Source organism: Tauraco erythrolophus, chromosome 4, assembly GCF_009769465.1.
Source record: "Tauraco erythrolophus isolate bTauEry1 chromosome 4, bTauEry1.pri, whole genome shotgun sequence".
NCBI classification, from domain to species: Eukaryota; Metazoa; Chordata; class Aves; order Musophagiformes; family Musophagidae; genus Tauraco; species Tauraco erythrolophus.
This window is the reverse complement of record NC_141468.1, coordinates 38,713,961-38,817,223: the sequence shown is the minus strand read 5'-3', so window position 1 is coordinate 38,817,223 and position 103,263 is coordinate 38,713,961. Positions and strand designations below refer to the sequence as shown.

The 103,263-nt window shown below is 38.0% G+C and overlaps 1 protein-coding gene across 7 annotated transcripts; it reads right to left on the bottom strand.

Moving 5' to 3' along the window:
• Positions 1 to 450: 450 nt before the first annotated feature.
• On the bottom strand, positions 451 to 88,504 carry MON2 (MON2 regulator of endosome-to-Golgi trafficking). 7 transcript variants are annotated; one of them, XM_086610817.1, is made up of 36 exons: positions 88,371 to 88,504; positions 72,168 to 72,231; positions 66,981 to 67,108; positions 65,992 to 66,123; positions 60,957 to 61,086; positions 60,309 to 60,406; positions 59,513 to 59,638; positions 58,573 to 58,767; positions 57,705 to 57,829; positions 57,223 to 57,362; positions 54,735 to 54,888; positions 51,819 to 52,051; positions 50,503 to 50,584; positions 49,610 to 49,791; positions 48,246 to 48,358; positions 47,553 to 47,657; positions 45,995 to 46,075; positions 45,834 to 45,907; positions 45,665 to 45,755; positions 44,231 to 44,332; positions 41,890 to 42,000; positions 40,924 to 41,099; positions 37,590 to 37,752; positions 36,774 to 37,067; positions 35,828 to 36,026; positions 33,357 to 33,985; positions 28,438 to 28,581; positions 27,487 to 27,615; positions 25,412 to 25,602; positions 17,019 to 17,079; positions 15,640 to 15,763; positions 14,605 to 14,812; positions 13,722 to 13,804; positions 11,728 to 11,870; positions 3,025 to 3,090; positions 451 to 535 (listed from the first exon to the last, which is right to left on the bottom strand). In XM_086610817.1, exons 1-35 carry the CDS (start codon positions 88,479 to 88,481, stop codon positions 3,067 to 3,069), a joined length of 5,145 nt encoding a protein of 1,714 aa, XP_086466943.1. In that variant the 5' UTR covers positions 88,482 to 88,504; the 3' UTR covers positions 451 to 535; positions 3,025 to 3,066. The 7 variants fall into 7 exon arrangements, with proteins under 7 accessions (XP_086466943.1, XP_086466942.1, XP_086466946.1 ...); XM_086610816.1 differs by lacking the exon at positions 451 to 535 and having other exon boundaries at positions 2,252 to 3,090; XM_086610820.1 differs by lacking the exons at positions 451 to 535; positions 3,025 to 3,090 and adding an exon at positions 27,881 to 27,898 and having other exon boundaries at positions 10,331 to 11,870; positions 17,019 to 17,094.
• Between the last annotated feature and the right edge of the window lie 14,759 nt (positions 88,505 to 103,263).

Below are 103,263 nucleotides of genomic sequence, written 5' to 3'. Positions count from 1 at the left end.
CAGTAAGTACCATGTTATGCTACAATGCCAAGCCCTGAAGCATGAACAGATGTTCGTAAGTAGATCTGCAAGTAATAGTTGTGATGTACTCCAGAAACCAGTTCCTTGTACATGTACGTGTACATGCCAGCAGTACTAGACACATAATATTCCTGTCCCCTTCCATGTTTTCTCATGAGAGAGGTTGATCAAAACCAGACTGCTCTCTGTGCTTTTTAAAGGTCCTTTGTTGGTGACAATCCAGTGTTGGCTGCCATTTTTCTATGGAGCCTCTCAGTCCCTCCCCTCATGACCAGGCATTAGTCTGTAATGTTACAGGGGAAAGAAGAGCAAGTCTTCTGGCAAGGAAGCCAGAAACGCAAGCAATTTCTTTAATAGTTCCAAGAAAGAATTAACATTAAAAACAGCAGACCAGGCGATGTTGAGTTTCAAGTTTCCAACAGTCTCATCCTCACCAGCTTCTGCAGTCTTGAAGCTGCCAACTTCGGAAGTGTCACTGGTCATGGAGGCTCATGCCAAGTCTAAGGCAGATATTCTGTACACAGAGAGCAGCAGTTATGATTCCTGTTTGAAGATCAGGGTCCTCAGTATCAAAACTGCAAAGATGCCCAACAGATACTGGACTTACAAGGTATTTTCTTCCTTATTTATCTATTGGCACTCTCTTCTAAAAACAAGAGAGACCAAAAAACCCCTCAGAAACATTAAACTGACAGGCAGCATGGGCAGAGGCCTTTGCATATGCTTCAACATTGCAGTATTTTTGATTGAAGAAAAAGATGGTAGCTGTATCTAACTTGTCCTTTCCATAAGGAATATGCTTCAGGGGAAAAGAGGATTACAGTGTTGACAACTGAGATTCCATAAGAAGTTCTTAAGGTAGGCATCTGGACCACCAGTGGGAATAAACACGTTAACATGAAAAGAAAAGCATATCATACTGATTTTAAAAATAAGCTTATCTGAGGAGAACTCTAAATGTAGATAATAAAGGAAATTTGAAAAATGAACACTCTCATCTCTTGGTAATGAAATGCTGCAGTTAGCATAGTAAACACACAGGTATTTAATCCTTTTTATCAAATCTGTTTTGTAATCAAGACATAAATGTTTAAATAAGGATCTCAAAAGGAACAGTTTTTAGCATGTTATTGTCTAACTGACAGGCCACGAGGACTATTACATTCTGAGCCAGAAAAGTGGATGGTAACTAATGTGTTGTAATTCTTCTATTTGGTGCATTCTACAAGGCAACACAAAAACGCTGTTCTGTGGGTAATACCACTCGGTACTACTTTTATTGCAAGAATTCCATCCTGTCTGTAACATTCACCTTAATTCTTTAAGATGTAACATACATTGTTATTTGAAGTCTTTTAAAACAGTGTAAGTAGAGATCAGGTGCGTGATACATAACTGAAAAATGAAGATTTTATTTAAATCAAGTCTTGACTGGATGGTTTAAAGACAATTACCCAATTATTGTATAGATTAAATGTTATAATATAAAATAATGGATTATGCACAGAAATATAACAGCTGAGAATGTTGATATAAAATGTTAATTTTTAATTGCTTAAAAGATGTTAAGACTTTTTTTATACTTTGGTTACTAGAAACTGTTACAAAACGTTTTCAGATCTAGTTCTTGATGGTGTTAATGACAGCTGTTTGCACTGACAGCCATTTTAACACTGGGGCAATTTTCTACAAAAAAACCCCATCAAAACCGTTTTGAAATTCAAGTCTCCTATTCAAGAAAGCTGGCAAAATCAATGGAAAAAGCTGACTGCTGCTTAACAGCAGCATCTTACTGTCATCTTGATTAATTGCATCCTGGGTTTTGGGAGACCATTTCACCAGTTGAGATGGTGAGTTGCAATCCTGTTTTCTAGCATACTTGAAATACATCTGCCAATTCACTACTGACTTAGTAAGCACACACCCTTATCCTGACATTGTATTCAGAGAAACTACATGTACAATCCTAATCTGTACACTCCGACCCTGATCAACCAATACTTGCTTTCTGGGTCCTGTCTGCTTGGATAGACTTTATTTCCCTGGTTTGCTTATGAGAGAGTCATGTGAGACTGCTGAAAGCCTTACTGAAATCAAGATGTAGCAACTAGTTCTTATCCACAGGATCTGTCAGTTTTTCACAGAAATAGGGTTTGTGCGACTTGATCATAGAAAATACTTATCAGCTGTTATGCACGTCATGGATATCTTGCTGATGCTAACAGCAGATTTTCATTTTTACTTGTCAGAAAAAAAAAAAAAAGAATTAATGTCAGGCCAGTTGATCTATAATTTCCATCTTTTCCTCCATTTTGTCCTTAAAAAGTTAAAGCCCTGTTTTTGCTTTTTTCCAGTGATCTGGTACTATTCTTGTTTTACATTCGTTTTCAAAGATGATTTTAAAAATGCTGAAGTTCCTCAGATTAGTTCTTTAAATACCAAGAAGAAATTCTTCAGGCCCAGTCAATTTGACAACATGAAACTATTTTCTATCCTGTTTTCCTTTTTCTAGGTAAGCTTCTTCAATCTTTGTTACTCTCATCTCTCTCTTATTGCACAAGCAATATGCTGACAGTAGGTTTTTGACTTTTGGATCAGTCGTCACTATTACAAACCAAAAAATTCAACACAAATTGCAAATCTGAACCAAACACACGATCACTTGGTATATCAATATCCATCCCCTTTTAAGTAGTCAGCACAAATCTTTTACTACTTATGTATTTATTCTCTGTCAGTTGACAGCTGTATCTCATCTATTTTCATCCCTATCTGTTAACACTGTTCTTTGGTGGTATCTGAATTTCCACCTTCCGCAGGCCTCCCACTGTTGTGTTTGAAGTCAAAGAAATTCCTCATTTAACTGACTTAGTCTCTAATTACAAGTAGTCTCTGTCTCCTGCACTGGAATATACCTTCAGTCATGACCTTCGCATCTCCAAGGAACTGTCTTATCTCCTCAGTTCCTCTCTTACCTCAGACTTCTCTTCTGTGAGATCTTACCTATCAATTTTCTGAAGTCTGCCTTCTTGAAGTCCAGTGATTTTATTTTGATGTTCTCCTTCCGCCCTAAGAACCGTGAATATTTAATTTCATTATCTTTCTTACACAAGTTGACTTAAACTATATTTTTTTTCCTCATTTGCTGCTGATGTAGGCATTCTTGAACCCAACAACTGGTTTCTAGAGAGTTTAACATTGTCTGTCCTAAATTAGACAGCAGTCAGACACTTTGAAGATGACATAAATCTGAACACTACAACTCAGTTATGAAACAAGATTCACACTTCATGAGTTCTTAAAATATGATGTAACCTTCATGTGAGGAAAGTATTCTTATCCAGGAAGCATTCTTGTATGCTGGTGCAGCAGTCCTACTGAAGCTCTCTGTTTAAGAAGCTCTTTCCTGAGACTTGAGATAGACCAAATACTGCACAGACCTTACTCATTAAATTTACTCATAACCTGCAGCCAGGATAAACCGTCCATATCCTGTTAGCCTTGTAATAGACAGAGTTACTTAGTAAGCTGCAGGAATTGGTGAGGTCTCAGTTTACATCCCTACCTAAGCATTTTTACCTAAAGATGCAAGACATGAAAATTCTAAATCTCACCTGCATGTGCAAACACTAATCATTAAGAGAGAATGGGTTTTTTTTTGTACCAAACCTGGCTTATATAATGAGCACCATACATTATCTTAGAATATTTTATTGATAAAACTGGAAGGCATTCCTGAGAATTCTTAAAGCAACACAACCTCAGTTCACTAAGCTAAAGGCGAAAGAAAACCCTTATTCATTGGTAACACACTGTCGTGGTTTAGGCCGCTCCGGCAACTAAACTCCACACAGCCGCTCGCTCACCCTCGCCCACCCGCCGGGAATGAGGAAGAGAATTAAAGGAGAAAAGGAAAAGAGATCTGTGGGTTGAGATAAGAACAATTTACTACTACTGCTACCAATATATATATACACACAGATATGTACAGGGAGAAATATATACAAACAAGTGATGTACGGTGTCATTGCTCACCACCCCTTGACCAAGGCCCGTCTCGTCCCGAACTAACAATCCCGAAACAGGTAAGTCCGATACCGCAATCCTGGACGAGTGAGACGCCCAAAAATAGAGAGCGAGACAGAGAGAGCACTCCAAGAGTGAGAGTCCCGGAAGAGCAAAGGCCCTTCTTTCCGGGTGTCCCTCACTTTTATACCAGGCATGATGCTGCGTGATATGGAATACTAATTGGCCAACTTGGCCCTCAATCCTAAGTACAAATCATAAGGAGAGTCGTGGACCCCCCATTCCGGCCATGCTCCCCGCTATCCTGTTGTGCTCCTGCACACTAGCAAGAACACGGCAGCTGAAAAGTCCGTGATGTCTCAAGTGCCAACTATAAACATCAGTGCGCTGTCAGTGTTCTTCTCATAACAAATGCCAAACTAAATCCAAAACACAGAGCTCTTCTAGCTGCTAAAAAGTAGAGCTAGCTCTGTCCCAGCTGAAACCAGGAGACACACGAGTCACATTTTCATAGCTGATTCCTTCACAACATTACACACATATTACGCACATGTACACATACTATAATGTTTTGTGATACTCCCCTTCCGCCTTGAAAACTGACATGGAGAACAATCACAGAATGAAAGATCAGAATGGATGGACAGAAAATACACATAGTGTATTTCATTTTCTGAAATTTCTGCATCCCTGGAAACTAGAGGCATTCTGCTAACAATAACTTTTATTGCAATTTTTTTTTTTGAGAAAGCCATTCTCATATATTCAAAATTTTTAGTGTGGGCTTTTCTTTTCCATAAGCAGAGCAATGCTCTTGGACAGAGCCTGGAAATTCAAGGTATTGCATTAGATTAGCCCAAGTTTAGATCCCTCAGGTTCTCATCCTTTAATTTTAGTGGCATTACTTTTTTTTTTTAGCTAAATTTTTAATAAAACACTGCAGCTTCTAGTGAAGAATTTTTCATTATTCTTTTCTCAAAGAACAACCATATCTATTTACATCTAATTCTTAGCACTCTCTGAGACAAGGCTGCTTCAAAACTAGGCTTTTTATATCAGCAACACTCAATAGTAACAGCCAAGTTCCTAATCAAATATTTCTAATTAATATTAGATGTTAAAATAAACCTAAAAGACTCCATTGGAATTAAAACCCGCACATTTTCAAAAGTTTTCTACAATGGAAGATAACTATATTAATCCTTAAGTGACTTTAAAGGACAGAAAGAGGAAATAGTTATTTTCTGTATGTCCCTTGTAGACTTTCTCCTGTAACATACTGCCTGCTCACCCTGTAAGTACAAAAAGCCATGGCTCAATCATCCAGTTTTCATTCAATCTGAAGATTCAGATGATTTGCTTAACTGATTTTTAAGCTTCACCTATTGTATAAAGCTTCCTTCTTCCTGACCATTTCTATATTCATCCAGCACCAACTTCCTCTTCCTGCTCTTCATACAATTTCACCATTTGGAGTGAGACTTCTGTGTAACTCAAAATCTAAAGAGATCCCTGTTTTGCACTTCCCTGCCGTCATCATTATCTCTATATTTTCAACTAAATAAAACTTAAAGGCTCTAAGAAGCAAATAAATTTTTGAGTTCCATTGTATTTCTTCACAAGGAACGATCAGCCTTGTCTGATATGCTTTCAACATTCAAAAGGGTAATACCACAACTGTAATACGGTTATAGCAGTATTACAAAAACACGTTTATAATTGAAACAAACTTTTGAACCTTACACAGTATTTTCTCCCCAAATGAAATCTAGGTTCTACATAGACTGTTACAATCATTTTTATTAGAACTGTACTTGCCCTGATATGCGAAATACTGTCTAGAGATATAGTACTGCCTCCAAAACTTACAACGGAAAAAAAGTACAACAGAAAAGTATTGTCAGAAAAAAGAGGTGGAAAATCCAGGGAGAAAAAATGAACACTGGCGTGTTTGGTTATTCCTCAATAAACAGCGTCTTAAAGTGATCAGATCGCAAAATAGTCAGTGATAATGCAGTAAATGTTAGTAAGTGCTTACAGGTAAGTAATTTAAAGAGATCAGACAAATGTCCATGAACAGATTCCTGTCTTAAGCCAGACAGTAAATGGTTTGGAGAGAGAGATAGGAAATAAAATGTCTACCACATTGCTTCTTAGTGGTAAAAGCTCCTAATAGCACTGCTGTGTACAGCTTCAGCAACATTCATGACTCAGCAGTAACTGACTGCTTTCTCTCTAAACAAAAAACCAAAAAAAAAAAAAAAAAAAAAAGCAACGTGTATCTCTAAATTTAGCTTTAAAAAAGTCAAGGAGAAACCAGCAACTATTGGGTTGGAATGAATTCTTGCTTATGTGCACAGCTCATGAAGAGCTCCTGATCTGAACAGTAAAATGAAGAAACCTTAAAGAATCAAAGAATTTTATAGTGCTACATTGGGAACAATTGAAAATGGTCTCAGTCCAACGGAATAACAAATCCTTTTCATCAGACAGATGACATTCGTGCTTCAGTTGGGTTTTTTCATCGCTGACACAGGTGTCAAGCAGTAACAATTCACTCTGCTTCTCCAATAAATGTTTAGTCTTCCACTAGATATCCAGTCATACAGGATAAATAATTGCTACAGGAGCCTTAACTGCTTGCATAAACAAAAGTGTAACTTCATGGACCTCATCACTTTCATGGGCCAATGCCTAAACAAAATAAGAATCATGAAGAATTTACTTTTTATTCCACATGATTGCAGAAGATGACTTTATAAACTGCAAACTTTGTTAATATTTTTACTTGAGTTATTCCTATATAGTTTATTTCACATATAGTAAATTTCCAAAATACTATTTTCAAGAAAAACGAACTAGAATTTCTGTAGATCTCTTCCTGCTACAACTAGATAGACAACATTTAGAACAAGGCTAAACAGTATTCTACAATGAATGTTACAAGTTCATTAGGTGAAGAAGAAAACAAAAGAACCCTGACTAGAGTTGCTATTGTTATTGTTACAATAAACAGGTCTCAATTAAATTTACACGAGTACCAGGACACATATAGTTAACTATATATGTAGATCTACATTCTTTTGTCAGAACAAGTAAAACTTCTAAAACACTGAATGTTGTGAGTACAGTGGCATGTACAGAAAAAATATAGAAAGAAAATACAGAAAAATGCTTTTAACTCAACTCCAGTATGAAATTCTTCCTATTTTTTTTTCTTGTGTTATCATGAAGTAAAAACCAAAACTAAGCAGGAAAAGAAAAAAGGATGGCAGCAGAACTCACTGCTACATGTAAGGACACATAAGGACACAGCTGGAACACTCTAGCATTGTCATCACCTAATGTGAAATTAACTTCCAAGAACTATGAATATACTCTAAGTAGTAAGTAGAGTCTGAGGCTATAAAACTGAGGAGATTCCAAAGAATTAGACATGGTAGACCGAGGTCTCTTGAGACAGCGCTGATCTTTGTTTTAGCCCCTTGTGCAGTCAAACAGTAGAACCTCCACTGAATAAGCTAACTCACTGCTTCTGAACACACTGTACAATACATTAATTTATCACATTTTTAAAGCACAAAAAGTTACTGGAAGTTGTTATCAGCCAGTGTTTTAGGAAAAAAAGTCTTTTCACCTATACAGAAGTTCACCTAACTACTTTTTTAAAATTTACTTTTTTCAGGGAATACAAATATTCTATCAATTAATATTTTGCTGATGGAAATTAAATGCTGTATGTCTACAGATGTAGGCCCTATCTGTGCACTAGTCTGGATCTCAGTTTAAACAAAACCTAGCTGCCTTATTCGTAACTTTGACACGCTCCACTCTAAACAGCCTTACAGGCACGCAGCTGTACCTACGATCGGAACGTGCACTGCGCACAACGCAACTGTGCTCAGCAATTCCTTCTTTCACTTGTACGGCCTCACCTTATTCAAGAGCATTTCAAATCGAAGGTTGCAGAAGATGCCTGCCCAGATACGAAATAAGTATCAAGCTGCAAATTTGAGGAGAACAAGTAGTGAAAGACAAAGAACTGAGCCATACAGAAACAGCTGAGCAGAAAACATGCTTTTTTTCCCCAAGAACAGTAGTATTTTGAACTTCTAAACGAATTTCTGTAGAATACATTGATGACTAGTACTTGTGTTTGCCATGTGCTGAGGAAAATAAAGGCATTAACCTCAATAAAATACCTTGCCTGAGGAGGTCAAGGCCAGCTATGAGAAGATGTGACGTTCAGCAAGAAGAAACAATTCAACCTGAGTGAAAAAAAAAACCCAACCCTATCTGCAGAATATGATAACAAACTACTGAAGTTTCCCAGACGTACTCCTACTTGCTCTTTTAGATAACTAGCTGTGACCATGTATTTCATGCGGCTTAACGTCCAGTAACATTCCACAATTCACCAATAAAGCAAGCACATGTACAAGGGAACAAAACTGTGAGATAAGCATCTCTGATGACACGCGAGTAACTACTCTAGGTTACTTCTAAGAATAAGTCTTTGTAAGAAGTTCCCAGCTTGAGGTATCTCTTCCTTTTTTTTTTTCTCAATCAGAGTTGCTATGTGACCTTAAATCCTTATGTACATTAAGGCAACGGTCACGGCATTGAGCCATACAAGTTTTCCCAAATAATCCAAAATCTTGATATGAACCTACTAATAATCTGTAAAACCCTCAAATTTTCTCTTTGGATTCCCAATCCGTATAATTTTTAATGTCGGAAAAAAGAAGAAAGAAGTGAAGACTCTGGTTACATTCAATAAGCAATTAATGCTTATCTTCTAATTTCCAGCTGACATATGTCTATACAGTCAGCTGCTTTTCTAGCTGACTCCAGTGACGCAATGCAGACCTCAATCCTGAAAACATCCCCGTGTTTTACTTCTCATGACTAAGCAACCCTACAGACTTGGAAAGAACTTGCACATGGGTCTACTCAATAGGTAATGTTAAATTAAATTTCTTCAGGAACAAGGTTTACCTTGCTAGAAACATGAAAATGTGGAATTTAAATATTTAAAAATGCTGTTTGCATCAAAGAAGCCCTTAGAATATTTAGTAAAAAGTATAAATAGAAAAAAGAAACTGATACTTCAAGTTCAAAGAAATATTTAAGTGCTGGACTAGAAGGCACAGTAAAGGGAATACACGGACAAAATTAGTCAGCAAAGCCCCTCTTTTCTAAAGTAAGTAGCTTTGGTTTCAGTTCTCAAACTATTTATACAAAATAGAAGGAAGTGGTTTGGATATGGTCAACCTTAGCTTGCAGGTCCAAAACATGCTCAAACAGCACAGATATTATTCATTTTGTAATTAAGAGGAAAAGAAGGAAAGTTAGCTCATTGGTAGTTTATTTCAAAATATTTTGAAGATGAATGTCCACAGCTGGTAAATTTTCTAAGCCCTAGAGTCAGGAAGGACTTATACACCCCCTTTTTAAAATACAGATAAAGCTGAAGATTTGCTTCATTGGACAGAAAGAACGCATCTGTGTTATCACTGAAAAATCAATTAGAAACTAATTAGAAACAAACTCACCCACAGTTTGGTCTGCACACCTCTTTCCAGAAATTCTCATTAATATAATATATTCTAAACCAAATTAATACCTTTCTTTCCTGCCCCACGCTTTGTTTCTTTAATGACCTCATAGACCTTGACTTCTCTTTCACTAATTAGGCGAGCAGTTGCCAGGTTTTCATTTTCAGAGTACGGATAACATTGTTATCTTTATGTGGGACCCAGTTCTGCAGTATACTGGAACTGCTTCTCCAAAGAAGCTACTTTGACATAAACTGTATTAGTGGGAAGCGTTCGTTTCCTTAATGTAAACTGTGTGTTCTCTCAAAACTACTCCCGCTTAACGATTAAGTTCCATGCAACTCTGCTCGCAGAGAAACGTGACAGATCTTGATGTTTATCGTCCTTTGAAACAGAAAGCTTTTGAAAAGGACCATATACTGGAGCCTTATGAGAGCAAGCTGTTCAGAGCTGAGCTTGTGTAACACTGTTCACACAGGGTATTTCTAACCCTGACCAGTTCGCCACACCTTCCACTTGAAGCTCCTACAACTCCTACATCCTAGTCACATGTACCAATCGGTGTCCCTTCAGCCAGGAACGTGTAAAGCAAACAGATGTAATACCACTTCTTATGCATGATAATATCTTTTAATATCTACAAAAGTCTGTAAGGAACAAAAACCTAAAGGTGAGCTCTGAAATTCTGAAATCCATAGAAAGGCACCTGTCTTTTTTTTTTTTTTTTTTTTACATTTGGCCTTTGTGCTTTCACACCACAGGTTAAAAAAAATTAATATGTGAATACAGGTGAAACATTATTGAAATAATAATTAATTAAATAAAAAATTAAGTGCTAAGTCACAAACTTTAAAAACAATACTATTAAATGTGTATTAAGTGAAACAAATTCACGTTTACTTCATGACAAATTCTACTGCGGTTCTAAATGAGTAACTATTTTCAAAAATACACTTCTCATGTTTTTTATCAGACACAGTTTATAATTAAAAGATTAGAACAATTTGTTTGGGTTGAAAAGACATTACAAAACAAAGCACTTAAAATTATTGAACAAAATATTACAGCCAAGTATTTCAGATATTTGAAATCACTTTCTTGATTCAAAGACTGATACCTGTGAAGAAGGTCAAAAAAGGCTAACAACCCTCAAATATGTTTTTTTTTTTTAAAGCAAGGCTGCAACCTCAAAAATGGATAGAGTTGAGTAGAACAAAAGTCCTGAAACAAATATATTATGAAGTGAGGTATGATAGTGTTGAAGTGCTACAGTGGATTTCTGCATATTCAAACTTATTTCAGGTCAACTACTTTGAAGTTTGAGATCAGCAGACTACTGACTGCTTGCTGTCATCTTTTGTCATATGACCCTTTCTTAAGTGTCCAATGGCCACAGAGAAAATACATTCGATTAAGCAAAAACTAACAACATGATCAGATATGGATGAGCATATCTGGCAATTTAGAAGGCAAACTGTAAGTAAAAATGCAAGCATACAACTTATTCATAATAAATACATTTTCGAGCATTTAACATTATCAATATTTTTAAAAGAATTTAAATAATAAATGCAACTATTTTATACAGAACTGTACCATTTATTATACACACAAGTATATCAGTTCCCTTTGTTTACAAAGGCTGGTTACAGATAAATGGAATGTTACAGTACCATCTTGCATAAAATTTTAGTACAATTCGTACTTCAAAAAAAGGGTGCAAAACACCAGCCTAATAAATCTGACTGAATTGAAATCTTTTTAATTACATCATTAACACATACACAACAAGCTGTACATAAGCCCACTTTTCAATCACCACTTCAAGATACTGTAGCAAGTACATTAGATTATAAACGATTCCAACTATTCAGTTAAATTTATTAAAGGTCTGCACTGCTACTCACTCTGGAACCTTTGAGATTTAGCCTGTACTCGTGGATTACTGAGCTCTTGTTAGTACAGTTAAAAGGCAGACAGCACTGGTTGCCAAAGTACTAGTCACAAGAGATTTCCTCAGAGAAACTTCACTCAGGAACAAATGTTTTTGGATACTTTTTCTCCTCCAAAAATAAAAAAAAAAGTTTTACATTTTATGGGGTCAAGACTCTCCATTCTGTACCTTGGATGCTGGTGGATGCATGAAGTCCTTAAAGGGAACCAGTGCCTCTTTCAGAGCAGAGCACACTTCCGAGGATGAGCAGGTGATACATTCTACTAAAGTCGGGTACAAAGCAATAACTTGTGCCCATGTGTTGGCATCAACTGCAATGAAGAAAAGAACAGATTAAATCACTTACTGCTGTCCAAATTCTTACAATACATTTTTTTCAACACCTGTATAAATAAGGGCACATCCAGGTGCCCAAACGTGAGGACCTACTGCTATATAGACACGACGACATCTGTACAGAGCTCTCAGGATGTAGGAGTTTTACAGAAGAGCCACGGTCTCTTTTGCAGCAGTGGCTGGAAACCAGAGAGGGTATCAATAAAATGGTACGATGCACCTGTGTTTCTACCTATGAGTCATTCACTGTGTTCTCTGGATGAAGAAATGACAAACTGAAGATAATACTTTTATTAAATCCATAACACACACACACACATTTGCTGCCTGCTTTTCTCAGCTATTGACCGAAAATTGAACTGGATGCACATTTCACTTTTGGAAACTTGTCAGCAATGAGGCCTTCTACTAATCTCAATCATTCCAGATTACAAAAGCTATAGAAAGCAGAGGGAGAAGCACTGGACCAAAACAAAAAATATCCGCGGTAAAGTTCATTAGTCCAACAAATTAAATTAAACACTGTCACATGAATCTTATTTATTATGTCACTTCCTTGTTTATCTCTATTTTCAAAAGGGAGCAAACCACTGATTTCAGGCAATGTTACTAATTTTCTTAAAGAAATAAAATTATTAAAAGCTAGAAGAAGTGGGAGTAAAGTGATTCTCTAATTTGTCCAGTGGTTCTTTTCATAGGAAAGTAGCAGGAGGTTTGGCAATCACTGCCATGTATGGACTAGGTGAAGAATTTCTCTTATTGCAGGAAGAGGGATGTGAGGAACAGTCCAGCTGAGTTGGCTACTCCACCCCTCTAAGAGAAGGGCCCACCAAAGTAGCACTTCAGTTGCCTTCAGGGCTCGCCAAAACGCTTTATGTATCCTGGCATAGTTCTGCCCTCAGCCTTTTGCCATCAGCCTTGGAAACCACATTATAATAAACCTGGCTGCTCACTTATGCCACAAGTGAGGCACCGCCTCCTTCGGGAAACCCACCTGCCCGTGTGTTGCCGAAAAGGCTGGTTGTTTCAGCATTGAAAAAGTTTCTTCTGTTCCTCATAATATCAAAAGTGGAGGGTTAGAGGGAAGTGTTGTATATGCAATGCTGTTTTCTGGTGGGGACTCTCTATGCATACAGTAGGTGCAGCTTACAGGAAGAACAGGACACATGCTCGTAAATGAAGTTGAGGTCTTCCATTTAATTCAGCTCTTTACCTACATCTTAGTTACTCGTTTACTGCTCATTTACTTGTGCATCAAAGAGCAAAGACATCTTTCTCAATACGGGGGACAGGAGGTACTGAAGCAAAAAGGGAGTGAAAGCAAGACAGCAAGTTTAAGCATCTAACAGCCTACCCATGCAGATGACCTGTACATCTCTAACTGCAGGGTGCACCTATGTGCACCTATCATTCTACGATTCTATGAACATGATCCACAGCAACCTATAAAGGTATCAGGAGAAGAAAAAGGATCTAGCAAGGCTGTATATAGTTAAGAATTCTATGAAAATTTTACGGAAGGATTTTTGTTTGTTTTTAGAAGACACCAAGCTCTATCTAATAAAAGACGCCATAAATGGAAGTTTTCTATTTTACTAAGCATATCTTAGGATCTTATACCTTTAGGTATACTGGAAAAACTTTGTGGGTTTTTTTTTCAGTCTACCTGCCACCTACGTATACACAGAATTACAAAATACTGAATCTTACAGATTACACTTGTCTTTCCAATTTGTGTGAAAATTACTACAGGAAACAATAAATTTGTCTTTGTGGCAGACATAATGTTATCTTGTTTAGAACCAAGTTGTTTAACAATAACTTACCATTTTCAGGTTGAGTTTTTTTAAGTGAATCTATGAGAGTACTGACAGCTTTTAAAACAAATATGATTTCTGTTACTTGTTGCCTACAAAAGGAAAAATGAAAACAGTCAGTTACTAATTTTTGACTCAAGAATGTAAGTCTTCTATGAAACTTACATAACATTAAAAAAAAACAAACATGTAATGGAAACAGCTGCAATGAAGCGTACCAGAAGAGAGATTAAGGTTATAATTTTAATAATTTGCCTTCAACTTTCCTACCATCATTGCTGTTAGCTAGTACAGCTTTAAATTTGATGCTGGAAACAGTAACAGCACACACATCTCAATATGAAATACTCAGGTACATGATTAACTGTAACATGGAAATAGTCGATTTCATCATTCATGATCAAAACCTTCAAAAGTTAAGTGAAATTTAAGTTCCCATTTAAAAGAATTTCCTGGTAATTTGGTTAATTTTTCTTTTTCAAGAACAATTACTTGAGTAATGAATCACAATGTTGCTGTTTGGATATTTTCTCTTATTTTTGAAGAGACTCCACCTCTCAATTTAGAAACTATACCTAGCTCTACGTGGAATAAAAGGAAACCAGAAGTATTATGTCAGAAACATTGTTGCAGTAACTGAAAACATTAGTTACTAAGTCGTATTCTTATTGTCCACTTAACAGCACTGAAGACAACCACTATCATTTAAAGCTTTTTCAATAGAAAACTGGTATCAACATTTTCTTTGAAATGTCTTCCCCACAGACGCTTCCCTGGCTTTAAATTTCACCCCAAACAATATTTTTTTAATGATTGAGTGATGTTTTGAACACAACCTTCTTCTCAAAAAGCACTGGTACTACCTTTGATTTCCTAAGGACAACGTACATACCGTGGAAGAGGACATTCGCCACTCAATCTCTCATCTTCTATGTAGCGATGCAATACATCCTGTGACCTTTTCAAGAGCACAGAAAGTGCCATTCTAGAGATGTAGCCTTCCTGAGAAGTTGTGACTTTGTTACTGAATGAAAACTGGAGCAGCGTTTCAAAACACACCTTAGAAAACTCCTCCCTCATTCGAATATCTATTTCGGCTTCTGTGAAAGTAAAATGCCATATTTAATTGAGCAGTGCACATGCCAATACACTAAATGCTGCATTTCAATCAGCTTATTACGTTTTGCAAAAAGGTTATCACTCCTCTAGTATTAAAAAAGACTAAAAGTGATATGAACAAATATTGGGAATCCATTCTAAGAAGAGGTGACTGTGCAATAATCACAATAGTTCCAAAAATAAAAGATAAAATATGCAACACATTCAATAATGTATCACCTACTTTACATTGCTTTAATAAAATATAAGATATAAATTTTTAAAACCCAGCAACCCCAGTTCTACATCATAAGTACTAATATTTGGTACTGTACAGTCCAAAAATTTTTCTCTGTAATGGCTTACGTCCATTTTTTTTTTTCATCTTTCCCAAAAAGCTATAAATGTTTTTTTCTTAAAGGCAGAGAAGGTATCTGATTAGGTACGCCATATATTTATGCTAAAGTCATTTAGTGTTTAAGAATAGGATATTATGTCTGTCTCACAATTGTCTGACATTATTGTTAGAACTATTTCAGCTGGCATGATGCAGAACAAACTATGTAGAAAGTAAAAATATAAACTAACACCAGTACAATATTGTGTACGATACTGACCAAGAAGCAAGGAAATAATTTTTAAAAAATTACTAGGAATGCTTGGCAACTTGAGTGAAATAAAATACAGTTTGTAGAAACAAGCTGGATATCAGTCTATACCGAATAAATGCCATGGAACTTCAAAGTCTTTATCAGAATAAGTACCCTCAACATCTTCATCACTTTCTAGCAGATTAAACACTGTATCTTTTGTCAATTGGGGACCATACCTGTAAAGGAGGATGACTGAGAATGTATTGAGCCTTTATTGAGCATAGTCATTATCTGACCAACAAATTCCTTAGGAATAAAATTAGCGTATGGCAGTATCTCTGTGCTGATAAGCTGCACCACCTAAAATAAATTAAAATGCATTTTCTGAATATTAAAGTTGTAATTCTATTAGAAGACGACAAACGTTAAACAAAAGAGACATGCCTAACAAAAATTCACAAAATCTTCCAATGCTAACTTGTAAAATTTGCAGATATGTCCAAAAATTGTGGTCTTGCCTGTAACACTAAACTTGAAATAAACTTTTTCCACCCCACTTTTCTCAGAGTTTCTGAAGCAGTTATCACTCAGATTTCCGCTGACATTTCAAGCATATTCTTCAAACTGAATTTATGGTTTTAGGAAGAGAAAAATCTAACATTAGGAATCTCCCTCTCCCTCCACCCGATTCAATATCCTCACCATGACACTAACACATATATCACACGCTTACAATGTGATACCTGCAAAGCAGAACAAGTGAGTTAATTATCTTAATGAGTTTAACACAATGCACATTAACTGAAACGCTTTCTATCCTTGGTCTTGATGACCCAGTCAGGAACAAAGTGAGTTTAGATCTCCTGAAATTAACGCATTAGATCTCAGAGTTCTGCCCACTGCAGACAGAACCACTCCTGCTTTTCATCCAGAACTCTGTGTGTCCCAGCTGCCGCTCTGGAGAGGTGACAATCAAACACACTGACATTGCCACGTGTTCTTGGCAATGCCTTTGTACCCCTGATCCCTGCTCTGCCACATCTCTGGCCTCGAGTGAAAGGAGACCAGTCCCTCTTCAGCACAAGTATCATCTTCTCCAAATTTTCTCCGGCCTTACGCAACCAAACATGATCTCTTTCACAGTTACAGCCGTCTCTGTACTGCACAAACAAGACATCATTTCTCCACTTATGCACAAGCTTCTCAGTACTGAGAACACATCTAGAGAGCAACAACGTCATGTTTTTAGCTTTAATTGTCAGCTGCTTCCATGGTTTACAACCACCTGTGCAATGGCTTGGCTATAACACAGTAAGTAAGAATCAGCTAATGGATTAGGGACAGAAACACATCCTGGTTTGGCCACTTTACACTGTTTCGAACTTGAGTGGACAAGAAGTAGTTTTTGGCATGCCACTTCCTGCTTTTTGCAAAACTCTGAAGCAGCCCAATTCTGAGCCTGTGCATTTCCTGCTTTGTTTTCAAAAAGGAAAACAGTATCACAGGAAAAATAATGAATGTGTAACTTGTCAAAAACTTATTTCAGAACCAAATGCAATCTGTGAATGTCACTATCTCATTATGTTCGACGGTATAGTAGTTATAGTCTCCTTACCTCAACATCAATATTCTCATTCTTCTGAAATTCTTGAATTGAGAGATTATCAGGAGGTGTACTAAAAATAAACATACTATGTTACACTTTTAAACTCACGACATTGTAAGGAGATAAGTACGGGGAAATGCATTACATTAAGTTATTACTTAACATTTTAGAATAAAATCTTAATGAATAATGATGATAAAACTGATTCAGAGGAAAAAAGTAGTAAAACAGTAAAACTGAAGAGTTACAACTGATGGACCTGATTAAGAACTTGCATCACCAACATCATTTTTCATATGCATCTCAAAGTAATCTCTCTTGTCTTATATGTCCAAAAGTCACAATATCTCTTCATATGAGTCTGTGAGGGTATCAGGGGATCACAGTTTATTATATTTTACTTTTTCTCTCACTATGCAAGATAAGAGACTTTTAATTTTCAGCAGTACCTCTGTAAAAAACTTAATTTTAATTTGTCTTTTTCCTTGATAATTGAAATGATACATTTGTTCTCATTCTTAATTAACTTTAGGAAGAGAACAAACCCATTTTACAAACAGTAATTTTAAGAAACTCAGAACTTTCTGCAGTTCTTCCATTGTACATAAAAATTATTTACAGATGAAATGTCCAGAAGTGATCCAATCATGAAAATTACCCAATACTTTACAAGATCCTACCTTACCTGCTTGCAAATTTGTAAATCTTGTGTCATTTGACTGGAAATTTTATGCTAACCATCAGTCATGCAGTTTTCTCTGGTGAAGTTTTATCTCATTTATTGAGTCCTTCCTTGTACTTACTGGACTCCCCGCTCAGTGAATTCAAATTCCTTTCCTTTGCTGGGTTATGCTTCTGCTAAGTTACTGGGCCAAGTTCCTCAGCGGGACAGACAGAGCAAAGGTCTCCTACTTAGGCAGCAATCAACTTCTTCAGCTGACGTGCCTACATCAGTGTTTTAGTTTGGATCAGACATTGGCTTTTCAAGTTAAACTTTTAGATGTCCCCGTTTATAAACCTTGGTTCACATTTGGCCTTAAAGTGCATTGAACTGGATTAATTTTTGATGAAACTAAACCAAAAAATGTACTCCAAGCTCTTGTAGATGCTTGCATGACAGGAAGCCAGACTAGAGCTACTCTGAAACAAAACACTTAAAAGTGAGCACTCTGTGGGTGATGGGTCCTCATCATGAACTGTTTTGCTTAACAGATCTGCTTCTACTGCATGGGGGTGGGGAGGGGCGGAATTCAAAGAAGGTTCTTCACGCAATAGATAAACTCTGACATACCTTGCTTATAATCCTAGAATCATAGGATTGCCTGCTAAAATCTACACAGATTCAACATACAGTTAGCAAAATTATTAGAAGAAAAATCAATTACAAGCCAATGACAACCTGTGGTACAAGAACTTTACGAGCTATGCAAACTGGGAGGCTGAAGGACCATATCATAAAAACATCACTGTGTCGCCTTGCACTCTTCCTTAGGTATCCCACTAATCCAACAGAAACAGCAGATTGGTCTAGATATGTATCTGTTCTAGTCATGCTGTTCTTGTTTTTCTGACATAGAGAGGAAGTCAGAATCCTCGCGCCTACGTCTCTCTAAAATTTAAAGACAGCTGCAAAAGCCACTAGAGTGTGGGTTCAGTTTCTCCATAGTGTCTGATTTGCAGAAGGTAACACATTACTAGAGCTAACAGAATAACCAGCAGCGTTAACAACAAAAATCAGAAACAAGGCACTGTAAAAGGTCCATATAATTTCATGCATTAAATTCTCTCCTTTTATCAAAATTTTACTTTTTATCTTTTTAAAATAACTATGTAACTTCTTCAAGCTGAGGAAGAGTCTGGAAATTTGACCACTTGAAAGGAATGGTTAGAAACAGTGGAATTAAGATTGCCTGTAGTACTTCAACTTGCTGCTATCGCGTATGCTTGTGCGTTACGACGCATCTTAAATTAGACAATGCTTTTTCTTCTTGAGAAACCATCTGATTAAGTACACACAGGATGGTCACTACTGAGAAAGAGGGAAAACGATAGGGCCAATCTGCCAGAACATTCCCTGCCTAATTTATGGCAGAATAGGCAGATGCAAGGAAAACAGAGCTCTGAACTGAACAAAGAACCAAGCTGTTCTGTCAGCAGAGGAATCGGTGCAGTATCGTAGTGACAAGCAGACTGGCGTCCTTTGGCTTATTTCCAAACTCCCTCCCCAGCCCCCAGCTTCTCCTCCACTCCGTGTCCCTCCCCAGGAAACAAGAGACATGTGCTGGGTAGTTCAGAGCTAAGCACGCGCTCACTGGCAAGGCAGCTGCCAAATACACGACTGTGGACCTGTGCCAGCCTTGTCCTCATAAGGGTACTCATCTGGGCCTGTCTTCCCTGTCCCACTGCCAATTTTAATGAAAGGTTTAAGAACTTTGGAGGCTTCTAAATCTCATCCAGATCTGGTTAATTTAGCTAACAGTTTGTGAGGTATTTTTTCCCCAGTGCTCCTATATGATGCTGACCAAGATTTTTTTCCCAGATAGGTTTTTTTCCCCTCACCTTCTAGGTGCTTAGCATGAGACACCTGAAGTTAGTCTGCACACCTACAGCTAATTTTCAGTTTTGACAACTATGACAGTATGTACCAATATTCTTGCTTGAAAAATATCTCCCTTCCTCAAAGGGACTTTATGTAGACAACTTCACCCCTGTCTGTGAAACACAAGTGTCACATGTGTGACCAGAAAAAACCTAAAGAAGAAAATACAAAATACTGTATTTATTATTGGTTTCTGTGTTAGGCAGTCAGGAAGTTTGCAGTTATACACTGAAAATAAAGAATAAAATAAAATATTAAGTAGCTGTTCAGTCAGAATCTTTTGTAACCCATAAAGAAGTTAACCATGCAAAACCTTTAAATAGTCATGTAAACTATTATGATGCATACAAACGCAGGCCATGTTGAAATACATGGGAAGCTTTCATTCTGACACTTCCTGAGTTATGACTGACTGACTTTCTGAGCTGAGGTTTGCTTTAAAGAGGCATTCAGACCTTTCTGTCCAGTCATCCATATCTGATCTGCCACATATGCTACAGATTATGCTATGTACTTGTTCCTGTAGCAAATTACTCCCAAATAAATAGATTTTTGTGAGGTGTCTATAGGAAACATCTATCTAGGGGCAAAAGCTTTGCTGGTCTGATGCAATACAGCCAAGCTGTACTGGAAAGGCCAAGAGCCAGGGAAGAGGTGAGGCGCTGTGATGCAGACTGTTGCTACGTGCAGGGTTTCCTAGGTACAGAGCTCCCAGCCGCTGCCCACTGTCTAGGGAGGGCTTGGAGCCTAACAACCAAGAGCTAACAGTCACCCAGAGTCCTGCTGCACACAGCAGCACTCCACTCTGAACCATCCTGTTGGAGATATTGATTTAATTCCCTCATGTGAGCACAGACTTCTGCTCTAGTAAATTATACATACACACACGTTTGTTGAATTTTATTTTATGTAATAGCTTGACATGCTTTCATGAAAGCCTCTGGGAAAGAAGAATGACATGAAATAATAAACAGACCAGTCTCTTACTAGAAGACCATTTTGTGTAAATTAAGTTACATGAAATGTATTAATTTCTAAATGTCATTTTGATTTATAATAAAAACCAAGATTATTGAGCCTCCTCAGCTGTAGTTTGCCTTTGAAACTTATTGCTTGGATGTTGTTAATTCTCCATGACAGTAACATTTTCCTTTTTCATTTACCTGGGCTCTTTTGGCTATATTTGAAATATCTTGATGTACAAAGCTGCAGAAACCATTTCTGCTGTGCTTTGCACTTTTTAAACATCAATGAGTATCTCCTCTCATTCAGCCCCATAGCTGGCTTGCAATCCCATTCCTGTCCAAAAGACAGAGGCAAGACCATGCAAAGGAGGTTCAGTGACCTTTTACCTAACCAATGCCAACTCAGTTTCGCTGGTGGAAGCAATATTAGGCTAGCTACACATGCAATTTCTAGGACCACAGTGATTAGAAGAATTATGAGTTAGACTAGAAAAATGTTTAAAATGTTGATTAAAAATTTAGAACATCAGTGAAATAGAAAGAAATTTATCTTTCTACTCTATCCTCAGCCAGGTAGAGACTTGGAGAATGTGCATACAAAAACGGAACAATATGCACTGAGATATTTTAATGAACACAGCTAAAGGGAAAACAGGCCAAATTTGTTATACAGTGTTGCTAGGAGGACTGACTGCAATAAGACATTAGCAAGTTTTACAGAGATGCAGATGTTTCATACTTAGAACCATCCCAGCAGTGCTAAGTCAGCTTTGAAGAATAAAGGTTTGAAAAGCAGGTACAAAAGGAAGGTATTTACCTAGCTTTTCATGAAGCCTAGACGGATAATAGCACAGAACATGTAGAATATTAAATAATGGAAAGTGTGGAGTATGAAAAGGTATACAGGAGTGAAGGAAGAAAAGTAAGTTTCTTTGTGATAAAACATTTCACTTTCCTTGAAACTCTGAGAGCTTAGGAAAAATTAGAGAATGTCAGCATAAGAAAGTCAATTTTCAGTTCTAACTATATTCAGGTCTTACCAAATATATCTAACTGTATTCCTGTCACAAGAGGTGATGCGTTGGACAGTGGTAAGAATCCAGATAATGCAGTAATGCTGTTACTCTGTCTCATCCATAGCCTCTTGGAGTGTCTTCGAATTGCATTTTCCAAATTCTTTGCACTCCAGAACCTTTTCAATCCATGCCAGTCTTCAGCAGTGCAGCCAGGTTTGTACACTTCTGCACCTGACTTAACAAACCCCCTGTCCTGCACGGCATATTTGCAAGCTGGAAAGCCACCAGGGATGACTGACTCACAGCCACAGTAAGCCCAGTTATGGTCAGCAGCGCCTCGGAAACCACATCAAGTTTACAAGTCACTAAACTACCTAAGAGCACAGGATGCTCTCATCATCTCATCCGCGGCTTGGTTAACTGATTTTGGTGATATGGACAAAAATCCAAGTACTATCAAAAGTTTTTAAAAACACAACTTGTTAATGTATCAGGGAACACACTGAAAAATAGTTTTTATACAACCTAGCTGGCCTAAAATAAAGGACCAACATAGACGGTCGAAAAAGAAAGTCCATTCCCATTGCCCTCCCCTATAATCTGAAGGTTGACATGCATCTCAACTCAGCAATAAATTCCTGTTACTTTCAAAACATTGAACAGATTCTCTCAAATTACTCTGGAATAAGACACCACTATGATGAACACATATTTTCTATTAAAACTATAACAAAGAAAAAAACCTGAAGAACACAGTAAATCTGAAAATTCCAAATTCAATTTACTTAGAAATGGGACAACTGCAAATGTAAGAGACTGACTATACTGCAATTACACTCCACTAAAAGACACAGTTTAGAAAAATTTAACGCAAAAGGGACAGGTTGCCCTATTTGCCAAGGCTGATTTCACAGCATCTTGCAGAGAAGTGCAGAAGGACTTAATCAAAGGAAACGAGAAGAGAATTACCTCAACGTGAGGAACTTCCACAGCTATGTCTAGAGCCCTCCTTGCATCACAGTGAGAGAGGCACGCTTCAGGAGCATTGTGGGGAGGAGGAAGAGGATGAAGAAAAGGAGAAATGACTGCTATTACTAATTGTCCTGACTACTGGCATGAGGCAGATGCAGTCTCTTCTTAGCTTTAACTTTTTTTTAAGACCACAAGGCTCAGGCTGATAGAGGGAACAGAAAGGCTATACATCCTAAAGCTACTAACGGATGGGGTTCTAACTTTAAGTAGGAGAACCATGCACTTCGAAAAACAAACTGCTATTTAGAAAAAGATGGGCACTGGGGGGACAAAAAAAAAACCAATCCCAAACCAGATATTCATAAGCCATACAGCACACAATTACATAAGCAAAAATCATTTACTTATAACAAGACAGGAAAAAGTAATGATAATGGCCATTAATTATAACAACAGGCCAAATTATCCTGCTGTAGCCATATGGTTCTATAAACCACCAGCCTATTTTTAATATTTTAAATTCTTTTGAACCTTAAAGCTTCTAAGTGAGAGAGAATAGAAGAGTTTCATATAACTTTTTCGAGAACATCTTTAATTCAGATGAAAATGCTGATCCTTAAGTAAAATTATAGAATACACTCTGGTCTCTAAAGAGGCAAAAATCAGACTTAAGCGAAGACACTCAAGTTTTAAGGCATCACAAATATACACAGAAGTACTATTTTTTCCTTTACCTCCAGAGAATATTCACCCATGTAGGACAGCTGGCAAAAGCTATTAGAATTAATGCCAACAGTGATTGTTTCTCGCAAGCAACATGTTAAGACAAAATTTCTATGGTTGAGAACAACTTCCGAGAACAGTAAAAATCACTCACTGTAAATTAAGAAAAGCAGACATCATACTTGGCCAAAAAGGTCATGCTGATGACAGTGGATTATCTTGAACTACGTTGAAGATCTGTGATAATTCATAAATCCAAGGAAGTAAGATTATTAATACCCAAAAACTGTAGCAGTGCCAGTCTGGGTCAGCTAAAAACATGCGAAAATTGATCTGTTTCATCTGTTTTGCAGATATTTAGGAATAATTCTTTTACCGCAAATAGCAGTACATATTCCCTTCTAAGTGAAGGGAACTTAACTTCTAAGTGAACATACATTCTTCTACAATAACCTGAAAAACCTTCATTTTAATTTTCTAAACCCAACAACGACATTGATTATAGGGTGTTAACTGATTTTGGACTTGGAATGAAAGCAGAACTACTAATTGCAGCTAAAACCAAAAACCAAACAAGATAATGCAAAGACTACTTTAAATTAAAGAAACAGTGAAGCATCAAAACAAAAGCTTGGATGATTAAGTGTCTTTTATGTAGTCCTGATGAGCGTTTTTTATTTTGAGATCTTCCTATTTAATGGTATTTTTTAAGTAAATGCAAAAACAAAAGCAAGATTTTTCGGTCAATTGTCATGTAACCCTATTGATGAAATTCCAAACTCATTCGTTATTACAAACATTTTCACTAACAAATGTGTCTCTAAAATTAAATTTCATTGGTATTTACTTTTTGTCTGTTTTGGGCAAGCCACTGTTTACTCATCATTAGTAAACACAGCTGTGTTTGGTTGCCGATTTTTGTGTGTTTGAAAACTACACACACACAAATACACAGCATATTAGTGCAAGGTACAGAAGAATCCTACCATTTTCTATCAAAAAAAAGATTTATTTGTTACTGAAATCAGCATACACACAGAAAATCAGGGAATTAAATTTTTCATATTTCACACTGTCCTTTGATCTGAGACACTATTAGATACACTTAAACTACTCCTAAAAGATGCTTACCCACAGATCTCCACAGAAGATGGAAATTCCATACTGCTCCTAAGCAATCTTCTGCAACACCTAACCTTCCTTACAGTAAAAGGTTTCCTTAATGCCTAACCTAGATAATCTTTGCTGTACAGAAATCCATTTTTACCCATTCTCAAGGGACAATAAAAATTCTTCTCTGGAGCAATCTTTTACCACATTCTGAAGACTTATGTCTTCCTAATGATACATTCTTTTGGTGGAACAATCTAACAGATTGGATTGTCAAGGTCTCTGATTGTTATTGTTTTTCACTTCTGGACTTTCTCAACACGCCCATATCAATAGTGTTTCATTCTTGAGAGATTAGGCAGGTACTTATACATATCTGTCTGCCTGTCTAGTCAGAAATCTGACTCTTTAGCTACACTTTTCAAAAAGTATTATAAATAAAGCAGTCAATTTATCTTGAGTAGAAACAAATGTAAGATAACTAGGGGCTTCTAAGTGAACAGCAACGTAAGAAATAATTTTCCAAAATTCATCGTAAATGGAACATTTCAAGATGGAACTCAGAGAAATACATATAGTTAAGGGTGTTCACCTTAACTAAAAAAAAAATAAATAATTATTGTTGCAATTCTGTTCAAAGGGAAAAAAAGGAACAAATTGAATACACATCAGCAACTCTTTAACAAATCCACAGTAAATGTCCTTGGGAGTCCGCACAGCCTGGTCAGAAAGGCTATGCCTTGTATACAGAGGTCAGTTGAGCTCTTTCTTGCTCGGACGTTTCACCTATTGAATGAAGTTTTTTCTACTACTTTCTAAAAGTATACTTTTTTGAAGTAGATAGACTGGTTAACTTTCTTCATTCATTAAAATAATTTTCGGATATCAAATATCTCTCATGATAAGGCTATTTTTACTGAACCCTACTGACACATTTACTGAACAAATTACTTACAAATGTTTTTCAGTTTGTTTGGGTTTTTTTTAAAGAAAAGTAAAAAGGGAAATTGCTTTTACCTTTTGGTGAATAAAAAGTCTTCAAAAGTATTTGCTAGCTCTGGCCACATACTGTCAAATTTTCCAGAAGATGCATGCTGCCTTGCAACAGGCAGTCCGATAGAAAGAACTTTGAGAAGAGAGGAAACAGCTAGCTTCCATGTGCTTTCAGAAGGACAGGAATACTTCAGACTAAGAGGTATTCTTAGTGTCTGCAAAATGAAAGTTAAAACAAAATTTCTAGTTGCTCAGACAAATCTAAAAACACAACTGGCTTCTGCAGAAGATATTGGCAGACACTGTCAGAGACGATAGTACTCATCCCTACCTTTTCTGCTGGTGTATGAGATGCTCTTTTAAAAATATAATTATAAAGATGATTTACCACATACCAGCTGGCTAAAGCATAGGTCTGTTGCCAAGTACAAGGTTATAAGTCAGAGTTCATCCATTACCAATTACACTATCAAATTACATACTAATTTTATTTTTCTGCATTGTCATCCACCATTTCTGCTAAGCTTGACAAATGAGCTTTCCTAAAAATCTAACAGATTGCAGGCTGTTGGTTATCACGAGTGTATTCTGGAGAATTTAGTCCCGTTCCTAGAAAGCTATCTCAAGTGCTTTCACGCTAAAGCAAAACACCCTCATTAAATGTAAACTTTTCCTAATATGCAAAATCAAACAGTACACATAACCACTGCAAGACACCTGGTCATTGCTGACTGTTGAACCACATGAATTCAAAAGCAAAAAGAGTTAATGAAATTCTAAGATAAAGGCTGCAATACAACTCAAATGGATAGCAGATGAAAACACAGAAAATTTTAAGTTTTTTAGATAGAAAGACAGCTTCAGTACATAGAAAAGAAAGCCATTAATGAGTTAAAAAACATTCAGTATATGTACTATTTACACTATATGTATTCCTTTCAGCATTGTTAGTCAAACTAACTAGAACCTGATTCCAAGTTATTGTGGAAAACTATTTATTTAATTTAAATTTCAAATACATAGTGACTAAATTTAGGTACTACACATATGCCCCAAATACTTCTAGTGAAGTAGCTGTTTTAAAGAAAGCAAAAGAAAGAAAGTGGAAAGAGTCAATTGTCATTAACTCTCTCTATTGCCAAAAATTACAAGAGCTAGGATTTAACCCTAGAGATAAACAGCTGGTATTGTTCATAGGGATTAAATCTAATTCCAATATCAACGCAGGCTTTAGAGACATGAAAAATAATTTAAAAATCATTTTTATCGACTGCAATAGATCACATTATTATCAACCGTGAACACTGAAGAAAAGCGGTGTTTGTATCAGTTTCACCTATCGCATTAAATCAGAAGTGGAAAATAACTTCATTAACTGTGAAATACAAATATTTAATTCATAACAGATTCCAAATAATGCCACATACCTATTTTAAACACATTCAAGTTTCTAAATTTCTAAATAGGAAAAAACTGATGTCAGCCAAGTCATTACAAACAAACCTAGGTCACATACATTTTTTTTTTTCCAGACATTTACTACTACTTCTATTATTTATCAAAATTATTTGCTAAAATGGAAACAAGGTCAAAAAAAGTTAAGAATTTGGCAATTTCGCCAGAAGGGCACTTTTGCACACCTGTAAGATTCCATAGCTACATCGATGACACACGAAGTCATTAAAAGCAAATCAAAAGTAATGGCTAGAGCACACATTCCCAAAGTACACGTCAGTCTACAGAAATTGGTCTTTGGCTCTCAATGCCATATTGACCTAAAAGGTCTGCGTATCAGGTTCAGGTGCATAATACTTTCAAAGATTAACATTTTATGGCCTAAAACATTTGTTAATTTTTATCTTACCATTGAAATACTGATGCTGACATTATCCAGCTAAAGAACAATACATGTAGCCTAATCAATGGCTTTGCAGCTTCTAAAGAAATTACTACCTGCTGCTCATCTTCATAAAATATCAATTTGTTTACTAAAGCTTAAAGCTTCCCAGAAAGTGTTTATCAACACCAGCTCAAAATAAAATTCATGATTTTCAGTATAAACTCATTAAACTTAGAACATACGCAGGACAAACTTTTACCTTAATAATGTTCTGCAGAACTTTCTCCGTTACCACAGCTTTATGGCAAGCTGTCTTTTGGTATAAGTCCACAACAACTTCCAATGACCTCTCAGCAAACGGTACGTAATTCAATGCTACCCATTCCGCCTAGGAAAAGAAATGTGTAAATTACTGAACTATACGTGAAAACGTATTAATTGAGGAACAGAAAATGTATGTTTTGCATTGAACTCTCAGTTTAATGCATGCAAGCTTTGCTAAGAACATGGTCCAAGCAACAGAACTTCAAATACAACGTAGTCCGACTATGAAAATGTACTCTACTTTGAAGTAAGTACATTTAAGTAGGAGAAACGTTGCAGTCTAGGCAAGACAACTACATTAGGACAATCTTTAAGGAAATTTAACTCACCGGTGCAAATAGTTGTATCTAGTGTGATTCCATTGTGTTGCAGGACAAATAGAATAAGAAGAATTAATACAGACATAATAGTTACCTCTTCGATTACACTGAATCAGATGCTCATGCTTAGTGAACAGCAGAGTACACAGACAAAAAGAATCATTGAACATGTGTCGTTTCTTTAGAGCAAGTGCCATTCAAAAATCTGCAGCTTGAGGGAATTTTCTCCATTCAAAATTATTGTGTTTCTACCATATTTGGTATCGCATATAGGACAAGCTATTTTAGATTAATTCAGTGGACAAATTCAGACACATTCACTATGTCTGATGTCCAGGCAAGACCTTTCCTACACGGAGGAATACAAAAAAGCAAAGTAGAATTCAAAGGGAGCAAATGAAGCTAATGAAAGCATGTAAAAAAATACTAATAAAATGAACTTATCACACAACATGCACAGCAAACTTTTTACAGATGGAATAAACGCATCTTTCTAAACAACCTATATCTGAAGCTGAATTGGGTTCACCAGTCAAGTGAAAGAAGTGAGGTTTCTAATTAATTACCTGATTATACTTCGCATTTGCAATGTGCTTTGTTTCCAGCTGTCCATACTGTGGAGGCTTGCAGGAAAATTCTACAAAGGCCAACAGCTGGTCGAAGATTGCAGGATACATTATCTGCATACTTTCTGAGCCCACGCATATAGCCTATACCAAAAGAAAATACAAAAGCTTAATATATACCATGAGCTTCCGTATTTAAAAATCTTCATCAGCACAAAGAGCTTCTAAAGAAAAATTCCCATATAAGACCATGCAAGGGTCATGCTGTATAAAAGACAGTGTCTAGTTCTAATAGTTTAAGGAAAGTAAGTTTTGTTATTTTATTAAAGTAAATTAAGGGGCAAGATACCTGGGCATATATAGTTCAGTAAATACAGCTATCTCATTTAATACAATAAAAGATATCTTTTCCTTACAAACTCTGCTTTGACATGGCAGCAAAATATGTCTTATATAAGTCTTGTCTGTTGATCTCAGCCCATCTTCTTTAAGTCCTACTTCAAGGAACATTTAAATCTCAGAAGTAAATCATACAAGGTTTTCGTAAGTAGTTAAAATTCTATCTTACAGAAAGGAACATAAGTAAAATAAGAATTATATGATTTTGGTATGGCTGGAACTCATAATCTCGCTTTAAAATTGAAAACACTTCAGGAAGGGTGTACTTAGAAGATGTCAATGAAATATCATGTTGTCATAGGCTAATGATTTCCTGTTGCAATATAAATCCCAAGGCAATCTTAGGGCATTTATTTTGAAGGCCATATACAATGATTCTGTGAAGTTACTCCAATTATTTTCTGTCATTTTAAATGTCTTGCTTTTCTTCCCAAGCTCCTTGAAGCTTCTCAGAGCCTCAAAAAACAGTCTATTTATCACTCCACAAAAAGATCTTGTGCTTGTACTGTCATTTTTCCCTGGGGAGGAATCAAACGCCCTTTTCATTAAGCACAGATCATCCATGATGAGTTGTGGCTGAACTCATTCAAGGTGCCAACAACTCCGAAGCTGTTCAAGCACAGCCTCCATGCTGGGGCTGTGTCATGAGCTGTGGCAATCGATGGGCTGAGTTCCCAGCCATGAGCGGAAGCAAGCCAACAGTGTCATCACAAGATCACTCTGAGACCTAGCTACACCTTCAGACAATCTACAACCTGCAGCAGAGCACTCCATGAATCATCAGTGGCCTTTCCCTTTTCCTCAGCTTCCTGCAATTCAAAATATGTCTAATGCTCAAAAAGCTTAATTAACACTATGAATACAGTGCAGCACTCCTCCTAAAAAGCCATGCTCCTTTTCCAGTACTTGAGCTCAGGACTGTACTAACTCTGAAAAAGATACTTTGATGCTACTTACTCACTTGTGTGGTGTAAGACTAAAAGGTTAATTGCTGATCTAAAAGTATTCAACACCCTGTAAAACAATTTCAGCTGATATGCTGCTGCACTAAGGTCAATGCACTAAATTTTAACAGGTTAATGCAAGATTATATACTTACTAGAAACGATGTAAAAATTATTTTATATACCAATAAATGGATTAGACAGGGAAAGAGAACATCCACAATCCCCTGGATAACTTCTGTATAGATCCAACTTAGTTGCACAGATGCAACTTACATTACCCACAGAAGACTATCTTAACATCTATAAAGGCAAAACTTCAAAACGTGTTTGCCATAGATATTATTCTTCTTATTAGTTTCAGGATCAGTGGCAAACGATTTCAGATGCTCCTTTTTCTGTACTGGTGAACAAAAGCCATACCTACTTCCCATTTGAAATCTGTGTATGAGTAGCTTCTTAATATTTTATGAAACTCTTGTAAAATTTTCATTTTACAAATAGAAGCGTTTTCTATCCAGTCGACTGTGGTATTTTAAACTCTAAAAATTATCCATATAATATTTAAAAAAAGGAGAATTAGGTCACTTAGTTTTGAAAACTCATCTAATGAATTGCTTTCCAAAGAGGTTTATGCTTCTGACTGACACCATGTAACTTTTATCTTAAGCATCTGAAAAACCCAAAAACAGCCTAGTAAAGTGCACGATGAAGGATGTTGAGAGCATCTTTAAGAGCTGTTTACAAAACAGAGTACTATTTACTGCGTGAAGTGCGCTTATTTACATACTGAAGTAGAGACACTTAAGTATAAATCAAAGAGTCAGGGTCAGGCAACAACAAAACAGAAACAAATCCTAAAATAAAATACTCTGCAGATCACTGTTTGTTGTAAAAACTGACACAGTACTTTAGTTTCAGAAATCCATGCTTTAAAGCATTTTGGTACTAACCTTCAAATTTTTTAATAGTTCAGAGTTATCTAACAACTCCAACTCCCAGTACAGCTGTTGTCATGAACTACTGGGGTTTTTTTTTGGTTGGTTGGTTGGTATTTTTTTACAGCTCTCCACAGCTAAATCTCTACCATCTCTGTCAGTATATATATAGCCTTGAGCTTACCACACTCACAGCTCAAGAGGTTTGCAACCATACTGCCTGCAGAGGCAGAATTCAAATGTATCTGATCCCCAAGCACGTATCTGTGTTCCTCTGTCTGATGAGCCAGCTGGCTCACTGTAGAGTTGACTTAGAGTGAAATGTAGGGAGAATACTCAGAGTATTTGGGCTTGAGTACAAACTTGAGCTGAGCTACAGTGATGAAGCAGGCACTTATAGTACAGCAATGAAAGACTAGAAAATGAGTTCTAATGAAAAATAAAAAGAAAATGAAGAACAAAACGAAGGGTGTAAAACAGGCTCAACACACAAAGTCTGAAAGGAGATAGAAAGTTCCCTTCCAGTCCTATGTTTCTAAGTTGTAATATCCTTTGCTAGTGCAATGTCATCATAAAATATCTTTATTAAACCAGTCAGGGGTTGAGTCTTAAAAATGTCAGGGTGTTTTCATGCTATTCCAACTGCAAAGTTGTTCCAGAACTTCTTAGAAAATCAGAACTGACTCAAATCTTCCTGTATCAGCAAAGAACAAAACCTAATCTGATCCCACATGCAAACACGTAAGAAACAGTTTGTTTCAAAGAAGGCAGCAAGTATTTACAAACTCTTCTTTTACCATTCCACTACCTCCTGTGTGTACTCCTCAGAGTATTAATTTGTTTCAACAGAGGAAGACGACACTGTGGCCTCCAGTAAAGCCATCTGAAAGATGGCCTTTGCGCCACATCAGTACTGGCTGGCTGCCTTGTTATGTGAATTGTGCTTTGTTATATAGTCAAGAGGAGCGACCACGTGACCTCACAGAACTTACCCATGTCCAAATATACGTTATGTTTTTTTAGTGACTTCAGTGCTGTTCTGTTAGCAATATAACTATAGACGGGGTGGGAGGTACTGTATAAACTGAAGTACCTAAGACTTCCTATGTTAAGTCTGTATTTGCAAAGGCTTGTAACTGCCATGCTAACCATTTCAACTGGGAGAGGGGGAAGGGGGGATGTCTCTGTTTCTCATGGGGAGATACTGCTTTTGTTAAAGAAAACTTCAGCTAAAATAGTTTAACAACTTGACAAGAATAAGAGTATAAAAAAACGTGCGGTTTTTCCTCATGTTAAAAACTCTGGTAACCCCTTTTCGGTAAAGCGTTGAAGCCTGCAGCCTTTGGGAGCTCAGAACAAGTGGGTAAGGAGACCAGCAAAGAAACAGAAAAATCTGAGAGATTAATATATGGAGTGATTAAGTGGGGAAAACAAGACTTGGGTAGGGCTGAGCTGCTGGAAAGGGAAGGATACAAAAGGGTCAAGCCTGACTGGAAAAAGATGAAAATACAGTGGATATGATTGGTGTTAAAACTTCATGTTATTTATATCCCCACATACAAAACTGAGATTTAATACCAACTTCTAATCTTATACCTCTGTTCTCAAAATACATTCATGAATATTTGTTAAACTCATAAACTAAAGGAACGACTACAAGATAATGATTCTGCCTGACTTGCGGAGTTTAAGTATGAGATAAGTTAACATACACTAAGCAAAAAGAAAACAAGATGCTGAATTGCTGCTCATTTAAGTAGGCATCATGTTCTACAAGCTAAATGAGGCAAGATCCAGTCTGAGAGGGGGAAGAAAAAAGAAAAAAAAAATATTCAAGTGAGAATATTTAAGTCTTTATATAAGTCAGAACATAACAGCCCAAAGGGAATGAAGTCAGGTCACATGGATAGTTTTAATTCTGGCATTTCCCAAATAATTTTTTTTGGGGGGTTGGGGGTTTGTTTTTTTAAAAGCAGTGCTTAATATAATGCCTAATCTCATTCATTGTCAACTTTGCTTCTTTTGAATAAATAAGTTTTCTAAATGAACAATGTATTTTGCAAGGAGATGTTTTACAACTCCAGAAAGAAAGAAGCAATAACTTTTTTCACTATCCAGAAAAACAGCATCCTAATTAGTTGTTTACAGATTCACTTGCATGAAGGGTGCTCTTTGAGGATGAGTAGTAAGAATTTCTTAAGAAGAGATGCAGCATTTTCCTTAAACAACTCATTAATAAGAGGCAAGAAGGCAGGTGGTCTGCCAGAGACGTTTCTACATCTTATGTTTTGCATGAACTCAAAGTTCACATGATCAGTACTCTTCTAGATTCTGTTTATGGCAGTACCTGGGCAACACAAGTAATACCATTTGGGGGACTGTAAACGGCTACAAACCCAGCACCACGCTTAAGGTACTTCTGCAATCAAGCAAAAGCACGTAAAGATTACGCTATTCCTTTCAATGCAGAGCACCTGGGTTGCACCAGGAATTGAGATCTAATTGTTCTAATACAGTACACTGTGCAATTATAAGAAATTTTTTAAAATCATGTTTAAGCCACCACACTATAGTTCCGAGAAGAATTGAGAGACAGTGTAATTTACCTTTCACCATGCATTTGAAGTCACATTATTACCTTTTGTAAAACATCTAAAGCTGTAAGCACTGCTTCCTGTAAACTTGTCAAAACTGCTTCAGTGTAAGATGGAAGGATGAAAGGGGAAGCATCAGAACTGATCGGAACTGAAACAGCACCGTGCAAAATGACACCCAGCTTTTGGAGATCATCCATGCTGAAACCAGTTTTGATGTGCTGATAAAGAGCCGGGAATATCTGAATTAAAGCTGTAAGAAAAGGCTGGCTGGGAATGAAAGTCAATTTATCACAAGTAATCGGAGGCCTTGTACTTTCTGAACCAATCCTACACCAGCTGTTCCAGGCTGCCCACCAAAGATTCAAATCTTCAATCTCATCTGTTATTACAGGTGGTTCAGATCCATTGTATCTTCCTATTCTTTCTCCTATGGAGTCAGTTCTCATGAACGATCTGCCAAGACTAGTGGCAGTTGTTGTCCCCACCACCACAGGTACAGAAACATTGATAGCAGGTGGTGTGTCAGGCTTCTCTGAGTCTCGGACGGGAGAAACAATTTGCAAGATCTCCTGGAAGCTTTTCAGAGCAGCCAAGGAAACTTCATTATTTTTGCTGAGTGCTGCTGATTGGATGTGATCAAGAAGAACATCCCAGGCTTGCGGAAAGTCTCCTATTTAAAAAAAAAAAGAGAAAAAAAAATATCAACTTGGAATTGCCTTCCTACTCCCCTTCCCACCCACTCTGTCTCTAAAAGGCTGTTCAGGTACTTCTTACTCTAAATACAGAGAAATTTCATGAGGTTATGTGGTGGCTTGAAGGACTTTCAGAATGTATCAGCTCAACCATAACCAGAAAGAATGATGTGACAAAAGAAACGCACAAATATGAAGAATGAAACAATATATCAATGTTTATGTCGAATTCGCTAGTGAAAAATCACACACCACATCTCATACCAGAAAAACACGCTTTCTTTATTCAGGATAGTGAAACAAATTTGTTCTTATACATACCAGATGCCTGTTGATTTCAAAGTGTTACGCACACACAAGGAATTAAGGGTCAAATCTGTAAGTCATGCAATGCATTTATGAAGAATTGATTTTAAAATGATCTGGTAATTGTGCTGTGGAGAAAGATTTTATTTTTGGAGTTTGAGTTTTTCATTAAATTTAGCCTTAACCTTCCATTTTCTGTATTACTAATTATTGGGTCTGAATAATTAAAATAGCTCTGTAATGTTTTAATTTTTTATTCAGTTTTAATTCTAGTTTAATATAGTTTAAAATCTAGTACATTTCTGCAAATGACGAATACTCTTGCTAGCTATTAATATGTTGGTATCTGTATCATAAATAACCACAAGGAAATAAACCGCAACTTATTTCTAATTATATATACTAATTGCATACTATGGGATGATGAAGGTATATTAATGTAACAAGGAATTTTATTTGCAATTATACGTTCTTTATATCATCTTTTTATTTTTGAAAGTAATGTATTTAAGTAATTCTAGTTAACCAAACTAGAAATGAAAACTGTTTTGAAATTATATCAGAATATCTTTCTTTAGAAGACTAAACGTAAACAAAACATTTTTTCTGGACAAAACAGGCATGAATGCTGAATTATATATTTAATTCAATACATTTACATTGTTTAACTGTATGTAATAATATTTTATGTTTTACATTAGCTTGGGAAATGACCTAATGTTTAATGTCTATAAGGAGAAAGCAATATAGAAACACAGAAAAATCAGAGCCTGATAAAAAGGAAGAGAAAGAAATAAAGATACCAAGGAGCTATAGAAGAAAAAAAAAAAAAATTCAAGACGGGAAAGGTAAGATTTTAAGAGAAGAAAAGGGGAACTCACTTCAGTGAGCTGCATTAGGGACAACAGTAACTCAAACTGACATCTCTGTACAAGACAAACAGTGGAGGAGTATGAAAGGAGAAAAAGAATCAACTTGAAATAGTGGGTAATCTCAACATCCTTCATCTTATAAAAAGTCCAATCTTTTATTAAAAAATTCCCTTTCTTCTTTTCTAAGCTATACACTTCACTGGCTTTATAAGTGTGTTCTCTTCATACTGTAAGAGCACTGTTAAACTTGACACACTGGTGCCATGGGAGAGTTCTAGGCAAGTGTTGCATAACCTTAGAAAGATAAGAGGAAGAATATGTTCCGATAGCCAAAAGAACAGAGAAATTACTATTGTTATCAGGCTACTATAAACTAAAGCTATGTGGCATCCAGAATTGTGACTAGTGAGATTTAATCTCAAGCACTGTGATACAGAAGATGAAATTGGTACTTATCGTTTTTGGCTCTATGGAGCATGAATTAAAAACATCATAATTTTCATCACATTTGAGGTAAAATACAATAGAACACACTTTTAAGCTAAGACTAAGATTCTTGCCCAGTACTTTAACTGAAAAAAATATACAAAGGCAGAAAGTTTATTACTGCATCTTTCAGTAACTTTAAACCATAAATTTTACCTAAAGGCTGCAGTAAGTATCTCCTGGTGTTAAATATTCTTGCAACTCCAGCCAGTGTTAATACCCATGTCTCAGCCCACTGTTTCTCAGCTGTATCCCTTGAATGATGGATGAGAATGTTGCCTCCTCCTGATTCAATCTTCTCTTTGTCAGCTGTGGTAGAAGATTCTCGAACCCTATCCAACAGGTGAAATAAAACCTGTAATAGTCAGAAAAAGAGGAAAAGAGCAGCTTTTCAAACAACATAGCTGTATTCATGGTAAAACAACAAAAATGGTAATTCTTCTATTATCCCTTCTGTCACTGTGTCACACTGATAATTCCCTTACTCTAAATAGCCTCTGCAACAGCTAAGAGTAATAATCAGCCAACTGATGTTCATTCAAGAAGGGCTAGAAACATCGTGAGAGAACAGTGGGCCTAACAGAGGGCTAACACTGATGGATCTCAGATACCTCAAAGGTGTAACAGGCAACAGACTCAACCACAGCCTAACTTTTTCCATAGGGCACAACCAACATGACTGTGATCTAATATAGGGCATTTGGTGGATCCTTTCCAATAAGAGAAACAAAACACAGTGCAAAGCAAAGTTTGGTCTAATATCAGATCAGTCCAACCACATAACCCTCAAACATCACCATATTTTTGCACAAAGAAAGGAGTCATTCATCCTCACAGGAAGAAAGCAGCCTTTTTATACAACTCCTGAGTAAGAAATGGTCAAGAATCAAAAACTACATTTCATAAGAGGCTTTAAGGGCCAGAGAAAAGAAAGCATGAAAAAGAAAAAAAATCGAAAGACAGTATCAGACTTCTGCCACCATATCTTATCTTTAAAAATACCTTACTAAACTAGTTAATTCATATTCAAGTAGAAAGTCAATGGTTATTGAAACGTGAATGCAAGTTAAAAAACCCTTCAATGGAAGCTTACGCACCGTACCTTCCATATTACTGTGTGCCACGTTGAATGTTGCAATAAAGTTCCATGAGCACCAATAGTGGAAAACAATGTCTGCCCAGCGCTCTTTCTAACTGCAGGTCGGGGATCCACACACAGTTCTCCCAGTTTGGCATACAGGCATAACCAAAGACAGTCAAATGGTGGTGCAGGATGAAAAGGCCTATTCAGCATCACTCCCTTTTCTTCTGCCTGTTTCTGCAACACTGCTTCTTCTTTGTTTAGCTCCTTTTCTATTATTTCACCTCTTTGGAAAAAATAATCCGAAATATTCCACTACAAAATAAATAAGACATATGCTGCTGTACAATAAAAATACGATAAAGTTCTTAATGATCACAAAATAAATTGTTTCTCATTTTCACATTTAAAAGCATTTTGCCAAGTACACCAGGATATTAATTTCCCTACACTGATGGAAGATCATCAGCATGTAAATACTGCAAGGTGCAGAAAGTATTTTTCTTAGCCTCAGCTTTTAGGCTCCAGTTATACACGAAGTACTAGAAAGGGAAACAACTTATTAAAAACAAGATACTGATGAACATGTTTACAACACAACACTATTTCTTTACTTAACCCTGCAGACATGCAGATTAGATATAAATTGTGCTCACTCCATTTATATATGATTCCAAATGACAGCATGGGAGTTCAGTAAGAACTCAAAAAACAGGTTTTGGCTTTCATTTGTAGAATTGACTAAAGATAAATTTTCTTTTAGAATAGAAAGGAGGAAAAAAAAAGAAAAAAACGAAAGCCAGAAGCAGCATCACTGTAGGTTAATATAAAACTCACCAACAAACCAATTGATGTTAAGCTAATATTTAGCTCTTGATTGTGAAGTCCAAAGCTTCCTGCAACTTCAACAACTATCTGTAGACAAGTACATGGCATTGTTGGAAGAAAGTCTGTCACAACCAACTGAAGACACTGGAATGCAGTCCGTATTAAGGACTCTCTTAAAAAAACAAAACAAAAACAAAACACACACACACACACTCATTTCAAATTTCTTTAAAAGCATAGCAATGTTTTGAGTACATCACCTCCGGAGACAGCATTATTAAAAAAAAGGGAAAAAAATGTTTTTGAGATGAATTTGCAACATTTTACGTATTTCAACTGGAGGCATTTTTGAGATATAACATTAAGCTGAGGTTTCAAACTCTGATGAAGTATTTTAGTCCATGTTAACTAGCCAGCGAAGTTGAAGTTTAGACTCTCCAGTGGTCCTCTGCTAGCTTTACACAGTAAGGTCCACTTCTCTGTTCTAGAGTTCTAGGGCTTGTTAGTTCAAATCTTCAGCTAAAACATTCTAAAAAAGCCACAACGGACAAAAAGTTTAAGCTTGAGCACGATAACTGTCCAAAAAGTAAGCTGTTCTGAACAATTTCTTGTATCAGCAGTAACAAATTACTTAAAGTATGCCAAACGAGTGGGCAAAATGTATTTTTATTTATCAGAGAAGTGCATGCTATAACAAAACAGTAATCTTACTTGCTTCAATGCTACATTTTGTTAGACAAAATCTTTTCAAAATACCTGCCATTAAATAGATCTTTAATAAATAGTTAGCCTTCAGAATTAAATTCTGAATACAAACATAAAACAAAAATGTAGTATGGAAAAGGTTTGTGAGAAGGAGCTCTCAGAACCAGCAAGGTCATCTGTGACTAAAACTTTGCTTAGTAAGAGACAAAATGAAGGATTCAAAAGGAGTAGTGGAGTGTAGATAACACAAAACAGGGAAGCTCCATTTAAATTTCACTAACAGTTTGGGGTTTTTTTTATGCTTAATATTTAATGTACATAAGAAAATTCCAAAGGTTTGTAATACAGAAATGTAGTGTCCTTCAGAATATATATCCCATGAAAAAATTCAGAATACAAATATGTCAGTTACATATTGCAGAATCCTAAAAAATTATAAATAATTTTTTCAATTAATTCAAAATGAAAATCATAGCTGACCCACTTCCACTGTATCATAACAGCACAAGAAACTTCACTTGGACAATAACGGTATAACTACTAATTCTCTAATATGATGTATACTGCAGAGAGACATCCATCCTGCCACATAAAATCAAAGGATTTATCATTGCTATACTCATGGAGGAAATGCTCACACACTACTTTCCCCCATATTCATTACAGGAGTCTATAAAGTGGAAACTGCTACAGTTCCCTCTCCATTACAAAGTTCCAGAGGGATGTGACCTTCAAGGACTCTGAGAACGGAAGGAGGCAGGAAATTAAAGTATAGTTACACTATTCATTTTGAAGAGCTGAGTTAATGGGGAAACGACCTCTTTTTCTAATTTGCAAACGCAAGGCTGCTAGAATGAAGTCCCACACTACCATGTGTTTGGAGAAAGGTTTCAAAGTCCTTCATGCAAGTGGCAATAGCAATACAGTTCTTCAAAATTGTCCATAATGTTGTAGGTGGCCACCAGAAAGATAAATATAAATGCAAAACTTAAGCTTAGCTCAAAAATGTAAGATCATATAGGGCTTTATCTATCCTTAAAATAAACAGAGGCATCCCATCAAAAAATTCTTCAAAGACAGTTTGACAAGCTAGTACCATACAATCAAGAAGTGACCAAAGTATCACTGGCTCTCAAAACAGCATCTTCTGTATTTATAGCAGCCTGGCAAGAAGTTCTTCTGGAAGGTAAATGGATTTTTGTCCTGGAATCAGGATATTCACTGACCAGAGGGAAGACACTTGTGAAAAAAGTCTCATGGTCAACACGTTTATATTTAAGATATGATAATAGTGCCTGCATCTCATGCTCACAGCTATAAGCGAGCAAGAAATCCAGTTGTTTCCCAAGGAAAAGAAGGCTTGCTTAATATTTTTTTCCTACTGTAGTTGACATGATGTGGGCTAATAGTGCTATGTACTTGAAGAAAAGTAGATTATTCTATTTGTTTTGTAGGAGGAGACTAAGATGTAACACAAGATCTTAGTTAACATCTTGAGACATCTGCCAGCAAGGTATGGGTCTGAGATGTAAAGGGATCTGAAAGACTGTCTTGAGAAGCAATCTGTGTTGGTTCTCATTCCTCAACAATAACAGTGAAAATCAAAAGGCATGTATGAACCACAGAACACATTGCACCAAGTGTGGAAATAGCAGTTATCAAAGGAAGTATGGTTAGCAAAAAGAGGATGCTCACAACCAAGAACGCCAACATCCTTGGCGATTTTGGTGAGTACTACTGCCAGAGCAAGCAATACTGGTACAAGAGCAAAATCCTTCAAGCATCTGAAGGGGCTTTAGGAGGCCATTCATTCATATATTAATATGGCCAGAAGACAGAAGCTAAGGTGAGGCGAAAGGAGAGATACGTCAAGGTGAATGTTTCTGATACCAAAGTTATTTGATGACCTATCCTGGAGCTAGTCTTGACTAGCACCACAGAAGGAATAACATGATCTAAGTATGTGGGTATAGTTCTTGGTGCTCATAGTTGCAGGATCAGATATTAATCTCCCTGGTCATTTCAAAAAAACTCACAACTTCATCTCTCGCTTTCCCTTGTGAGCAAGAGGACCAGTCCAGTAACATTCCCTCTCTGTTGGCAACAGTCAGCTGTGTTAATCAGTCAAGGGATTCACCCACAGCAAATAATCTTCCATCCTTGTGCTACCAGCACAAGGATACCATTTAGGAAGGAAAGCTTCAACAAAAGAGAGAGCGCTCAGAAGATGACACACACTAGAGACTACTCAAAGTTTTAAGAAGAAAGAGAAACAACAAAGGAACTGCAAGCCACAGCTAAGTCATCCAGAATTATCTGCAAGCACCAGAGACGTGACCAGCAGATGGTTAAGATCAAATGAATTGGCACAAGGAGTACTCTTCAGTGTATGCTGCATGCTGACCACAGGACAAGGTAGAGTGGAACAATACTCTGGTCTTCTGAAAGATTAATTAAAAGTGTGCTAAAGGAAAAATTAAAAACTGCATTTTTGTTGAGTATAATTGTTCACAAGCTAAAAATGACAATGAAAATTATGGCTCTTATCGAAGTGGATATCGAAGAAAGAAAATAAAAGTAGAATTCTTTCAACTGTTCTTGTCTTACATGATTTTAAAATTTTCTTTCCACTACTTACCCCTGATCACTTCGGATTGCCCCCATGACTCCAAGCACCAATGGCCAACCAGGTCCTAAGCTGTCACCCTGACTTTGCAAAATCTGTAGCACACACTCCAACTGCTTGATCCTGATATCAGGATGACTAATGTTTGACAGTTCCTTTAGTGGATTCAATAAAAGCAACTGCAGTCTCTAAAAGTAAACAATAAAGTACATTAAGGATGCTAAAACTTAACTTATCCTTAATTATTTTTATGTACAATAAGTGAAAACGTACAGTACCAATTGAAGATTCATTAAATGAGTTCATTAACTCATTCATTAAATGCTCAAATTCAGTGTCAGACTGGCCTTTCTAAAAAACCGTTTATAAAGGATCTCAGCAGGAAATCTGCATTTAAATTTTTTCCCCTCATCTGTTCTCCAGGTCCCTCAGGGATTAGCTACAGCATGCTGTCACAGTTGCATGAAAACCATCGTGCAACTTTACACTCACCCAGCAAGGCTACAATCAGATTCTTACTAAAGAGACCTCGAAAAAACTATCCACTGAGCCCTGGCAAAAATATCAGAATGTTTTATTAATAATGGATTGAATAGCTGTGATTTAGAAGGTCAGGCAATTTATTTTTTACCTGCCACCACATCACATATATACTTCTAAACATTCTGGGATTGTTTTGCGCTCATGAAGGTGATCCACAATTTGTTCCAGCGAATCGACATAATGCACAAGCATCACCGCTCATTGTTACGCATTTGGAAAAGGAAGGAGGGCAGTTCATCGGAATGCATGAGGTCATTCTCATAGTTACATCTGAATGGTACAGCTGGAGGCTTTATAAACTCAATGGTAAAGTTGCTCTATGAATGACTCTTATTCACTGAACCGTAGAAAACTTCCTCTAGGGAAGATTCTGACTTCACGTTCGTTTTAAGTTCCAGGAAAGGAGGAAAGCAGCTGCTCTTGAACTTACTTTACCTGATTTTGAGATAACGGAGGATCGTGGCTGAATGTCAGTCCTGCTTTAATGAGAGAAGTTAAAGCTTCTGCTCCCCATTCTCTCATTCTGGAGTTTGGATGCTGACAGACCTGAAAACACAGCAACGTTTTGTTTAAAGTTGCTTTAAACACCAAATCACCAAAACTTGAATACATGTAATATATTAAAAAATTGATATTTTCGTTATATTAGAATTTACATACAATATTATAATATTTTTACAACAATATAATAAATCTCTAGATGATAAAATTAGGTTTAATAGTAGAAAAATTTTTATCTTTTGGACAGACATACCTTCTGAACAAGGAAGCAACAGGAAGCAGTGAAAGACACAGAAGGAAACATAATGAAAACCACAGCAGTTCAAGCCAATGCATTTTCCAAAACAAACATACTAACTGCTAATTCAGATAACGATTGATTAAAAAGCATCAAACAACTTTCAATGAATGCCTGAAACTTTCAGGTTTAACTTATCCTTAAGCTACTATAAAATGCAAAGTTTCATCCTTCATGCACTGCTTAACATAACCAAGTGAGGAAGCATGACAATAGCCAACACGGAAAGTGTCTGCTCGTCTATGTTCTCAAATAGTGAATATAAAATAAGCCTTACACTCCATTATTTCAAAAACTTGACAAAACTGCAGCAAATACTGTTTCAAGCTTAAGTTTCAAATGCGTGTCTTCATTTCTCTTTGTCTCCTAATTATCTAAACCTCCTAGTTTTGCTAATTGCTTTTTTACAGAACAGAAAAATTACAAACATTGTGCAAATCGGCTGCATAGACACCTAGTACGAACTGTTGTCCCGTATCTGATACAGTAGCCTCAAACAAATAAAAGATTAAGTCTAGAGTTCCATTGACCTCTACATAATTATTTTCACCCACTCTTCCAGCCCTAGCTGTGAAAACCCAGAATCAAAGACCCAGGCAGGATCATAAGGAAGGATGGTGGTTTTGGTTGGTGGACCATTCCCGTATCAGCCACCAGCCAAACTAAAAAGGAGATGCAGAAACGCTAGCTTAATGTTAAAAAACGCAGACAAGAAATAGCTACTCTCCTGAACTACTTATATTTTTGTCACCCTATATAAAAAAAAAAAGAGAGAATTTGAACTACTTCATAATGCTCTGAATCTGACCAGATAATCAGTTCCAGAGACGGGGAATGAATTCTTCCCTCAGGTGTGTTTAAGTGAATTTGCAGCTGGTGTTTTATCCTTCCTTATTGTACCTTAGTGACTTAGATTTAAAAGGAAATAAGGCAGTACTTTAAAAGAAGCTGAAATAGACTGTGTATTTCCTGTAAAACAGTGGCAAATACCTACAATGGACAACAGACTGAAACAGACTGCTTGCTAGATGAAAACACAGTCTCAAAATGTGCACAGTGAACCTTACTGCCTTGGAAGGGGAAAGAAGACAAGAGAAAGAAATGTTTGTGCTTTAAGTCTTTAAACACCTAAGTACCCAAATTTCTTCTCCTAGATAAAAGATTATGTGGAAATGATCTCCACAAATAAGGTTAGAAATGGCCAATTCTTAATACTGTTTGAATTAATGCATTGGTTCTAAGAAAGTGTCTGATACTTTCTGGAAAATGAGGAAGAAAAGCTTTCTCCTTTACCCACTTTAAAAATCAAACCCTGTTCTTGCATTTCGCTCCTCTACGTATCTGTGTAGAGAATTAAAACTTTACAATTACATTCCATAATCTGGTTTTAGTTTCAAATTCAAAATGTAATTTTTTTTTTCCTTGATGGAGCATATTTTTCATGTTGAAGTTAAAATACTTAAGAAATTGAAATTGGATTATTACACCTGTTTTCATATTTGCACAATATTCTCTTAAAGAGACCATTCAAAAAGTTAGCTTAAAAATTTTTAAAACAAACAAATCCTTGGTTAGTAAATCTAATGGCTTCAATCTATCTGGTAAGGACACAAAAACATAACTTTAAATCTTCCTAGGTATTTGTACTCTGTGAATCCTAAGTGAAATCTGTTTGTGTTACCTTAATTATAACAGATATCGGCAGTATAATAACCTGATGATTTTAAACATTGCCATGTTTAAAACATATAAAGACTGATAGCACCATAAAGACAGATATTAAAATAGTGGAATTTAAATATATAAATTCACTTTTAAATTCGAATTGTGATGCATTCAATTTGCAAAAACAAAGTGCGTAAACCAAAATCTGTAAATGCAATGTAGATTTATTTAAAAAATTACACTTTTAAAATGCATTTCCACATGATCTTTGTTAATACAAACTAAGTACAATTGATAAAAGCAATTAGTTACCTCCAGAAGATGACCGGTCAGAGGTCTCCAAAGAATCTCAATCCTGTGCATGTTAACCAGTCCTGTTTCCAGTAATTTAGCAACAGCAAAAAGTGATGGTTCCTTAATAAAATGGAATTTGAACACACGACTTTGAGGTAACTCAGAGAATGTCAGAACCTGTTGCTGCATTATAATTTTTAAATTGAAGTGCAACTGATCTCATTGAGCTACCGTGTTCCATAGGCTGTGAACGCTGTCCCAAACAGCTCAGGCAGCATGGCTGGGAAGTTTCCACAGCATCTGCAGTACCTCATGAGAAGCCACAAGGGGGTAGCAACAGCATACCATGAAGAATACTTTCAGGATTTTTCATATCGTTTTCTCCAAGTTCGACAATAACCAGAGCACTGATATTCCTCTCAAAACTGTCATTCTTACATAGCCCTCCCTCCAATCAGTTTTATAACATATTTTACTAGCAAAATAGTTTTTCCCATCACAACTTTTAAAGTTATAATTATATATGAACAAACAATATAGAATATTTCATTTCAGAATCTCCTTATGCTTTACCTTTCATCGGGTTAATACACGTTCTGCAGGAATATGACAAAATTCCCCACTCATCAAATACATATGAAAATATTTGTGATAAGCTTCTTTTAATGTTTGTGAGATTTTTTTTTTAAATCAATATATAGTCAAAATGACTGTTGCATAAATTATTCTCTGTTCCCCTTTCTGCTGATTTTTTTATTCTCATTTTCAACTCATCTTAAACAGAAAATTCGCTTATTTTAATTCATTCTCAGTTGCTGTAGCTGTCAAGTATTATAAAGCATATTTTCTGTCATCATTATCTCCAGCGTAAAAGATGAAGTTAAAACTGTCAAAAACCCTCCTCTGGGATTAAATTATGACTAGGAGAATATATACTCAATCTTATTCAATCATAAGGTCTTTGACCTTTCTGAGTTAAAGGTTGTTTACTGAGGCTAACAGGCATACTATCATTTTCCCAAGTAAATACGAATTATCTGGGGTTTTTTAATATCAGAAAAAGCCTGACAATTTAGAAGTATATCATAAAAGAAAACTGAAACGAAAACGAGCACCTCACAGAACATACTGTGCTATTCAGAACCCCTAACTTCTGAAATTACATGGGCTTGTAAATTTTTATCCACCCACAATCTGATTAACAGAAACACATGACATTCCTTAGTTAACAAAAAACATAGCAGGAACACAATGAGAACGTTCAGAGAATTTAGTAACCATATGACCCACTGTAAACAAGACATTCTCTGGTTCATAATTTATTTTTACTCTAGATTATAACATCTATTACTGTCTTAATATTAGAAATAGTTAGCTAGAAGGATAAATGCGCAAGTCTTCTGCCTGTTTCACAGAAACATCTAAAAAGAAAATAAAGAACTCCTTTTATACCTTATTGTTTCCATAGGCCATATCCATGGCTTCCAGGGACAAGGAGCAAAGGGCGTTTATTAAGTGATGTAAAGACACATCGTCAAGGTATCTGAAAAATAACAGCTATCAAAACACTGCCAAGTTTGAAACACACATATTATTTTAATTATAAGATAAGGTTTCTTACTGTGAGCTTTCAAAAAGCCTTGAAAGTATGTTGGATATAACTGGCAGATCAGTCATAACTGCTGTAGTGAGAACCTTGAAAAAGAGACAGAAATGTGTCTTATAGATTGCAATAGAGAATACTGCATAATCATTAACTGTAAAATGAACGATCATGCTTACTGTGCTGGGCCCTTCTACAGCTCTTCCAGGTTTTAATGCACCCCCAACACCAGGTTTCAGTCCCAAAATCCACACAAGATGCTGAAATACAAAAAAATCATTTCCAGCAGAAAAGCCTTTTCAAGTAGAGAGGCAACTGACACTGTACTCGAGCTAGCAAGCAGCCTTCCAGTGAAATAGAATTCAAGGGAAATGCTACAGTACTTACTCAAGGAAATTAAAATTACACCATGAGCAGAATCAAACCTTATTCTGACTAATTTGGTGGCATTCTATGACGAGGTCACAGCACTGATGGATAGGGGAAGAGCAACTGACATCATCTACCTGGACTTATCCAAAGCATTTGATACTGTCCCACACAACATCCTTGTCTCTAATCTGGAAAGACATGGTTTTCATGGATGGACCACTCGGTGGATAAGGAATTGGCTGGATGGTCGCACTCAAAGAGTTGTGGTCAACGATTCAATGTCCAAGTGGAGGCCAGTGACAAGTGGTGTTCTTCAGGGGTCAGTACTGGGACAAGTGCTATTTAACATCTTTGTTGGTGACATGGACAGTGAGATAGAGTGCATCCTCAGCAAGTTTGCAGATGACACCAAGCTGTGTGGTGTTGTGGACACGCTGGAGGGAAGGGATGCCATCCAGAGGGACCTTGACAGGCTGGAGAGGTGGGCCTGTGAGAACCTCATGAAGTTCACCAAGGCCAAGTGCAACGTCCTGCACATGGGTCGGGGCAATCCCAAGCACAAGTACAGGCTGGGCGGAGAATGGATTGAGAGCAGCCCTGAGGAAAAGGACTTGGGAGTGCTGGTGGATGAGCCGGCATGTGCACTGGCAGCCCGGAAAGCCAACTGTATTCTGGGCTGCATCCAAAGAAGTGTGGCCAGCAGGTCGAGTGAGGTGATTCTGCCCCTCTACTCAGCTCTCGTGAGACCCCACCTGCAGTACTGCGTTCAGCTCTGGAGTCCCCAGCACAAGAAGGACATGGAGCTGCTGGAGAGGGTCCACAGGAGGGCCACGAAGATGATCCAAGGGCTGAAGCACCTCTGCTATGAAGACAGGCTGAGAGGATTGGGGCTGTTCAGCCTGGAGAAGAGAAGGCTCCGGGGTGATATTATAGCAGCCTTCCAGTACTTAAAGGAGGCCTACAGGAAAGCTGGAGAGGGACTTTTTACAAGGGCACGTAGTGATAGGACAAGGGACAATGGCTTTAAACTGAAAGAGGGCAGATTTAGATTAGATATAAGGAAGAAATTTTTCACTCAGAGGGTGGTCAGGTACTAGAACAGGTTGCCCAGAGAAGTTGTAGATGCCCCATCCCTGGAAGTGTTCAAGGCCAGGTTGCGTGAGGCTTTGGGCAACCTGGTGTAGTGGAGGGTTTCTCTGCCCATGGTAGAGGGGTTGGAACTAGATGATCTTTGAGGTCCCTTCCAACCCTAACCATTCTATGATTCTATTCTATAATTCTTCTATTGCTCACATAAAAACTCAAACCTGAATTATGGCAAAAAAGCAAGGCATAAAAGCAAGGCATAAATATTTCCTATTATACCTGAAGAGTAGCCAGGACAAGTTGCCACGATGTACCAAGAACAGCTCCATGGCAGTGAGCTAAATTTAGTAATGTCCTCATACACTGGATATTTTTTGAAGTCAGCTAAAAAAAAGAAAAAGACAACCAAATGACCACACAGTTTTTATTATTCTACAATAATATTGCATCTAGGAAAATTGCCATTTTTCACTAAATAGCTTTAAGATTCCATTTTGTTTGCACTGTATCTTTTTTAGAGAAGTAGTTCAGTATCTCTCCTTCTCTCAGTCTTATCTTGCTGGAGTCTAATATGATTTGATCACTGTCCTCTTCTCTCAGTTTCACGTTATTATCAAAGACACAAGTTCAAGTACTCCAGCTTTAAGTGCATCTTCTCCACAAAATCAGAGTCTATCTTAAAAATACCATATAAAAGAACCTTCACACACAGGCACATAACAGAGCTGAGGCTTAGGGTTTTTCAAATGGAATGGATGGGAGCCGGTGAGCTAAGAGTCAGATAAAAAACAAGAGTAAGTCTTTACCATTAGAGAATTTTACTGTTCAGGGCTGTTCCGAATTAAAAGCTTAGGATAATATTTCAGATAATCAGTATTTGTAACAATGCTATTTATCTGTTGTCTATATTTGAGACATATTGAGATGCAGAAGCAGTTAAACAGGATGAGATCACTTAGAAGCTGTACTTACCATTACTGTTCCTTGTGGCTGAAGAGCTAAGGGTTGCCCTACTGCTACAACTTGCTGATGAGACTCACTTGAGGGACTGATCATTTGAACATTCTGTCCCTGAATGGAATATGCTAGAGGAAAATTGAAAAGAGAAAAAATATAAATTTAAAATCCAGTACTTACTCATAGCAACAACCACCTTATGGCAAACGCAATCCAAAAAATTTTTTCACAGTATTAGCTCCCAGGTAGCTCACTTTGAGACCTTCAGTTAAATTTAGATTATTATGTCATTGCCTCTTGGAGTTAAAGGAGTCAGCAATTACTCCTTCTCACTATTAGATATTGCTTGCAATACATTAATACATTTTATAATCAAGACTGAAGTATTTGTACCAAGATACGAACATTAGATTTGTCTCAACTCAGTTATCTGTGGTAATTGTGTGTAAATGGTATCACTGTGTGGTACCATTGTACTAATGCACTCAAAAAATTAAGGTGCCATAAACGCTGTGTCCTGATGTTTTTCCAATACAAGACTTCGAGACAACCATTTTATAACTCACCTGTAAAAAGAAGAGTAACCTATATAAAATAACTTCACTGCTTCATTTCCATAGAGATTCGTGTAGCTCAGTCACGCGCACTGCTTCACAGACTTACGGTCTAATAATACACTTAGCTTGTGGGCTGGAGTAAAGGTGCTGATCCTTGTTCCCTAACTAAGGTATTTTTGCTTTACACTAAGAGGTCTAATGTTAAATCCATCTGTGGATTCTCTAGGTAGTTGTCTTTCTTGGTACACAGTAATTCATTTTCAAAATTAGAAACAGAGTACATCCTCAATTGGCATATCCTGTGAGTTACAACATTCTCTCAGGATGTGTGAAGCATCAATTCAACCTCTTGAAAGCTGAACAGAGCCCAGAACTTAAGACCTTCCATTTACACAGTAAATACTACTATCACTAGACAACTGTAGAAGACTGTAGTAAACCACAAATGCAGGATGTTCTAGCCAGCTCTTAAGTATCTGATACTTAAGTATCTGAGTTGCCCAGAGATCTTTTCAGGATTTGAATGCCTTAATTGCATATCCCAAGAAATCTTTAGGACGATAGACAGACCTCCTTAGAATACGAACTTCTGGTATATGCTAAGCATTCAGGAAGTTTTAGATTGACTAGAATGATACCTAGCAGATGCTGCAAGACTAATGAGTTCTTGAAAGCAGGCTGTCTCGATTCTGTCTGAGGATTCTAACATAATTTACTATAGTCAAATATTACAGTTGCATATCTTTGCAATCACATCCTGAGAACATCTGTATTTAAAGGACAATACACAGAAACACAATTAAGGAAAACGTATATACTTACATTTGCTGGACAGAGCTGCAGTTGTGCTGTTTAATACAGTAAGGGCATAGTGAGGAGGCAAGGATCCTTTGCAAATGGCAGTGATAAAGGCATCTCTTGATGTTATAAGACCCAGTCTTCCACAAAGTGCAGCCATGGTCAGTTCTGCTTTTAGAATATTTTCTGTGGCAGCTTCATCAGTGCTGAAAGAGTACACATTGTTTAGTAAGAATTAATCCACGAAGCAGGCAGCTAACCAAAACTGAAAGCAATGAGAACATATACTTTAAACCTGTCAACTCTATAAATACTAATGAGCAAGCATAATCAATCAACAAAATTCTTCAGAATCATTTCCTATAAAATTGGTCTTTAGTTCTGAATGACTTGTCAAAGGAGACTATGAGGAGATATTTAACACTAATTTCAGGAAATGGTGTTTGATAACAAAAGACTTTTTGAAAGAGACAATTAAGTTACCAAAGTTATGATCTAGTAACTGGCTTTTCCACTCCTACTGCATAGTATTAACAAGAACTGAGACATTATTTAGTCTGTTACCAACAGCAATACGACATAGGTAGAATCACTTCAATGTGTTGAAACATTCAGTCAAAGTAAAATGGAATGAAAATAATTTAAATAGTTTAAACTCAGGCCTTTGAAAATGTAATTAATTATCTACACTGAAATACATTAAAGTTTGATGTTAGACTTCTGGAGACTTCTGTGTCATTTACTCTTAACAGATCCTCGCTCAGTTTAGCCATCACTAACTCACAAACCTGTTTGCTCAGGTGCCATGAACAGCACTCTTTCATACAACTGTCAACTTGACCGGAATCAAAAATCAGTTCAAAATATAGCTGGGAATGTCAAATTTGAAAAATCAAGAGAAATGAAAGACCAAATACCTCGCATCAAGTAGGAGGGATAAAGCAGCCAGAAGACCACACCAGCAAGCATTCACCATTTCTTCCCAGACAGCTCTGCTAACTTGAAAGAAATACATATACTTGTTTATAGCAGAAATATAATATTTTACTTAATAATTTTCAGTTATATCACAAGCAAAATGCTTGCTACTGCAGCTTTTAAAGTGTGGTTTTAGGTGTATATTTACATAGACACACGTATGTGTCCGGCCCATGGCAGGGGGGTTGGAAGTAGATGATCTTTGAGGTTCCTTCCAACCCAAACCATTCTATGATTCTATATGCACGTAAACACACACACTCACACCAGTACCATTTAAACAGCTGCATTTGAAGTAACATTGCCTAAGTCAAAAATGTCATCGAGGCAATGCTTATTCTGAATTACACCAAAAAAATAATCTTACAAAAATATACATTACTATTTTTAATTTTTGTCTGTAAAAATAAACATTCAGAAGCACATAAATGTGGGACAAGAAGCTCACTGAAATTTTGCAGTGAAGGAAAAGTACTCTCCCCACGTATTTATCGTCCTCCTTTCCCCCCGACCCCAAATTCCTTTAGTTTAACAGGGAAAAGAAATACAGGTCTAACAGACCTGTCACCTGCCCGTATCCCTTCCACACCTCCCGCCCCGCCCCGGGCGGAGCCGGCGCCGGCGCCGCTGCAGCACCATGGAGAGCGCTGTCGCCGCGCGTCGCGCCCGGGACACGCCGCTCCCTCTCCCGCCTGCACCGGCCGCGTCCCGGCACAAACCAACCTCCTCGGTTCATATTAGCTCTGCTTTTAAAGAAGTTTTTCCCTAAATACTTCAGTCTTACTGAAAATCTCTCCGTTAAAACATTCATCTTGTTACTAGAAGTACATTTTTCTTTTAATATGGTCATAACTTCCCGGTTTCTCTGTCAAGCTGTCTCTTGTGACCTTGGATCTCAGTGTTAAGCAGAATAAAGGACACAGGAAGGCAGAACAGTAGTTCTGGAGAACAGAATGCCTGTAATCTCTCCCTCACGTCCCACATATGTACATATTAAACAGTATCAACAGATATAAGGAGTCTACGGATAAGGTGCTATAGGACAGAAACAGTACATCAAGTCAACTATTTTTTTTTTTAGAGGCTACTGCTGTTCGGTTACAAAAAAAAAAACAAACCCAAACAAAAACCACTTCATTAAAAGTTTTTATATACGATTTGGAAACAATAAATTTAAGCAACAAAGCATGAACTATTTTAATCCTGCTTCATGTAAAACTGCTGTATGTTACATAGTGTTTGCATCTTCCAGTACCTAGTTCTTTCTCCGACTGGTCAGACACAGACTGCAAGTCTTGCTGCTCTGAAGGCCGTGCTGGTAATAAAGTTGTCTCTGTTGTGGTATGACTGCCTGTTTCTGCCTCTCCCAACTCTCCTTCAATCATGGTAGTGATACCACGGACAAGATCCAGTAAACAGTGAAATGCCACCGACATGGCATAGCCTTCAGGAATCGTAGGTGGCTCTACTTTGTCCAGCATTTCCAAACTAAAAAAATTGCAAGTGCGACAAGTAAGTGTGTAAAAGTACCACAGAGATTAAAAACAACAATAAAAGACAAGATTCCAGACAAATGTCAAGTACAAACAGGTCCCAAATACCACCCTTCAAGATTTATAGTAACTCAAGAAAATAAAATTTCTTGGTTAATTAAGTCATTAACCAAAAGAGTAAATAAGTCACTAAATGAAATAGTAAATGAAAGGCTACAAACTGAGTACAGTATTTAGAACTGCAAATAAATATTAAAAAAAATTAACACATATTAACAAGCATCACTGAATCAATTCTTCTACTTTTATTACTATTTTAAAGTCACTGCAATAGAACCTATTCAGAAGAACACAAGTACATAGCAAGAACAGAGGAAATGGGTCAGAAAGTCATGACAGTGTGAATATAGTTACAACAGACTGAGAACAAATCAGACATTCCATTGTCGTTATCTTTGTGTCCATATAACCGGAAAAGCCTGTCATAGCTAGATAATATACGACCAAATATTCATCACATACATGCACAGGTAAACAATGGAAGTTATTTGTACGAAGAGGAAATGTCTACATGATTCATTGCTGAAAACCATGCAATTAAAACATCGCTATGCTGGAACTGCAGCCTCATTGCCGCTTTTCTTCATATTTTACCTTAATTGCACATAAAGAACTGCTGAGTTACAAATCCAACAGGAAAGAGACCGTAGCTGCCACGGCAGCAGCATGTACACAACGGAGAGACAGTCTGTTACAAAAACCACCTGCTACCCCAACAACCACTATTGCATCATTTCCTCTACAAACTACTCTTAGAAAGGCCAGGCATTCCAGCTACATCATACCAAAGACACTTGTATACTCTAGTGCCACCACTCTTTTCTGCATAAAGGATTTTTCTTGTCCCAAACATGTAATGCTTCATTTACTACCTCTAATTTCCTGAAGATGGCTGCCTCAGATACCTGGGGGCAGCAGCAATATAAGTAAATCAAACGGTCAACATTTCACCCTCTACCTACAGATAAGTGTGTGTATATATATGGCTCTAATTAAAACTATTAATGGGTTTTATAGTTACAATGTACCTGTGAGTTAGAGGTCATGTAGTCTTACTTTCAAAGATGGGAAAGCAAACTACTGAATAAGTGAAGCAAGTTGTTACAGTTACATGTGAATGGTCATGAAAAGTCTTGAATAGTCTTTGTCTGTTCCTCTTAAAAACACTTACTTCCTCACGTAAAGAGGAAGACAAGGCATAGTGGTCTGGGAAGAGACAGGCCCACACTTGTAAAAAGACCTCTATGCCAGCTCTGTTCACAATTCATATCTCCAATTAAATCATTGTGTAGAAGTGTAAGATGCGGCCATTGTATGAAAACCTAATGGCAGCAGTAGGAGAAAAATCAATGCCAGGATGTGACCCAAATCTACAGTTACAGTTAGTCATCTCCTTACATGCAGGGACTACAGACAAAAGTACAAGATATGAGAAAAACTGCTGACAAGACATGCTAGTGACAATTCCGTAATCTTACACAGAAGGAAAAAAGAATATAAAAATTACTCAGTGGGGATCGAAGAGCCACTGAAATGATCCAAAGGTAAGATACAAACAAGTTAGAGCAGCACGGAAGACTGATGGTGGCTGCAATGCTCTTGAGTCAGTTAAGAACAGATCTTGAGTCAGTTAAGAACAGAAAGTGAAGAAAAACGGGAAGAAAAGCAGGAGATTGTAGTAGCTGGCCAAAGCATGAACTAGCTTTCATCTACTTTTGTTAAAAACTTGCATTTCCTGAGAACAGTCAGGTAACCTAAAATAACATTCATGGCCACTGCTGGAACAAAAAGTCAAGTCAACACATACATGTTAAACTACTGAAATCTGAGGATGAATTTGTCTTTCCTTGTCTCAAAGGCAGATAAGGGAGTTTCTGCCTTAAAAAAGTATTGAGATCCAAGCTATTTACTGATTTTGCTGAGTATTAGTATGCCAAAATTTCACAGGTTGTACAAATAACTTCCAATTTGGAAAAGATTGACCCTCAATGGTCATGATTGATATAAAAAAACTTCCACTGTTTCAAAAATTATGTAGTATTCACAGCTCTAAACTGAGAACATGATCTCCATTATACAAAGTCATAACAAATAATTGGTCATTCTAAGGAGTATTCACAGTCTAACCTTTGTATATAGGTCAATATACTGTTTGGAATGGCAACTTGGCCAACATCTACGACAAAATCCTGTTCAATAAAAACCGTAAATACAGTAAAGCTGATGTAAGAAAGCTATTTTTCACTCCCACTGATGACCCATTTGCTTAATGCCCCTAATGTTTGCCATTACACAACTAAGCAAAAGATATTCTAAAATTGATATACACTGTAGTGAGGCCTAAAAGTGAAGAGTTAATATACAGCAACAGTATGTTATGAAAAAAAATCCAACAGATGCTAAAGCCATAGGGGACATTTGGATGAGAATCCAGACCATTCGGACAAAATAGCAAAAAATCATAACACCTCATGGCACCAATAAAAAGAAAACCCTTAATATACCTCAATGCCAGCGAAATGAAGACCTCCATAGCTACTAATAAAAAAAATTAAACTATCAAGCTGGAAAGAAAAACATTTGTTATATAGATTTTTCAAAAAGATAGAGGTACTTACTAGGTAGCTTTAGCACTGCCTTGTACTGTTACATTCAGAATAGGTATCCAAGAGCCTCTGTACTCAAAGGCAGGTAATACAGTTGCACCTCCTCCCATTCCAAGCACTCCAGGGTTAGTCTGCGCTGAGCCAGTATTCCCCGATGCATTGCTTCCTGTTCAGAAAAATAAAGTGATAAAATTAACCAATCTAATTTTAGTGATGAGCAAACATCCTTTCCTACGTTTAAGTCGAGATACATGGATTAAGCCGAGAGACCTTGCTCAATAATAAAAAAACACCATCAACACAAAAAACTATTTTTGAGCTCCCTCTGCTGCCTAAAACACAATCTTATGTGCAAAGCAATTAGTTTAAAAGGCACAGTTGATTGATGCCAACTGCCTTATTTTAGTCAGAATAAAATGTTTCTGTGAAAGGTACTTCAGTATTCATAACATTCTGGGAATGAACTAAACTTACACGGTCTTGATAAAACAATATATACTTTAGCGAAGAGTCAGTCAGATATTTAGAAGTTAAGGATTACTCGAATAGTTGCATCTAGAACTCAGTAGTAGGAAAGAAAGGTTAATCATTGCAAGAACAAAGATCATGACAAACTTTAAAGGTTTCAGAAATGCAAAAGCCACAAGAAGAAACTCAAACAACTGCAATGTTTAAATTTTTTCCATGTCAAGGTAGAAGAAAACTCAACGAAGTGCTGACAACATGCCAACCAACAGCTAGGAGGGAATAAATTTTGGTTTCAATTTAAGAAGCCAAAAAATGTAGATAAAAGGACAAGGAATTCTGTATACATACAGAAGTACTACCCAGGAGTAGGTACCGCAAGTTCAGACTCTCTCTATACAGACAACAGGGAGAGAAGGGCAGAGTCTCCAACAGGGAGACTCACAGCATTTAAAACATCAGCGTAACAACTGCCATTTTGGTGTGCTCGCTTTTAATAAGAGATTAAACTACAAGTTCAGGTAACATGAATACACATAGAAGCCTATGTACACACTTTAACACATTAAAGCTTAACAGGGTGAAGCAATAAATCATACTGCTAACCAGAAATGGTTAACCAAATGCTGCCAGTAACACACTGGTGTCGTTTTCTGTGATCCCACTGAGCAGTCAGATATATACAACTATTTTTATATACCAACATAACTCCTTAAAGTGGTAAGACGGCTTACATTACACCAGTATAACAAAGGTGACACAAAACTTAAGTAGATGCAGCTTTCAACTTCTCCTGTGAAACATCTACTTTGTGGCAAAACTGAGGCTCAAAAGCCAACTACCTGTGTGTAAGACAGCCTGCTATGACAGGGCTATCGTTATCATCAGAAGACTCAGCAGGAAAATCAGGTTGCACTGATCTGCTGTTTGCATGTTAGACATGGCCATATGAGGAAAAGAGGCAGGAAGAGAAATGCATGAGAAAGAGACATGAGAAACGAGTGGCTTCTCATACAGGCATGTTACACGATGGAAAGTACTTTTTTGATTTACCTTAAACGGATTAAACTAACCCAGAAATAATACTACTAGAAGTTTTCTATCAGCATCCATACAGACAGCTATTGAACAACAGCTACTGACACAAATTTCTTCACGTTATTAATGCTAACACCAACTCGGAATTCAGACTTCAGGAGTGAACCCTGGAAGGTGTGAGTCTAAAACTAGGCTTTTTAATGTTTATTAATTTAATAGCAGAGGTGATAGATAATGATTATACTTTGATTACCTATTACCTCTTTTAAGAGGGCATGTCAAAAGACATCCTTAGAAATTATTTTTATATTGTTTGTTGCTGAGGCCTCTGCTTCCACAACCATGGGAAGAAGCAGAGAGCCTTAACTCAGATGTAAACACCTGCAAAGGCATTAACAGGAGGACCATTTCTTCTTACAGAAATAAAAGTATACCTAGCAAAATGCCAAAACCCTGGCTGCAAGAAGAGACAATCAAGTTTAGTTTCTGTTTTCAGCTTTCAGAAAAAGCAAAGATCATCTATAAAACACAACTTTTTCTTTGTACCTCTTGGCCTCCTCAGTCCAGTTTTGTCCCTGAGTATCGAGAAGAATTAGCTATTGCCTCCCAGGATGAAGCAAACACATAGCACTTCAATTTCACACTGCCATAAATGAAATAACCGCATAAGGAGACAGAAATCAGATAAATTTGTTATAGTCAGAAATTAGAAATAATTCCGTCGGAAGAGTTGTGAACCAAGAAGCTTGGTTGCTGTAGAAGCAGATAGAAATGCAGGAGCACCGCTCTGCTGACTGCGGGCTACATCTTCTACACAATACAGGTAGATTGTTGTACCAGACCTGAAAACTCCAGTTTGTCTCAAGCTGGCTTTTTACCTCAATGAACGCAGAAGTACAGAATTGTACCAAGCCAAATGTATGTATTGAATCAAATCAGAATTTGTTATTAAAGAAATTGCTGGAAAACTAAAATGATAGTAAGGACAAGGCTTTACCAGTTTGGTTTGGTGTCACTGATGTGTTCCCTGTGCTTGGTACAAGAAATAGTGACTGGATGAAGGACCCCAGTGCATTCACAATATCACGGAAAACTTTAGTGGAATGTTGCTTCATATCATACGATTGACAAAAGGACCTGGAAAGTATTTTATAAAATATAGTAAGTATTTGACAAATCAGGGACTAAAAGCATATTTTAACAGCAACTTCCTCTCCTCTCCAAACTGTAGGCTAAAAGCACATTCTAACTGCAAATATTTAGGTAAACAATAATATTTAGTTTTAGGTAAATGCTCCTTTGACAATGGTAAGACAGAGGGTTTGCAATACTCAAGTAACTGTAATTCAGCCCCTACGTAATAGGCATTGAGTAATGCATTAAGTTTCCACATATTTACGACGTTTTAGGAAGAATTTTCCACCAGAGAAAAAGATTTTTTAAATTTTATGTAAAAGTAGAGCTCAATATATTTAATACCTTAATAGTTGAGGCTGCACACAAAGTCTGTGAATAGATTCTACTGCAACAGCTCTTAGCCACTGTGGTTTGTCTGCATCCAGAAACTTAACTAGCAACGACAGGAAGATTTCACATTCTGTTACCTAAAAGATATAGTTTATAGCCATTAAATTAAAAGAAAAAGCCTCCTACACAATATTTTCTCCAAAAAACTTCTGTTTCATCTTCGTAGTCCTATTGCAACAAGTTTTGTACAGGATCTAAAACACCCCTTCAATGAGCATTTACTCAAAAATCATATGAAACACATACCTAATAATCATCATTTCTCTGCCAAGCTAACACCAGGTATACAATGGCATTGAAGGAGTTAAATTCCACACAGACATTACATTAAAGTACTTACACGTGCTACAGTAAACAAATGAAATGGAAAAAGATCTTTTTTAGCAAATATCCAAAATTTGGGAGGTAAGAACAGCTGAACACGTGTTTTTCATGCACATTCTGTCAACAGCTTTAGCAACCCAAGTCAAAAGCCTCTTAGCAAGTATTAACAAGGCACAGCAATCAACAGTATCTAAGGCCAGGCAAAACACGCAAGAACATCAAACGGTTCCCAAACCTCAACTGAAAGGCAGTTAAGTACAGAATAGACAACAGCTAATCTACTCTGAGAATTTATACAAGCTTATGTTTAATAAAATCATACAGGTTGAATACATGTAAACACAAACACACATAAGAGGGAAAGAATATTTAGACTTTCCTTCCCCCAGTACACATCAACAGTTTCCGAGAAATAACTAATACTATCACTGATCACGATACTGGCATGTACATAGAAAAACAGAACTGCATAAAGAAAATTTGAACGTATCCTTACCAGTAAACTGTAAAACTGCTTAATCAAAACAGAAACTACTCTCAGCAAACGCATACAGATGGGGAAGTAAGGTTTTTCCACTGGTGCTGGGGAAGATGATGTGCTGGAACCTTGCCTGAATTTGATGTTTGGGGAGAAGAGCTTTATAACAAGAGGGCATACCCTTTCCTTAAGAAGAAAACTGAATTCCTGATGCTGAAAAAGAGAACAGAACAAATCATAAGCAGATACACTTTAATTGCTACCAGTAGCTCTGGTTATGCATCTTATTTACATTTACTCTTACGATCAAGCACTCTGAAGTCCTGTAAATCTTAGTATAAATTACACACTCAGGAAATGAAAAGGAAGAAGGGCAGACACCTTTGTAAAGCTACCAAAAAGCATGATGAGATTACATAGTCAGGTTCATACCATGCACCCCCCTTCTTCTTGCAAACTGAAACAGGCTACTAATATATAATTTATTATTTATCTAATTTTTTAATTTAGCAAATGTCTGCTAAAATGTGCTACTGTAGGATCATGGTGTATTTATATGCAGCAGATCCACACAATTCATAGTTATGATTCTTGCTGCTTTGCAAGTGGGGTGAGGTTAATATTTTTGTAGAAATAACAATGCCACAAACAAAGTAACAGCGCTGTCATAAACCATGGAAGATAAGAAAATGCATCTTTGGAGGAGATATAAATGGCAAAAGAAGAAGTGAAACAGAGCACAACACGCTCTGCACAAACACAAATAAAGCGTATGGAAATAGAAAAAAGTGGACAAAAAGCACACAGTACTTTTCTATCATAAAACCCCAAAATGTAAAAGCCACAAGTCCTTCTGAAAAGTAGTACTCACACGAAATTAAAGAGAAGTTAATGAAGCGTAAATTTCACTACCCATGTGAACAAAAGACTTCCTATTTTCCCTCCAAGAGCTACTCACTTGTAAAAACACTTGTGGAAAGTCATTGAGGACTGACTCAAGAAGTTCAAGGCCAAACGTCCGGGTCATTTCTGTCATACCCACGAGCCAATAGGGAGCATCAGCATTAACTAACTGACAAAGATCCTTGAAAAGAAATAAAATAACATTTAAATTCTCTGTACAGTCCTGTACTGGCATCAGTTTTCTGAGTCTACGACAAAATCTACACCCTCTTCCCTCTTTTGTAATGACTAATTTTCCAATTTCAACGTAATTTTTCCTCAAATACTTCTTTTACATAAACCATCAAGCAAAAAACTTTTTAAAAGAAATTTGAAGCTTTGCTGGTATTCTTGAAGCAATTGGGTTCATTCCTGCCGTCAAAAGTATCTCAAGACCAGTGAATTTGTTAAGTCAAGGAGATTTTTATCGGTGCGATGAATAAAACTACTACTTTTCATTATATATTTGACTTTAATATACAACACCAAGCGTAAGAAGCAAGACTGAACTGTAGTAGCAGTGTTTGGCTCACGATAAAAACAATCTTGGATTTAATGCAGACATGAATGCTTAGCTACTATTTAAGACTTATAGTAAAACATTTTCCTAGCCCACTTTGTCTTAATTTTCCAATCATCCTCCTGGGATACAGCATATCATTGCCAATTACAATAAACGTGCATACGAAGGCCTTGAGGCTCTGGTTAAGGACTTTGTCAATATCACAACAGCAAATTTTTGAAATTTCTTAGAGAGATGTAGAAGCACTCAATCATAACTGCAAAGGCATAAATATATGCTTCCAAGCTACCTGAAAAAGCATATATGCATCCTTAGCACATGGCTTCAGTGTACTGACAGATCTTCTGTTACTATTTCCTTGAACTGCAACTGGCTGGTCAACAGTATCTGTGTAAAAACAAAAAGCAGTTTTGTGGACAAAGGAACTGTTGAAAATCAAGTAGGCATTAAGTGTTCTTACAAAAAGATTCTAGGAGAAGGACCAGGTAATTCTTCTGCAACTTATCATGACCACAGAAATAAACATTGGATGAAATATCAAAGATCATCAACACCAAGCACTTCTTTCCAACAAATGTTCTCTTCAAAACTACTACTGTCACGTATTTCTCACTCCGCAGTCTAAGTTACCTTCACCTTAAACGACACCCTCACCTCAAATTCCTTCACACTACTAACGTGAAGACCAGTTCTCACAGCTTGAAAAAAAATCTAGGTTTTATATATTGCTGTATTGACTTGGACTGACACAATGGCTAAGTATTTCACCACCTTTGAATACAATACATGTATAAAAGACAGTAAAAATTAATAATATCTGTGATTTTTCTATAACATCTATAGACTTTTTACAACTACTTTATCTGAAAAAGATAAATATTTGATGTGTGTCCAAAACCAGGTTAATACAAGCAAGCAGAGTAAGAAGTATGCCCACCTTTGTATCGTTCATCTTCAGCAACCACTCTCTCAAATACAACAGTAACCACCTGCCGTACTGTAGCTGCCGCAGTGTTATTTGTAATATTATCTTTTGTGAAGTGCAAGCGAAAACAAAGTACGATTGCCTGGAAAAAAAAAAAAAACACAAACACGACCATAGAAACCACTTTACAACAATATATTTTCATCTTTTAGCCAAGAGTCAAGACATGTGATTGAGGAATACTTTCCGCTACAGTTTGTCAAAAGGTTGCCTGAATAAAAATTGTTTTAATCATTTTAAATTTGAAGAACCAGAATAAATTTTATGGATTATCCTAGCCAAAAACCTCTTTAGTAATCCTCCCCAAAGGTAATCTAGAAGCGGTATTAACTGAAGACATTACAATGTGACAATAAAACTACAATCATCATACAGAGAATACACAGTAATCAACCACAGAAAACAACTTGTATGAATATTAATGTCAAGAGGACATTAGGATTATACAGTTAATCAGAGAAAGGTGAGTCAACTCCAAAGCTAAAATACCATTCCTCTCCTACATTAAATCACAATACATCCATAATCATTCTTCAGCCTGGAGAAGAGAAGGCACTGGGGTGATCTCATTGCAGCCTTCCAGTACTTAAAGGGGGCCTACAGGAAAGCTGGAGAGGGACTTTTTACAAGGGCATGTAGCGATAGGACAAGGGGCAATGGCTTTAAACTGAAAGAGGGGAGACTTAGACTGGATATAAGGAAGAAATTTTTCCCTCTGAGGGTGGCGAGGCACTGGAACAGATTGCCCAGAGAAGTTGTGGATACCCCATCCCTGGAAGTGTTCAAGGCCAGGCTGGATGAGGCTTTGAGCAACTTGGTGTAGTGGAGGGTGTCCCGGCCCATGGCAGGGGGGTTGGAACTAGATGATCTTTGAGGTCCCTTCCAACCTGAACCATTCTGCGATTCTATAATCCTATGTTGCTTTGACTACTATCATTCCTAAGGTGCCTATTTTAACGTGTCATTGTGCGGCAGTGACCCGAATACTGTTTCCCACTGGATTTCACATTACCTCTAACATATAGTTTAATACTTACTTATTTTATAATGAATTTTGAAAATCTAACTTCTGTCTGCGTAGTGAAACCTGTATTTCTTGTTCTTTTCTCTTTACTCTGTGTTCTTGCACTTGCAGGAACCTAAACCACACCCAGTCATAGTGCTACATGCTCTAAGTCATAGAAGAAGCAGAATTTTCTTTTGTTTCTTTTTCTTGCAAGTGATTTGTGGACCCTGCTCAGATGGCATCCTCATGTTAGCTTAAAATTTTATAACACAATCATAAAGAAAACCCTGAAAGTCCAGAGGTCTATCTTTCCTTAACTTAAATCAATCAAGCTGAAACATGAATATGTAACACGTTTGGTTTAAACTGGTTTTCTCTAAGAACTTTTCAACATGTCAAAAAACAACTTTCAGATATTTCTCAAAAAAAACTCTTGGGGGGAAAAAAACAAACAAATCATTGCACCATTTTACCCATGCCAATTAGTGCTTTTATTTGGTTAACTGAGAAACTCTAGTAATTTCAGACCTTGGATAACACCAAGATATTTTACAGGATATTGCTCTGTAAGGAATGTTTTTCTCTTACCCCTGTCAAAGCTTGCCCAAATTTGATTATATATTTCTAAATGTACTAGATTTTCATGTGCACTAAGGAAATTGTTAGAAGTACAGCAATTAGATTCTCCAGTAATTATATTATGTGAGCATGCTTCTAGATCAGGACACAAGACAAGAGAAAAACATGCTAGCTTTGTTTTTGTAACTTCGCTTTGTTTTGCTTTTGTGTCTTTCCTTCCCTTGGTTAAGTACATTAATAATGATATTAATATTGCAGAATGGTTAGGGTTGGAAGGGACCTTAAAAGATCATCATGGGCAGAGAAATCCTCCACTACACCAGGTTGCCCAAAGCCTCATCCAACCTGGCCTTGAACACTTCCAGGGATGGGATATCCACAACTTCTCTGGGCGACCTGATCCAGTGCTTCACCACCCTCAATGGAAAAAATTTCTTCCTTAGATCTAATTGAAATCTACCCTTTTTAACTTTAAAGCCATTATCCCTTGTCCTATCACTACATGCTGTTGTCAAAAGTCCCTCTCCAGCTTTCTTGTAGGCCCCCTTCAGGTACTGGAAGGCTGCTAGAAGGTCTCCATGGAGCCTTCTCTTCTCCAAGCTGAACAAGCCCAACTCTCTCAGCCTGTCTTCATAGCAGAGGTGCTCCAGCCCTCGGATCATCTTCACGGTCCTCCTCTGGACCCACTCCAGCAGCTCCCTGTCCTTCTTATGCTGGGGACTCCAGAGCTAAACGCAGTATTCCAGGTGGGGTCTCACGAGAGCTGAGTAGAGGGGCAGAATCACCTCACTCGACCTGCTGGCCACACTTCTTTTCATGCAGCCCAGGATACAGTTGGCTTTCTGGGCTGCAAGTGCACATTGCTGGCTCATGTTAAGCTTCTGATCAACCAGCACTCCCCAAGTCCTTCTCCTCAGGGCTGCTCCCAATCCATTCTCCGCCCAGCCTGTACTTGTGCTTGGGATTACCCTGACCCATGTGCAGGACGTTGCACTTGGCCTTGTTGAACTTCATGAGGCTTGCACAGGCCCACCTCTCAAGCCCGTCAAGGTTTCTGTGGATGGCATCCCTTCCCTCCAGCGTGTCCACAACACTACACAGCTTGATGTCATCTGCAAACTCGCTGAGGATGCACTCGATCCCACTGTCCATGTCGCTGACAGAGATGTTAAACAGCACCGGTCCCAACACTGACCCTTGAGGAACGCCACTCATCTCCACTTGGACATCGAGCCATTGACCCCAACTCTGAGTATGAGACCATCCAGCCAATTCCTTATCCACCGAGTGGCCCATCTCTTAAATCTGTGTCTCTCCAATTTAGAGACAAGGATGTCATTTAGGACAGTGTCAAAAGCTTTGCACAAGTCCAGGTACATGATGTCAGCTGCTCTTCCCTTAACCACCAATGCTGTAACCCCACTGTAGGCGGCCACCAAATTTGTCGATCACAATTTGCCCTTAGTGAAACCATGTTGGCTGTCACCAATCACCTCCTTATTTCCCATGTGCCTTAGCACAGCTGCTAGGAGAATCAGCTCTAGGAACTTGCCAGGTACAGGGATGAGACTGACTGGCCTGTAGTTCCCCAGGTCTTCCTTTTTTTCCTTTTCAAAAACGAGGGCTACATCTCCCCTTTTCCAGTCAGTGGGAACTTCGCCAGATTGCCACAACTTCTGAAATATGATGAATAGTGACTTGGCAACTTCATCTGCCAGTTCCCTCAGGACCCAGAGATGCATCTCATCAGGTCCCATGGACTTCTCCACCTCCAGGTTCCTTAGATGGTCTCGAACCTGATCTTCTCCTACAATGGGCAGTTCTTCATTCTCCCAGTCCCTGTCCCTGCCCTCTGTGACTTGGGCTGTGCAACTGGAGCTCTTGCCAATGAAGACTGAGGCTAAAAAGTCATTGAGTACCTCAGCCTTCTCCATACCCTGGGTAACCAGGTCCATCATTTTCTTCCAGTGAGGGCCTGCATTTTCCCTAGTCCTCCTTTTATCACTGACACACCTATAGAAGCTTTTCTTGTCACCCTTAATGTCCCTGGTCAGGTTTAATTCTATCAGGGCTTTAGCTCTCCTAACCTGATCCCTGGATGCTCAGGAAATTTCTCTGTATTCCTCCAAGGCTACCTGTCCTTGCTTCCACCCTCTGTAGGCCTTCTTTTTGCATCTGAGTTGGTCCAGGAGCTCCTTGTTCATCCATGCAGGCCTCCTGGCATTTCTGCCCGACTTCCTCTTTGTTTGGATGTATTGCTCCTGAGCTTGGAAGAGGCGATCCTTGAATATTAACCAGCTTTCTTGGGCCTCTCTTCCCTCCAGTGCTTCTTTCCATGGTACTCTACCAGAAGTCTCTCCTGAAGTCCAGGGTAGTGAACTTGCTGTGCTCCCTCCTCACACCCTAAGGATCTCAAACTCCACCATTTCATGGTCACTGCAGCCACTGCTGCCCTTGAGCTTCACATTCCCCACCAGCCCCTCCTTGTTGGTGAGAACAAGGTCCAGCATAGCATCTCTCCTTGTCAGTTCCTCTATCACTTGGAGAAGAAACATCCACGCATTTAACCAGCTAGGAAGTTATTTCATTACAACCAGAGGCAAAGAAAAACTGAAAACCTTCCACCAGAACAGAATGCCTTCAAAAACATTCTTCAATTCTGTTCTCTCTCAAAAAAACCCAAATAAAAGAAAAAAATCACTGTGATATTAAACCAATACACTGAAGGCAGAGCATAACAAAGACAGCAATTTAGAATTTTGTTTAAAAATAAAAAAAATCTTTCTTAAAGAGAAAAAATGGTAAAATGTAATCTAGAAGACGAAGTGAGTTTGAACAGAACTTTAAAATTCACGGATGGGTAAACAATGTTGCTCCTTCAAAGAGAAATATGCACCAGAATCCTTAGGTTTTGCCTTAGTTGAAACATGATATCCAAAATGGTACATGTTTAAAATTGTGCAATAAAGTTATTTCAGTTCTAACTGAAAGCAATAACTGGACTGTTTCCAAAAGAGATTCAGTACAGTGTGGTAGGCAGCTGCTTCTAATATTTGCTTTAATAGTGAGAGCTTACACTACTCTATGTGCTCTGATTTCAATTCAAAAACATATGTATGACAAATTTAGCAGATGAGAAGGACAGGCATTAGACCAGTGTTTTTATTTAAAGTTTCCATTAAGTAAGAAATGTATTACTGTAGAGGAGTTACAAAACAGATTGAAAAGGAAGCTAAAAGAAATCTTGTTTTCATAGTCTAGATATAAAGACAATAGAGACACGACAGAATGAAAAAAGCGCCCTCCTCTTCCATTATTTCTAAATGATTCATATGAAAAATTTCTCCCTGTTTTTCCTCTTGGATATTTTAAGTACTATAGTTGGCACTAACAAATTCTTACCTTGGACAGTGCTTCATCATGCACAACTGTATTGGTTGTTAAAAGTACAAGAACCGTCTGGAGCAATTTAAGTTCTTCTAGACTATTTTCCATGAGTTGCCAAAGCATATTAATAATGTTTCCTGCTGCAGCCTAAAAAGAAATAATTTTTTGCCGACGATTAATACATTTACCTACTAGTATATCATGTGTACACATGTAAGAATAGCACTCTCATAAATGCATATCATAACTGAATTTGGCTGTTTGTCTATACCATAGGACTACATTGAGAACATAAAGCAAATTTCATTGTCACAAGCTTCCCAAAATATTTTTAAAGAATCAACAGCAGAAATCTCTTAACGTGTAGTCTAAATTCAAGCGCGTACTTCATTTTCTATTGGAAATACAGAAGATACAGTACAAAGACATTTTACTCTCAAAATTAGTTTATATGAGAGAAAAAACTGTAATTTTAGGTTATGGAACCACAATTGAAGGTGTATTTTAACAGTATTATTTTCACCAGCTTCTTAACATGTCATATATGCAGTACGATAACACAATGATACTTCCAGTTGCAGGAAACGTGCATCCATTTTATCTTATTTTTAAAACTAAAACGTAACGAAAACATAACACATAATGTTAGCACACAGAGTAAATTTTGTGGATGCAACTTTAAGAATTATAATTATCAAGGACCATTACATGTTCTGTTCCTGCAGTGTAAGAACGCACACTAAGTGAGCTGGTTTGAATTTTCATTAATTTCCTTCTAGAAGTTACTAATGTTTCCTCATCTCTTTTTTTCTTTTTCTCTTTTAATGGTCAAAAAGGTTTTCTTATAAATTACCATTTTTTAAAAACAGATATGACTAAAATATTTTGCAGGTTGTGTTCATTAGAACATAAACAGCCTTCTAAAAAAAAGCATTCTGCTTCAGTTTGAGGCTTGTATTTCTCGCACTGAAATATTCATGTATTTATACAAAGATTGATCTTACCTCTGAAACAACTTCATGGGACATGAGCCTCTGTATGGCCGCTAGACACAGCTGAGTGATCTTTGGTTCCTTTGTTCCACAACCCATTAGAAAAGGCTGAACTACCTCTGAGCTGTTCTCTTTCAGTGCTTTCAAAAAGAGATATGGAAGCAGTCAACGTTTAATAAAATGCAAAATTTGTTAATCATACCTATTAGGAAAAAGCAATCTCTAGTCTTGGAAATTTGAGGTTTACTCTTGCGCCACAGGGAAAAGCCAAACGAAGACAGACACTGGACTGCCATAGCTCACTTCCACAATTACCCTGGCTGAGGCTCAAATCCAAAGCACCTTCTCCATTACACAATCAAGTGACTTTCTCTTTCCAAATCCACTGAAGTGTCCATTTGGTTAGTAAGAAGCTGTAAGGTTCTGCCCATGCCAGAGCTCTCTCTTGCCTTGCGGCAGTGACCAGCCTCAGGCTGGTAGCCTTCTCCTTCCGCTCTGCTTCACCTCAGCGCCGAATTCAAAAGCAAGACGCAGCGTGGCACGGAGAGACATAGCAAAGCACGCAGCACGAAGGGGAATGGCAAAATGCTACCGACAAAACAGGAGGAGAAAGACAGGGCTGTTTGTACTCAGGGTACGTACACCTGGTTGTGAATTTTTTCAACCAGTGTTTTAGTGGGAATGGGCAGCTTCTCAAAATGAAGCTTTGTCAAGAGAAAACACAAGTTTCATGAACTTTGCTTGTGTTGTTTTTTTAGGAGGAAAAAACTTCACAATGAACACAACATTCCACACTGACATCGGAAAAAATTTTCCCCATAAAAGTAATTCAAGAAATTTAAGATAAATTTCATAAAATTAAAAAATAATAAAATATTTCTGAAAGATGAAAAGAAAGCATGACTCTGACCGATGTGCCCTTTTCTGTTTACAGGCTTGCTTGTTGATTCATGCAAACTTTTAAGATTTTAGCTGATCATCATAATTTCAGATACTGAAAATTTCCACACAGTTGGAAGTTCAATGTGTGTTCTTACACTGAATATCATAAATCGTGTTTTAGTCTACATGTAATAAAAGAAATATGTTTATGAAAAAGTTTCACGCACATTTTTAGAGCCCAGATCTTAACACAAACAAACAAAAAATACATTCTCAAATAAAAGTGTAAACACAATGTATTTTATTTTTTCTATCGTGCAATTTGAAGTTTGCTCACAAGAGGGTTTATTATTAAGTGTCACTACAACTAATTTGGAAAAAAAAAGAAACGTCAAGGTAAAAGCTACGAAAATGTATTTTAACGATATTTTCAACTGAATCACTAACATGACTAACAAGTTTCTACGAAAAGAACAGGCTAGTATAAATTATAGATGTCAACCTTCTACAAGGTAATAGTTCTTACAGGGTGATATTAACACATATACAGTCCAAAGTTTCATCAGCCTCTTCAGAGTTAGTACAGGCTCTATGTCCAGTTGACAGAGGCTGACCTTGCACCAAGTGCCTAACCAAAACCAATTAAAATGTCAGCATAAATGTGAATAAATACATAGATTCACTGCCTGTTTAACAATCTGCTTTGATTTCAACAGTTTAATTTAACTATGAAGCAAAGAAATCTGCTTTTAAAATAGTCTGTATAAACCATATCCACCAATACTGTTCTCTTATGAAATGCTCCATGATTTTCAAATTAAAATTAAAACATTGGCTACTTCATCAAAAATGGAAGTTTGTTCTGAGTTAGGACATGTAATTTAAGCATCTAATTTGAATGTCTACACATGAGCTAGAAGTTTAAGCTGCATTTATAGTCTATGAACACCTTCAATACATTGCCAATAGAGTCTAGAGAGCTCACTCTGTTATGGAAAATCCGGAATAAGAAACTTATCAACACCAATGGGATGTAGATAAGCAGACACTTCTTTATTGCGGCGCCGGGTGCACAGGGGATATCTCCTCCTAGCGTGCGCACCTTGCACCAAAATTAAACTTCTTATATAAAGCTTACACATGCATAAACAAATTATTTCCCGAAAATCATTAGCATATTCTTCCCCTATTTCCGATTCTGCGCAATAAAATTTAGAATCATCTGTAAATGAGTCTGGGGTATAATACGGGTAGGTGGTCTATGAGTCGGTGGTCGCGATCTGCCCCTGCCAATATTGCATTTTGCTTAAGTTCACAGTTTCTGGTAATTACCTCATGGTTTCTTGGCAAGTACCCATAATTCGTTAAGGCTGGCCTTCTTCATTCTCATTAACCCAAACTTTGATAGCTACATGCATTCTTCTAGTTCTATGTAAGTATCATAAATCAATTGGTAGGTCAACTTGTACTTGTTATCTAATTTCTACATGATTCTAACTTATCCCTTTGGTCTTGGTACAGGATTATACAAAGACTTTCATAGTAGCATCTGGTTACTGTACGAGCATACTTTTCATTGAAATATTTCTTATAGCTTTATATTATTAAAATCAATTGCAAACTATATTAATTACAAACTATTGATTAAATTCTAATTACTAAAATTCTAAGTATCAGTAACAACTCTAACATGGACATGGGCGCAAACACTTCTTCACTCATATAAATTTCTGAATTGCCACTAAATTCTAACCATGAACCAGAAAGAAGAAAGCAAAATTTTTAAAAAGATACCACAAAACATTTATCATTAACATAAGACTCATGATAAAGCTCCGAATGGCAAAAATGGCAGGAAAGTTAATAAATGACAAAGAAAAATTTAAATCTTTTACAGTATTTTTCCTATAATCCATTAAAACGAATAATCTCACAATAGGATCTACACAAGAATTTTTCCTTTATGAAGCTGAAAAATTAATGTTTCGTAGATCTGGTTTGGCATGAATCATTGTATTAGCTTCAATCTTAAAATACACAAAAATTTTTTTATATCCAGGTCTGCTTACATTTTGCTACCAAAATTATGTAAGAATATATTAAAAAAGAAATCTGTTATAACGAACTACATCAAAAAAGAAGTTTTGGGAAAGTAAACTTACTCCATTCCATCAGCAATATTAAAATTCAAATTTTTTTAAAGACTTTCTAAAACAAAAGTATGAACTACACATCTCGGAGCCACGTGGAGGTAATTTCTCACATTCATCTCCTGTGATACAAAGCATAAGCTGACTTCTCTTTTGGAATTACTCAAAATCTTATAAATAAATTACAAAGCATGCACAGACTGCCAAGAATGAAGACTTTGAAACCGCTCAACTTTTCCAAGAGGAAGAAAGAAGTTAGATCAATGACATCAGAGTTCCGGCAAGTTAAACACATCTCATTAGACATAACAAAGATTTTTAAGATTTTAATAAAAAATTTTAAGATTGCATCTATTTTCCTAAAAAATTATAATCTTACACAGTGTAATGCTTCAAGAAAGCATCAGGTCAGCTTATTCAAAACAATGTGATACAGTTGTTTTCATTTATTTTAGTGAAAGAGTTTACATCAAAAAATAAAGAAAAATCATATCCTGATCAAAATCGTTATTTGGATTACTAGAATGTCTAGTAGACAGTCCTAGATCATCTAGCAGTCAAAAAGTATCTACTTCACTAGATTTTACAATTACATTAGCCTTTTGCAGCTTTATTAAAGTATACATACTATCTTCCTCCAAAAAAATCTAAACAGCAGATGGGAGACAACAGAGATCTTGATGTTAACTTATCTACAAGACTAAGTTACAACTGATACCTCAAGAAATACAAGAGTCCATAAAGAATTGGGACTGTTAAATGACATTATGTTTAAACTGTGGAATGTCAGGATAACGTGCAGGCAAAGTACATGTTTCCCTCTGTTCCACAGTTTCTTACTGGGAAAAAAGTTATTATCCTATTAGCAAAGATTAACGACTCAAAATTACTGTTGGGACTTGCTGGTTTTCTGAACCTCATAACAACAACTCTGCGCAGGTTGTTTTGATGAATGAAATAAATACTAACTACATTCTAACTTAAACCTTTCAAAGGAAAAGTAGTTACGAAATTTGACCAACTACCAGAAAGTGTTCCCTCAAAGTGATAAAAGTAAAGACTGCCTATCTCTGCCTCAAATCAATGATCTTTCACATATCTTCACTTTGAAATGAAGATTAAAAACCAAAGAATTTCGCAAGATTACAAACTAGCTTTCTAAAATACGAAGTTCTTTACACAGTAACACACCAAAAAATGTTGACAGCTTCCCAAATGGCTAACTAGAGACTTCTCTTGTTCATTTTGTATTTTGATATAGCTGACATTACCTGGCATAGTTTTCCCACTTATGTCAGCATTCATGACAGCAGTAAAAACAAAGAAAATAAACAAATAAAAAAAGAGGCATTAAAGTGAAATGTTGAGGGGTGGAACTGCTACTTCAAATAATTCTACAAAGTGCCTCCTTACCAATATCTGATTTACATACCACAAAACAACAAATAGTTTTACGTCCATTTCATTTGGACCTTTCGAATAATTTACGTTTTAAGGATTTTGACTGCAGCTGGGGTACACACTCAAGTATTAATACAGGGACATTCAAATCTGGCCAAAGGCTTTACCAGCAATTGATAAGAAGGTATCAATTTACATGCTATTTAATAAAGCTGAAGAAAGTCAGAGATACTGTATTAAGCACTAACAAAGCTGCAACTCACAAGATATCTCCTGTCCCTCAAGGCAGTGGTACATCTTAAATTGAATGACCTTGTCTCAGATTAAGACAGATTTTTTTGCCTGTGAGGTCAAGTCTCCAAAGGCTAGACTCTCATACTATACACACAGATGAGGATCATACTGCAGAACTCCAGACAGAGCACTCAACAACAGCTGTGGTGATGGTAGACAGTGAATAAAACATTGTGAATTTGGAGCATAAGTACTTCACGCTATTTTTCTAAGTGTGTGATTACTTTTGTAGAGCCACAACTGAAAATGGAGACCTTTCTCAGCATCAATATAGCATTAACATGGAACAGACGTAGTATTAAAAAAAATTCTCATTCTACTGGATTTTTTTGCCAGGTGCCTAAAAGTAAAGCATCACTGACATATCACACACAAAAAGACATGTAGGATTATTACACATATCCAAGACATCTTTTTAAGATTTTTATCTGTAACCCAAGTTTATTTTAACTATTGCACTGCAAATAATTACCTGCCAAAATATCAGTGTTCCGTGCAGCTATTGTTTTCACTTTTATTATTCCTGATTCAGCAGCCTGGAAGAGAAGAAAATAAGTAGATTAGATGCTATTTCATTCATCAATATCTGGAAAGAAATAAGAATACTAGAGATAAATAAAAATGCATAATGTCAGAGCAAAAATGTTTTTGTAGTGTTTTCAGTAAGCAGAGTTAATGCACAAGTGAAATCTTTGTAGCTGCTGGAATTCCTTTCCAGAATTCCACAGGAAGGGGTATATTCCATGGTTCAGAATTTTTAGAATTCACGATTCTCATCATATTACTTTCCAGTTCTATGAATGCAAAGAAAAAACACTCGTAAACAAAAAATCTGTTACATAGTCTCTGTACAGTTTCAAACTGTGACACAATTACTATTATATATAATCTACCATATTCATCAGGTTGAAGTGCTGAAGAAACTGAAAACAGGAGTAATTATATCAATGCCTAATACTTCAGCAATGAAATCCAGTTAATAAACTGGAAGTGTACACAACACTTGAACATTATTACTGTTCTTCCAGTCGGGTAGCAGTATGTTCCGCTTGCAAGCTAACACTTTCACTAACAATGCATATCGGAATGAAACACATTCTCCCATGGATTTGTATCCTGACTGCCTTACACAAATTATCCCAGGGCAGTACCATGAAGAAGCCTTCCTGACAATACTCTCCATTCCTCCCGACATGCCACACAATCCACGCCAACAGTTCCTCCCCTACCCCCGTACTCCTGAGCTGACAGACCGGAGCGTCCTCCCCTCCCTCGGGCACCCCTTCAGCAGGACCCCGGCTGCAGCCGCGCAGGTGGAGGGGTGGATGCGCCCAGTCTGACTGGACGACAGCCGGGTGCTGCGGAGCTGAGCAGCCCACCGAGATCGCACACTGCTGCCAGGGAACAGCAATTCTCTCTTGTGGGCAGTTGTCCACAGACGCTTCGCAGCACAAATCACTAAAGACATGTTCTCTAACGAAATCGAGCTACACTGAAAACATAACATTGAAAATCTTCATTTCAAAATTACAACTTCTGACAAGTCTTTTATAAAATAACCACAAAAATGCATTGTAAATGGCACCTTTCTATTTTTTTATTCCATTAATATATCACAAGCCTCTGTAAACAAGAAATCACGTTCAATACACTGTACATCAAAATAAATGCAACAGGTTTTCCCAAATGATGGGATACAAATGCTGGAAAATACTATTGTGCCAAATTTGAAAGTACATATCCCCTTTTATTTCAACTTCGTATTTCTGTGTACTTCCCACACTAAATGTTTCCATTTTCCCTCTGATATTACTATTTAAAGAAGTGTGCCATCGCTATAGAAAACAGATTAAAGAAGCAAATAAGCTGTGGCAGCAGAAACATGAAAGAGACAGTACACGAAGTTCTACCAAGTAGTAATAATCCCTGTCTATCAAAATACTATTACAACAAGATTTCCCAGAAAGTCAGGTTAAGATGACTGTATAAATTCAAATTAAATATTTTAATTAAAAGTTGATACACACATTTCTCAAAATAGCTAGACTAGAAATGTGGAACTGAAATTTTCAACTTTTCTTTTTTTTTTTTTTTTAAATTTCCCAAAACAACATAAAAGACTAAACACTGCTTTAAGATCATTGAAGAGATTTGTGAAATTCTCGAAAATTATTTAAGCTTTGCTAAACATAGTGTTTCTACTCTAAAAATATAGACAGAATAATATCCACAGTGCCTGAACTAACATACAACATGCTCAAATGAACACAAAGCGACATGCAAATATATCTTTTGCATAATTAAAATGAAGAGTGCCAAATGTAGTTCTCATTTATTTTAATTACATTAATTTAGTGTGTTGAAGTGTCTTAAGTTTTAAGTCAATCCTTGTTCTTTTTCAATTATAAATTTTCAGCTAATTTGGGGGGGGTGTGTCTTGTCGCAACAAATTGTTCCTATTAATTAATATGAAAGATTTGTCACAGTTCATCTTCAATTATGTTCAAACTAAACCTCTTCACATCTACGGCAATCAATTTTTTCTTGCCAGGAGTGATAAGCTCACTCTGAATCACAGAAATATTAAGCCTGCCCACATGCGTGACATTCACAACCACCGTCTACTCTGCACAAAGGAGGAAGAAACTGTTTCCAAAACTGTTGCCAACATGCCTCCCAGTTACTTGTTTCCATGCTAGCTTTAAATAAAATAGCATCTATTTTTAAAAAACTAAGGTAAACCAAAACAACAGCTATTAGACTTTTTACTACCACTCTGAATATAACAGATAGAACTTCCTATGTCTCATGGTGAAAAACTATGATGATCTGCATTATGCTACGGTTTCTACTTAGAATCCCACTTCAAAATGTTTATAGTTAAAAACTACTCACCTTCACACATCCTACAAAAAAAACTCACACCCAATACTCCACTATACACATAAAAAAGATCATATATTAACATTTACAAAAATTATCTCAGTCGATCACAAATAACCAGTAGAAAAATGAGACTATAAACAGTTATACGGCTATTCTGTATACATCAATATAAAAGCATATTTGATTGCATCCATTTCATCTGGCAAATTAAAAGATATATTAATAGCTTTTAAGTTCACAAATTTATATCAATTACTACAGCACTCTCCAGGACACTGTCCCATTAGAAAAGGATCTTATAAAAACACTAATCAAGGAGATGGTCAGCATTATACTGTGTATTTATAGATATAAATATGATAATTTACTTTCACACAAATATAAAGCATCATGTTTTTAAAGCAGTCATCACTTTCAAAAGTAACATTATCAGTTTCCCTTACAATCACAGTTAATAGTAGTCTAATGAGCACGTCAGTTATCTCTTTAATTTTAAAAAGAAGAAGTACATGTAATTCCTGTAATATAACAAAGCTCAAGTATACCTGAAACATTCAATTAGATTTCCTATTCTGCTACTTTAATAACTATGAAATGAACTGAAATAAAATGACTCAAACACACACTTGTCATTATTGAGTTTTGCTTCATGTTTTAGCTGAAGCAACCCCAGCACCCAGTTTGGCGAGGGGAAGTACTGATGAACAGAAATTGACTCTCAGTGACAGCACAAATTCAAGTCAATCTCTTCCTGCGCTTCCATTTGCTTTTAATCTAACGGTCAATAATCTCACAGCAAAATTTAACAGGACCCTCCAAGCTCAAGCACTTTCCTCATCATCTTTCTGCTTCCTTGGAATTTACCAAGTATTTGGAAGTTGCTGGAAATCACCCTTCGCAGAAATCAAAGGAAATGGAGAATTTATGTACAAAAAAATCAACACGCACATAGTGCATTTTCAAGTAGACTGAAAAGAAGCTTATGCATAATATCCACCTCCCGGCTTCAAAGTTCCCCTCCCAAGGAACAGTCTGACAACAACATTCACAGCGCCCCAAGAACCTCACCCTAAAGCTTCCTTATAGACAGAGGCACTCTGCACAAGAGAGACCAGGATGCGGAAATTCATAGAGACTTTCAAACCCAGCTTGAAGAGTTTCTTGGATCCAAAACTCTTCCCCTCCTCACAGATTTCTCAGTCCTCAGTTCAAACAGGGAAGAACTTCACTCTTCCTGTCATCAGACATGCTGTGTGTATCTTCTAAATTTTTTCGAAATTTTAACCCTTGAGTAGGGCCAAAAGCACCAACCAGGTAACAGAGACAGGCAATTTCTGCTCAGGCACTCAGAAAGCAAAGACTTAACCCATCCTCAAGTAGAATCAACATTTTCCAACATCCAGGTAACATTCAAGAGCTAAATTTCTCCACATTATAGTCTGTGCGCACATATTTAAAGATCTGTAACTCATAAAGAGCATATGGAGTGTTAGGATAACTGAGGTATGCAATTCTACTAGCTACTGTTCAGGATGATATAAAGGCAAGCCACCCATACCAGCAGCAGAGCAGTAAGTGCATCTGAAAGGCACCAGTTCCTCAATTCTGCCTCCCAGGGACAGTGTGGAAGCTCTCAAACGCAACTGCAGCAGTCTATGCTGCAGAAAGATACCACTATAGCTAACTCTATGATCATAATAATGTTACCTGGCAGCCCAAGAATGGCCACAAGAAATAATGGCATGGCATATGCTTGGACACGTAACTGCCTAATTATTTAGCAGTTTACTTCTCACAGGCAAAGACATCATGGACCTCTATCGCAATGCACATGGATGAGCAAGCAAGGTACCAGAGGAGTCAGCTGGGATGTGATCCGACAGCACATCAGTTGCTCCACAGTAATCCCTATGGATTTGCTCTTACTCTGGAGTAAATGCGAAAGAGCTACTCTTCTTTCACCGAAAAATAACAACATAGTTAACAACTTTTCACAAGGGAAAGATGACACAAAATTCTCATCTCAAATCTCTCTCTTACCAGTGACCTTTTTCTGAAAGTGAAAAAAACACCATTTCTGCAATTTTTTAGAAGTCTCAAAAAATGGTTTTTAGAAAGGTTTTAAAAAGGATCAACTTGTTGATTTTCAAAGAAACTGGTATCTCACAATTAGGACCAGAAGTCGGCACCTTTTTTTTTTTTTTTAAACCAAAAATTCTATTTACACATAAAGATATCTAATGTAACAACCAGGCATGTGCTAATTTCTACTAAGGACTGATCTAACATTAAATATATTTTTGTATGAACTTCTAAATGTGATAGTATTGTTACCAAAAGTTAATAAAATAAAGAATTTCCATTGCTAGTGCTTTGAATGACCATTTGTGTTTCGATTTTATGTTCAGAGTAAGCTGCTATCTCCAGAGATACCAAAATCGATTTGCAGCTCTTACTACACAAGCTTTTGATTTCTCTCTCCTAAAAAAAAAAAGAAAAGCATTCAGGAACACTTTCAGAAATGATGGTCTGTGTTGGTATCTACATTACATTGTTTGCCAATTTTTTACTAAGATTGGATGAGAGTAATACATGTCATCTATGGTCACTTCCACATCTATTATGTGAAATAAAAAGAACAATTTTTTTCTATTCATCATTATCTGCCTTTCCAACTGGAACACTAAACCTATATCCAATAGTTTAGATGAGAGATCCTCCTATCTAAAGTACAGTTTTGCTTCATTGTTATTCTGGCTTGCTTTGCAAAAGCACATTCTGGACCATTACTGTACTGCTAAGCTATTATTTGGAAAAGGACACACTCACAAAAAGCTGCACACTAAATCAACCTCATGAAAGCACTCAAGTATACCGCATTTGTGTGAAAAAGCACAGTACTTGCCTTCTGTAATTTTATCTTCCTCCCCAGGAGTACAATTCCTACTCAAACCCTTCTCTTTTATATATGCTCATTCTACCTGTGATTTAAACTGGTGAAATGCCAGTTCTGATCTGACAGCACTGTGCACTCATAGGGATTTATTATATTAAATGATTTAATGTATTTGGATTAGAGCTTGCTCACATTCTACTGGCTTGGAGCAAAGCCTACCAGCAGAGTCTCTGGGAACAGAGCATCACCTGACATAAAAGTAGATACGGGCACGGAGTACAGGAACCAAGTACTTACGTCAACTGGACACATACGAGCCCATGCACCCAAGGGCCAATGTCACTGAAAGGACACCCTCTATCAGGGTCATGGTGACTGGTGAAGGTTAAGTGCCACACACATCTCAAGGGAGGGCATGGAAGAGCATTCAGGGCACTAAAGGCCAGTCAGCTTCATGCCACTCCCTGGGAAGGTTACGGAACAAACCCTCTTGGAAGCCATTTCTAGGCATTTGCAGGATAAGATGACGACTAGAAACAGCCAACATGAATTCAGCACGAGCCTCACTGACCCAACTGCCTGCTACAACGAAATGATGGGCTGCATGGGTAAGAGGAGAGCACTACGTACTTTACACCTTGACTATATCCTTATAGTCAAACTGGTGAGATACGGACAAGTGGACAGTTAAGTGGGTGGAAAATTGGCTGAAAGGGTCATTGGGTCATTACAAATGGTATAAAGTCCAGTTTGTCGGCGACGGATACTGGGGCTAATGCCACTAAACATCTTTACGAGCAGCATGCATAAAGGCATAAAGTCTGCAGAAAATATAAAATCCAGGGTACTGTTCAACATTCGGAGGTGGGGTGGAGGCTGAGAAATGGACTGGTACAAACCTCATGAAGTTTATGAAAGACTAATGCAAAGCCCAGCCCCATGCACCAGTACTGGTCAGGGACTGGCTTTGCAGCAAATGACCCGGGGTCCTGCTAGACAACACAGTGGAACCAAGAGCCAGCAGCGAGCCCTTGCAACAAACATGGCCAACTGCATGCTGCTCTGTATTACCAAGAACATAGGCACCAGGTGGAGGGAAGGGAGTCCTTCCCTCTCTTTGGCTCTTGTGGAACTGCTACTGGAGTAATACAACCAGTTTTAGTTTCCCCAGTGCAAGAAAGACATTGACATGATGAAGCAAGTTCATTGGAGGTCTACCAAGTCAGCTGGAGGACAGAGGACAATAGATAAGGAGATGCTGTGAGAGCTGCACTTGTTCAGCCTGAAGAAGACAAGACTAAAGGGAGGGCTTGTTAACATCCACAGCTTCCCAAAGGGAGGCTGTAGTGAATACAAAGCAGTTCGCAATTGCTGTTCAGATGTGTGCTCCATCCTGGATACATGTACAAGTAGAGAAAGAAAGCAGGGAGCACTGAAAGCAACAATGCTCTTTTCAAATCCCTTCATATTCTACAATTCCTGCACAAGTTTCTCACTGTTATTTTTCTTCCACAGAATATTGGCAATCATGGTAAAATAGAGTTAATTTTCCTATAAATTGAAAATTTTATTTTGGCAGATCACTCACTATCACAAAGTCTTCGATACAAAACCAGCTACAGTTTTCTGATTTTTAAAGTTTGGAACGCGTGATTTATGTGAATTGTTGTACAGTCTGATTAAGTTTTTCTTTTTTTTTAAATCAAGAAATTAATCTATTTGCTAGTTTTGTTTATATTACCTTTTTTAGCATATAAAGACAAGAAATTACAAACAGACCATCAATCTCTATTCATATACAAAGTAGTTTCTTCAGCTGTTCACACTTATACCCAAGACAGAAGCAAAATTGCTCTGGTTTATTCTATGTCATGACCTACTTGTGCTCAATGAAGGAAATAAATAGTGTACATTTCTGATCCCAACAACAGGCACAACAACAGTTGAAGATACCAAACTCTAACTCCTGCTAGACTTGACTCTACTCAAGGATGGTGCCATTCTCAATTACTAGAGCTCCAAAACTTTGAGAAAAAATAAATGCATTAACTGATTCTATTACACACTTTCTCCACCGATTCAACATTTATGATATTGCAGGTTTTGTTTTTTAAAAAGACACAACCTTGTTCATTTCTACTTTTAGTGCAACTGTATCAGTTGTCCTCATATTAAAAGTGTTCTTTCACTCGACAGGAGCGACTACTCCTCTGGTCCATTAAATCCTCTGAAATTGTCCATTTGCAGTATCAGCAGTCAATCCAGAATCCTGAAGGTTAATCGTCAATAATGCCAGAAGAGGTGCCAATGGTATCTAAATTGCTTCAGAGCTGTTGCCTCTGGAGGTACCTCGCTTGACATGAACATGGAGTTAAAGATAATGAAATACAAATACTCAATATGAGGAGTTTTCATTTGACAATCAAAATATTACACCTCAGCTGGGAGAACTATCACATATAAATCAACAGAACAAATCAGAATGAATAACATAAAACAATTCATTACTGAACAGTACTGATGTAGACATAAAGAAAAAAAGCTAACCAAGACTTGATACAGAAGAAACACAGCCAATTAGCAACAAATTATTATGTTATACTTCTCTTCCACAGTCAAACAGAATCAGGATGTAACCTGAATTTCGTATATTATATATAAATTATATATACACACTGTATTTTATATATATAATAGTAATATATATGTATAATATATAATGTTTGTATCTATATATGTAGTGCACAGATATCTTGAGAGCTCCCATGTCTACCATTAATGGATTTCTGAGTGATCCGTCAAGTACAACACAACTGATTATAAATCACTGAAATAGAGCACTTGAATTTTCATTACATACTTTTCATAGAATTAGAATTTCTAGGTTGGAAAAGACCTTAGAGATCAGCCAGTCCAACCGTCCCTAATCCTCCATTAAACCATGTCCCTAAGTAGTTCATCCACCCTTTTCTTAAACACATCCAGGGATGGGGACTCAACCACCTCCCTCAGCAGCCTATTCCAGTGGCTGACAACCCTTTCAGAGAAGAAATACTTCCTAACATCCAACCTGAACCTCCCCTGACTAAGCTCATACCCATTTCCTCTTGTCCTATCACCCATCACTAATGTAAAGAGCCCTTCCCCCACCTCCCCACCATCCCTTCTCAAGTATTTGTAGGCCGTAATCAGGTCTCCCCTCAGCCTCCTCTTCTCCAGGCTAAACAGCCCCAACTCCCTCAGCCGCTCCTCATAAGTTTTATTTTCCAGCCCCTTGACCAGTTTAGTCGCCCTTCTTTGGACTCGCTCCAGGAGCTCAATATCTCTCTTAAAGCGAGGGGCCCAAAACTGGACACAATATTCCAGGTGCGGCCTCACCAGTGCCGAGTACAGGGGCAGGATCACTTCCCTGTTCCTGCTGGTTACACTATTCTTGATACATACCAGTATCCCATTGGCCTTTTTGGCCACCTGGGCACACTGCTGGCTCATATCAAGCCAGTAGTCAACCAACACCCCCAGGTCCTTCTCTGCCAGGCAGCTCTCCAGCCACTCTTCCCCGATGTCACAACAAACATCATTTTATATTAAAAAAACCACCCCAGAACCAAAAAACAAACACCACCCTGTTTCAGAGCTTTAGAAGATTTACACTTGAAGTTCAAACTAATTTCACCTTCAGCTTGTTGATCAGAACAGATGGGACCAGGAAACTCCTGAGGCTTTGCCACAGATACTATATTCAGAGTCACCCAGTCAGAGACAGCAATGTCTGTTTGCCTGCCACCTGGTAAAAAGAAACGAACAGTTTACAGTTTGGGCACTAGTTGAGAACTGGAGTCACCAAGAATTTCCAACTTTTCTACAGGTTTCCTATATAATCTTCAGGAAGCCACAGGAGATTCACTCAGAGATTAAGATGCACAAAGTTATATATTTAGACTTTCATTACAATGGAGATTTAGCCTCTACTGAATGCTCCTTAATTCTTAAAGCCTCTCCTTAAGCTACTTCAGCTGACCCACTAGCAGGGCTCAACAATTAGTTGACCCACTAGTAGTTGTATCTGAGACAACTACATGCAGACAGCAGAAGATCCTCTGCTCTTCTGTGGACCAGCTGCTGGAAGGCAAGAAAGAAACAATGCATCTGAAGTGGCAAAAATACCTAATGTTTAGGTGACAGACTGAATCAATCACCTGGCTACAAGATCCTCTGAATAGCTCTTAGGCTCTATTGACAATATTTCCATAACAAACCAAGCCTGAACAATCAACAAAAAGAGCTTAGACACCCGAGAAGTTAAGCACCTTAATCCTGCACTGAAGTGAAATAAAATTTTCTGTATTCATTAAATTGCAAGGGATTACATGATGGAGAAAATAGGTCTATATGCATGATATCAATCATTTTTGAACATACGACATTTCTTATCAAAGACTAAAATGATGACATGAAATTTAGGATTTATAATAAATCTTGAAGCTTAGAACACATTTGAATAGATGACCGTCCCCTAGAAACATAAGAGTACATTTAAAAAAAAAATACTACTGTACACAGACCAATATTGAATAAAATACACTGCAAAATTAATGGATTCCAAACATGAAGCTAGCAGACACGGCAACTGGTAAAGATCAGGAATTATAAAAGAAACTGTAAGAAATATCAGGGATCACCGGTTTCAAGTTACCAATTCAGCTACAGACTCTGAACTAAAGAATGCTACAGAATAATCTCCAGTCACATGCACAAAACACATGCTTGAGCAAGCTGTCTAATTATGGCAATATGGATTTTACAGAGCACAGTTTCTACATTTCAAAAGAACCTTCAAATTATTAGTTAAGTGAATACCCATTAGAGAAAACAAAAACACTACAGTATTTGCCTCCTTCTGAATTAATGCTGTGAAGACCTAGAAATTAACCAATGTGGAAAGTTCAGTGTAGGTTAAGTTCCCTGTAGGCTATAGTATCGAAATCATTTAATCCATTTTAATCAACAAATAAAGCAGAAACCCCCAAAACCTGGTTACTCCTACAGAAAATGGTCTATGTACAAAAGTTTGTTCTTTGCCAGGTCTGTTTGGCTCATCTTTTTACTGCAGGAGTAGCATGAACGCAGAGCTCTCAGAAACCATTCAACGCTAGCGATACAACAAGTGACTCAATGCCCAAATCACAAGGCATTTCAGCATGTCATTTTCTTTCTTAGTCTTCTCCGATTTGTATACTGCACTACATTTCACAGATTTTCAGAAACAGTTACAGAACAAACAGCAAATATTCACATATAATTTTTTTAACTGTTCCAGTTGCATTAGGAATCCTAATGATCACTTTGACATTATAAACCTAATTAACTGATCAGTATCTTTTTAACATATGTTTAAATTTTGCAATACATCCTCATATTTAGTTTCATACAGCTACCCAATGATATCAGAGAGGTTGCCTAGCAGGACAAGCTTCCCAACTGATTTTTTGGCATTAGCCCTAAGATGTGTTCAGGATCAGAATTCCAAAATGAGAATGATTTAACCCAGGGGATAAAACTGTCACGTATGTCACTCAGCACAGACAGGAGTGGACTTCAAAGGAAGACACGTATGAACAAAACGTGTTCACAGAACACAACAGACAGGAACTGCGCTTTCTGAGGGACTATCTCTTGGCTCAGCTAGCCCACATCACTTCTAGCATAATTAAATAATTTAAAGTTTGCTTTATCCAAAAGTCGCTCAAATCTGGATTCTTTAACTTTTGTCCAAAGAATTTTGTAAGGCTACTTGCCTGCAAGTAGAGTTATGTATAAAAGAAGGAAAACAAGATTGCAAAAGTGGATTCTATTATTTTTCCTAGATACAGAAAATTAATTTACAATACAGTTTCAAAAACATGTCTGCATGCCAAAGGCATACACGATTCAATAAATAGTTAAACAAAAGAAATGCTTCTGTTTCAAACAAAGGTCTGGAAAAGAAACAGTACAGAGAGGCTGTCAAGAGCTATCTTTCAGGAGTCTCAAGACAGTACTTCACTTGACCAAAGTATTCAAAGCTAAAACTGTCTTGCTCTTCCAGGTTGAGGAAGGTTTAACGTTATTTCTTTTCCAGCCCTGCTATTCCAAATTAACACAGCAGCAAACAACCTAAAACATACAGACACCTGCAATCCATTACCCAACTGCTAAGCAGGGGGCACACCCTGTCCCACGATGGCGTAGCTGTTCTTGCCATGGGAGGATGCAGTCCCTGCCCGCCCTCTCCTTCCCCTCCCCTACCAGCACAAGCATCCTGTAACCGTGCACGGAGCTGGATAAGAGTTAATTTTTTTCCTATGTTTTTTCAAGCTCATTTTGCTTTTACTGCTATTTAAAAGTCAAGAAAAAACCTGTCAACATAGAGACTACAAGCCTACTAGAAAACTGTTGGACTGGATCTGTGTAAACAACCAGGAGTTACATCCAGCTGGAATTCAGGCCGAGAACTTTCTGGGTATACTTACTTCCCCTTTTAACTCCATTATTTCTGCTAATTATAATTATTTTCCCTTTGTATTTCTAAGGTTTCTTATGCAGTCAAATTAACTAACCAAATCAGATGCAACTTACAGAACAGTATTTTCATTCAGTAATCACAAACAGCAGGTAACCTATTTAGCACACTAAACTATTTTCAATTTTGTGGTAAGGCAGAATTCTTACTCCAGTTCACTGCCAGCTTTCCACACGCTCAGCACAGGGTATCCAAACTCCAGTCACTAGCAGGTTAAAACAGTTTACAAAGCTCTATGCATGTGCCACACAATTCAGTCCAGAGTTAGAAGCATTACAATGCCCTCCAGTACAGAGCACAGCTTAGAGCCCACCGTACCAAAAACAACAGAATAATGACCAAGTGGTATTGTTTTCTAGGAGAAATGCCAGATTATTTAAGATAACACGAGCACAACCAATGCCTGTACCAAAGACTGCTTCATCCTCTCTAATTTCAAGCTCCAAAAGATACTGTTTAATTTACGATTGCCCTGAGAGCTTCAATCACATCCCAGGTTGATGTCTATTTTTCTAACCAGGAAATCAAAATACATTGTGAAATATGAATGTGTTTTTCAGCAATGTCATTATTTGTATGTCTGCCAATATAAACAGTTTTGGCATATCACAGACATAACCACCAAATCACTCCTTGGTCATAGTACATAGCTTTCATGCTTAGTACACTTCTGTATTCTGATCTGAAGAAGCATCAAACAGAAAAATCATCTAGCAAAAAAAAAAAGATGTGGGTCTGAAGGCTAATAGTAACTGGCATTCCTCACGCTCTTGAGAAAAAGTCTAGCATGCTAGTTAATCCCCAAACGTTGTCAGCAACTCAATTTCAAACCCACAGATTCTTTTCGCTGCTCCCATTCTCAACGTATTATGCGGCATCATGTAGGAAAATCCTACTTGTGTACTATGTGTCACACGGAGCAAAGATGAGGTGTGGATTGCTTTGGCGTTAACAACACATTCTGTTATTTCTTAGTTAAAAGCTCTAACTAAGGAGAAGGAAATTTGCCACATATTTGTATCGTAAGTTTAACATTAGGAGAAACTCAGTAATTTCAATGTTTCCTAACAGATTATCAAAGAGTGAGCAAAACCATCAGAATCCACTGTTTTAAGTGCCTGGACTTACAACTACATGATTTCCACATAAATGTGACCTACTCAGAAAACTTTATAGACTCAGAAGTAATAGAAAAATATGAGATGAAAGTCCTTAGAACAGTGAAGAGTTCAAGTTCCATTTCCAATAAGGGTTTAAGACCTTACTTCCAGCTCCTGAGGATAAGGTCTAGATCCCATAGCCTGTGGGATCCCACAGCCAGCTGTCCCCTTTTCTGCTGCATCCACTCCCCTCCCAAAAAAAAAAATCCAATAAAGCTCTTCAGCTGTGTCATCTATGTGCCTGTTCAAAGCATGATTTAATATTGTTTTGGTCTCTCCATACCTAATGGATATGGCATTAGTTTGTAATAACATATGCATTAGAAAGATCTTTAAAAAATGAAAACTAAAACCCTATTTAATTTTTAAAAAACAGCTCTATTTTCTGATCATACCACATTCTAACTTCTTACAGTATTGATTACAAAAGGACTTGCTCCAATTAATCATCGAAGCAACAAGTAGAATTGAGAACTCTGCTACCACTTTTATCAGCAGCAAACCTACCAGCTAAACTCATTTTGCAGAGCTTTAATAGTATTAATATAAAAATAAAATAAAAAAAGAATAGACAAATCATTTTAGAAATGGCTGATGATAACAAACAGCTGCGTGAGCAAAATTTTAGATTACGTCAGAAATTGAAAATACCATTAGAAGCAATTTACCTTCATAAAGGACCTATCAAATCTTAACAACTACAGTACAGCTCATAACTATTAATTTTGAACTAGGAGTTTTTCAACAGGTTTATCACAGTACAATAAGCTTATTAAGTGACATTGAAGCACACCTATCAGCTGCAAGATAAACTCAAAAATTACATTGCATGTGGTAGCAATGAGGACAGTCTCGTTACAATGCAAGTAAAAAAGTGAGATTATAAGTAGCAAGAATTTGTTTTTAAAAGCCTGTGTTTAAACATGGTGTGAAAAGCTGGTGCTGTTCCAAAGAAGAAGACACCATTCCTCTGATCGCTCTAGCTGAATCTAATCATGATCAGACCAAACGCATGTGATTAAAATGCCTGTTTAGCCCTTCAGATTTGACAGAAAAGGACACCCGTTTCCTTCAAACCTAGAACAACAAAAAAATTACTTCCAGAAGTGAGGAAGTAAGATCATTTCCTGTGACTGTATCAAACATCCTACTGTAGGACTGCGCTTACCTCAGACCTCTCTGTAAGAGCCCACAACTCACAGCAGAGTCCCACCTCTTTATAAACACCTTCCAGTACTATTCCATAAACCTACCCAAACACCAGACAACTGTGAAAAACTTTGTTAAGTGTTTTTAACGAAGCTATGGAAATTGCTGTCGAGATGTAAAAGGGAACAACACAAAAGCCATACTTACACAAGAATATGGTAAACACGCTGAACAAGTATCAAGAGCTGCACATGCAGTAGTTACTCTAACCTTCGGCACTGCAAACGTAATGAAGCACTACTAAAAATACTAGCTTACGAATTACAACGCCCATCCCCTTTGTAGATCTTGAAGAAAGTAAACATTAACACAGTGGGGAAACTTGTTCAGAGACCAAAGAACTTACTCAAGAGTCACGCAGTAACACACAGGAGAAAGTAGAAGTGGCACTCCCGGCTCCCTCTAAAACACACACACAGATTTCTGTTCGTCTGACCACAACTTTTTCTTATTTACATGTGACAGCACACAATTTCTCAGAACTGATCACAACCTTCTCTTGTTTTCCTGTGACCACACGCCGTTTCTCAAACACACCAGCATTCCTCTGCCACCTTTAATCGTATATAAAATGTTCTGGTACAGTGTGTCACTTCATGCCTTTCAAAACAAGCACAGTCATTAGCTTCAATTCATCTGTTAAAGTGTGTAATTTTATACAACACTAAATATGCTATCACTTAATTTGAACTAAAGTCACATCACACACATAACCCCTTTCTTCCAAACTGGCAGAGTCTTTACCATATTTTCCCAGGCACCTTTCTGGGTCTGTAGCTTAATCTAAGTTAATATATTAGTATTTTTCCTCCCACTAGTGCATAGAAAAAATATTTTTTTAAATGGCAAGTGACAAACTACCGACAGGGAAAAAGTTAAACTGACTGTGTAAACACACTACAGAAACACATGGTTAAAATGTTTGCTTTAAATTAGAGAGAAAAATTCCTGTAGCCTGATCTAGTTGAGAGGCATCCCTGCCCATGACAGGGAGGTTGGATTAGATGATCTCTACGGTCCCTTCCAGCCTATGCCATTCTGTGATTCTATGATCTAATCTGTAGTCTCAAACTACACACAGAGTAAACTGAGGTTCGAAAAAATAAAACATACAATTCTACTTGCATGAGCTTATTAATGGAATTTTTTAAAAGGTAGAAAAAAAAGTAACCTAAACTTCTGTGTCTTCCGAGCTTCCTCGGTTGCAGCCATCCCACTGGAAAGCCACGCAACCCGAAAATCACAGCGCACGCCAGCGATCACCAGCGATCCACACAGTCAATACCAGCAGACACGGACGTGGAATAGTGAGAAATAACCGTACGCCGACTCGGGACTTGGGAAAGCGCGTGCGTTCGTGACACGGGCACGACACAGACCTGAGCGCGGCTTTACGATACCCGGCGCCCCTCGGTGCCCCCGCCGCAGCCGGAGAGGCGGCCGCGGCCCGGCGGGGCTGCCCCTCCTCGCCCACCGCCGCCGCCGAAGCGCCGCCCGGCCGCCGCTCGCCAGGTGCCCGCCCGCTGGTGCGCCCACACCCTCGGCACCGAGCCCGCCCCGGGCGAGCTTCGCGAGGAGACGCCGAGACAGCCAAGCCGAACTTTCGTCTTCTCCCCCGGGAGGACACCGGGGGCGACGCGGGGCCGCCCCTCTCTGCCCCTGTCAGCAGCAGATCTGTCTCCCCAGCCCCGCGCCTCGAGGTGAACCAGCCCGGCCCGCGTCCCCTGCCTCGGGAACGCGTTGGAAACAACCACCCACAGCCGCCACGGGCAAAGCCACGTCTAGGCACAGACAGCGCTCAGTACACCGCGGCCATGAAGGACGGACCTCCCCGGGCTGAGGGTGCGGGGGCACGGGCACGTCGGCAGCCTCCGCTCCGGCGGGGCTTCGCGGCGAGGGAGGCCCGTCCGGAGCGGCGCCCGCCGCCCGCCCCGGCCCGTCTCAGCTCAGCCCGCCCCTCACCTCCTTCACCGGGGGGAATTTTTTCCGGCACTCCAGGCTCAGGCCCCGCAGGTCTCCCTGCATGTTTTCCAGCAGCTTCTTCACAGCTTCGGGGCTGCTGGTCCCGGACATGGCGCCGCCGGGCCGGGCGCTGCTCCTAGCGGGCAGGGGCAGCGCCTCTCGCTCCGCGGCCCCGGCCGACACGTCTGCGCCCGACACCGGAACCCGTCAGCCGCGGCCCCGGCCCCTTCCCCCGCGCCGCCGCCGCCGCGGCCCCCCCCGCTCCCACAATCCCGGGCGCCGCCAGCGCCGCGCGTCAGGTCGCTTCCGCGCACACGGCCCGGGGGCGGGGAGAGCGGCGGCCCAGCGGGAGGCGGTACCCGGCCGCAGCCTCCCGGGCCCGAGCTGGGGCGGGGCGGGTGTTGCTCGTTCCCCGCTGTGCCAGTGAAACCGGGCCGGGCCGGGCCGGGCCGGGCCGGGCGGCGGTGCTGGGGCCCGGACCGAGGCGGGCCGCCTCTGCCGGCGAGGCGCTGGCGGGGAGGGGACAAGCTGCGGCGTTGGAGAAGAGCAGCGGGGGAGGGGGCGGTGCAGACCCTCGGCCTCGCCGCTGGTCGCCTGCAGGGTGTCGCCAGCACCCCACACCGCGGCGGGAGGCCGCTCTCGCCGGCTTTCCTGGGGAGGTCGGCGCTGAACGCGGTTTAGAAAAACAAAAAACGAGGGAGACAGGGATGTTTTCCTTGTCAGTTGGGAAGTCCTCTGCTTTCTCCTGCAAGAGTGAAGGTTTGTGGCCGTCGCGGCCCGTGTACGCGTAGACGCAGCTTCCCAGGTTTTCTCCACGCGAAGCCAGAGTGAAACTGTCGTCGAGGAGTTCAAGACCAACACAGGCAGGGCAAAACCGAGGGGACGGGGCAGCGGCCGGGCCCCAGGTACCTTCCTTGTCACCAGCACCTGCTCAGCAGCGTCCCTCTGAAATCCAAAAGGTTTCCAACCAGCTGGTTTTAACCCGTTTCGAACAACGAGCGTGAGATCTCCAGCCAGTATCTGTTGCTGGTAGTAATGCTCCCTGCCTAACTTCAGCCCCGGCAAAGGCTTCGCTCCCAGGCGGCCTGAACGCTGCCTATGAGCGTCTTTCTGAAGGACACCATTCATCATCCAACGGTTTAACATTTCACGAAGGTTTTGGCCCCTGTTGCAATAATTATTTCTCCATATTCTGGTTGCCTGAAATTCTGTACTGCGGTGGCTGCCTGCCTGTAATGCAGCATGTTTCTGTTGCCCTTCCATAAACCCATAGAGTTAGAAAACACTCTAGAGTCTCTACAGTCTGTAGTTTTTAAACTTGGGAATCTCGAGAGAAAATTACGAAGACTCAGAACAGAGAATAAATATTTACTACTGTACTGTTTAAAACAATTTTATTTTAAATAGTGGCTTTTCTTCAGACTTTCCTGAAAGTCTTCAATCTTACTCAGAGAATGTTCTAAGATTTCTTTTTATCTTTTTGTGTGTGTTTCTTTTAATGAAAAAGGAAAGAGAACTTCTCATAAATTTGAGCATCCCTGCTTGTATGTTTGGGTTCAGTTACTGTGAGATACATTGCAAATCGTATAGTAAACAGGCTGCCACTGGCACAGCATTGTACACTCTACCTGTAAACATAAATCTTCAGGTGTGCTCTGTGAGGCAAAATGTGCAGGATTGCTTTCTAAGTAATTTGCTGTTTTAAAATCTGTATTTTTACATCATTTTCTAATTACTGGCTGTTAACTTGACAGAACTGGATAAATGAGTATGAGTTTTTAAAACCAGTGTAATACTGGCACAATTGAATTAGGTGGTCAAACTTTATGTGCTTTCGGATCAAGAATTAGGATTTCACCCATGTGTTCAGCCAAGTCAAACCCATGATTCTGTAACATTGTTATACTTTCAAAGTGCGTGCGTCTGTGTATTCTCAAAAGCTTTGATTTTTGTATGCTTACTTAAAAAAAAAAAAAAAAAAAGACTTCTTCAGTAGAACTATTCACATGCTTACCCAATAAGCATTTTCCTAAGGATTTTCCCATCTAAGTGGGATGGATTCCCATCCCATCTTCCATTCTGGGCTTCAGTCCCCATGGCAATTCACAAACCAGTCCAAATACCTTCCTAAGAAACATGGATGATTTGCTATGACGACGAGTCAACTAGTTACTGACTATCCATGAGTATATCTTAGGTAAGCTTTAGTGATTTACTTCCTTTTTGTTGCTTGATGTTTCCACCTGTTTACTGCACAGAGTGAGCTGTAGGCGTATTGGTGTTCCCTGAATCTACTTGTCTGCCTAAACTAAAACAATTTAAATTTCTTGTGGAATGAGGGTCAATAAACTGTTCTATAATGATGCCTTTCTTACGAGAAGGGAGCAAGTATTTTGGGTAGAATTTGTCTGAACGTGACATCCTGAGTTAAAGCATCCCTCTGTCATTATTGTCCCTGTAATCAAAATGAGGAAGTCGAGGAAAACCGTCATATGGCCGTATTTCCCTGTTGACAGTGGTGAGACAAGGAAGAAGAATGTCTCAGAAGAAGACAAATCACATTTTAAACAAGCAAATTAGTATGTATTAGATCGTATGTGCATACTGATTTCCTGGAAGTCTTACTGTTTTGTTTAACCAGACAAGACTACTGTAAAGGTTCAGTTTGGGTGAGGGGCTACTCTTCCATTGTGAATGCCTGATAAGTTAACTTATAAGAAAGATAGATGATGTTTTCTTTAATCAAAGCCATAGCAGTGAATTTGTCCATCCTTCCTCACAGAGTAATGCCAACTTCTGAAATAAAAGTGCTGAGGGAATACATGATTATTCTGTTGAGTAAAATTGAAAACTTGTTGCTTTATGTTTTGGGTTTTTTTTTTTTTGTTAAGAATTGTGTAAAAAATTGTAAAAATATTTAAGAACAGTAGTGATAAATATTTTGGAATATAAGCTATTACATCTGTTAGGAAGAAATGTTTTATGTATAGTTTGTGTTGTAATTTATACTGTTTGTGGAAAATGATGGTTTCTTGAGAAAAAAACAGATTATTTCATTATGTTAATTATTTTTATGATATTAGCATGTACCTGCTGATTATCTGTCTTTTCTTATTCCAGGTTTGTAGTGGCATAGAAATGGAAGCATGCTACAGGCTTTCCATATTTGCCACAGCTTGTTAGCAACCCTGCCATCTCTATTAAACACAGCATATAAAAATTTTTGGAACCTGTTTCTGGCTGACATTCCACCCTTTTCAATAATCTCTATTTACTCAGTGCTTGGTTTTATAGATCAGGAAAAAAAAAGGACCATATGCTACTCATAAGGAAAAAATATTAACGTTCTTGATTCTTAAAATGACTTTATCTTCTTATTACTTTACAGAATCTTAGATTTGTTAGTCTGCTGAAATGCATGAAAAAAAATTTTACTGCAGCTCTTTAGTTGTCTGTTAAGATGCACAGTGTTCCGCTTTCGGTCGTCCACTGTGCTCTGCGGATTAACAGCACCTTCCTTTAACTGTGTCAGACAAAATTGGACATACACTTGTAATAGTACCCAACCCACAGTACTGGAATGCAAAACTATTTTTAGAATACTGTAACAATGTATTCTTGGGAATTTAATCTGCTACTAAAAGTGAGATTATTATAACTTTTTAGTATCACATATTTCCTGTTTATACATTGTGACACTTTTTGAACCAAGTAGAGCACTTGTGTATTTGCTAAGACCTGCTGTAGTATCTTAGGAAATTTGATATAAAATTACTTTAATAAGTAACATTTACACTAATTAAAAGGGCTTTTTTAGATCAAGTTCAGTCTCCTATGTATCATCTTCTCTGAAAGCCGTTCTTTGTTTTATACTTAAATCTCAGTGGCTTAGTTTAATATTTGTTCTATTTGCATACTTCACTTTTTATAATTTACATTTATCATACATATCTTTTCAACTACCAGCTTTGATGCTCAGTCTGCTCAGCATTGCCAGACAAATGCGGTGAGATTGCTCATGTGTTTGGGAATGAATCATACAAGTGGCTGCAGAATTGGAACTCTTTTGTATCTTCTGAATACCAGAATTGGGAACTATACACGTGCCCGAATCTCAGGCCTGTCTCTTAAACATAAAATAATCTTTCTCACTCTTTCGATGTACGCCTTTTGCAAATGCAAAAGATTTATTAGTTAAGCTAAACCAGAGCAGTTTAACTATTTGAACTAGTCAGGATCCTTTTAAGTGACACTGATTTGGTTGTGAATGTGATTTACTGTAGTTACATTTCATTGCAATAGATGCTATTGCACGTATTCCTAACCCTGAGTAAAAGTGCTTGCTTATCTTTTCATACATTTTAAATGCCTCAGTTTCAATTCAAGTTGTTTTTGAGTCCAAAAGTGGAGCAGCATATGTGGACATCTCTGAAGGCACGTTTTTGACTAGCAAGCTAAAAATGCTAGTTAGCTGTTAAGCTAACTTTGTATTGTGCTGCAATTATTATACTGCTCTTTGCTTTGTTATTAAATTATATGTTGTTTTGTGATGGGCAGTGGGTGATTGAAATCATTCCCTGTAGCTTTATGGCTCTAATTGCCAACAAAAACGCTCATGAGACCTATTGTGGTTCATTAAATTACCTCTTGCAACCAGCGTTCATGTTCTTTCCAAATGATGTGCATCAGTCCTTTTGATTCCATTAAACACGGGGTGGTGCTCGGCTGTGTTAATTTCAGGTGTTGACTCCTAGTTATGATCCATCCCAGCAGATGTATGCAGATGCAGACTGTGAATAGGAGAACAGGGTTCTGTTGCCACGTTATACAGAGGCAAAACTACCGGATTTCGCTGTGGCAATGAATTGGTTTCATGCTGATGGAAAGAATCGTGACTTTTCCTCTGGGTTCGCTTTACTAACACTCGTATACTTTCCTAACTGGTATGAAACTATACATAGTAACAGTTCTAAACAAACTTCAGGCTATGAAATATCAATTGTGTGGTCAAGTAAAGGTGTTTGCAGATGTCTCTGGTTGGTGTTTGTACTGCAGAGTTAAGGGTCATCATGGAGAAAATTTTGCCTCATAGCACGTTGAACATAGATATTGATATCAAAAGGCGAAGTTAAATTTTAACTTAAAAGAGAGTGAGGGATGGATTAACATCAAATACTTCCTGTAGTCCTTTATAAAAACCTGCGCGTTGTATTGGTCTGTGTAAGCCTGAAGAATTCCTACACACATGCTTTACTATGTGAACACTTTAAGAGCTTCTTAAAGTACAGACGTAAGAAATGGGACAAGAGAGTATTTCTGTTGTGGCCACAAATGGGTTAAAAGCAGAAGTAATAACCTTCCCTCTGGTACATGGTATTGTTTTTTTTTATGGAATAGAAGCGAAGCCCTTGTTCCTTTAGGATGTGGCTGTAAGAGGAAGTGAGATCTACCAGCAGATTGAAAAATACTTTTTTTTTTCCAGTGTGAACTCCTCCTCTTGTGGATTTAGCCTGTGTTCCTTTCTGCATAGGTAGGAGCATATATTTACGTGTTAGTACACATTTCGTTTGTGTATTTGCATTAATACATATTTTATTTTGTTTAGTCAAATGAAAAAGCAATCCCAGCTGCTGTCTGTCAGTGAATCATGCTCTTTGTCATTAGCAAACTATCAGTAATTATGTCACATTATCCTTAAGGTCACTGACAAAAATGTAAAGTAGCAATGCCCAAAATGTCAGACCTATGACGTGTATTAGATACTCAGCAATGATTCCATGTTGAGTTACAGTACGATCTCTTCAGGGCCTACATACAAATTATAGAATCATAGAATGGTTTGAGTTGGAAGGGACCTCAAAGATCATCTAGTTCCAACCCCCCTGCCATGGGCAGGGAAACCCTCCACTACACCAGGTTGCCCCAAGTCCCATCCAACCTGGCCTTGAACACTTCCAGGGATGGGGCATCCACAACTTCTCTGGGCAACCTGTTCCAGTGCCTCACCACCCTCTGAGTGAAAACTTTCTTCCTTATATCTAATCTAAATCTGCCCTCTTTCAGTTTAAAGCCATTGCCCCTTGTCCTGTCACTACACACCCTTGTAAAAAGTCCCTCTCCAGCTTTCCTGTAGGCCCCCTTTAAGTACTGGAAGGCTGCAATAAGTAAGATCACCCCGGAGCCTCCTCTTCTCCAGGCTGAACAGCCCCAACTCTCTCAGCCTGTCTTCATAGGAGAGGTGCTCCAGCCCTCGCATCATCTTCGTGGCCCTCCTCTGGACCTGCTCCAATAGCTCCATGTCCTTCTTGTGCTGGGGACTCCAGAGCTCAACGCAGTACTGCAGGTGGGGTCTCACGAGAGCTGAGTCGAGGGGCAGAATCACCTCCCTCAACCTGCTGGCCACGCTTCTTTTGATGCAGCCCAGGATCTCTCTAATCAGAGATTAGAGAGCATCTCTCAGTCTCTCTAATCAGAGGCTTGGATGCTTCCATGACTTGTGTAACCAGCCAGCAAAGCTGTTTTTCCAATTTTTCCTGCTTTAACCTTGTCCAAACAGATTCTCCATGCAGTGGAGTTTTTTTTTGCATGGCCCATTTGAGTACTGGTAATTGAATCAGCTGAACCTGTTAACGCCTTTTCTGAGAAAGAACTGCTGCCCGTTGCTCGCATTAATTTCTTGCTGTCTTAGAGGCAGCAGTGTAGCAGCAGACACACAGATACGTGATGTTCACAAAATCTTATTGACAGCTCCCACACCCTTCATGCTTAAACCCAAGCATGAGTCAGGACAGATTAAATAGCTTTTCCAGCTCACACAGGAAGTATGTGGCTGGCCTGGGAAATAAACCTTACTCTGTGCATTAAACTGGATCTGCCTTTCATTCCCTTACACAGCCAGTAGTATTTGTTAGATAATGGAATTATTATCTGTTCAGGCAGCACCTGTAAATTTTTCCTGCATGGTATGTAACGCAGTCCATTCATGATACTTCTTTTTTCTGTCAAGTGTAGAAAATACAGAAACCATGACGGAGATTTTACTTGGCAGTTGTTTACATTGAAAAACCCCACGCTGACCACCCCTGCTACCGTCTTAACAATTAGCACAGCGTGAGGTCACCGTCAGCAGATGAAGAAATTTCAGCGATGTTGCACTTCTGATCAGAATTCACTGCAATCTTCCTGTCAGTTATTAGGAATGTGGGTTTAGAAATAAAGGCATAGATGTGTTGAAGCAAATTAATTGTGATTCTAGGCAGTGTTACTTGATCCAGAGCTCTTGCAGTGGACAGTGGATTCAGCTGATCTCTTGGGAGAAGTGTTTTCCTGAGTATCTCATTCTGACTGCAGGATGGATAACATAAAAATGCCCGTCGAGTGTCACAAATATGCATTGTGTTGCAGTCTGTTTATTTTGCTGCTTTCTCATCTGTGCACCAAAAACCTTCCTACATCTTGTTAGCCATTTCCTTTTTATCTCTTCTTCAGCTTGTATGAAAATTATGGAAATATTTCCAGACACCTGGTAGCCTACAGACAATCTACTAATCACAAAGCAAGACCAGAGAGAAGAAGGGTGTTCCCCTGTGTAAAAATAATTCTTTTTGGCTGCTGCAGCAGAGAGGAGAAGCTGCTGGATGCTTTCTTCAGGCTCTGGTGAATCCTTCTTCAAGATAATCATTCCAGATTGCAGCCCTGGGGCTGCTGAGTGATGCTATTACTACAGGAGAGTTTCCATGTACTGAATGGATGTTGGGTCCTCTGTTACGGGTGGCCTCTTTCTACATAGCAAGCATTGCAGTTATGCCTATAAAATACAGAAAATATCTATAAAAATAGATATCCTTGCTATATAAGTAGCATGGGGGCCAGCACAGTACTTAGGTATTCTTCTTTTCTCACACTGCCACAGCTGCACTGCCGGCATGACCAACTTAATTTGTAGCTAGCTCAGACCAGCCTAGAAAAGACTGTGTATGACCGGGTACTTCTGAGAGCCTCTCGCACAACTGTTCACAAAGATAACTGATGTGTGACCACTCAGTTACTTTACAGGCAGTTCTTTCTATAAACCATAAGGATTAGAGATTTCTTATGGAAGAGGTCTCGATGAAGAGCTCTTTGGTATAGAGACCTTGATTTACCTTATCTGTTGCAGTCATCTGTGCTGCTTGACGAAGATTATAGACCTCTTATTTCATTCAAAGGACTTTGCATTTGATGCAAATATTTGTATGGCTGCATGTGTGGCTGTGTTTATAAGCAGCAGTCTGAAAGAGATTTTGTTGCTCAGGTTGAGTCGAAACAGATAAAAAGAATGAACGTGCTTCTCGGGGAATTTGGAAGATGTCCAAAGACATCCAATCTTAAAGAGCCAAATGCTTTCCTTTGTAGTAAAATGAGTATTCAGCTCACCTCCACATGGGAATATGTTTTCCCAATAAAGCCGAGCTATACCATAGTACGTATCTACATCCTGGGTCATGTTTAAGCAGGTATGTCCATATCCAAGGATGCATGCCTGTGGCAATTTCATAGTTATTACTGACATTTTGAGAGCATTTATAGATGTTGCGTTTGGTATTTCACAAACAGGAGCCCCTTTCTGGAGCCTGCTGCCGGGGCACGGTGGATGGGCTTGCCTGTCTCCTCGCGCTGGTGCGTCGATGTGCTCTTCACTGATGGCTGGCTGGAGCATCAGAAATTCCAGGGCTGAATGCTTGCTATTCCAGCCAAGAGCCAAGCCCTGGAGCTACTGAATGGATCATTAAGTGGGATGTGTAAGAAGCTCCTGTGAAACTTGTTCAGCCAGTCTGTTTTCCTTTGGCAGCATGGTCATCGGTAAATTCCTATGGCTGTTTATTTCTAGGAGCCTTACTTCCCTGCTCCAGTCTTCACTGACAAAACCACACCATGATCTAAGAAGATTTGATAAACAATTGAATTATAAAATTAGCAATTAACATGTACTAAGTATTGGCAAATTCTTTACCAAATGACTGGGCTCCTGACCAGCTCAGCCATGTTTCAGTACGGGGGATACAAATGTCTGGTGGGCTGGAGGATCTTGTTTCGTGGGAGACAAGATCACAGAAAGCCAGGACCAGCCTTACTGATACAGTTACATCAGGATTTCAAAGAACTTGACACTTCTTTTTTTCCCCCTTTAGGACATTTGGAGCCTTCCTTTGTAAACCTATTACTCAGCATTATTAACACATCTACCGCTCTCAAGACACTTTCTAATACGTGGACACATAAAATGCAGTTTTCTAGATAATGACTAGGTAAGGAGTCATATCAAAAAAGAGTGAGGCTCTTTTATTACCGTCTTATTTAAAAACGTCCTAATAATGTGCTAGAATCACCTCTAGGTTTTTCCTTTCTAGTGGTTTTCTGTGTCTTTCACTCAGAAGAGAAATCCATTGCTAGGAACCAAGTTACTTTTGTTTTCTTCCCCTACAAGGCAATCCACATCTATCAAAGGTTTTAATTCTCAGTTGCCTGTTAGTGACTTTTGCAGTATCTGCTTTTTTTCAATAGTAGCACTTTTTTTTTAAGAACGTGTTTGAAATCCCATACCACCTCCTTATTAGTATTCTTCAGCTACTTCGTTACATTAATCTTTTCTATTCATGCAGTATAGACTTTTCCATACTCCTACCCTTTGTCTTAGCTGTGATTCATTATTTTTACGTATAATCACATTCTGCACAATTTCTTCCTCTTTGCCATCAGTTCTTTTGCTTTTGCTTCCTACTGGTGTGGAGTCACATTGGATTACTTGATATGTTTGTTCTGGAAAGGAATATGGAAATTTGGATCTTAAATCTGGTTTGTTTCCTTTTATTTTTAACTGCATGTTGTTCTCAAAAGTTTTGGGAAGATTTTTACTGGTTAAATAAATTAAGTTTGTATGTCTATGTGGGCATTTTATTTCAAGGAAGGAATATCATATCTGTCGAATTCTAATAATATTGTCAAATGCTACTGGGAAAATGGAGATATTATAATCCATCACACTTGATATTAAGGGAGCAATTAACATCATAAAAATGACCTTTCTATATGACAATCTCAGACTAAGCATGGTATTAACCAAATGGAAATCCGAAGATTATAGACAGACAATAACCAAAAGCTTCCCATAGTAAGCAGTTCTACAAACTTCTTTGATTTCTCTCCTAATCTTTACCACATTATCTGAAAAATATTACAGAAATATCTAAAGGTGCCTTTCCTGAAGACAGCTGCTAAGGTATTATTTCCTATAACAAAAGTCAACATGTACATTTGATTTCCTCAAATTGTGTAAAAATAAGTTAATTCAACAATTCAGAATGTTTTATGGAGAAAGTTCTATCATCTCCATTCCGTCAGTTGGTTGTGATTATTGTGGATGATAGGCATCAGAAATCCAAATATTTTTATTATGCTTGATCCAGATGTTTCCATTGACTTTATTGCTCAACTGTACTTGATTAATCTAAAATCTTCGCAACATTTTTTTTTTTTTTTGTAATTGGGAATTTGGAAAACAAAACATTTTTAGTATATAAATGATTTTATTTTACAGTAAGACTCAAAAATATTCACATAGCATCAGTAGCCAGAAACTCATTGGTGGCAGATAATTTTTTAAAGGAAAAGATGTGAGAACTGAACTGCCATTAGTGACGGTCCTAGTACCCTTTCAAAAAACGTGTCTGAATCTAGGTCTCGGCTCTACAGGTTGTATTTAGGATCCATCTCATAGATGGCAAAATTATACAGGACATCAGTCTCACCAAATAAATAGGTAATTTAGACACTGCATTTAATTCACTGAGCAGCTATTAGGTCATGCAGAATTAGTAAACACGACTAATACGTTTTATTTAGTTTTGCAAATGCAGCTATAGAATAGCAATGCTGTGTAACTTTTATTGCCCTGTTCTCTTGTCACCAAATTATATCTGGGTTTATGGAAGCTGCTGTTTCCCCATTGGAGTGGGGGAAGCAGACTCAAACAGGATCCAAATACCTTTTCCTCTTATTGAGCAAATTGCACGAGCAAGCCAGTCCTTTATGAGCAGTCCTAAACTGTGTGTTTCTTGAGTACCACTGAGAAACATTCATCTGAGTTGACAGAAGGGACGTTCTGTGTTTGCTTTTAATAAGTACGGATGATACAGAGTTAGTAACTACTGTCTCTTCTGTTTGCAGACTTTCTCCTCAGCCGAGAGACACGCTCACACGCACACAACACCCACGGCGCAGTATGTATTTTGTAACATCGACAGATGTTGAAAACAAGCATAGCTCATCTGAATTCTTCCCAGGCACCCTTTCTTGTGTTCCGGAAAATGACTTTGTGCCCCCAGAATTGGCTGCAGACCCTTGTTTCAGTTGCATGATGTGTAGGTTTTAATTTCATTTTTGAGGAACTGCGTTTTTGCAACACAGGCATGTCTGAACCAGTCATTGTGCTTTAACCGAAATCAGGGAAAAGCAGGGATGCTCTTCCAGCATCACAAAGAAAGGAGGAAAAGGGAGATGTGTGCTTCAGTTTTGGCAGTAGTGGGGGAAAAAGTCCCTTTGAGGAAATTACAATGAATTGAAGAGGTTGTTTGGACAGGATTTGGTGGTGCTTCATGAGTTGGATTTAGGTTAGTAACAATGGTGCAGGAAGAAAAATCATACTGTTTCCCACCCTGAAAAAAGGGCATGGGCTTTATTCCCTTATTAACAAATTCCTCTACCACAAGCGCATGAAGGCTTTGCCTCAAACCACACTGAGCTCAGAGGAACTACCTGCAGATTCAGGTCTCCATTCAAAACTTTTATGTGATTTCATAAACGGTGCCATTTAGTCTGAAGAGGCAGGAACGTTCTTCTGCAAATTACGGGTTATTTACAGATTCATGGGTTGTAAGCTCCAAGCACTCCAAGCTCAGGTGGAGTCTCCATCCCAGCAGGGGAAGGACCACTGCACCTCAGCTGCCTTCCTCCTTAGCCCAGGGAAGGTATCCAGCTCAGGGTGAACATAGCACCCACCACGTGCCTCTGCTGGTTGTTCTGCCGGTATCTTCTTTCTCCTTGTTAAAAAGTACTTGCATAACAGACTCCCACTTACCTCTATTTTCAGATTGTCTGGTTTCAGTTTTGAACCATTAGTTCTTCGAATGTTCCTCTCCACTCCAAGACCTCCTGCATACAGTTATTTCCTCCCTGTAAAGTACTGCACACAAATTGAGGCACTTCTGAATAGTCTTCCTAATAAAACACTTCTTTGTATCTGTTAATGCAAATTTATTTACTCTGGGATTGCAACTTTTTTCTACAATGTTTCCCAGGTTACAATCTGAACTTTCAAAAGGTAGTAACTCAAAGGGTGTTACCACATTTTACCAGGATCCTTATCACAGATCTAGGAAGATTAAATTAACTTTTTATTTCTGCTAATGTATCCAAGGGAAAGTTCTTATGCCAGCATTTCCCATTGGGAGCTCATGCTGAACTGCTTGTCCACCAGGGCTGCAGAGGATTTAGGAGTACTTGCTACTTTCTGGGATATAACCCAGCTTCTATAGCTGTGATGTGAGTATCTTACACATTGAAAGAAAACATTAATTTAAGGCCAAGTGCCACCAACTTCTCCAGTACCACCCCTGTTCTGCAATGTTTTCCTACTGGAAACTACTTTGAGATTGATGGTGAGCTCCTAATCTTAGTACTGGGTGATACTGCATAACACTTGTGTTTTGCTGAGAGTAATGTGATGCTTAATTAAGTGCCAAGCACGTGAATAATTCTAGGTGCACCTATACTATAATCTCTATCAATTCACTCTTTCAATTAAAAGACCCTATAATAGCAAAATAATAATAAACCCCTCCAAAATAACAAATAATGAAAAATTACTTTTCATAAAAACATACTGACTGCTGTAAATTCTTTATCATTTGAGTCCTGTATCAGCTTTTGCATTATTTGGCCCAGGATGACTGTTAATGCTGCCTGGCATTTAGTAACCCAATTCATTCCCTAGTTCATGGGATAACTGGTCACAGATTTACCACATTTGGACTCTTCTGGGATTTCTGTGATACTCTGAGATTTCATTTCAGTAAGACCAGTCTCTCTGCCTGCCTCAGGAGCATGCAGTGCCAGTAAAGCATGCAATGCTGGCGCTAAGAAAGTGGAATTGTTTTCAGAATTTGTTTACCCCCCAAGGAAAAAGGACTAAAACTCTGAAGGAAAGAAAGCAATTTACCTACAGATTAAGAACATGCTGATTCTATCAAATACAGCTTTCATATTTAATTGCGTTCCACTACATTTATAGTGATTTTGTCAAAGTAGCTAGTACTTTAAAACAATGAGAAACCATGCTCTGAAATTAGAGTGCGACATCAAAGAAGGCAGCATAATTTTTTAAGAAAACTGGTGCGTTTGCCAATTAATTTCTTTACCTGTCACATTGAATTCCCTCTAAAGATTTCAAAACACTTAAAAATACATTGCACTCTGTAACACAGTGCAAACTTGCTGGGAAAGCTAGAAGGTGGTTGTGGTCTTCTCATTAGCAACCAGCTGTAGATGCAGATGTTCCTACATTATCTGGCAGAGTAAGATCTGACAGCTTTCCTCATCTGTCATCTCAACTGTAAGTTGCAAAGTTCACTTCAGGGTGCCAGGAAGGCAGGTAGGACTTTAATTTAAGTGGATGACAGAAGAGATCTGGTAACTAACCTGCACTGAAGCATCCAGAACACTACCTGAAGCCAACTAAAACAAGAGGTCCTGGGCAGTATCTCTGCACTTCTCCTTCCCTCCCAGCCAGACTTTAAATGAGGTATTGCTGTCACGAAATCTGTGGAGTGACTGGGAACTGGAGAAGCTGTCTTCTGTCTGCTACTGTCTTGTTTCTGTGCCTCTCAGATTAACAAGGTTAACTGCATCTTATCATTTTGGGGTTTATAGGTTAACTGCATCTTATCATTTTGGGGTTTATGCTGATACTTAGAGCCATCCAAAAGCTCGCTGTCAAAGTAACTGAAAAAAGAAAATACACTTCGGATTTTTATCAGACATGATTCATAAAGAGATGTTGGGACCCTCTTTCTTCTCTATATAAATGACTAGCTGAGTGACAATAACTTTTGATTGACACCATAAGGAATAATATGCTGTAGTTTTAATTTTAAGCATGTCCACACTGGATGAATTATCATAGCTTATGTGTGAACACCTAATACATCTACAAAACTCATAGCCTGGCTGAATTCCCATAAAACTTTGAGACAGCCATATAGAAATGTCAGTTGAATGACCTACTTTAGGAAGCTTACGAACTCAGTGTGTGTCATCTTGGAAGCCAAATTAACAGTAACAAAAAAGGTTCAAATCTATGTAATTTTTTCCAAACTGTCATTTTCCAAGAATTTCCAAATGTTAGCCTGGACATGTTACAAAAGGTCCCAGAACAAAGAGACTTCGTTAAATTTCTGCCTTCTCTCCCAAAGCATGAAAGTGGCATTCTGGAGAACTCTTACTGGGAACATGCTCCAAAAGTAAGTTTTGAATCAGATAACACTGTTTGAAGACAAAAGTCATTAAAAAAAACCCCAACAAATCAACTTGGTCAGGAACTGGGCTGGTTTTACCTTTTGAGATTTTTCTTTTAACATATTGAATTGTCACTACACAAATGTAGATTGTCGCAACAGTCCCATCAGTCTCCATTTTAGACAAGGAGCAGGTTCTGCGAGGTTAACTAAACGTTACTTTGATCAATACCCTGTTAAACTCTGAATGATCCAATGATTAGCAGGTAAGCACGTTCTCTCAAATATAAGATCTCATCTATGTATGTACATTCTCCCTTTCAAAATGTAGATGAAGTGCGTTA

Coding starts and splice junctions, on each gene's coding strand:
- MON2 (XM_086610820.1), bottom strand. CDS start 88,481: ATGTCCGGGACCAGCAGCCCCGAAGCTGTGAAGAAGCTGCTGGAAAAC. Junction 60,407..60,956: donor TGAAGATGAACGATACAAAG/GTGGGCATACTT, acceptor GTTTTTACACAG/ATACTGTTGACCAGCCAGTT. Junction 25,603..27,486: donor TTCTGCAGAACATTATTAAG/GTAAAAGTTTGT, acceptor TTCATTTTGCAG/ACACTAAGAATACCTCTTAG.